This window comes from Sparus aurata, chromosome 12 (assembly GCF_900880675.1).
Source record: "Sparus aurata chromosome 12, fSpaAur1.1, whole genome shotgun sequence".
Lineage (NCBI taxonomy): Eukaryota > Metazoa > Chordata > Actinopteri > Spariformes > Sparidae > Sparus > Sparus aurata.
Genome location: NC_044198.1, coordinates 19,579,063 through 19,723,028, shown reverse-complemented (window position 1 = coordinate 19,723,028; position 143,966 = coordinate 19,579,063). Strand labels below are relative to the sequence as shown.

General features: G+C 40.8%; 4 protein-coding genes across 6 annotated transcripts; all 4 read right to left on the bottom strand.

Moving 5' to 3' along the window:
- Positions 1 to 28,539: 28,539 nt before the first annotated feature.
- On the bottom strand, positions 28,540 to 79,558 carry LOC115593106 (carboxyl-terminal PDZ ligand of neuronal nitric oxide synthase protein). Of its 2 annotated transcripts, none has more exons than XM_030436473.1 (11): positions 78,961 to 79,558; positions 77,434 to 77,505; positions 54,799 to 54,891; positions 54,507 to 54,565; positions 52,632 to 52,740; positions 51,073 to 51,214; positions 49,533 to 49,705; positions 45,466 to 45,621; positions 43,556 to 43,760; positions 41,243 to 41,561; positions 28,540 to 31,036 (listed from the first exon to the last, which is right to left on the bottom strand). In XM_030436473.1, the coding sequence occupies exons 1-11, from the start codon at positions 79,063 to 79,065 to the stop codon at positions 30,478 to 30,480; spliced, it is 1,992 nt and encodes a 663-aa protein (XP_030292333.1). In that variant the 5' UTR covers positions 79,066 to 79,558; the 3' UTR covers positions 28,540 to 30,477. The 2 variants fall into 2 exon arrangements, with proteins under 2 accessions (XP_030292333.1, XP_030292334.1); XM_030436474.1 differs by lacking the exon at positions 28,540 to 31,036 and adding an exon at positions 34,747 to 35,718.
- A 5,654-nt stretch (positions 79,559 to 85,212) lies between these two features.
- Positions 85,213 to 93,401, bottom strand: cacfd1 (calcium channel flower domain containing 1). Of its 2 annotated transcripts, none has more exons than XM_030435905.1 (5): positions 92,762 to 93,400; positions 90,359 to 90,431; positions 88,906 to 89,031; positions 88,570 to 88,677; positions 85,213 to 87,593 (listed from the first exon to the last, which is right to left on the bottom strand). In XM_030435905.1, exons 1-5 carry the CDS (start codon positions 92,868 to 92,870, stop codon positions 87,503 to 87,505), a joined length of 507 nt encoding a protein of 168 aa, XP_030291765.1. In that variant the 5' UTR covers positions 92,871 to 93,400; the 3' UTR covers positions 85,213 to 87,502. The 2 variants fall into 2 exon arrangements, with proteins under 2 accessions (XP_030291765.1, XP_030291766.1); XM_030435906.1 differs by lacking the exon at positions 85,213 to 87,593 and adding an exon at positions 88,273 to 88,360 and having other exon boundaries at positions 92,762 to 93,401.
- Positions 93,402 to 94,305: 904 nt separating this feature from the next.
- On the bottom strand, positions 94,306 to 97,359 carry ptcd2 (pentatricopeptide repeat domain 2). Its single transcript, XM_030435904.1, has 10 exons — positions 97,230 to 97,359; positions 96,725 to 96,817; positions 96,505 to 96,634; positions 96,259 to 96,376; positions 96,078 to 96,156; positions 95,881 to 95,972; positions 95,477 to 95,590; positions 95,306 to 95,380; positions 95,104 to 95,217; positions 94,306 to 94,853 (listed from the first exon to the last, which is right to left on the bottom strand). The coding sequence occupies exons 1-10, from the start codon at positions 97,357 to 97,359 to the stop codon at positions 94,638 to 94,640; spliced, it is 1,161 nt and encodes a 386-aa protein (XP_030291764.1). The 3' UTR covers positions 94,306 to 94,637.
- A 3,612-nt stretch (positions 97,360 to 100,971) lies between these two features.
- Positions 100,972 to 123,072, bottom strand: map1b (microtubule-associated protein 1B). The gene is given in 8 exon segments (XM_030435389.1): positions 100,972 to 103,371; positions 104,138 to 104,376; positions 104,466 to 107,933; positions 107,936 to 109,643; positions 109,957 to 110,097; positions 111,314 to 111,396; positions 120,148 to 120,249; positions 122,527 to 123,072. Coding segments are annotated over 8 exon segments (6,081 nt in total). The 5' UTR covers positions 122,711 to 123,072; the 3' UTR covers positions 100,972 to 103,215.
- Positions 123,073 to 143,966: the final 20,894 nt, after the last annotated feature.

Here is a 143,966-nt window from a genome sequence, read left to right as displayed (position 1 = left end):
ATACTGATGGCGGTGGCTGCCATGCAAGGTGCCGACCAGCACATCAGGAGCAGTTTGGGATTCACTAGCTTCCCCAAGGACATTTTGATATGCAGAACAGGGGAATTGAACCGGTGACCCTCTGATAGCAAGACGCTGGATCTACCCCTGAGCCACAGCTGCTATCATCAGTGCTAGAATTAAAGAGAACACTGTTGTTTGTTCTCCTTCACTTCTAGCTTTGATAATGTCTTCCTTCTTGCCGTCATATAATATAATGTATTATATGGATTCAGTGGAAGAAAACACCTCAGCAGTATTTCAGTCTGGAGGTTTTGGGTGACCTCGGTGTTGAGCCCTGTGGAGGATTTGAGGTCACTCTGAGAATTTAGACATTATCCTCTCACCCTCGTGCTGATGGAGGTGTGGTTCAGGTTTTTGTGGTCCACAAAACATTTGTGGCTCACGACAAAAACGGCACTCTCAGTAACTGAAGTAGATAACACAACACAATGGCTCCTTACAGCTCGTCCAGCCTAAGTCTGGAAGCACCGAGATTCGAAATTGATTTGAAAAGACGTTGTTTACACACTTTTTAAAGCCGTTGGGGGTGTAAATAACGTCTTTTCAAATCAATTTGGCATCCCTGGGATTTACCGTCCACCTTTCCATCTGCATTGGGTGAGTAAATAATGGCAGTATTTTCATTTTTCCGTGAGCTTGTCCTTAAATGATCCACCCAGAAAGGAAAACAGTTATAAATAATGTCTTGTATTTCCATGGTGACTGACAACAGAAGGCCTTTTTTTATTGGACCGTCAAAATTATGAGTAGCTAACCAGCAAGTCTTTTGAAATACATTGAAATAAAGAGAGAACAACACAACATTTGCAGACTGTAGTGGTTACTGATCTTACAGTAAATACTCCAACACTCTAAATATGTGGCTGGAGACCCACGGAGAGTGCTAGAGACAGCTCAGTCAGGTCAAGTGCGATTAATATTTCAACAGGGCATCGCAGCTCTAAGTGTGCTCCACCAAAGCAAAGTTTACTCTGCTAAAATAACACTCAGCTGCGAGCGCACCCTGCTGTGGGTGTTATGGATTAGTTGATTAGGTCTAAAAATATAACGGTGTGGGTTGGTGGAGCATCCTGCGCTTCATTAGGGTGGGATGTCGAGGGGGTGATTCATGGTGCACGCAGAGAGAGGCTGGGAAAGTATGGGCCGGTTCACATGAGGTCTAACAGGCTGCACAGAGAGAAACCCCGCCAGATTACCTCCCTAACTGTCTCAGGTTGTCTCATTATAACAGAATATCTTGACAACAGATCAGTATGAAATATAAGCATAAAGCATTTGTGAAGGAAAACCGGACCGAAAACGTAATGCATAGAGTACATAATGTGTGTTAAGTTGTCCGTGTCGCTCCTGCTTGTGCCATTAGCAAACAGTTTATTGGTGGGGTACTGTCCCAATTTTAGCATGTAGCCTGGAGGTTGTTGCTGTTGTTTGTCACAATAGGGATTTTGAAATCAGTGCATGCAGAGATTAGAATGAATCTTGGGAATAAGCGCCCGATGACAGGCTTTATATACAACAGTGTACATTGGGTAAGTCAGATATTATGTAGCCTCGTCAGAGGAATGTTTCGAAAAACCCTGTCGTCTTGCTTCAGCCTACCTTTGCTGAGCAGCAGCCACTGTGGCTAAACACGGCATTGACACATTTAATTAATATCAGAATTATTTATATTTATATAGTATCTAAAATCGGTAGCTTTATTTTTATAATCCTTAAGATTTTTTGACACTATTTACTGTATGATTAGCATTTCTTTCTACATGAGCTCCCTCTGGAGGTAAGCAGAGGAATCCCAGATATGTTTTAAAGTGTGTGGACGAGTGAATTTAAAAAAAACAGTTAATACTTTCAGAATACTGCAGACTTTTGAATAAGAATACTTAGAGTGGCATGTACTTTAAAGCTAAAGTGATTTTTGTTTCAGCTTGCTGAGTCGCGTTCATGCAAGTCGAGGGAGCATGCGTCATCCATGACTGATCACGAGCTGAACTCAAACTGGGGTGGCTAGATGATGTTGATGTTAAACAGGAAGCCAATACCACGACCAAACCCAAAAGTTAAACAAAGTACAACCAAAAAAGCAAAGTACCAATCAAAAACAATGCACAAATCAAAAGGCACAGTACAAACCAGGAATAACGTGAGGAATCAGGAACAAAAAGCCAGAAACACACAACTGAGGAGAAGACCAGGGCCTAAATAGACAGTGGGTGATTACTAACAGGACACAGGCGAGGAGCAGAAAAGGCGGTAAAACAGACAAAGGGAGGAAATGAAGCGCATGAGTGCAGGACTTGAAAATGTAATAGCCAAAAGCTGGTGAAATGGTGAAATTTGAGTGGCTTTTATTGTGGAGCAGCCACAGGAAGGAAGGAATGCACCTACAAAACAAGATATGTTCCATTTCCAACCTCAGTGCACAGCTCCTGAAATGCATTTTCAGCCACCATCACTCATGGACTGTGGACAGGAGAGAAGATGAGGATCTGCACTCGGATTCAATAATAACTCATGAGGAAAATATATAGATCATCTCTGTAGTTCCCTACTGTGATCGATGAATACTCCTGTGGTTGTTGTCTGTAGGCTGTTGGTTGATGTTTCACCTTCTTCCATCCAGTAGAGGTAAAAGAAGGCTGATTACTCCCACATATGTTCAAATACGCACACACACACACACACACACACACACACACACACACACACACACACACACACACACACTGTCTATGTCTGCCCACTGTTTAGATGAGGAATTCTCTCAACATGACTCACAGCTGCATTCAAAGAAAGGACCCGGCCATGTTTGTGTGATTGGAAAGACTTCAGTTCTGTTGCTCAAAACCTTCTGACTCACTGTGATTCAACAGTGCTGCTTCTTCTTACCATCTTACCACATCTCGCTCTGGTTAGAGACGCCTTGAAATAGCTGCCCTCGCACTAACGCGTCTTCAGCAATCTCACCGTGCAGCAGCGGCACATTCACCACACTGGTGAAAGTTTCACTTTTGACTAGAGACTTTGAGAGACAGTATTTGCTGTAACCAACACTTTCAGAGATTTCCCTGCCTGCCACGAACAAGTACAATGATTATGTTTACCACTGACATAAAAAAATGACGTGTTTTCCAAATGAGTACCGTAAGTCTTGGAGTCAAATAAGCTGCTGTGGGGCATGTGAGGCAGTGAGGTTACGCAATGTGTGCGCAGCTCTTTCTTGTATTTACAGAACGAGAGTGGAGGACACTGAAGGTCCGCGACCTCCAGCACCACTCAGGGAAAATGATTATGTACACTCTGCCCCTTTGAACCTTCAGGGGAAAAAAAGTTATGATAAATAGTTCTACAGGTTTTAGGTTGTAGGTTTGAAGTGTGCTTGGATTGTTGTATATGTATGTTGAGAATATATGTATAAAATTGTAAGCTGGAGCCTTTTGTCTGGAGAACTGTTAAATGTAAGACTAAAATGTCATGTGGTTGTTGAGAGAAGATTTAATGAACTGGGCTCATTTATGTGTTTATGTATGATATCACTCTCTTGATACACGTTAAACTAAGTGAGTTTTTAGAGATACTTGAGCTAATATTGTGCAACACAGCAGCCCAGCCCAAAGTCATCAGGACCTTTACAAACACAGTGCTGACCAGATGCCATTTCAAACATGCATGTGTCATGGGAAGTGTTGCGTATGAGCTGTTGCCAGCTTCCTGCTCTGATTATGGCTCAGCCTCAATAACCAGACTGACCGATGACCTCCATATGTGCCTTCTAAGGTCATTTCATCCAGACAGAAGCAGAGTGTAATTCACTTTGAAGCTTCCGCTAGTCACGAGGTGGCAGTTAGGGTCAATGATGGGAAGAGGACAGGACTAGAGGCAACACACTCATACTTAAGACAGAAGCAACCCATGTGATTTCAGTGAGGTTATACACCAACTGTAAGCTTAGAAGCTGAATGTAGAAAGCACTTGTTCACCTTTTGCTGGCACAGGCTCTAAAGGATGCAAAAAGGAAGAAAAAATTAAGCTTATATAGTCCTCAACAACCCCATCGTGCTATGACTAGGTCTGTTGCTGCAGGACGCTTTTGTATTTCTGAAAAAGGTTCCCATTTTGTCTGAAGTGTTTGGCTGAACAAAAGGGTTTTGTTGCACTGTCAGCACACCATGAACTAAGTTTGCGAAGTCCGAAGAAATAATTGCACATAACCAATCCCCTCCAACCTGCTGCAGAATGGAGATAGTGTTGGTGATAGGGAGAGAAAAGTACAACCTGGCAACATGAATACGGAGCCTCCTCTATATCTCCTCGCTTCCTGGCGTCTCCGTTGCCTGTGAAAGGACTGATTCATCGGTGTCTTGCTGACCTGAGCAATAAAGAAAGAGCAAAGAGGAGGGCAGGGCCACGCGATGTTGCCAAATCACAGCCGAGGTGAGTCTATCAATGACACCGGGTCCGATGCCAGCAGACAACAGCAACCCAAATCTCATATACAGCATGGTGACATTACGCAAAATGATGCCAACATTGGCACATCTCTCTGGATCATAGGGTTATTCAGGGGGGGTGTTGGTGGCTGCTGTTGAGGGCAGTGTCAGCAACCTGTCATCCCCTGAGGAGGCCCGATGGGCAGCAGTGTACAGAGATGGAGTGCCAAATGCCACTGCAGAAACCATGATTTCAATATTTACACAGAGAAAGAAGCTATTATTTAGCTCTGAGTCATACTGAAATGGTTTCAAACACTTTCTGAAACCTGAACCGAAAGACGTGATTGCGACTTAAAGCAGTGGTTCCAAACCATTTTTGACTTGTGACCCATTAAATGGAATCAAATAAGCACTCGTAACCCCTCATCACAGATTTAAGCCTTTTTTGCGGACACACCTTATGAGCAGTTCAGAATTACATTTTAATTTAACACAGTGATTCATTTGGAGGGATCTTACAATAAAGAGATCAGAAGTAATGCGCAAGAATTAAAATAACGACTAGACCTTTGTTACATATTTTGTTGAGTTGTGCACTGACATTATCCCAAATGTCTCCGACAGTGTTCAAACCCAGAGAAGTGGTGTTTACTCAATTTAACACTGTGTTTTATTGGGTAGCCCATCACTATAAGTTCAAGGATAGAGGAATGAAGTCTGTGAGTGCGACCAAACACAACAAATAGAAGTGAAACCTTAGCATGTCCGTGAGCAATTGTCTCTGAGTCACATAAGATAGATTTTCACAGGCAGTAGTGGTTGTTGGTGGTTGTGTGGTGTGTGTGGTGTGTTCACCAGCAGCGAAGTGGGTTTGACCACTGGATCAGTTGTGTTTATTCGTGTTACTCAGAGGAGTGTTTATTCACCCCAAACAGCTAGATGAGTGCTTTACTCTACAATAGCTATAAGCTAGCAAGCGTTGACACACAGAGGGTGTGTGCATCTGTGTGTTTGTCAGCGGTCAACATTACAGCAGCCTATATAAACACCAACAACGGAAGTAGCCTCTGTGGATTCCTGTTGCAGTCAGGTTGATAAACGGGAGTGAAGATGAATAATTTTTTAAATCCCCAAATTGTAAAAGTAAGAGCACTCCTCCTGTCGGTAAAAATTCCAGATCAAAACCAAACCTGATGTGACTCTGGGTGTTTATTCCTCCAGAGGGCAGAGCATTCAGTGAATGTCTTTTGTATGTCTTAGAGAGAGCCCTAGCTGCAGAAATGTCATATTGTGCATTTAATTCCTTTGCGATCTCTAAGATTTATCTAGTAGTAACGCAAGTTTTCCATAACATTTAGTCTGTTTTGCTGTTTTGGGGGTTTTGCCAAGAGTTGGATGCAAAAATTGTGTCTGTAAAACACATACAGCACGTATCAACATGGAGCGCTTTGCTATCAGAGCTTAGCAAATAAAGTTAGCTCCACTTCCCTTCCGCTATAATGGTTGAAAATGTAATTAAACTTTACTGATGCACTGTAGTACCCTCTAATATGATAATTACTCACTTCTGGTCCTTATATTTATTCAAATCTATTCAAAGGAGGCTCTCAGCTAAAGATCAAATGTTTGTGTGTGTGTGTGTGTGTGTGTCAGTCTGTATGTAGCCGTGTATGAACAGGTGCAGGGGTTTCACTGGGGTTGACGGCGTTCATTCAGGCTGAGGAGAAAGACTTCAAGGTCGACAAAGGCGAACCTTTTGTTTACTTCCTCTTCCCTCTGCTGCCCGCTGCTTAGATATGCACTCATTCACCTACACAATGTTGCAGTTAAAGATCACACACGTGAAAGATCAGACGTTGAAGAACGAGTCACTTCACAGTCTGCCGCATGATCTTAGAGAAATCTGCAGAGGACGAGTCATTACGTGTTGGAGTTTTCCCACATACACGCTGCTGTTCAAAGAAATCCTCTCCGGCTTCTGGAAATGAACACCAGCTATGCAGAGTCGAATCCATTTGCTCACAAAAACCTCCAGTGCATTCCATTTCTTTTGCAACAAGTGATTGCAGCAATAAGCATATAATATAGATGTGAAATCGGAGCAATCATCCCGGCAGGCGAAATGAAATATCTGACGTCCTGCAGTGTTTTGTCCTCAAATCACTGCTGAAAACAATCACGCCGTACCTCCGTGGAGCTGTTGACAGACTTGTTTGGGCACTTTAAAACCATTATCGGCTGAGGGGAGAAAAGTGTGACCGTGAAAAAATGTCAGAATCTCACTTCAACCATCTACTGAGAAGGGAAAATACTCTGTGCCGAGTAATTTTGACCTCTCGGGACATGTGCAAAACACAGTCGAGATGTTTACACTCCATCGATCGTCCAGCTGTCTCGAGGGTGTGTTTAACAGCTGCAAGACAAAAACATTTACACAACCGCTATCAGTGGCAGAAAATGGTGATAAGAGATCCCGAAACAGGATTCAGAATAATCCTGTCATATTTATGGACTGCTTCATATCGTGTAGATGAATCTAACGGCTGTGCCTGGCCTGTTCTTGTTCATCTGCTTACTGTCAGTTGTCCCACGGGAGCACATAATCATCTCTGTTCCCTTTCAGAAATGCAATTATGAGCAATGACTGGTTTCCAATCAGCTCCTCAACATCGTTGTTCTATTGCCCTCACACATGCCTCAGCCTAACTGAAGCTAACCAGCGACTGCATGAAAATGTAAAAAAACTACAACCCAAAAATGACTGAGGAGTTGGCAAGTTAAATTGCTAGCTCTCAACCAAATCATTTTTTACCACCAAAGCTTCTCATTGTTAAGACTTTTGTTCAGGATTAAGCTGCGCAGGTGGTCGTGACATTAGGGCCGCCCCTTGAATCTATTCGAGTGTCCGTTAAAGCCTGAACCCTCATCGGCAGCAGGATGAGGGATTGGACACAGCAATTATGGAGTGGTGGTCTGTGATCGCAGATGTCGATTTAATGTGTGTGTGTGTGTGTGTGTGTGTGTGTCTGTGTGCGTATGTGTGTGCGATGCTATCATGGAACCACTAAAGCAGAGGAGAGAGATTCAATAGAGCTTACACATGTTATTTTCACCAGAATTGTTTATGTCATTTAAAGCAACATTTTACAACACAGAATAACAGCGTCAGACTTGATGGCTTGTAATAGGGAGAATGGTGCCGCAGTCATTCCCACTCCCACTACTTTATGGAGAAAATGTCTTCTGGTTTTCCCTCTGATGTCCTCCAGCTGTTCTCCTCAAGTCTACATTATTTACCTGATGGACAGACAGCTGTATTTGCGGAAAGACTGCAAGATACAGAAGTCTTTGTAACTATGTTGGAGTTTATCCTAAAGAACGAGGCGGATCTTGAGTAAACACTGTCTGCAGGTCTGTATGTACCTTGGCACTTTCCTCCTTCTACCTATTACAGGGTGACTCATAGCTTATCATAGCAAATGCACACACACACACACACACACACACACACTCACACACACACACACACACACACACACACACACACACACACACACACACACCTCATCCTCACCAGGCTGCCAGTGACACTTTGTTCCACACTCAGTAGCCATCAGAGTAACTCATCAGAGTTGGGGTCGGCGAGAGTGGCAGTGTTGAACGGGCAGATGGTGCCACTCTATCGCTTCCCCTCGCAGAGCTCTGATAAGCGAGAGCTATATCGAGACGATCACCTGGATTTGTGCCTGTCATCTCCCAGCGCTCACATCTAAAATATACCAACATAGCTGAAGGATAAGTGAATATATGCCGACTGGAAATCTTACACAGAGGTAGAAACATGAAAAGTAGTAGCAGTTTCATCATGGAAATAAAAGGATATTCTAAATCCTGTGAAAGTGTTAGTCCATCTCTCAATAAGTTCTAACTTCCTCAGCTCACCCATGTCTCAGTCTCAACAACTACGAGATAGATTACGAAAATATTTGAAACAGACATTAATGTTCCTTAGCGGATGAATCATAATGACATTGTTGATAGCATGATATTCCCTTTAGTGTCTCCCATGAGGTTGACATTTGTAGTTCTAAGTGAAATGTCATCAATTTCATCAACAGTGAGATGGATTGCGCTACAGTTCAGTAGAGGCATTCATGGTCCCCAGATGTGGAACTGTATTAACTTCTGTGATCCTTCAAGTAACACCATCAATGACCACAAAGTTGGTCCAAGACCATACACGTGCAAAACCACTGACAATCCCATCAGTCTCAGTTGATATTTGTGCTTAACTATATTTTTGAACATGGTAAAACTGCAAAAACGTCAGCGTGTTTTCATTGTCACTGCGAGTGTGTGAGCACGCTGATGTTAGCATTTAGTTCAAAGCACTTCTGCAAGTACAGCCTCACAGAAGTGCTAATGCGGGTGTAGACTGGATTAGTCTGGTGTAAAAATGCTTAATAATTAATCATCTAAAACGCATAGGAGCTGTGTTTAGTTTAAATGTTAATCAAGTAGAAGTAAATGGTGCATCTATTCTCAGGCTTGGCTATATACACATTTGGTGCAAGTATTTACAGCAGTTTAACGACATGTGAGATGACATATGGTACGGAACATTTAAAACAGCGTAACAATGAGGCTCACTGATGTGTTTTAACAGGGCGGCAATGAAAACGTTGTTGGATGTTGATATTTGAGTATAATTTGTGATGTTGACCAAAGTTCAGTGTCAGGACAACGTTTAATGCCAACGTCAAGCTGATGTGGAATACTGACAACAGCCGACGTTGGGATTTTGTTGGTTTTAAGTTGTGGTGTAATGTGACAAAGGTTAAACGTCTTCGTGGGGTATATGGTGACCAAACCCACCATCTGCTTAACGTTACAATGTTAACCGTCCTAGCAACATGATATTGTAACATCATTAGACGTTGATAATTGTGTTTTTTTTAAGTGCCGGTGTTAAGTAACCCAAAATCAATGCCCCACGTTTGAGGTTGATGTCAGGAAAACACAGAAAAAGTCAAGAAAAGCCTCACAGCAAGCATGTAAATAGTGAAAAGCAGAGGTGGAGTCCTCTACTATAACATATACACATGTCAAATGAGATGCTGTGTGTCTGCACAGGAAATCCCTCAGATGGAGACGCCGGCGACTAAGTGAATGAATAAATGCACACAGGTATCATGTGTCTTCCCGCTTTCCCTTCACTTACATTAACCTGTCAATATCTTCTTGGCTTGCTATCCATCTCTCCAGTGAGCTTATGACCCCGCACACATATAATGGACAATTATACAGGATGATTCAACATAATTAGTCTCATCTGTAGAACAAGTCGTATAAGCAGCCACTATGCAAATTACTTTCTTTTTCTTTCCGGGCCTCTCCGGCTGCTGATGGCTTCCTGGTGCTGTAGGAGGATCAGAGGAGCAGATGTCAGTTATTCATGAGGCCTCTGTGTCACTGTGGCTCTCAGAGATGGGATTAAGATTGTCCAATGCATCCATGTAAAAACACAGTTTTTCCTCCTAAATGTCACCCGGACCGTTTGGATGCTCCGGGATGGAAAAACATCCATGTTTTGGGGCGATTTGGTGTCCCAGATTTAGCAGAAGTGAACACTTTGCACATGCACACACATCTATTCTTTTGTGTAGTGTGTACCCTCACACGCACACATGCATATGCACAAAAGGCACTATAGTGTAGCTGTTTCCCTGGGAACGCAATGTGAACAGGTGCAGTCTCTTTCGGCAGAGTCACCAAATCACAACAGCTGTCAATCACCTGAGTGAGGCTTAGCTGAAGGGCTTCCCTTGTTTCCAGACAGTGGACAGATGTAATATTCAAAAGGAGACTTAAAAAACCTGCTACCATTTCCTGAAACTGATGTGAAATTATCTTACTTCTTTATTTTCACTACATCTATGAAATAGTCAAAATCAAGTGCTTGGGTGCAAAAACTATTTAAAAAATGTGCATAAAATGACATACATTTGCATAATATCCTAACCTTACTTAGGGCTGTAAAACCCATTTTAATTGCAAGATTTTAAATTGCATTGGCTACATGGTGCATCAATCATCTGGAGGCTGGCAAGTAAGTAGCTTGGGAGGGAGGTGAGGGAAGTGGGTTTATGAAATCACACGTTGGCTGTTGCAAGACACAGGGCGGGCATAGAAGCTCCTAACTCGTCAAATGAGGTGTCAATCAAGAGTTTTTCGACGGATAAAAGCATGAAAACATATTGATAGCAGATTGACGCTATTTCCTCGACATTTATTCTTGAAATACCGTGTTTCAGACTAAATAACTTACTAAAATTGATCTACTGGATATTTTGGAATGAGAGAGGACAGTTTCTGTCAGAATTTGATACACCCAGATGCTCCATCGGTGAGTTGCCAAAACTTCGTACACTTCTTTGTCAGCTTATTGGTTTGTTTGTTTGTTTGTTGATTGTACCTGCCTGACGCGACTTTATCTTGAAACAGTTTTCATGAACCACATCACAAGTCTTTACGTGAATGGCAACAAGTTAAAGTGCTATATTATGTTCATTATAAAATGTTTACATGGTTTAATATTCAAAAAAATTCATTGGTTTTCTCATACTGTCCATCACAACGGCTCCTCTGTTCAACTCACGGTCTGAATGCTCTGTTGTAGTGCCTGTCTCTTTAAGACCCCTCTCAGAAAAGTCCAGTCTGCTCTTATTGGCCAGCTCTAACAGGCATGAGCAGGCACCAGCCACCATGTCTCCACATCAGCCTCATTTAAAGGAACAGTTTCTAAAACGGGTAGTGTGAATTGTTTTGACAGTTTCACAATCTTCATACAGCACCTAGACCTGCTTTATGATAAAAGACAGGAAACTTCACTTTCAACGAGACGTTTTAGAAAGTCATAGAAGTATTATTCTTTTGTTGTTTGAAATTGTTTCCTCTCCCCAACAAAGAAAACACTGATTGTTCTTCCACTTCTTTGTCCCTTGTCACTTCTATTCTCAGCCTCTTATCCCTCCCACTCGCCGCCAGTGTCTGAGATTTTAAAAACGCTGCTCTTCATGAACGGAAAATTAACTTAAATGTATGTTAATGAGGACGTGATGTGACTCAAGAGGGGCACTTAAGCTCAATTTATTCCACTTTAAACACTGAATAAATTGATGTTATTTTCTGTGAAGTTGGAGTCATGTATTGCATAATATCTCATTGATCAAACGATAGCGCAGACTTACAGAGGAAGAGAAAGGCCTCCTCACTGTCGGTGTGTTGAACAGAAACACTGTTGCAGCTACTGTCTGTAGACAATCAGAAGCTGCATCAGTGGGTTTGCCATCTTGTTAGCATGAATTAGCATGAATTAGCATTCATGAGAATGCTTAGATATTCCCCAACTTCTTGTGCGTCAGTTGTCATAGTGTGGTGTTACCATGTGCTCCCACGAGTTTGCACCTGAATTAATGTTCCAAAAATAGCCTGTTTTTTTTTAATTCCTGGCTTCTGTTGGTGTTGCTACAGGATCAAAACGAGGCCACGGGCAGCGGGGTGTGTCTGTCAATCACCGGGCACCAGCCGAGGCTGCGGGTTCGTCCTCTCACGCGACAATCATCGCGTGACAATCAAATCCGTCCTCCATGTCGACGTCCCTGTGTGATGTGCTGCTTCTGATTATTCTGAGACTCATTACCATCACTGAAGAAGCAACTTTGCCCTTGAACACAGGGATGTGTGTTCGCTCTGCCACTTTCAGGCACACATCACACGCACAAAACAAGACCCAACAACAGAAATGTTCATTTATCCGGCCTCTGAAGAACAGAATCACAACAACAGTTTATAAAATAAGGTCACTGATGCTTTTTTTTTTTTAATGAAACGACAAGAAAGACACAATGTTTTGCTCATTACTTGCCTTTCTTAATGCGGTTACTCATTCATCTTTCACTTGCTTTTTTTCTCTCGCACGGACCACGCTTAAACCCTTGCCAAGCGCACACACAAACACATCGCTGTCCCTTCCTTCCCGAATTCAAATAATACGAGATGAGGAGGAGGACGAGCAAACAGTCCCTTGTGTCGCATTTTTCCTCCGACAGTGAGAGATGTGAAGGTATCCGCAGAGCTGTAGAGAGACCAACAACAGGGTTTTCATCTATTATCCTTTCATCACAGGCTGCTCCTCCTGCTGTCAAAGAAATTGCCCTCTTGTCTGTCTTCCTCTGTGTGTGGGGGTGTGTGTGTTTTTATGAGAGGGGTTCGACATGTCACTGGTTTATCTTTTTTTCATTTATCTACATGTTTCTTGCAAGATAACAATGTCCTTTTATCATTCATTCCACTAATGTCAGTTTTCTATTTTAGCAGCGCCTCTAGAAACATGCGATGCGGAGGTGTCGAGCATCTGTTATTTACACAATGACCAAGAACTCGGTGGTGTGTTTTAATTATCTGAAGGCTGCATGTATTCAAATAGCTTAATAATAGAATAAATAACTTAAATTATCCCCATACTTCAACAGGATCGCACCCACAGGTGTTCAGTTTCGTGTGTATTCTCCATTTGTTAACACTATTTTTAATAAGCCTGACATTGTGGCAGGACACTCGAGTTGGCTGATGAAGTGTGGAGACGCTGACTCACTCAGAGGTGACTGTCTCATTTGTGCCAGTGATTTTTCGGTTTCTGCCTTCTAAGCTGATAACATCAGCGTTCATTAATTAATCACAATAATTTGTACTGTCAGTGTGATATTTTCTGTTCGCTCCATCGCTTTCCCTCAGACGGAAATATCTCAACAACTGCTGGATGGACTGACAAAACATTTTGTTCATGCAGAATGACTTATAATGACTTTTGTAATGCCTTGACATTTCACCAACCGCCACCATGAAGTCAATAATTTAATACTTCTGCATTCCCACAAGTCATTACACCAGCTGAATATCAGCATGTGAGGAATTTGGCATTTGGCTCAAAACATCAATGAACCTAAAGTACAGCCTCGCAGAGTTGTCAGCATTGACCCTTAGCCTTGCTGAAGGGTAACTTTGGTATTTTTCTGCCTGGACTGCCATGTTTTTGTGTTCAAGTGACTAATGGGGGAAAAAAAACAACCACTCTAAGTGGATACACTTTAATGCTTCGCAGTCGCCCACAGGGATTACACAGGGACTGTGACAATGTCCTCAGTTAGACACTGTGGCACACAACGTCTTATCCACTTAAACTATAATCCATATGGTTCAATCAACTGTAGAACTTAGAGACAAATTATCTGAAAGTCTGGCTTAAAGGTTGTTTGAAGGTGTATAGCATTATTCGAAATGTGAACTTTTTGCCTTCTCACATGAGAATTGAATATTTTCACTAAAATTCTAACCCTAAAATAAAGTAATGTCATGTATGAACATGACATTTTACATGATGTTTATGTAAAACAACATCTAATTTCCACATGCAAAATTTTAATTTCCACATGTGAATTAAATACACTCATATGCAACTGCCGTTTTTTAACATGTTGAAACAAAACATCTTGCAAGAAATCACATAAAGTTTGCCTCTATGAAAATATCACATAAGAAGTTTGTCTTTTCACATGTGAAAATGTATCAATGCCACATGTGAACTGCACATTTTCACAGCTCATTAGCTATTTTCACCTATGGACAAAAACTCCCACATGGGAAATTGACATATTCATACATCAATTAAATACATTCCTAGACGATTGGCTTTTTTTTTTTCCAAATGTGGAAAACAAATGTAGTGGATAATTAAAAGTATCAGTAATACAGAACTCCTCTTTTAGATGATACACTTTCAGAATCAAAGCATTACCACAAAAATATTAACTATATCCAGACAAGATCAACTCAGACAGTAATTTGGGTAATATTTCACGCCTGCTGCCTTTTACTTCAAGCGTGACACAGTCTTGATGAGACAAAGCACTTTTTAGCCAAAAAAGAAAAGAAACTGTGAGAGCGGCACCAGAGTAACAAGGTGTTCTTTTAATGCATTACTTAATTCTCAACTCTTGTCAAAATTTGGCACATTATGTTTTCAAATGTAGAAGTGGAAAGTCAATTTTTTTTCCTGCCCTCTGACAACCACCTGAGAGGTTTATCTGAACCTTTCTCCAAACCATTCTGCAGCTGAATCCACATCAAACGTCGCAGATGAGAAATTAAAAGATGTGTATTTGTGGCTGTGTGTGCACTCCTGGCAGCTGCACCGCTGAGCGAAACAGCTCTGTGAGTTGATTAGAGTAAACAGATTAAGCCTTCATGTTCTGCCTTTCAGGTTGCATCTGCCTCCATCAATTAAAGCGCAAATCTAACGAAGAAATCCCAGGTGAGGGCATGCAAACAGGTGTGTGAGAGTAACATTCGAGGCCCGCGGAGAGGAGAGAAAGGAGTTGATTATGGTGGAAAATTAGACTAAAGTGATGCTGGATAGGAGGCGATGGAGGTGAAGGATAAAAGGGGAAAGATCTTTGGAGAGAGGAGGAGGAAGAGAGAAATTAAATGATGCTGCTCTAAAGGAGGAAGGAGACAACATTAATTGGAGCAGGAGAACAGTAACAGGAGGATAAACTGAGACAAAATGAGATTTATTTATCTTTTTATAAATGAGATCCAGTCAAAATGACTCTCCAAGGTCACAGACAGGCCACAGTGAAAGCACAGTCATCTATTTGCATGAGCCTATTGGGCTGATGATACCGCAGGGCAGGCAAGAACACAGCTGCAGTAACAGCTCTGAGCTTCTGACACTTTAAGACAACAACATGGGAGCATTACCTGTCGATGTGGGATTTGATGTGGTGAGGATGAATGCGGCTTCATGTGGCTGCCGTGGCTGACAGAGATGCTCCAATGATACCGTCACCTCCTCCTATAAAAAAAAAAGAGAGGACAAATTAAAAGACATAAATCAGTCTTGTGGAGATAGGTAAATCAATGCTCCTTGGGTCTGTGTTCATTTCATGCGTGTGTGTGTGTGTGCGTGCATGTGTGTCCGCGCTTACCTTTGTGACAAGTATGAGATTGAGTGCTGCAAAGGAGACGGGATGTTTTCCCGCTATGTGTCCCTCCAGAGAGCGGTGCGCTTGCTGCTTCAGCATCACTCCAATCAATTTGTCACTTACACTCAGAATAATCGGATTCATCTCCATAAGGGAGGAATTAATTTTGAAAGTGTGACCGCAGGGAGTCGTGTGGCTTTGAAAGGCTTTTATATATTCTCCAGAAGAGCCTCAAAAAAAGTCTTGCTTTTCAGTGGAAGAGCTGAGTCAGATATTCAAAAGGTATAGGAGGTGAGAAAGTAGGTGTGATTTGTAAGGATGGCAAATGGGAATCAGAATGATAAGGAATGTAAATTACACACTGAAAGCAAAATTAACATTCATTCAGTTCGGTCACTGAAACAAAATTGAGTTAACCTCATGCAGTAACAGAGTACCAAAGATTTATTATTATTATATCATTTTACCTGCTGTTTAAAGGACCAGTAGAGCATTTGGTGGTGGGACTGCATATTGCAACTAACTAAATGCACCTCATCTCATCAAACATATAGAGGAAACGATAGTGGCTGCTAAAAACGCAGAATGCCCTCTCTAGAGGTAATGTTTAACCTGTTCCCTCTGTCGACATAAAGCTTATGTTATTCAGTCAGTGGCTACAATGATTATACCCAAATTAAAACGTAATTATGAATACTGTATTTCATTTCTGGCAATATTACCCCCAAATTCTCAATACTGGACCTTTAAAGACACTGTCATGTATTTCATCGCTCTGCCCTCCACTTGGCCTGGCCCTCCCCACACAACACTCAGCAAATTATTATCAATATATTTTTTAAACTCGTAGTTGCAGAAATAACATATTGTTTGTGACCCAATTGTTTTCTACACTTGTGTATTAGGTATCAGGTACCCTTTGTGTGTTGCTTGTTGAGGTGATGAAGTTTTTTCTTAATTATCACACAGGATAAGTTGAACATGAATTAATAATTTTGTTCATTATATTCATTAATGGAGCTCCACAGTATTCAGGTTTAATGTGTTGACCAGAGGCTGCAGCTGATTAAAAGATAACACCCAAGGACAATCACAAGACCTACAAATCTGAACAAAATTTAGCAAACTCAAACTGGAGTAAAATTCCAGAGACTGCAGGAGCTTCGGTTGTATTTTTGTCCTGTTGTAATTCTTTTCCAAAGATGCCCCACGTGCTGCAGTCAAATCCGTCCTCTCCTCGGGATGTGATGAAATAAATTGAGTGTGAAACGTTACAGATTTGGAGAGAGCTGAAGCAGCACAGCTGAATGAGCTTATACTGACTGACTCACCGCTCTGTGTCACTGATATTATTACTGTCAGGCACACGCACGCACACAAACACACACACACACACACACTAAATAAAAACCTGACACATGGGATCTGATAAGAGGTGACAGGTATCTCATTTAATGAATGGGGAGGCAGAGGGACAGGGGGGAATGGGCTTAAAACTGCTGACACATGCTTTTAGAATAATGAAGATGGTGTAAACTTGGAGCCCTTTAACACTATTGTTCAGCAGTTACAGCCTTGTCGAGTTGTTCGGTGTTGGGCAGGTGTTTAAGATGCAAAAATGGTTACCGACCCAATCAGCAGAAAAAATGGTGGCAATGTACGTTCGTTCAAATCAAGGATATTGAAACTGTTCGATTTCTTTGTGTTGAGGTTTAGGCACAAAAAGATCTTGTTCTTCTGGCTTAAAATTGGTTTTGTTGCCAGACACATTGGGCAGAAATTGTCCAAAGGTCATTTTTAAAAATAACTGTGGTCATTGGCTTGAAAGCCCTTTCACCTGTAACTCCACCTCTAGTCAAGTCATAAACACACATGATGTGACGCGTCAGTAGAAATGTATGTGTACGAATATGAACGTACCCGTGGGTTGAAATAAGGGTAATTGCAGACATTTTAAATTTAAGGTTTTCAGAATGTTTTCTCAAGTAAAAGCATCAACACAACTATCCAAAATGTCTTAACCTTAACCTAACTTCTTAAGTTACATTTTAAGTTCCAAAAGTATCAGTTATTCCAATCTATCTTTGACATCTTTGAAAGTGTCTTTTTATGTTATTTGTGTGCATTTCTGGAGTCCAGGGGGATGACCAAATGCATTAGTGGCATCTCATGGGGATCTTGTAAATGCAGCACACTTGGATGGATAATCCAGGCTTTTTGACTGCATGAACACATTTAACCATCACCAGGGTCTGCAAAGTTGAAAAAAACATAACACACACAAAACAAACACACACACACACACACACACACACACACACACACACACACACACACACACACACACACAGCTGCTCAACTATACATGAACAGGTGTGTTTCTTTAGGACCTCTCTAAGGTCACCTGGAAGTCTGCTTTTGCTATCAATGTCACTCCTGGCCAAAAGTTTCACCATTAACTCTACATTAAAAACACAGGGTTGAGGCTACCCAGCACTGCACTGTCCAGAATGTAAAAAGTTGTCTCCAACCAACATTATATATGAATGGAAAATAGTATTTTACTGGCTCAGCTGCTGAAGGGAGGAGAAGCTGCTGATCACAAGTGAATAAACATTTCATTTCAGCACAACATAGTGAGCAATTCTCTCCCACAATCCATTTGTATGAAGGCTGTGCTCAGCATTTTGTCCAGATGGCAGATTAGGAGCAAGGTCACACACACACACACAAACACACACACACAAACACAGAGAGAGAGAGAGAGAGAGAGAGAGAGAGAAAGAGAGAGAGAGAAACACAAAGGATCTTAATGAAATTAATGTTTGCTGCTGAAAAATCAATGAGGGGGATGCTCCTCTAGTATTTATGAAAGTATTACTGCGTTTTTAAGTGTGAGAAATAGTCTGAATTCTTTGGGACCATTAACAAAATCATAGCACACTCAGTTGAGCTGAGGCAGGGAGGCTGGAGATGGGGCAGCTAAGGGAAGCTGATGGCCTGTCAGGGTTGTAATGGGATGTACGAGAAATGAACGACTTGAACGAGGAAATGTCAACCTCCATTTATAGTTTTAAACAGTTTGATTTGAGCCAAAACAAAAGACAATATCAAATTTTATAACAGCATGTTATGTGCTAAGTATAAACTTAACTGACAACACACATCAGTCATGGCTGATACTAGACAGGGCACCTTTGACTTTCAATAAATTGTTTTATTCTGGCCTCTTGGGAGCATTTGAAATAGGGAACAACACTGACATATTATCAGGCTTTTAAGTTTCATCCTTTAGATGAAATTAGCTATTATCTGTCTCTTTACTGGCTAAATGTTGTGACAACACTGCACTTATGGTTTGCCTAGGTTTCGGCACAAAGAAAACTCTTGGTTGGAGTACGGAAAAAACTGTGTTGGCTTAAAATACCTGGTTTTGCTGCCACAGATGTTGCAACGCAGTCTCGAATTGTGGTCTTCTTGCCTGTAACTCCACCACCATCCCCTCCACCTCCAGATAAGTAAGTCAGGTCATAAACACGTAATGTGATTTATCATTTGGTACTGAGCAGGTAGCACACAGTTCAGTTTTACAGCTTTTGCACTGAAAATAACTGCCGAACCTTTGGCAGTAAATAACTTGAAGCTGAGTGAAGCTACATCGACCAAAACGAGTAAAGTTGTGGGTCGATAGCTAAACAATGAGCCACCAGCTATGAAGCTGAGTAGAGCTGCAGAGTTGGCTTTGGATTTGTAACATTAGCCGTCATGTGATCTATTGTTGATGGAAAACATGTCGTAATGGACGGGTGGATGAAGTGTGTTGCAAGATCATATAAACATAATAAAGATAGAGATGTAAACCCTGAACTCTGAGGACACGGCCACTGCAAAGAAGAAGTGAAACTGCGCTGAAACTGCATTCACCCCGGACAGAAATGGGGTGGAGGCTCTTTTTGGGTCCATGGGTGTGGATGATAGATACAGTACACTCAGGAGCAGTGACTATGTGGAAAGACGCTACAAGTTACACAATCTACTGTCTTTACATTGTGTCACTGTGACACAGTAAGAAGAAGAGATGTCCTGTCAGCAATTTGTGTTACCTCTATTTAGTAATTTGTGACTTATACTAATTAAATGTTGAAAAAATGTGAAAAATATTCAATATTTAAATGCACACATACAGCATTCAGAATACTAAGTTAAAAATAATGTTTACACAATAAGACATGTACACAGAGACAGTCCGTCAAAAACTGCATGTTGTTTGACACAGCGGTTAAATAGGTTTGTTCAGTAGTCGTTTGTCGGATTTGGACGAGAAAGGATGAGGAGCAAACGAAAAAAGGGGAGTCTTATTCACAAAAATGAAACTAGAGGCCTAAAACTTACCCTAAAAAGCTAACCCAAAACACATTTACACAGACAGAGATCAACACATTCAACCCACAGCGAACAGCAAACGTCCACATTTTTACTACGGACCAGTGACTGGAATTTATCATCTCAGCTAGAACCTACCACATCCTCGGGTGAGCACAGAGGTGAGCTTACAGGTGCAAGCATTCCAAAAAATTAAAACAAAGAAAACAACAAAAAGCAACAAATTAGGGACAGTACGAACACACCAAAGCACACACAAAAACTCAAAGTTTGAGAGAATATGATAGAGGCAGAACATTGTCTGCCCCCAACTTCCGCAACTCAACAATGCCAGATCATCACAGTGACTGTGAACCAAAAGTGGAACCAAATACAACTGCACAACTTGAAATTTTGCTCATTAGTAAAATCTGACCAATTTGACAAATTAACTTAAGAAAACAAACCAAAATGAATGACTCAACAAAAATAGACCTGATGATGTTAAGGAACAGTGTGTGTGTAAGCAGCCAATTCTTTTTAACGGCAACCAAATCTACCCTTGGGTACAAATAAAGTTACCTTACCTTACCTTACCTTACAGGGCCTCGTGAAAACTAAAGACAGCCCCCATTTCACGGACTGATTGTGTTCTAATCAATACATGTGTTGTTGAATAATACAAAAAACAGCAAAGGACCCAAAAATGAACCAGGGGGGATGCCACAATTAATTAACCCCACTGTGCAGGCAGTAAAAAATATAGACTGAACCAACATGTGCTGCAGGGATGAGGGGGTTGACACTGTTAAGTTTAGTGAGTAGAGTTTTCTAAAATGTATTAAGAAAGATACAGTAATTGATTTGAAGCAACGTTTGTGACCATGATATAAAATGATGTATCTCTTGCACACCTGAATCCTATTTTTTGCACTCTGCACTAAAAACAGCACACCGCCTCCCGACCCATCCTCACTCGCACCGCTGCGAATCATATCATTTCAGATCGGTGTTCATATTGCACTCTCTGCTACAGGGGAAATTGGAATATATAAACAGGGGTGATTGAATGGGTCTTCTATTTCTTTATTGTTGAGAAGATTCAATTACACCGGGTGGTGAGAGCCCGGCTGCAGAGACGTTGAGAGCCAGTCGGGTGCAAAAACAGCAACGAATGAAATTAATTTGCGAATCAACGCGAGGATACCTCCTGCGTAGAGCTCGGGGGAGAGCCTGTGGAAGAACATCAGGTCTATGATGTTAAGCCTGCACTGCTGGTTTCAAACAGTTCCAAGTTAAATAAGTCGAATCTATAACTAAAATAAACGCCAGGACGTTGTGTGAGAGGCTGTCATAGGTTGAACAAATAATTGAGAGAATTTTCTAATAAAGACTTTGTTATGCTTGGACCGTCTGACTACAGCACTTCAATATGTACCTCAGAGCAAAGAAAGCAGACGGACCAAAGGGAAACAGGTAAGATTCTCACAAAATTACACTCAGCCCTCCCACACACTCAGACAGACAATGCCAAGGGAGAGATGAGATCTTACCAGCATCGCCCTAATTGGCCTTATGTAACAAAGATTTCTGAAATGGGCAGAGTGGTCGCCTTTTTGGGCTTTTATGATTATTTCAACACTGATAATAAGGCCTGTGGGTATAAAGAGCAGCAGAACAAGAGTGTTGGCTAGCACACAAAGGGACGAGTGAGAGTTATTTAAGTCTCTGCTTAGTACACAGCTAACCAGCCCTGAAGAGCAGATTTATGAGTACGACTAAATGTTTATTGACTCAGTGGTTCCAAAAACTCCTAAACTTGTGCTTCACATAATTTTCTTCCAATTAAAGTTGCTCCACAACCATCATTGCATTGTTGTAGTGGTTGAATGAAATGAGGGGATCAGAGTTCACGTCCTGTGCAGAATATATCTATGAATTGTTAATATATACTTACTAGACCCATTATTTGAAGTTCTTTTGAGTTTTCTCTTGTCAGCATGGCCAGATGTACAATAGTTCTCACATTTGCACGATAACTTTGCCCTCTGTGTGGATGTATGACTCTGATGATGAACTGTGATTTGCGAACAGCTGTCATTCTCGCTCCGTCCTGCTGCAAATGGCGCTTGAACCATCTCAAGAGGGCGTGCCACGTTCAAGAGGAGTTGTTTTAAATGCACCAGTAAATGCAGTCATTTACGTAATTAGCCTCTGCATTTCCAGTCTGGCAACACTGTCGCTGTTTGGTTAGGTATAGGCAACGCATGACTTTATTATGTTTCGGAAAGGGTGTCAAAAACACCCTCGCCCAACAAATAACCACATGTTAGAAAAGCCAATTTTTCCAATGTGCGTATATTGTTCGTTTTATTCCCGTGATGCGGAGGTATCTTTTCACAAAAAACGTGATTGGTCCGGCGCAGTAATGGTCCTGATGTCGTAGTGAACAGTGAAAAGCTGTCATCCGTCAGTGATTGTATTCACTTTATATAAAGTCGTCACAAAGGAGGAGATGTTAGCAAAATGAGGTGAATTAGAGATGATTTGTGAGTTATGATGTGAATAAACAGTCATCAGTGAAATGAACAACCAAGAATCTTTTCTATATTCTCTACATTCAGTGAAGCCTGTGTGTTTTTAAACTGTTGAATGTGCTGAGTAACAGGCAGGGAGGACTGTGCCAAACATAGTACTTATCAAGGGACAAAGTCAAGGATATTTGTGAGGGCGATAAACTCTGCAAGCTGGTGGTGTTACCACACAAGGGCTGTTTAATGAGAATTATGAACGTTTGGTGGCAGAGTGTCATTTATTGCCTCTTTTTCTTAAATAGTTACTGTCTCCTTTTCTCCATTGTTTTGCAGTGAGAGGATTAATTTAAAGTCCTTAAGTTTCCATCTCTGGTAATCGTTTTGTGCCGTGGTGAAGGTTAAAAAGGTCGTGAAAACACAGACTGAAAAAAATAAAATAATCAGAGCTGAACAAACTCCCTCAGACTTACAGTGCACCAGTGACATTAAATCTCCGCGGGTAGCTCAAATCAAGGCTAACACCACATTACTATTCTGCACCACACCACATCCATGCTCACAAAGACCAAAGGGGTGCCAAACCTCCAACACCATGTTAACTCCGCCAGAACATGCATCCCCCCCCTGCTCCTCCCTCTCTCCTCTGATCATCTTTGCGGTGCATGCTGCCCATCGCCTTTAGCAGACGGGAGAAAACCGCAGGGCTCTTCAGTCAGAGCTGCCAGAGATAATATTTTTCTGTAATTCCATATTCTTTGCTTTCTACGCACAACCATCAATTATCATATTGCGGAGACTCCCTCCAGATATTTTGCTCCCAACATTAAAATGACGTCCACATTGTTATTCACACACTTCACCGTTTTTCAACATTTTATTTGTCCCCGTGAACCATCAAGACTTCCCCTCCTCTGAAGTGCTGCGTTTTATTACCATTTCTTCCACTCTGCATGTACAGTGTTGTGCGGGGGTGTTAACCGCTGTTGCTGTAGATATCAAGTCTTTATTATTATGATTTGTTTGTTTAAATCTGTAAAGGGAAAAAAAATATTAAAAACCTGCATGTTGTAGTTTGGCAGGGGCTTGTGTGCTGGACTACTGCTTGTTCAGGTGCATTTACCTCCTGGAGTCTTTTTGCTAAATTCAGCAAACCATCTCTTACTTCCGAAATATGATAATATACAATAAGTACACTTGCAGTCACATTAGGTTTAGGTAAGAAAACTGCTGGATAAAGCTTAGGAAAACGTGTTTTGGCTCAATAATAGCTAGATTAGATAGATTTAACATATATGACGTCACAACTACGTTAGTGAGTTAGAATAACTCACTGTTGTTATCTTTCTCCCTGGACATGACAAGCCGTCTCCTGGGTGAAACTCCTGTGCTTACTTGACCCAACCGTCCATCTCAAACCTCCTCCTTGTGCTTTTCACCATGTCTTTTCACTCTTTACTTCACCTCACTTCCTCCTTTGCTGCTTTAACAATTACTACAGCCACTAGAGGTCGCCACCCAACAAGAAACATACATTTTGGTTGCGATAAGCAGCTTTCACATTCGACATATACAGTTGTTCTTATATGTGTGGGTAGTGAAAGAGTAATGCTGGTTATCTGCATCTGTTTCTACACAGAAGTGTATTTTAGCTTTTCTTTTTTCAACACCAGCAGACAGAGAACAAATATCCACATACATTTTTATTTGACTTGTTGGACTGTGATGAAGTAACACCAGCTCAAGCTAAAAAAATAAAGCATTTTTTGAGTATATCATGAATTACTCCTAACCTTCACAACATAAAGGTCAAAATTAAGCATTTTCCAAACTTTAAAGGCTTTGTACAAACCGTGACAATAAAAAAAAAAAAAAAGGTAAGGTTTTTCTGTGGTTTCCAGTTTTTGCACTGAGCCAAACTAACAGGCTGCTGGTTGTAACTTCATTTATCTGACAGATATGAGAGCTCTATAGATCTTCTCATCCAACTCTCTTCAAGAAAGTAAATATTTTATGAAATGTCAAACTTTCTTCTGGATTCATTGACCAGACTGGATTGCTGCTGTGTTACAGGTTTGATTTACATCAACATACTGAAACTGGAGTCTTTGGGAGCGAACAGGAAACTCCCACACTACAAACCGCCTCCTAAACTTTCTCTCTTGGCCTCGACTTCAACTCCTCAGAAGCCAAGCAGTGAGCGAGCCAAGCAGCAGCTCTGAAGTAACATCTCCTGCAGGGCTCTTAACTGAACACACCGAGCTAGTGTTTCTTTCTTTGGACAATTCCCTTTAGCTTAAAAAAAAATAAAAAATAAAAAAGAAAACATCACTTTTCAGTCTTGTCATCACAAACTATATTTAGCTTCTTTTTTTTTTTTTAAAAAAAGGCCGGCTGGTATTAGATCTCAGAGTGCAAACAAGAGCTTCTTGGCTTTCAGACTGTGGCTGACCCTTTCCGGCAGGTTGTAAAAGTTACTCTAAGTATTATTTCTCCTCCACTTGACCGCAGAAGAAAACATTTTTGTGGAAATGAAATGGTTTGAACCCAGGGGGGACATTGTGTCTCCTCCGGGGCCCGACTCCAGACGCCGCTCACCTCAAGCTCTCGCTCCTAAGGTGCTTCACGGGCCCTTCAGGACTCTTTCAACAAGGCCTCTTTATGCCCGTATGCCCTGGTATTGAGTTTGCTACAAGCTAATAAAAAGAAATGGCAAACAGAGAAGAGACACACTGTTTATTGGTGTGTGCAACGGCAATGTGCGGTGGCATCACCAAGTGTAAGACGAGGAGAAGATAAATCATCAAATCCAAACATGATCAGCGTCACCAAGATCTAAATGTCTCACTGACGATGTTCGCTGTATATCCTTTGAGGCTTTTAAAAGACAAATGGCAGAGCAGCTGCATGTCTCCACAGTCCCACCTCTGTTTCCCCCTATTCCCAGCTTCATCTGTCTGCCTGACCCCAGTGTTTACATATCTGAGGTGACTGTCTTCCTAATAAAGCTATGACATAGTGAGAAAGGACTCTAGCTGGGGAGGGCTGGAAAGAGATGTCTGAAGCATATGTGTTTGATTTAAAGGATAAGTTCACCCAGAAATGAATACAGCTAAAGTAGATGGGGACTAAATTTATTTGAAAAGACCTCAAAGCGCAAGTTTGTACATCCACTTCAGACGGGGTCAAATGTCAAAGCAGCCAGGAGAACAGCAAGGAGATGAAGAGGGAGAGAAATTCCCCAGACTCCCTTACAAAATCACTCAATTTTGCAAGTATTTGTCCCTTCTTGTAAATTCTGCATGTGTCCTACATTTACTACTTTCTTTCTTTCTTTGTGTAAAAAAAAAACAAAACCTAGTGTCCATTTTTCCAAAACGTGTTTATTATCTAAAATCTGTTTGCCAAATACTGAATCCATATCTTAAGGTTCTTTAGACACTTTAGGATTGGAACGTTGCTGCCACGCTCATATTTTGAGTTGGTTTGACCCAACAATGACAATTTCATACATCTATACTTAGGGGTGTGCCAAAATATTGATACTACGATATATCGCGATATATATATATATATTTTTTTTGGCCCACCACCACCACCCCTCTTCGGAGGACAGCTTTATCTTTATACAAACATAGGTATACAACCAAATACAATTTTAAAAATGGTTTAAGTAGCTCTGAAACCCACACATATAGATATTTAATGATAGTTGTAGTCAGTGTGTGTTTTAAGAAGAGACACTGTGCAATACACTCTTTGTTTACTTGGCTGTCATTCATGTGAAATTGATTGACAATGTTTTGTAATTCCTGTGAAATGGATTCAGTGCAGTCAAAAAATTCTGAATTTCTTCAGTGACAAAGATATCGTGATGTATCGTGGATGAAATTTCTTGCAATATTTGGATTATCGCAGAATCGCTGTATCGTGATATTATCGTTATCGTGGGCAAAATATCATGATAGTATCGTATCGCGAGGTACCTGGTGATACCCAGCCCTATCTATACTCATCCAGGATTCCGTATCCACTGCCCTCCACACAGTCTTCACACAGCTTGAAAATCACAGCAACTCCATGGGGATGCTGTTTGTTGCCTCACCACACTCTGCAACTGGATATTGGAGTTCCTCACAATCAGACCTCCAGACAGAATGCACTGGCAGTCACACCTCCTCTCCGCTGGTGCTCCAATTAATGCATCCACCTCTTTAGGCTCTTTTCACACAGACACTTTAGGGTGAAACACTGTTACCAGCTCATATTTGTGGTTTTTGTATGACTCAAAATTGAGAATTTCACACAAACGAAATCATCCTCGGAGGATTCCATATCCACTTCCCTCCACGCAGTCTTCACACAACTTGCAGCCTCACACTTTGCAGTGGATATTGGAGTTCCTCACAAGCAGAGCCTCCAGACATCTCTAAATGATGCAGCCACGCCTTTAGGCTCTTATCAAACACTGCAATGAAAAACTGTTACCAGCTAATTTTCTTGGTTTAGGACAGAATAACAGATACAGTTTGTTAATTAATAATCATGGTCCTGCAATGATTTGGCATCACATGGGGAACTTTCTGAAATTGCAAATTTGCATTTAAATGAAAGATGACCGACGCCCTGACCTTGGTGGTATCATCTCTTCTTTTTACTTAATGCCACCCCTGCTTCTGAAAGATCCCTTTATGATAACCAGATAATCAATTAATAAATTATGAGTTAGCCTGCTGTGGCGATGATTTCTCCCCATCCCTGAAATATGTGTTATCGGTTTAATGTTTTGATTTTCTTATTTCAAAATCCTGTAAAAATGTCGACTGTGAAAAAAAGGGGTGCTCAAGCATTTTTTAATGATTTTGAAAAATACCGCCTAATCTGCTGTTTAATCTTCATCACCACTGGCAGCTGTTATGCATTTGATCGTGGACAGTGACTCGCTCCTGTCGATAGGCAGACTTTTCAGCGGCATTAATAGGCACATAAAGGACCGTGGCCATAGGCGACGCCAAGCTGCGATCTGGCTCTTCAGAGGCACGTCGGATTGATCGCAGATCAGATGCAGTCTGGTATTGAACGGGCTCAGATGGAAGCCCCCCCTCGGGAGAGCAAGAACAAGAGAAGAGGGAGTCGCTCCTGCTTTCCTGAGCCGCGTAGACATCATGGATTATTGATTGGCCAGTTGGGGAATTCCGAGTTGAAAGAGGGCGCGAGGGCACACAGGAAGAAATCCTGTGCCAGAAATAAAACACAACACACGCGTCATCAGTTCTCTTGTTCAGCCTGTACCAGAGGTGGTGTTTGTTCTCCGGAGATCAGAGAGGTTCAGGGGAAATAACAGCTCCAACACCTGAACGCCGAAGGCCTTCCTATTTGCCTCCATTCTCATTACTGCAACCCTCTGACTCCCTGAACACATTAAGCCTGTCAGTCAACTGCTCCCGCCTTTCGAAGCGACGGTGTGCGCGGCAGAGGCGAGCTTTGTAGGCCTCGGGGGCAACAGAGGAAACAGCTCACCTTAAAGAAGGCACCTCGGGAGCAAAAACCACTCAGAGAAAGTGACCGAGTGTGTCAACGAGCCTTCCAAAATGATACGCATGTGGGAAAAAGTTTGACAGACATGGACTTTTAATGCCAAACGTGAATGTAAGGAGACATAATTAGCGCAGAGTAAAAGGGCAGAGCTTGTTCCCTTTTCAAACCAAAGAGATGGAGCGAACAGTGGCCCCGTGGTTGCATTGTTACTCAGTGGTTTAAAGGCAGCTTTGAGCTGCTTGTTACCATTTTCCACTGCTTCACCCGTTTGAATACTACATGTGAATGCCACTTAAATTGCATCGACGTCAGTCAGTGGATGAAATTATGTGTACAGAGCTGCAGCTGAGGGAAATTACATAGAAGGCGTGTATCAACAAAGAAGCATGCAGTGACAGGCTCATTTAAGCAGTAAAGTGAACCACAGCTCCTCCTGAATGACTACATACGCAAATCATTCTCGTGTTCAGTCACCCATAATCGAGAGACTGGTCACGTAGATTTCTGCATGTAATACAAACACACTCGGGGTGAGAAAATCTTCAAAGAAAAAGAAGACACAGGTAAGCGTTGACATTCTTCAGCTATTCCTCTTTATTTTTTTCTTCCACATGTTATTGCTGTCATACCTCGCCTGCCACGCCTGATGTTGAGAAAAGCCTCGTCTCTGGGCGTTAAAAAGCTCTCCGCCAGTGGGCATTTTACACCTGCACCTTCTCACCACCCCTCTCCTCACACCTCAGCTGCTTCTACTCTCGCTTCCATTTACTGTTACTTCTACAGTTACTCCGGTAACCTTTATTATTAAACCAGTCATGACATTAAATCCTAATCATGATATGAGACTGTATTTCATCTTAGATTTTGGATATCATTATAGAGATATGACATACTGCGAGTGTCTTTTCCTGGTTTTAAAGGCTGCATTACATTACATTTCTGAACTTACCAGAATCTTCTACTTGTTTTAATACTTCCCTTTACCCACTAAGTCTACGTTACTGATGATTAATGATCAAAAATATAATAGGGTTAATATTCTGTGAAAGCACCAATAATCATCTGTACAATATTATCGCAATATCAAGGTATTTGGTCAAAAAGCTGCTTTTGAGAAGATTTCAAAATGTCAAGAGTCTAAAAATATCCCTATGTTATTCTAAGGCCCAGCTCTACAACACACTAATGTCTTGCTTTATTTAATATCTTATCTTGAAAGCTCCATATTCAGTTCTAGTGCGGCAGAAAAATTAATTTCATTGTCGATTTAACCATTTTCTCCGCTGACTTACATAATCATACATCTTACCAATGAATATACAGCAAGTATTCACATCTGAGAAGCTGGAACCAGCGCATTTTAAAAAACTAACCACAAAATGATTATCGTAATTATTATAGGTGAATTATCTGATGATTGATCAAGTCATCATTGTCGCTCGACTGTATGAAGCTAAAACATTGTTCCTAATGTTTAGATTAAGCTACACAGTATATGTACACAAATGTATAAACAATGCTGTTTAAAACGGTTCGAAATGAAACCAATTTAGCTAATTATTCAAAATTTCAGACAGAACATAGAAAATCCATCTGCCAAGCGTTCCAAATTCCCCAGTTATCTTTCCATCGAGTTCATTTTATAACGGACTACCCACTCAGACAGGTGCAATCCAAAGCTTTCACTGCCATCAGCTCATTGTGTCGACTTTGCTCTCTTCCATTACCTTTTCTCAAAACTAACATATTTCAGGTCAATGTGGTAATCCCTTTATTTTCAGGGATTACAGCCGTGCTATCAACAGAATCGAATGCAATTTTCCAGCCCTGCTTTAAGACCTACAAGTCTGAAAAACCCCGAATACAAGCAGCACAAAACATTCTAAAACCCACTTAACAGACACAAATGGATGCGCATACACCGAAACTACATCTGCTCATTTTTATTCTCCCCCTTTTCCGCAATCTGACTTTCTTGTTCTTTTCTCTCCACTCATCATCCTCTCGGGTGCTCTACAGACTGCGAGGCTCTTCCCAACATCACCAACATTTGCATGATCATCGTGAATGAAAGAATGCAGAAAGTCATATATCCCACAGTAGTTTTTGCGCCACAGTGAAGCATCATACAAAAACAATGTGTAATGTCGACTACTAGCAAAAATAAAAATGTGTCCCTCGTTGGCTTTGAGTTCTACGGTAAATTACGCGTGACTTTAACAGTGCGAGAACTGCTACATGTATTCTGCTTAACATTCTAGTCACTACAAAGTAAATTAGATCATTAATTTCATTACAAAAATACTAAATCTGGCTAATAATTTATTACGATAGATTATTCTTCAGTAACTATTCTATGTCTGTATTGTGTCACAAGTGGACGAGATAATTACAGGTCCTGAAATGGAGCCCAGTGCAAACATAGGAGGGTCTGACAGGAAGTATTGCATTAAAAAGCTGATTGAAGGACACGGTGAAAGGTCTCCAGAGGCCCGTCAACTCATCCCCCTAACTCCGCTGTGGGACGTTAGGGTCCTCCTGGCTGCTCTCCAGCAGCTCATCCTCAGAGAAACTGATGTGAAGGCAGGTATCATTCATGGGAGAGGAGAAGGGCAGCGGGTGCTCAAAGGTGTCTGAATGTGAGACGAGGGCGAGGGGCTCCGCGGGATACGACTTGGAGGGAGAGAGAATGGCCTCACACCTCTCCTCCAGGGGACTGTCACAGCCGCTGGAGGCCGTTAAAAACGTCCCGCGGTCCCCAAAGAGGTCGTCGTCGTCGCGCAGCGGCGACAGCAGGGACTTGGTCTCGGAGCGCACGCCAGAGTCCTCACTGGCCGAGCAGGAGCTGCTCTCGCCGTTGCTGAGCGAGTGGAAATCAGCCGACGACAAGGAGCTGGGAGTGATGTCTGGGAACGAGAGGCTGCTGCTGCGGCTGGGCGCCACGTCGTTAGAGCTGGTGGCCTCTGACACAGCTGGGAAGTCTGACCCCGGAGACAAGGTCCTGCTGGCCCGCTTGCGGTTCATAGAGGGCGGAGGGGGATCGAGTTTGGGGATCGTCTGTTTATACCTGCCAGGGAGAGAACAGAGGCACTGGTTAGCAACAGAAAGCCTTTATTTTGTCCATCTTACCCCCTTCACCAGCCTTTACTGATAGAAAAGATGTGCTGTACATCCATGAGGACATTCTCATTGTCATCTCATTTTGCTGATTCAGATTCAGCACGATCATCTCTCTGTACCAAGCAGGTGTATGAGAATAAGCCTCAAGCCAGTTTTCCTCTCCATCAGTCACATTATACCCCATTAACCTGAGCGTACTATGACGCTAGCTGTTACTAGATGAGACAGTAACTCCCTCTCTCTCTCTGGCTGCCTGGGGTCTGGGGACTTATCTACATCCCACAGCTACCCTGCTGAGAAAATATGGAGACAGGGAAAGAAAAGAAAGCTGAAGAAAAAAGAGTGGGGGGGGGGGTAAAGAAGCGAGGAGAGAGCTGCAGGCTTCCCCCCCTCCTCGTACACACACCAGAAATAGCTCCACTGCAGTGTCTCTGATTGTACCACAGAAATGCACCAGAGTGCACAGCCACACACAGTCCTTCTCTGAAAATGAATCCTGACACACACCCGCTAACGAGCCTCGCTTCCTCCCCGACTCCTCCCACCTACACTGTACTGGTGGCTGCTAACTTCGTTCTCCTGTGAAATCCGGTCTGTGGTTGGATCTGGTCTCTGTAATGAACTTGCTGATGTATTAACTGTCTCTGCTTTCATACAAGGTCGGTGTTTGCCGCTACAGTAAGGACAGACTTCTGGTAATGGTGCAGGGAAACCATCTCCAGACTTAATTACCCACTGTTTCCCCTACTAACAAATGGAGAAGCAAATACAGCACTGCAATATAAACTCAAATGATACCAATGTCACGAGGCTTATCATCAGGTTTTATTACTGTAGTGGGATGGCAAAAGGGAGGGTGATGCTGTCACTGAAACATCTCAATAACTGTTGAAGGGATTGCCTTGATTTTTTTTTTATTAAGACAATCATGGTTACCACCGGATGAAGCAAACTGACTTTGGTGTTTACCTGACTTAACCTTAAACAAGACCATAAGCCGGATGCTTTGATTTTTATTGGAAAATATTTGCTACATTGACATAAAACCTGGTATTTATGCCGTGTTCCAGACAGCTTGCGAAATTTTCCAACCTCCTTCTCAAAAAAAAAATAAAATGGATGTCAGAATTGCTACTTGTAACCTCGTTGAGGATCCATCTTCCTAGACAAAATTAAATGTATAATGGCGTCTGTTAGATCATGAGTCCTTGGTTATTAAGTTAACTAATGCAGGGAGGCTGCACTGCTCAACTGTGTGTACACAAGAGACATCTTTTTTGGCGTTGCAGCTGGAGCACTTGGAGGTTGGAAGTGGGAAATTCCAACTGGAAGGTGACTGGAATGCAACTTCCAAGTTTCCCCTAATATTCCCTTCAGTGCCACCAGCAGGTCAAACTTAATCTAGTCCAGAAATTGAAATGGTTACTTAAATTGTAAATTTCAAATCTAAATACAGATTACACTACACTTCAGTGGGACAGGATGTGGACTCTGTGTTTATAGCATTGATGCTCGGAGCTCACACACAGTCAAACTGGACACAGTGTTTTCCAGATCAACACTAAGATGTCGACCACATCCATCACCACCTTGTTGCTACAACATTTATTGGCACGAATTAAAAAAAAAATGCACTACGTTTTTCTGTGTATATGTATAGAAATAACTGTACATATGTTATATGTCTGTGTGGAATGAAGGAGTCACAAACTTTTATTTTTTTACGCAACCCTGTGATTTATAATGACAAATACATGACCTTTTCACACAATTCATTACTTCTAAATGCACAAATAACAAACACCGTTGCTTGGCATCATTTATTTTTCTTTCTTTTGTTTGATCTCTGTTTGTAAAAGTTGTTTTTTTTTCCTAATGTCCTAAGTTTATTTTATCATTGGTGGCATAAATTCAGTTTTGGTTGACTTGGCTGCCACACAATATATCAAAGAGATGTATATTTACTGATTTGATCTTTCTTTGTCCTTTTACAGCATATCAAACCGGGAAGAATGTTTATTTTAGACAGATGCAGATATTTTAATTTAAAGCCTCTACTGGTGGATACCGATGAGGTGCCAATATTATCGTGCATCCCCATTAAATACCTTCTAAAACTGCAGTTTGGCTTGATCTCTTAGTTCAGTCACAAGTTGCTATGCTGTAAGTCTGTGTGTATCTATACTTCTAGTGTTGTCCCTGCTCCCATTAATACTCTTGCAAACAACAAATCTTTGTGTGGGAAGAAGGTTTTGTTTAATTTGAGGAAATTACATCAGTAATGTGACAAAGTGACAGAGTGGCCCACATGGTGCTAAAATTAAACCCTTTGCTGCTTGAAATTCTTGTTACGAGTTGGATTCAGCTCTGGTGTCTTGTGCTGTTAGTTTTCAATGTGAATGTTTGTGCTGCCAAGTTTTGAAGATGAATGTGCAGCTGGATCAAGGAGCTGTCTGCCTCCCTGGACTCGTTATCATACCGTTGACTCAGCGCTCCTCTTTTCTGTCCCCGTCTCCCTCCGCTGTGTCTTTTCTCTCCATTTTTCTACCTCTTTGCTTTATTATTTCACCTTTGTCTCACCAATCATCGCCTCATTCAGCCAACCTGCCATGTGTCTCAGCTGCTGTTGTCAATGACAAACCTTTGTGCCAAATTTTAACCTTTGATGAACAAAATATTCTTTGTCATCCTCAGACCTGTATAATAGAAATTAGATGACTCATGGTGACCAGAAAAGGCTGATTTTATGTTGCCTACAGCCCACGTGTATTCCTTCAATTTGATTAATTCTACATTACATTTAAGGATTATATGTTATATCCACCACACTACTCAAATGTTTTGATGCTCAACACTAAAGTTAGAGATTTTTAGGAGGTTGATCGCATAAACAGTGTTTCCTATTACTGCTAAAGAAGAATATCAAATTATCAAAATTAAATTCAAATATTCAATTTAATTCAAATATATTTTTGTTGTAAAGCAGTTAAAAACTGATTATTTCATATATTCTAATTTGGTGCAATTACTTGTGAAAACAGGTACAATGGACGGCAACTGTTGTTATGTTTGAGGCCTCAGCATTCCCATTATCCTTTTTACATGATCCATGTTTACCATATTTGAGTTGTCGTCCTTTAAGAGACACATTTTATTTAAACTTTTGTTTGAGACAACATCAACTATCCTGGTGATAAAGGACATCAAATAAAATTTCAGAGACCCAATCCGTGCCAAAGACTGTTTGGCAGTATGTCTCAGGTAAAATCAAGTTTTTTATGTGTAATTTTCAGCCTAATATACATAATATAAGCATTCAATAAGTGGATCAAAAAGAAATAAACCAATATTATAATCAATCCTACAATGTTATTTTATAGATATGTGTCCCTTAAAAAAAATGTAAGCAACAAACCTGTTTTATTTATTTCAAGACCAATTTTGTTAATTTAGCCCAAAATAATATTGAATCAACCGATTAATCAGTTGGTTCATAATATCAGCTGATAACAGCTCCTCACAGATATACTGTTATCTGTGTATATGTTGCCTGATATGCACCAACATCGACTTTTTTATTCGAGTCATTACAGAGCAGATTAAGATGCTTGGAATCATTTCTGATTAGTAAATTCTGAATGAAGTTTACTGTTCAAGTGACATTTTATACAATAACGTTTATTGTTAAACTGTAAAATATTCTGACCCCAGTAGCATTTCATTACTTCAATTAAGTGATCATTGCAAAAAAATGTAGCGGCCAATATATTGATATTGTAATTTTGGCCCCAAACAGTCTAGTATGCGAGCCCTCCGCTGCTGTGTGCCTGAGCCTGGGCTTTTTAACATTCTCCACCTGGAGGACAGTGATTTGGTGACATGCACGTGACAAAATCCGACACACACTCACACAAACATAAATATAAACTTCAGTGTAGCACAGTGAGTATTAGACAGGTACATCAAGATGTACTTTTCTTTAGCCTCTGCTCTGACAGCTTTACCATTCAGGTGGAACCTGCACTGACAAGATAATACCAGATCCTGACAAGAACATTTGGTCTATTTTGGAAGAAAGTACCCCGGACAAAACAAGTCCAAAGGGTGGAAAACAAAAACACAGACAGTGCTACCATGCATAACACATGTGTGACTACTGATGAGCTTGATGCTAATGTGGTTATGAATTTGCAGGACCACATCCACATGTAAATGGAGGTTATTATGCAGCCATTAGCAGAGAAATCACTGGTGAGACCGACACACGAGCCACCCACACCGCTCACCCACATCATGCCTCGTCCCATGCTTGTGCCACAGACACTGGTTCTACATGCTGGTAGTCATGAATAATACTCACATAAAGGGAGGAGAAGGGGCAGAGAGGAGAAGAAGAGGAGGAGGAAGAGGAGAGGAAGGGGGCAGTGGCAGAGAGCACCCCAGGCTCCCAGGGAGAGGCAGGCTGGTGCAGCAAACGATGAGAGGGACGGGGATGAGGGACGGGACGATGGAACGCATGAGCTTGTTGGGTGTTAATCTAGGGTTCAGTTTGTTTGTTTGAGCAGACTGACTGGGAAAATGAGGGATGGTTAGAGGAGGAAGAGGAAGAGCAGGAGAGGGTCCTCACACCTGTACCAAAGAGAGGCAACAGTTAGACTACAGCTGATCAATTTCCTACTTTGGAGCAGCCAGTTGTGAGACAGCAAGGTAACTGTGAGAGGAGCTGCTGGTTTCAGAAATGTGTTACCAAATTCAAAATTGTTCTTTTGTTGACAACCTCAATGTTACCAAGGTGGAAACAAGAAAGTCTTTGGAGTCTATGTTACAGTCTTTTATCCTATGGAGGCTGATGCCAACATTGATATTGGGGAAAGAATGTTTAGAATTCGATATATAGGGCAACATTTATTTTACGAATGATAAACTTTATTTGAGGAAAACAAATATCAGCTGATTATATCATCCAGCTGATACATTGGTTATGTTTTCAATAGTCAAACCACTGTGCAGGACAGAGGCTTTCGACAAGCTTTCCTTGGCTTTCATCCAATGGCTGTGAAGAGGAAACGGTGGAGGCTGTCTTCACTGAGATGTGCTTTGTTGGAAAGTAAGACTGGTAACAGCACCTGAAATAACTAGCACTGAACACAGCGTGCAGCACTCCCTATGATACAGGTCAGCAGGTAGTTGGTTAGCGTGTCACATTTTCCACACTTGGAGATTGCAAAAAAAGAACAAAAAAACCCTGTGGTGGGTTAGCAGGAAAAGCAGTGTCTACTGGATCATCCAAAGGGCAACGCACATGTTCAAAGCTGAAGGGCAAGATAGAAATGTTTTATTTAAAAAGTAACTTATAAGTAAACATATCAAAAATTGATAAAGTGTCTCACATTGTAGCACAGAAAATATTTAAACCACATTTGGTTTGTTGGGATCTGGTCACCCTACTATTCTACCACCCCCCAGGTTGTTCCTGCCTACATTAGTTAACCATAATGGTTTTATTTGACATGCTTTTGATGAGAATTGATCATTTTTATTTGATGAAAAATACCTCCTGCAATCATTCGACTAGTCGCTTCTCTGGGTGTATCTGAAGACTACTAAAATGCAGTAAATGCCCTCACGACACAATTGTTAATCTTTTGTCCTGATGATTCAGTTGGGGGGAGTTTGATACCTATCAAGGCCTCTGAACTGTGACTGAGTGAACACTTATTGATGGAATTAATTGGACTTTCACATAATGGTATCAGAGGTAGCTGAATGTGATGGGTTAAAAAAATTAGAAAGTTACTGTTATTTCACTCTAAAATAAAAGCCAAACAATGGACAGTCGGAACAATCACTGTGATGGTTTAAAGTTTTCACTTTTTGTTTCTACTTGGCAAAATTAAAAGGTCACATGAAAATCAATGTAGAGACCAAAACAGCAAAGGTGTTTTAGAAGTTAAAACGAACCATCGCTGTTTCGGTAATACAGATGACTCATAAGCACAGCATGGTTTTTTTGCATCACCATTCAACAAACAGGACCAAGGCACATTTTAGCAACACTTTCTGATTACAAAAACACCCAGTAGGAGCTCTGCAGATCAACAGGTGGAGACAAAAGGAAAACATCTCCAACTTCAGTCAGGTCTCTGAAAGGAATGGTTCCCAGTGAAATCCATTACACAGTAGGAGGTTTCAACTCAAAGAAGGGTATCTGTGCCTTTTTAAAAGCAAGAAATTAACACCCAACACCAATCTGAGAGTGTGTGGGATGATTGTGTGGGATGTTTAAGCATGTAGGTGGCAGAACGTGAGAGTCTTCAAGAGTGTGACGGGAACCGCTAAGTGTCTGTTAAACTTCAAAATCAAGCAATTGTATTCTAAAGAGCATCCGTCAGATATTACTCAGTGACTGACAGGCCGACTTCCTGATATTCTGATATCACATTCAGCCTCACGTGAGTCAGAGAACACAAATTAATCTTTCCATCTCCGAACAACAGTGTGGAAATCCAGCTGACAGGATCGGCTCTAGCTAAACACCTGCAAACATCGTCCATTACAGTCTGATCACATCTCTGAGATGAAATTAGTGGCCAACGAGGCTGCTGGTGCAGTGTAGAGGATGGTGCTAATGATGAAGAGGGAAAGCAGAAAATGATGGAGGTGGAGGGAAAATCTCCAGGTCAGGTCAGGAGATGTGATTATACAACATATACGGTCAGAGTATGAAAGAGTGGAGTCCATACCATGCCAGAGGAAGGCATGACTCACTTGTGATTTATGTATAGTTGAGCGTTCATATAAGCTCGCTGCCATGTGTGTCTGTTTGTGCTCTGTGTGGGCAAGATGCACGGCTTGAGGGATCTCAATGTTCGTCCGGAGATATCTCAAAAACGAGGAGAGAGATTGTTATGAAACTATGTACAGATATTCATGTTTCCCACATGATGTGTCCTAATGACATCAGTCATTTTCAGATTTTTCCTGTAATGCCACCATGAAGTTGACAATTGCAGTTTTGAATGAAATTCCTCAACAACTGTTGAATGGACTGTCCGGAAGTTTGGTTTGCACATTTATGTCTCCCTCAAGATTAATTCTAGTAATGTTGGTCATCCTTCAAGGGGCTCAATTTGAAGCAATTTCCATTGACCATATGTGAGCGGATTGTAACGTGACGTGGCTGTTGACTCTTGTTTTTGTGTTTTTCAAATAAAGAGGTGGATGACTCAAAAAGTTGCAAATAACAGGGTGCAATGTTTTGCCCACAAAGTGTATTTTAAGAATACTATTACATCCTGTTTTGATCCTACTTCCTCTTCTCTCTTTGTTGTGTAAAGTGTGACTCACTATGTGCTCATATATAATGTTGGTACGGTGTGCCAACATACCATATGCAGTGATCATACAGTGCTCGAGTCCGTGGGCCAGCTGGAGAGCACGCATGGATATGATCCATATATGGAGATAATGCCTGTGTGATTTAAAGCTAAATTGCTGTTATAATGTACAGTAAAGTGAACAGATCCCATTGCTCTGCATGACCAGGCCTGGACCCAGGGGGAGGTTGGCTTTAGGCAGGACGAAGAAAAGGAGGAAGAAGAGGAGAGACGGTAAGAGAGAGGGTGGCAGAGGGGTATTTGTCTGCTAGTTTGCAGGACATAAAATAAAGCCACTCAGGCTGTAAACATCGATTCACTGTGGAAATCCAGAAAACAAAAGCAAATGGAGGCAGTAAAATTTGCCGTGCGATGGGGGGAGGGCTGGTATAGGAGTACGACTGCGCCAAAGGTAATGCAAAGGAGTTTGGCGAGGAAACACAATAACACAGGGTTGAAGTTTCCATCTCTTTTTTTCTTTATTTTTCCTATGCTTCAGTACTCATTTGCATAGTCGCTGCCCATTTTTCTGTTGCAGTAATAACCCAACGTTTCATTTTTTTATATGCCATTTGAGTATAAACCCCAGCATAAAATTTTATGATATCTATTTACATAAAGATGATGTCACTCAGGAGAACAGCCAAACAAAACGGCAATAAAAGAGGGGGAGGATGGCAGAAAGGGGAAAGTCACTTTCAAGAGGAAGAACACAATGTGTCTGGGGTGGTATATTTTAACATCTTTTCTCAAGCCTTTGAGACGGACAATAGAAAAGCCCAGGAAGAAGAGAGGCAGACAGAAAAGAGATGCCGCTTGTTACATAATTACAAATACAAAGAAGAGAAGGGGGGGTTGGGGGTCACACTGCCAGATGAAACTAATGTTCAGATGGAAACATACAGTAACAGATGCCTCTCTTTGGAAGAGATCTGAAGTTTTGTGTTTCCTGAATTTTTTCCCCCCACATGTTCATGCAAAAGAGGGAGAAAAAAAAATGGCATATGTTGCGGGTAGAGTTTCAGGTTGTGAAGGGATGGGAGCTGGGATTGGCTGGGAGTCTGTGCGGCAGGAAACCACAGGATGTGAGTCTGGCTGGAGGGAGCTCAGATGAACACACACAAAACTAAGCAGACGTTCGAAACAACAGCATGCACGAGCACGCCAAATACACACTTCCAACTCTGACTACTTTTTTTCTCCTTGTCTGTTGCGAAAACAACTTTAACACTCCTCTGGGCATTTCACAGTGGATCACTTTCAGGGAGAGAAACAGCGGGAGAGAGGGCAATTTAAGCGAGAGGATGAGAGAGTGAAGGAAGGGGATAAAAGGAAAATGACTAAAGAGTTTGTCCTGCTCAAGAGCTCTGCTTGATCTTATGTCTTATGTGTTTTATTTATTTTTTTACTATAGCTGGTCTTTGTGATGGCTTTCAGGAGATTAAAAGCTCATTAAAAAGCTCATTAAAAAGTAATTACATGCTGTGGCTCCATGTATGCATTCAAGGTAAGAGCTGCTTGTGTATCACTGAACAGCATGAAGAGCATTCAGACTCTAAGTCAGGAGTGCAAACGGCAAAAGCACTCCGCGAGATAAAATGTGCGAGACGGCAAGAAATAGAAGCTCAAATGTCCCTGGAAAGCAAAACACATTCATCATAAATTATTCCAAAAGAAAATGATTCCGTTTAGTGTCTTTACTCTCTCTCTACTCCAGATGAGTTATTTCATGGAACAGAAACACTGACTGAGTTAAAGCTGACGTGTTTTTTTTCTTTAAATCTCATTCTCTCTCACAGGCGTCTCTGATTCCCTCTTTCAACCTCAGACCTGATCCCTTCTTTGTTTGTCTAACTCGAACCCTTTTCTCCCTGTGTTCTGTAATCCCCTGATTACAGTCACACTTTCATTAGCTGGAGGCTGTTTCTGCTGAGTTGAGCTGTTCTCCACTAATAACACTAAAAGCTAAAAGGCTGTGTATGTCACTGTGCAGCCCTGTTACTTTAAACACAAACTGACTTTGTATGACATCAGGAATGTGTATGCGCATTAAAGGAATAGTTGGAATCGTGGGAAATATTTGCTTTCTAGCAGAGAGTTAGACGAGAAGACTGACATCACACTTCTGTGAGGTAGCAAGCTTAGCTTAGCATTGGAATCAGGGGGAAAGAGCCAGCACAGCTATGTATTAAGTTCTCAAAAAAGTCTTACTGATCAACAAGTTTTATCTTCTTCTGTCCGTACAAAAGCAGATAAAGTGACAATTCGCTGGTTTACGGGTCGTGATGTGTAAAACTATTTCTCGGCTCGGACCATTAACTTCCTCATCACCGCTGGCTGTCTGTCTACTGCTGCTCAGAGTCAGAAAATAATCTTGCAGAATAACCCAAAAGGATGCTGATTTGCCTTTTTTTCCACCTGTTTCCAGAGGGATTCAAACTGTGAGGCGTGACAACATAGTCGGGTGTAGGACAGTAAGAGGTGCTGTGTTTGGCCTGGTGATTAGTCAAGCTTACCAACGTAATAGAGTTACAGTTGTCTGTACATCCATGTCTGTACTGATAATTAATCAGGCATATTTTTAATGGTGCCAATCTGCCAAAAATGTAAACATATATAGGGACCCACAGTTCAATAATTGACTCCATGGCAACATTTTACTTCCTGGTCTGTAAATCTGTCAATATAGAGACCAAATGCTGAGGCATGAGATTGGCAACCCTTAGTCAGAAAGCAAGTGACTGTATTGCATTAATTTTTGTGGATGGTCGTCTTACTTTTCATCCATGCTGGCAGAGTTCCTCTGGGACGGGACAATCTCCCTGCACGAGTTCTCCTTGTTGTCCACCATCCCATTGGCCCTGATGAAGGGGTCCAGGTCTCCGTTCAGTGATGCGTCTGGTTTGGTGCTGTTCTCCAGGTTGAGCAGGTTCAGGTAGGACTCGGCGCAATCCACTTGGGAGGGGGAGAGGGGTGAGGTTTGGACTGGCCATGCAGGTGTGGAGGTGATGAGCTGGTCCAGGGTCTGGTTGAGTTGATTCTTCAGATTCAGAGACAATGACTTTGCTGATGGAGAAACTGACGACTCAGGGCCACCTAGAATCGAAACACAAACATCAGTCAAGAAGATGTAAACACAACTTGTTGGCTTTCTTTGTTTCCTTTCCTTCGAAATCTCTCCGTTTGTTGATTCTCATTACAGAAAGGAGGAGCTGGCACTGTGCCAGAGCAGCACTTAGGTCCACCATGTATCAGATTAACAAGATTAGCATTTTCAATCAGAGGGTCTAACATGATTAATACAAGCATGAACCATGATGTGTCATTTACAAAAACTACAAATAAACTACATCACAACACAACACAATACAGCTGCCCACTGTGTGTGTGTGTGTGTGTGTGTGTGTGTGTGTGTGTGTGTGTGTGGAGTTATTCATTATTATTTTGGCAAGACTGACCGTTCTAAATACAAAATACCCTCATCCAAAAATCCTCTCTTGGGACGAAGTGTGTGTGTGTGTGTGTGTGTGTGTCTGTGTGTATGTATGTGAGTGTGTGTGTGTGTGAAAGAGAGAGAGTACCAGAATAAAGGTTGTAAACACTGTAAAATGCTCACAGAGTCTGTGAATATGAGATAATGTTGACAGAATGCCTTCAAATCCACTCTGATTACATAATCATGTTATTTATTATGAAGATGCTATTGTGTAAAATCTGTTGTTTACACACATTGTGTTACACAGAGTGAACGTGCTGTTGATGTAGGGCCCTCTGCTTATGTAAAAGTCTTAAATTAATTGGGAGTAATCCCATTCTGAAATAATTTCGGTAATCGACACAGCCGCAGCTGCAAAATTCATTTTGATGTACACTCAAGGGCCATTTTATCAGTTACACCTGTAAAATCTAATGCAGCCCACGGCAACAGCTCATTGATTCTACCTTTACAAAGGTAATAGGGATCAGTTTTCATTGACAATCTCAGAGACGTCTTAATTTAACTATATATTAACAATTTTACCATAAATATTAATCCAACTATATCTTTAATATCTTCCTTCGGAGTAGCTGGTGCTCCTTGTAATGTAGCTCTGAACATGTTGTTGTGTAATTGTTGTCTTGCAATGCATCACACAACATAACGGTGCCCCGTGTGATGCAGTACACCACAATGTGTTTTATGTGTCCTGACTTGATTGTGATATGTTGTGATTTTTAATGTGCTTTCATTGCAAATAACATGTAAAAGGAAGAAAATAAAGTATTTTCTATTTATATATTTGTATGGGTCATGTTAGCTGTGTGGATTTATGGATTTGGATTTGGATTTATGAAATTATGAAATTTTGTGCAGAAATTCATGGCTCCCAGAGGATGAATCCTACAGACTTTGGTGATCCTTGACCTTTCCTCTGATGTCAGGTCAGAAGTCAGAAACTTTAGCAAGGAAATTCTGGTCTCTAACTGAGTTCATATTACTCATTCATAAACATGAAACTTGGACATTAAACATCCAGAAAATAACATCTGAAAGTAGCTACATGAACTGAAAATGTGTTTATGCTTTTGGAAAATTAAAAGTAAAATTCTATTGAGTATTAACTCACACTCTTTTCTTTTCATCCTCACTCTTTATCATTAAAATTGACAGGGATTTTACAAAGTCCTAATTGGCTGTGACTAATCCTTTGATGCTGTGATCTGGACATCTTCAACATATAAACAACCCGAAATGATCGCCTACAAAAAAACCTTAAATCAGTTTGACACCTGGAGAGTGGAGAAAGTTCTCTCCTCAGCACAGATAAAAGCAAAAAGCTCAATTACAGGACACCCAGGTGGCACACGGGGAAAACTTGTGTTCACCTGTGGATGGGGTTCATTCGCCTGCAGCTGTGTCTCTGGTATCAAACACACCTGACCATGTTTCCAGGCAGGAAGCCAGTTAGGGATCATGGCTTGTGTCATGAACGACTGGAACATCTCCTTGCCAACAGGGGAGTGAGTGGTGACAAGGACTGCAGTACAAGGGGAACATGACCTGACATGAGGCCGTCTGAGGGATTACACTGTTCCCACCAGTCACTTACTATGCCCGTTAGCTTGAGGCTCCTGGTGCGGTTGCTCTGCTAGTGCTGCTTTCGGGGAGCGGGCCTCCAGCTCTTTCAGCTGCTGTACAAGCAGTGCCAGGTGCTGCAGCAAGTCCCTGTTCTGCAGCAGCAGCTGGTGGACACGGGCCTGAGCCTCCATACGAGCAGCAGTCTCTGCTGCCATCTGATCCTTCAGCAGCTGCACCTGGAGAAGAAACAAAGGGCAAGGTTTGTTTGATTGTGTGTCAACCTTTTTTGACTCGATTCATATGCAAAACCTAGATAAATTACAGCGCCTTGTTGAATGGTTATTTTTCCTGTCTTATGCCTCTAGGTGATGATGGGATGACTATTTAGGTAGATTATTAACTTGCAGGTCAGTTTTGCTACAGCAGGACTACCAAATGGATCAGACATAAAATACTGAAGTAAAATACGCATTCATGTTGCACAGATGATGCTATAAACACCAGGCTTGATCATCCTCTTCAGATGCTTGTTGCAAATGCATTTTTGTCTCAGCACCACTTGTGTTTGTTAATGCTGCTCTGACAGTCCTTCCATTACTATGCTGATGCTGTCCCCTAGTGGTAGAGCAGCAGTAAAAGAGATAACACTGTTGGTCCCATGAGGTTAATAACACAGATTACTGGGACTTTAGTGTGTATGACAGACTGACACTTGAATCATGAAGTGATCGCAAAAATGAAGTTCACCTCCAAAGGTCTCTATTCTACGGATGCCTTGAGAGGCAAGTGAGAAAATCTAATCTAATAAAAGGTGAAAAAAAGGATTCGTCAGGTTAATCCAAGTCCGTTTTTTTTTTTCAAAACAGAAATAAGACGTTTTGCTCAGATAAAAACTTTCATCAAATTGGCCACAAGAGGCTGAAATGCCCTTGACCGTGTTCTAAATAGGGTTTTGTTTTGTTTTGTTTTTTAAACACAAAATAATTTCTCACATGAAAAAAGTTTCCTTATTTTTTTTCACAGATGAAAAAAAAAAGTACAACCTGTCAAAACTTTTTTCCTACCAGTTTTAAAAGATGAAAAATGTAACTTTGGAAAAAAAATCTGGTAAAATATCATGACAAGACTACAGGAAAAATGTTATATTTGTTTTTAGTAAGTAAAAGCCTAAAAATAAAATGATTCCAGGTGCATTTTTAGCCCAGGTCTCCTCTAGCTGACAGAAATAGATATGAAGCTTTGTAACAGACTGAATAAGCCAAATAATAGTTAATAATTCATGCCGTGCTGGATGAGCTAAATCCACAAAGTGAGTCAGGATCTGGCAGGCTGAGACGACTGAGACCTAAGTCAGAGTATGAATTAATGGTACATGCATCTGGCTTTTACAGACAACCGGTGACTGGTTTAATTAATCTAATGTTGATGATTTGGTTCCCTTTTTCCAATTTGAAAATTGCCTAATGTAACTTTCTAAAATAAAAAAAAAAAGCAAAGACTCTGAGAAATACATGTTTGGATATCAATGGTATAAGAAGTAAATGCCACAAATGTCAGTAACTTCGTGAGTTTGAATCTCTGACGTGACAAGATTTGCTTCTTTTCTTTGCCAGTGTTCCCACGCCTTCTTTAAATTAAGTCCAAGGACCCAACACAGCACAGTTTGAGATGCGGATCAAAGTGAATTACTCTTACAACACTGAGAATTTGTATAATGAGACTTGTGGGCTTTACAGAAGCTCAAAGACAATAACAAAGGCAGTGAGGCTTGAATGCTTGAACTTCTTCTCTGTGTTTCAGTGATGGCACATGCAGGAAAAAAACTCTTCTGACATAAAAAAATACAAATTCAAACAGTTAAACACTATATGTTTTAGGATTTCATGGAGTCGTGGGAACTTTGGAAACAATACATACATAAAGCCTGTGTCTGTGTCTTACCTGTGCCACGGCCACCTGTGTGTGCTGCTGCTGCTGCTGTAGCTGCTGCTGGAGGAGCTGCAGGTAATGCTGTGATGCCAGGGGAGTGAGAGAGCAAGGGCTGCTGGGAGAAACGCCTTGAGATGTCACAGTGAAGAGAGACCTCCGATCCAAGTCCTGACAAACACACAGAAAAAAACATATCAACTGCAGGAAAATAGTGGTAAAAACAACATACTTTAAGCTTGTGCCCACGAGAACCATCAATAACACAAGGGAATTCAATGTTGGCCCACAGGACCAGTACTGCTGCAGGGTTTTCATCCTGTCTACATAATCTGAGCTATTTTTAGACCTCACACACCAGATGAATGCAATTAACGAACCAGTAGGACAGAAACCACCCAGTCCTCCACGTCAATGAGACCAGGACGGTGACCCACTGATCTAGAGCACCCGAAGCCCCAACTGTAGCTCCTCACTAGAGATGAAATCATCTCCAAGCTCATTATCACACCATACCACTCTCTTCCCTCTGTCTTCATTTATCTCACACAGTCTCTATCTCTCAGAGGATTTTTAGATGAAGCTGGGGAAATGTTTACTGGAGAAGTAGATGCATTTTGGGTGCTTAAGTCACACATTAACAAAAATCACGTTTGTGTAACTGCACTTCTACTGTCTTGAAAATGACTTGGCACAGTGGTACACGGTATATTGTAATTCCTACATTACCCCGCTAGAGGGCGAAGTAGCACACTGTAAAGTTCAGCACATTCTGCCACGGTGACACTTTTAAAATAAGGGTGTAAAGAAAGTACAATTTAATTTTGCACTCCTAATTCCTACGAAGGGTATTCATCAACAATTGCTGCATGTTAAAACACTTTAAACCAGAATGTGATGACAGCTGGTGGCACGTTTGGTAACTGTAATTCAGTATTAATAAATCTCAACTTATTTTGCTCAGGTGGTGAATATCTAATGTTACAGAGAAAAAAATCTGAGAAGTCAAATGAAGTTTCAGAGACTTCAATAACAATAAAAGGTACTGGTAAATAAATTAATGTTTGACCAATGAAATCCTTTGTTTCAGCTTATGTCCAGGTCAAAATGGGAGAAAACCTTATCAGTTCAGTCTCACAGCATCCACTTCTGTATGACAAATACTATAATGACTACCTCAACAGCCAAGTCAAGGACATATATTTTTCCCAGCAGGTGGCTCACAGTGAAAGCTATTCGTCTGATTACATTATGTGGGTCACGGAAAGGGACATTTGGGGTCCAGGAGGAACTTATTAGACATTATTCATGAAACAGAAATGATCAAATCTGATCGTGAAGTATCCTTATTATTACATCTTGTTGCAAATGGGGGACGGGGCCGAAAATGGAATATGGCACTGTGGATCATTTGCATCGGACCCCGTTGCAATAGAAAAATAGCGTGCAGATTTTCCATATTGCTGCGACACATTTTTGTTTTGCGCTGGTGGGAACTAAAGGTTGCTTTTACAAAAGCCATTAAATTATGCTTAACTGCCCTTTTGTGGACAAAACAAACAGAGCAATGAGCAGCTTACAGGCCCCTGAAAACTTCAACATCAATGGGAAAAGCATAAACAGTCGCCCTCGTTATGAATTTTTTATCACGCAAAAACTCAGATAAACAGCTTAATTAGGACTCTGTGTGTGTGTGTGTGTGTGTGTGTGTGTGTGTGTGGTTTGATCAGATTGAATTGACAGGGGCCTGAAAACAAACAAACAAGCCACCAACTGTCACCAGACCTCAACCTGAATGTTGCTCAACTGTAATTGGTGCAGGAAACTATGTGACATCACCTTTTTCAAACAGAACCCCACCCTGCTGAGAGGAGCTGAGATTGAAAACAAACACACAAATGTGGAATAACTAAAACTGTTCGAACCTTTGTGCTAAAATGTTGTGCTCATAGGACCCAATTATTAATATAGTAAAAAGCAGAGCGAGAAAATGGGTCTTAAGGTCCTTTAATGGGTTTGGAATGTGGAATAAATAACAAGTCGATTCAACACCTCAGATGTGTCTCTGTTATTTTGTCCACTGTTATTTTACAGTCTATATCTTTTGGCCATTTCCCCCCGCCCCATCCTGAACACTCTTTGTTCCGACCTCCATCTCTCTCTTTTCCCTCCCGCGCTCCTTGCTTATCTCCATGGAGCAGATGTTGGTGAACCCCTCTACGGGATTATGGTGGCATTTCTCAGAAATCAAAGGGAACAGACTGGGTTTTGGGATTAGGTGTCCCCCTTTTCAGAGCCAGCAGGAATATTCAGGTTTTCCCCACTCTCTTCCTCTTTCCCACCCTCTTTTAGCAGCATGAGAACAGTTGTATGTACACACACTCTCTGTGGTGACAAATTCAAAGGAACACATCCTGACACACCAAAGCCTGCATGTTTGCATCTATTCATCCTGTCACAACACATTAAATGTGATCTTCAGTTCCTAACTTCATGAGGAATGAAAGTGTGCCAAATCTCAAACACAGAGAAATAAAAATGTAGTCTTTTTACCTCATGCAAGAGTGACCAGGTTATTTCATCCCTATAGTCTCCGCTGCCAACTCAGAGCTGCAGATCAATCATCTGGTCAGGTACTGCAGTAGATGACAGAGCACTATACTCTACTTCCTTAGTTCAATGAGCCATTTGGCAGCACTATGCCTAGATAATAGCATCAAACACCGCTAAAGCAAAAAGCAATGAATCAAGGTGGAGGCTAAGTCCTGCAGCTATGAAGCCAGACGCAGTCTGGAGTAAAGAAAGCTGTAATCATTCAAATCCGGTGTCAGTCATAAAGAGGTGAATTCACTCAAACTGTGACAGAAACGACCGGTCATGTGAATGTGGTGTTCATGATGTGAGTCTGTGAATGTGAGGCTGCCCCTGACATGACCAAAGATACAGCCCTTAAAAGAGTGCTTACTGAACACAAAGACTGTCGGCTGAAGCCTTGGTGTGTGCTGATTTGGTCAAACCAAACTTATTAAAAAGTAAAGTGAAGTTTAAAAAGTACAGCAAAACGTGGGCCTTGAACTTCTGGTATTGTACAGTATCTCTGTGGGGGTGAGCTGCTTTGTAATATCACATGAATCTCAACTGCTCATGTTGCCAACTTGGCAATTTTACCTCAGGATTTAGCAGTTTTTATGACTCATTTTTTAAAATGTCCCAAGCAACAAGTCTCGCAACATTTTTGGCAGACCTTACCTCCTCTCCGTTTAAAGACGGTCCCTATGATTTCTAAATAACTGTGCATGCCTGCTTGCTCATAAATTCTCTGTAAGAAGCGCTGTGTTCAGAAAACTAATCATCAGTCAGACACAAATGACTTGTGAATGCATGGTGGTTTTAAATAATTTAGTTGACTATTCAATATGGTTTGGTTAAGACTTGACACCACAGTCTAGGTCCTTCGGAAATTACATGTAGATTTAAATATATTACGATCAGATGATAAAACAAATGGACTTCATATTTTTTCCCTTTTTTTGCTAGCTGCCTTTTATTTAAAAATGTGGCTACGACTGCGGAAGGAAGGAAATAATTTTGTGCATTCTGCGGGGTCTTATGTTTAGATCAAGGTTTAAGTGGAATTGTCGTAAAGGAACAGACAGCTTCAGTCTTAAAGCTAAATAACTAATCCTTGTTGAAAAAGGAAAAAAAAGAAGAAAATCCACTGTATCAACATACATAAGCTATGGGGCTAAAGCCCATGACAGCAGTACCTGTGCGTATCTCTTTTGTGATGTCAGACAACCACAGCCAACAAGAAACACAAATCCACAAAAACTATATGTCCCAAAAAATGTTAATCCTCTAAATGCACAAGTGGAGAGGAGGTGAGCAGAATTACTGTTTGCAGTTTGACTTTTAAACATCTCCATTACTTGACCTTTGAAATACTACAGGGAACAACTTTAGACAGTTATCATATATCAACCACCATGCAATGTACTCGCAATCTTCTGTGTGTGTGTGTGTGTGTGTGTGTGTGTGTGTGTGTGTGTGTGTGTGTGTGTGTGTATCCTGTAGTTTCTTACTATAATGGTCTGTCCGGGCTTCACCACGTTCAGCTCAGCCAGACTCTGCAGAATTTCACTGACTGCCTTTTCACACAGGGAGGTGCCGGTTGAAGGATCTTCTCCTCCTCGTCTCCCTCCTTGTTTTCCGTCTTCCTCTTCCTCCTCTTGCTCTGCTCCTGTCAGTTTACGGCCTGTGAGAAAATCCAAAATGTTTCCATTAACTCATTCATTTAGTTTCCTACATTTACTATATGTCATGCACAAGAGTCCTGAGAAAAGTATGAAAACATGGCTGCCTTCATTTTGACACCTAAACCCTAAATTATTGCTATTTAAAGCACATGCACTGTATTTTTCCTTGTGTGTGTCACACAACTGTAGCCCAGTGCCACAAAACTATTCATTCACTGTGGAAATTACACTCATTACTGGTAGCACTGGCAATCACCCTCCTGCGTTGTCCGATGATGTGACAGTTGTAATCACAGGGATGTTTGCCCTCCGTCCCATATGAAACAATGGCAGCATGAGGCCTCAGAAAACACACAAATCCTTTGTGTTGTCCCTTCAATCTGTTCACATGTCAGTGTAACCAGACATCTGTGTTGCCGCTGTTTGATCACTGTGATTAATTAATGAGCTAGTGAGGTTTGGTGCTTTGATTTAGTCCATAAAGAGGTGTGTAATCAAACTAAACAGACACGCTTCAGGAGAGAGACAGTCCTGCTGTGACAAACATGGACAGTGAAGGCTCATAAACATCATGTTTTTCTACAATAACATTGCTCAGGCTAGATGTGTGTTTTGGTACTATTATTATTTTGTAAAAAGCCTAAATTCAACTTTATATGACAGCTAGAATAAGAAACACCCCACATTACCCACAAAGCTTTTGGTGTTTGTGTGCCTTTGTTTCCATAATTATTAGGTTGGTTCACAATTGAAACATTTTCATGGATTGTGTTATCACTCAGAGGTACCAACTTGATAAGGACGAAAGAATCTCATGAAAAAACCCATCTCCTAACCCAGATCTGCACCACCCATCTTACAAGTTTTGTAGAAATCCATTCAGTAGTTAATATGTAATAAAAAAAAAAAGCTACGCTTGATCAACTGAAGTGAAAAACAAATCGAGAAAATACCTCCTCAAAGTCTAGCATGAAAAAGTTAGCAAAGAAGTTTAATTTTGTGTTCTGTTTCTTCTGTTTGGCTGATGAAGAGTTGCTGGCTCTCTAACAGTTGGAAGACTCAGACCGGCAGCAGGTGTTGGCTAAACTGAAACTTAACTGTACAAACAGACTTTGGCTCACAAAGTTTCCTGAAAATAATCTGTTCACGCAGACTTTTCAGGAGTTTGTTCCTAACGTTACATACCTTTTTTAAAAAGTATGTAGTATTAGACAGTATTTTTCTTTATTTTTCACACTTGTATCACGAAAATTAGCCACAATATGATAACCCAAAATGTGTATTTGTCTGCGTGTGTTCGAGTGGCCTCGGCAAAGGCAACACTGTGCATAGCTGATAACAGTAAATCCTGTCAGGTAGGCCTCACCTTGGCTGCTCGGCTCCTCTGTGGACTTGTCACTCTCTCCATCCGCCTGTCCGTCTGCATCCTGCTCAGCATGCTGCAGACTGAGCTTATGGCACACCTCAAAGGCCTGACCCACTGTCCGCACAATACGCATGGCCTGCGTCTGACAGGGAGAGAGAGCAGGGAGTGAAGAGTTTGAGATAAAAAGCCAGTGTTTAGAAGAAGAGTGAGGAGGTGTACTTAACAGTTAAGTTCTCTTTAGGATATTCACTCCATCAATAACCACCACATGTAATTTCACTGATCACTTCCTCCTGTCTGCTTTAAGACAATGAAATCACCTGCTGTAGTCTTTGAATAGACTGAAAATAATCACACTCTCAGTCATCCTTTACATGCAGATGAATACTTCTCTTTCACAGAGTAATAATAAGACTTCTGCAGAACAATTCCCATTAAGGCCGACTGATAATAACAGACCTCCGAGCCAAGACGGCAGAACAACAGAGCAGCTTAGACTGAGGAAAGGTACGGAGATGCTTGTCTCAAAAATGCAGTTGTGGAGCTTGTCCTTGAGTGCATCTATTCTGTATTCACTGCAGGTTATGGATCTGCAGTGGTTAGCCACAGGATATTAAATAAGCTGCCCACTGGAAATTCAATTTAAGATAACATTTAAAAACAAATGTATTGACTGAGCTGACATTATCAGGATATTAATTCCTAAATAAAAAAGAAAAGAAGAAAAACATAGAATACAAAAAAGCTTGCAGCCATTGCTGGCTGGACACAGTAAAATGAAACAAGTCACATTCAAGTCTGCAGTACTGTATGTCCCACAGTGTATAAAAACACTTGCATACAGCTGGAAGATTACATGAAGGAGCAATGACATCAGCAAACTGAGTGGTCAGATGAACAAGTGCACAGGTTAGAAAATGAGAAAAACGTCTTATCACTGCATTAGAGTTAAGTTGATGCTGCTGTATGTTATCTTGCTCTATAATTGGTTTGTCACTGTATCATTGCTGACTGACAGGTCCATTTCCAGTTCTTTAAACTGGAGCTCTTATAGCTGATGATACACAGAGCAGCGCTGAAGCTGTGCCATGAAGCCTCTTCCCCATAAATGTGCTATTTCATGATAAAATCCCTGTATCTGTGGTCAGATAAGGGTCAAGGGAGTAATTCAACATCCAACCAAGAAAGAGATGAGAAAAGATTGATGCCGCTCTCAAGTTCCGTCTATTACATACGAAGCCACAGCAGAGAGATGCTTTGCTTAACTTAGCAGAAAGACTGGAAGCAGGACAATACAGCTAGCCTGGTTCTGAACAGAGCCCGGTAGCTGTTAGCCCCTGTTTCCAGTCTTTATGCTAAGCTAGGTTAATAATCCGCTTGTTCATATGTAATGAACAGACATAAATGGTATTGATCTTCTCTGAAGCTCAGCAAGAAAGTGAACATGTGTATTTTCCGGCATGTCAGCTATTGCTTCAGTCATCACAGTGTAGATCTGTAACCAGCTGTGCATGTCTACTATCAGGAGGTGTGTGTGTTTGTGTGGACTTTTGTTTTACCTTCTTCTTTGACTTGAAGACATTACATCTGAAGGAGTTACTGGTACCATCTCTCGCGATGTAGCTGAAGATCTTTAAGTCTTGGGAGTCATGAGACACGTAGAAAATCCTAGCAAACATGACACACATTACAAAATTACAAAAACAGCCCAAATGCAAAAGAAGTTAATTCATTTTTTATCATTTTATCCACCCATTTTGTTACCGTCACTGTCCTCAAATTATACCAAAACACAATATAAAAATCAGGGAGAGAGGACCGACCTGGTGCAGATATAAATTAAATGGTAATATACAGTGTAGCACTTAATACACGGCCCTACGACTCTGTATACGCCTTGTGTCTTATACTGTACAAGAATGCAATCCTGTCTGCTTCTGCTCTTGCCAACAACACTCTGCAGTAAACTGGCAGAGCCAATGGTCTGCCCTGCATCTCAATCTGTAGCGCCACTGCTATAAAACATCGTCACTGGAAGGACAGCAAAAAGATTATGGCCATCTACTACTGAAAGTCACATGATAAAGAGTTGACTACATATCCCCTCTGCATCAAGACATGGACACACAGAAACAGACACAAGGAGAATTATATTTAACACGGAGGCCCCCGATGAGGCGTGACTTTGCTAAATGAGACCCTCACACAGAAATATGCATAATTCATAAACACACACACACACACACACACACACACACACACACAAGTTGGTTAGATGTTGAATGTTAAGACACTTTTAAGTGGCTGCCCACTCCTTTCCATCTCTGAGATTTCCATTTCCATGCAGATGTTGCCTCACAAGCTATAATTGCTTATTTTAGCCAGCTGGGGAAAAAAAAGAACAAGAAAAAAGAAATCACATTCAATCATTCCTCAGTCCTCCAAACCAAAAGAACGTGTGCGTGTTCAGCAGTGACTGACAGCTTCACCGGCCCGTTGATGATTGGTTGACAGGCTGCATCATCATGTAAACATTTAGGGTGGGGGTGGGATGACTGACTGCATTTTCTTTGGGAACATATTTTCGCAAACAAACTGAAACTTTGTTGGCCAGATGGTTTAAATACCAGATTGCTGTGAATATAATCTGACAGTTCCTCCCTTGAAAGCATACAAACATATGCTCTACCAACTACATGCTCAAACTATAGATTATTCATTAAGCTGTTTTATGAATGTAGCTGCATTTGGCACATATATTCAAGCACATTAGTCCTGCATGGTATAGTACATTGGATGGCCTTTAAAGAGGCAAGCCTCAGCTTCATCCTCAGAGAGGCCTAGTGAGAGGATCTCATTTCCACTGAGAGAGACACACAGTATGTGTTATCTGTAGTATGCCCACAGTAATTACTCCTGTTGAAGCTAACAAGAACATGCCGAGTCCAAAGAACAGACTGGATCTTATATCAGACAGTTTAATCCCCTCGTTGTAAAAAAGCGAGTGGCAAAGATAGCAAGACTCTCCATTTGTTCACATACATTATTACGTTGGGTGTTACCGATTACAGCGGACATTTCACAGGAAAATCTGCTCACTATCTATAGAGGGCTGTACAGTTACTGCTAATGCAAACTGAACATTTCCTACTGCTGCTGCTTCACCTTAGCATCATTTAATTGGTGAGCCACAAATTGACTTTTACTATGAAGTGATCACAGGAAACAGAAAGTGATGGTTTGTGACCTTAGCATTTGCCGCTACAGTTCAACAAAAATGGTCGACAAAACAAGACAAACTTGTTGAGAGCAGCTCAGGTAGAAATTTGTCAGGGAGCATACGCCATAGCCTAAACCATAGCCTACTCTGTAGCCTGATGTGCATCTCCCTATGAATATAACTGCACACTGCAGTGATGTAGGCTGTCACCAACCTGTATATGGGATCTTGCATGATCATCATCTTGCTCTCGTCCCATGTCCATTCTTTTCTCTGCGTAAGGGACAAATGGTTATGATTACACATGGCTAAAGCATCTTATAACAAAGACGTTATACCTGTATCATTACTTGTATGCTAAAACTGAAAACTAAAACTCTCTTTTGCATGTAACTTTAAGCTGACATTCATTTCTGGTGTTTTACTTCCTAAATCCAGTGGAAAGTGATGTATCTATATGTAGTTATATATATTTTTCCTTTGATGGTTTGTCTGTAGTGTCCTACCTTCTGTTTCTTCCTCAGCATCACCTTGACTCCGTCCACAGACACCACAATGCTGACCTTCTTCTTCTTGATGTTCTTGGCCTTGAATTCATACTAAGGAAAACAGAAAATAAACAGCAGATGAGAACAGCAGAATAACATATTAATAGTATATCATCCTTCCTGTATGAAATAATAACGTCTGTAAAACATTTAGATGATTTGGTAGCAGCTGATTACACACAACTGAACAGAAACGGCTGATAAATCAATCATAACCTAACGAGAGCTCGAAAACCATTTATTTCATCACAGCATTGATTTGACAAAACAGCAGGGCTGCAACTGACGATCACTTTCACCATCGATTAAACTGCTAAACACTCATCATCACACAAGACGAATAGAAGCAAGAAGTCTAAACACTGGAGAGACTTCAACCAGGAAAATATAGACACTTTGCCTTTAGAAAATTAACATTAAACACCATCCTGCTGCAACATTTGGCTTGCTTACAGAATTAAGGGCATAAGCAGGAACAATCTGTCAGCATTAAAAAATGATCTGCAGGGCACTTTAATCCATCAGCATCTTTAATAGCTTGGCAGCTCACAATAGGTGCACTGATAAAGTCTGATGAATATTTGTAACCGAGCCAACTATGAGGACCTCCTCCGTAGCTCTCGGATGCCACCGAAATGGGAGAGGACACTCAAAAAGCTCGATGGCAAAGTTTACCTTAAATGTAATGAGAAAGCAGCTTCCCATAGGTCAAAATATCAAGTTCAGATGTATTCTGACCAATTATATGCAGCTACTAGCATTGAAAGTTGCCCGTTTTATCTCATTAGTCCTCCTGGCTGATAAGTGTGTTATAAATGCACAGCTGAAAGGATGTTTCAACCACACCAGCTAAATTAAACAACAAGATTCAAGTTAAAAGACCCAGGATGTAGGCTTGACTCCACTCTGTTTGCTGAGTGGTACACAACAGCTGTGACTGCACCGAGCGACTAACATGTTTCCATCTCGTCAGCTGGCCAGGCTCTCTGCTCAGGAACTTAGCAAGTCTGGCCTGTCGACTCACATCAGTGTCACTTTTAAACATGATGCACAGTTCAACCCTTGTTAGCTACCAGCTATCAGGGCTAGAATAAGACTGCGGGGCCAGAGCCATTTATCTTGTTGCAAAAATGCAGTGGTTTGACTCCCGAGCTATGAAGCGTGCTCCAAACTGTGGCCTATACAAGGTCAAATGAGAAGCGACATGGAAAAGAGCTTTCTGGCTTATCTGTTTACTACACATTCAAAATAAAAGCTAGCCAAACAGCAGCAAAACAATGAGTTGAAACTCACTATAAAGCTCTGTGAAACTAAGCGGATGATCAGCGTAACAATGTTTTCACTGCATCAACTGTCTTTTAAACATTGTTTGTATTACAATATACATCAAGTTCTATTTTGCATTTAATATAACATGAAAACCTCATCAGGTCAGCAGCCCAAGTCCAAAATAACTTTCGCCATACTCAAAAAACAGTTTGGACAATTTCTTCTCGGCTTTCCCCAGAAAAAAAAAATATCCAGTCTGCAAGAATGAATAGGTAAAGGTAAGAGAAAATACATTTTTTAACAGCAAATGTTAAAGTGAATGCCACTATGGAGACAAGTTGAGTATAAGAGTCCAAAGACATACAGTAAGAGGGGGTGAGCAGATAGGAGGAGACAGAAGGAGAGGAGGTGAGGAGACAGCTGTTGTTATGTAAGGACCTCCTGCAAACTGTGACCTTTTCATGCGGCTGCACAATGCTGCCATGGAACAATTAGCTGAGCATTGTGAACAAGTCAAGGCCTGCCACACGTGATTATGAGATATTTAGGCTTTTATTTGTCTTGTGTGAACACAGGATGTGTCCCAACTGTCTGTGAATGTGCAGCACAGACTGCCAGTCACGACTTCAATGATGCAATTGTTGTCACATCGGTTTCCATACCTTCTCCGCAGCTAATTTTCCGCTTGTGTCTATTTGAAATGCCCTGCTCTCCCTGCCCTGGATCCATGGTGATTAAAGTTTCAGTCTCTAATTATACAGAACTGAGTCCTGAGAGAGCTGATTAAATGGAGAATAGGTTTAGAGAGGGAGAGGAGGAAACACACCACAGAGACGGAGTGAGGCGCGAGCCAGGGTTTAGAGAGCAGGAATGAAGAACTGCTCTTGCAGCAAAAGGGAAAAGTTGTACGGTAGTGAGATGAAAGCAATGTCTTCAAGTGTGAAACCAAAAACCAGGCGATGAATGTCATTTATCTCCACTGCAGTGTGCTTAAGAACACAGTGCAAAATCCACTGCTATTCAGGGTACAGTATTTGCTCTGAGGCAAAATGATGAGATGAGGCAATTTAAAGAAAGGTGACTGAGCAGAATGACTGATTTTCAAACTGCCAAATATGGAAACCCGACATGGAGAAGAGGCAGTACAAGCTTATCAGACGAGATTAAAAATATGACTGAATGATTTAACTCACAATATTTCCATTTGAATATTTACAATAGGTACAATTATTTTCTTTACCCTTCAATCAACTAATACACAAAGAGAAGAGGGAAGTGTTCCCTGCCATTACCTCCAATTAGATGGTGCATAAACCAAAAATGTATTTTACTCTTCAATCACTTATCCATCCCTCCAATAGCTATGAGAAATATTCCCCAGGGTTGGTGAGCTTTGGGTTCATAGACATCATGTCTGAGACTTTCCAAAAAACAAATGGTCAAACTGCTGTCCTCACAAAACACATCTTTGTTCGTTGTTGTCTCATTTCAAAAATTTGAGTGTATCATCTTGATATTGTGTAATCAATGAAGCCTATGTGATCACCCATTATTCACTGTGGGATAATATGGACTTTACTCAGTGTTCTAATTTTCTCTGTTAACTTTATCTAATTAGTGCTCCAAAACTGAAAAAATCCATCCGGAAAAAAAAAATATATATTTTCTTTTATTATATAAATCAATGTTGTTTATCCAAAATCGTCCAAGAAGTCTCATTAGGGATTATCTTGGCTATGTGTTAAAACGTGGTTACATTTGCTGTCATATTCCTCCAAAAAACACATATCATCTTGGATTTGATGATAAGAGCTGCAACTAATAATAGTCGACCAACAATTTTCTTAAGCATAATGGCTAAATATTCTATAGTTGCACCTTCTTTGCTGTGAGTATTGTCCCATTTTAACGGTTTCATAATTTTCTTAATGATGATTTTTGTTGTAAACCGTAAAAATCTTTGGAAATGTGATCCCAATTTATTTTCATTTTTATTTTCTGACATTTTATACCAAATAAAGAAATGATTGACCAAGATAAAGGTTTTTAAAAGGCTTAACTTGAGCAATAATAAAATTAATGTTTAGTCAGTTATCAGCAGCCATGGCTTGTATAGGCTAATCAATAACGTAAGCTTAAGGCTAAATTAATCTTACTTAGCCAGCAAACATTTATCACAAAACTGCACAAACAACTGCATGTGTAACTCATTCATTTAAGCTACTATACTGCATATTGCTTAAGAACCATCAAATCAACTCTTGTAGCAAAAGCTATAAAAAATTAAGCATTTTATATGGCAAGCTGGCGCTAACAAAATGAGTTGGCAAAAGCTCAAAAACTGACCTAAAGTGTTGGGGCTCCGAATCCAAAAACGTGCTGGCAACACCAATGACAGAGGGTATAAAGAAAAAAAACAACACAAGCACTTTCCATAAATAAATGAGCTACACACTAAGAAGTCCACAACACACAACCTTACTTAATACCTTTGCTAACACATCAATGTCATAAAACAAACCGCTCCTGTATAATTCAGTTCATGCCAGGATTCTGGTGAAGCAAAATAGGATTTTGCAACTTCATGCAAAACATGAAATTTTTATATTTTCTTTCCGTAAGTGCTAAGTGTTGTGAAATATTCAGGCTTTTAATGCACTTGCATTGTTACGGTTTTCCTGTAACCGACAACAGAACAAAAACAATTAAAAGCTTGTGACACACGTTTGCTGAAGCCTCAACATGTCCAGTTAGAAAACTTTCAGCACAGCATGGAAATATTTCCTGAGCAGAGCTAAGTTTACGCTGCTGTTACAGATTCTGACACTCTCTGAATTATTATGTTAGAGAAATTTAAGAGGGCACAGTTGAAGGCATAACACATGAGTTCTCGTGTATGACTCATGTGGATTGAGCAGGCGTGTGGAGGATATGGGCTTTAAGTTTTAAGATGCACTCTTCAAAGATTTGTCTTAGCACCTTAAAACTGTGCCTCTGACTCTGACTGTGGGTGTTGCAGGACTACAGCAGCGTTCAAGCTTAAAGCAAACCCTAGTGAGAGCGGTTATACCAAATCTCTCTCAGTCTGGATGTGTGCATTTAAGCCTTCAGACTCATCAGTCTTCCCAGACAGCGGAACAAATTTCAGCCTGCGTTCTTCTCTGCAATCTATTATGAAAGTGTCAGACAGAATAGTGATGGCTGTTGCTGTGTGCAACAAAATGAAGGAAGGGAGAGCCGGCTCTCCGGAGAATTTTTGAACCCAGCTCAATAAATTTTGCTGCTTTAAAACAGGCGTGCAACATATTACAACATCAGACCAGAGGAGACAAGAGGCCATTCACTTTTTATTAGTAATATCAGAGGAAGACAAGATAATAGAATCTGATGTGACAGTTTCTTTTAGTGGCATGAATAACTAACAAAGCCCCGCCATAATGACTATTCAATATCTGAAAGTCATCAAGAGATGAGAAAAACATCTCCCAAATCAGCTTTAAGCTTCTTTGAGACCTCAATTGATGATTATCAGAGTCATTGTGATGGCTGTAGAATAAGAGTTGGCTTAATTCTGTTTCATCTCAACAACTATTGGATAGATTACCATTCAATTCATGCATGGTCCCCACAGGATGAATCCTGCTAGATTTAATGATCCTATGACTTTTTGCTGTAGCACCACCGTGAGATTTAACATTTGTGGTTTCGAGTTAAATGTCTCAACAACTTTGAGATGGATTGTAATATAATTTTGTACATACATTCATGTTCGCCTCATGATCAATGGTAATAATTTCCCTTAACCTTTCATAGCACCATCATCAGGTCAAATGTGTAATTTGATAAAAATGTTATTACCAAATATCAGCCAAACCAGACATATCGCAATTAACTGTAGTCTCATTCAGCCAATCATTGTTAGCGACCACGTTTTTAAAGACACATAAAGGCTTTATTATTCACATGCGGGGATTTACTGATGAAGTTTATGTCATAAAACAGAACACCTTTTTCAGAAAACTCATTCAAGAAACCCACTGACTTCAAGAAGAGGGAATTGGAAGTACAAGTACTAGTTTTAGGACTCACTCCTGTGGCACTGACAAACCAAACAATTTTAAAATCGTGATTCCAAGATACAAATTAAGACTTAACCCTGTCCACATACAGTACCATGATGGATAAAGAGGACTCAGTATCAGAGCACACTGTAGAGAATGAGCCTGTGGTTACTGAGGGAGTCTCCAGTGTTATAACGCTGTCGTCCTCCTTCCTGTAGAGACTGTAGTTCTAAGAACAGAGCTCTGAGTCACTATATGGAAGCAGCCGTATTACAGATACTGTAAATAAACCTTCTGGGCTCTGACAGGTACCTGTCAACAAGCTCTTAATGAAAGTCCTTCAGTTTATGTAATTTCCTTCATGCTTGAAAGTCTGGCTTCAGAGAATCTTACGGGGAAAGGTTAGAGAAGGTCACTTTTTTTCCCTCCTGCTCTTCATGGATATTTTTAGAGTGAATTAATGTGCAGGATTAGGTTTTGCAAACCAAATCATGGAATAAGAAATCATGGGCAACCCCCCACTCACGTTGGCTGATCCTGAAAAGCAGAGGAATGTGGGGTGCATTGTGGGTCATTGATGCTCCCCTGTAGTACCATTGATTCCATACAGGAGTACACAATAGGCCCTATAGATCGCAACCTAGCAACCCCTTCATTACAATTCTCAGGATTTGGGGAGTTCCAAGGAATTTCACTTCTTTTTTCCCCGACTGGGTGCACAAAGAGACGACTGTTGGGAGCAGAACTGAGCTGAGAAACACAACAGCTGTCCGGCCAGCCTGGCATTTAATGTGAAAAGACACTTCTCGGAAATCAAAGTAGCAGGAAACAATTTGAAATAAAATTAGCACATTTCTTTTCTGTTATACTCCGACTGTGAGTGCTAATTTTTCACTTGTTTTGGCAACCGGGCAGCTGCTTCTCACAATGTCCCATTAATTTAACAAAGAGTCTGAGCTTTAATCACGGCTGCTCAACCAGCCTCTCACCCTGCGAGCGGTGTTTTCAGACAGGTCTCTCAGCCTTGCAGCCAAGCAGGGAGGACGGAGTGACTCCCATGACGCTGGAGAGGTCCAAACCTCCGGAGTGAACTGGCACGTCTCTTCATTAGTCAGCAGCAGTGTGATAAGGGAGCAATTACCTCAACAGTCGCCACGGACGACGACCTTGGCCTAGATCTACAACGGACTGGAGACTGTGTTTGTGTACGCTGGTAGTGTTATGTGTAAAAAAAAAAAAAAAAAAAAAAAAAGAAAGAAAGAAGGAAAGAATAAGATACGAGAGCTGGATAGGCAGACACGTTTTTTGAGTGTGTCTTTGTTGAATTTAGATGCTTGCTAGTGCCTGTCTCTGCCCACACGAGCAGTTTCCGCCTGAGTGCAGATATTATCGATTGGACTCCAGGGCTCAAGTCTGTTGGCAGCCTCCAGTGAGCAGCAGCAGCAGTCTGGTCCTCAGGAGACAGGGTGCTAAGAGGAATCAGCCTGCTCACAGGGCTGCTTAACGAAGGCTTCTGCATGGCAGCAGGGTTACACGCAAGACTGCAATTTACTGCAAGGGTATAGAACAACCAAGGCTTTTATGTGAAATACATTTTTTCGAGCACGGTATCTAGTTTTGATTGAAGAGCTTTGATTTTGGTGTCATATTTTGTGGGTTTTTTCTTGCTTGTTTATTCTCGATTTCAGTGATAAACTCCTGGAAGATAAATAAGTAACCACAGCTGGCACTGACACTGCACCAGCTCCATCTGGGAGCTACAGCTGTGACTCTTTATATAAATGACTTTCATTACTTTGCACCGCAAGTGTGTTTATAGTGGCTGACAGACAATATTGATCGATCCTGGCTTGGTGTTAATACGTCTGGACAGAGGCACTGAAGGAATCAGAGCCCACAATCTCTGGGAAACCATTACACCAGGCCATGTGGTACACTTAATTGATCATCGTCAGGTCCTTCAGACTCGAATTAAAGCAGCAAGGTCAGACAGAGAAGCTGCCACGCATGAGAACTCATGGGTTGAGTCAACCCGTTCCTTTGGAGAAGAATCATCTACACTTGAAGCGAGCTTGTCAGAGGGAAACAGCTAAGGCCCCAGAGCGGGCCCGGGCAGGCACTCCTTGAGTGTTGGCGCCCTTGCAGTGCGAATGGACCCACGCCTGACTGACTCACTGACAGGCACAGTGAAAGGACAGCCAGTCCCAGAGCGCTGACGGCGGCTACTCAGGGTTAGTCACATGGGACATAGAGGAAATACAAAGGAACAACCTGAGCATGCCAAACACTCTCTCTCAAAGACGTACAGGAAGAAGGTGCTCAAGGATACACTCAAAGTATGAACATCCACATGTGCACTCAGAAAGAAACCACATTAATTATATATACATACATATATATATATATAATTATATATCACATATATATACATATATGTGGTGTTGATATGTTTCAAACGCAGAAGTACACCTGCAGCTTGACTTGAGTCTGACACAGAAAATATCATTGAAATCCTCTTCCAAATAATTCCACTTAAAGACAGTGACTGTGTCTCCTTCACAAGTAAATCTGAGTCACAAAACGCTCCAGTGAAATTAACAAGAGTGAGCAACAAAATGTGAGTAGTTTTGCCAGGGAACAAGATTTTAAATCCTCACAGAAAATATCACAATTTCATTGAAAACATATTACATAATTATTATTTTTTTAATCATTATTAGTTAAAACGATCCATAGGTTCCTGAGGTTAGTCAAGTCAACTGATAGGTTGTATCAAGTCGAGCTAAGGGAAGTCCCTTCACCTCCTAATGATTCTGCAGTCTTACCTGCAGCTTTTAATCTTATGAAGAGAAAAGACAAGATAATAGTTCCTGTCACATAATAATTTTATTGGCCGATGTATGTAACTTGTTCCATGACACAATGAATTGTGTTTGTAATATAATTAATAATCACTGAAAATATTCTAAAACCCTTAAAACATGAAATGAACACAGACAAGTAATTCAAGTCCTCGTGTCTCAAGTCAAGTCTTTAACCTCCAAGTCCAAATTGAGTCTCAAGTCATTTATTTTCTTTCAAGTCAAGTTACAAGTCATCAAAACAATGAGTCCAAGTCCACATCACAATACCTTAAGGGTCATCTAGTTCCACAGCAGTGATGCATGCTTGTGTTTTCTAAAGCTTGTAAATAGCTGCATATCATTTATAAAGTGCTTCACTGGCTCAACAAGCAGACACTGTCTGGGAATCACTCAGTGTTCATCCAGCCAAGAGTATAAAGTATAAAACAAAGTATTTTTGGCGCTGGTTCGTGTGTCCTGTAAACATTTTTTCACAGGTCAATCAAAACAAACTGTTGTCTAAAAATGCAAACATGCTGGCAAGTAAATGATAAAAAGCGTTCTGCAGCAAGAGGTTAACACAGGGACCGTGGTGATTAAGAGATGCTGAGCGTGCCTCTGTCCAATGCAGTCGTCTGGCAAAGCAGCAGTCAGAGTAATAGGATTACGGAGACGAACGCTGTCAGACCACAAACCTGAAAATCCCAGCACTCAGTGCAGGGGGGGGGCACACATCACAGTTCTACATGCAAATACTGTAAAAACACAGTTTATGTTACTTTATAGTCAACATGTTGAGTAGTAGATGGGCAGCAGTGGAGTCCACTCTTTGAGGGTTTAATATGAGACATGTTTAACATCCAGCTAATAAATAAAGCCTTACATCAGTCTAAAGATTATCATATATTTCAAATGTATTAAATCAGGTAAAAAAACCTTTCAGTGCATAAAACACATGGAGATTAACAATAACCTAGACTAACTTAAATATATCAGCATACATATCTATTGCCAACCTGTATGTCTACATGCCCAGCATCACAAACACAAATGTGAATGGGCAGGACACTGGGGAGCCTACAGCTGGTGTGAGGGATGAATATAAACCGGGGAAAACAAGAAAGTAGGTGACGACCATTTACTAAAACAATGTAAGGTTTGAGGCCAAATACGACTGCCTGATTAACTGCATGTTAACCCTGTTTCAGGGGGTTAAACGTGGGGTGCCATCTGTGCCTCACATGCAAACATGCCCCTTGGAGGAGGCTTTATTAGTGTGTGAGAGCTTTCATAAAGCTCAGTCATGAGTAGCCCAAATCCTCGTCTGAGAGGACTGAGACAGCTCCTCATGCAGGCGACAACAGAAGGTTGTGCAAAGTGTGTCACTACGCTGCACTCGTTGATGACAGCCACCTCCTCTCTACTCAGTGCTGTGTGTAATTCTTCTTCCTTGCAGTTGTCAAGGTAAAGATCAATTCACACCCAGGAGAAGTGCTAAAATCATGGCAAACCGAAAAAAATAACTGAAAAAAAGTAAAGTTAGCTTTTTCACATTTGTTGTGCCCTGTATCACTGAGGCTCTTAGATTCACAGTAAGCAATGCACCATAGCAGATTAGAGGTAATCATATAGATCAAAAGCACCGGATGCATTTTGTGCAGAATCAAAGGACTTGGAGTGGAGTGGAGATGAGCAGTTGTTCGTATGGAGTCCGGTAACCAAGATGATCACTGTGATATTTTGTTCGTGAGAATGCCCAAAACCAAGATGTAAGGCTTTACTTGCTAATATAAACATGCTAACACGCCCATAACAACTATGTTAGCAGGTTAGCGTGTTAGCATGTTTGTCTTGGGTGGAGCTACTGCATATGAGAAAAAAGCAGTATAGATGTGTTTTGTGGGTCCAGAGGAAACTGTATTAAATAGAATAGAATGGAATGGAATGGAATGGAATAGAATAGAATAGAATAGAATAGAATATATGTTTATTGTCATTGCTTCAAAAAACAACAAAACACAGAATAATACATTTCTTCCAGTGATATCACCCAGTGGCTAAGTTGCATTGTGGGTAATGTAGGAGTCAGATTCTGAAAAGGAAGAAGAATTTGTGGAATAAAACATGGGATATCTCTAAGTACTTTGATCAATTATCTTCAAACTGTCCACAATGAGTCCAACATTGTTATAGTAGTGCAAAGCTAGACCATTGGCTTCCTTTTATATCAGATTACATGCTCCTCAGGGCTTTTCATAGACTTTCTTCCACATATGCAGTAGTGCTGGCCAAGACCTTTAAGCCCACTTTAATGTGTAACATAGGATGGTTTCATTTAAGCCTGTTTGCGCTACATTTCAGTTTCTTATTTGGAAAGATGTGACAGGAGGCCTTTAAGTTTTGATACATATTCAGGATCATTTAGTTAATGGATGTTGACCAAAGCTTCAAGGATGTTTTGTTTGTAATAATACAGTCCAAAAGTTACATGTTCGGTGACAGATCTCTTTGTTTTATATCTACTGTAACTGGGACCAATGTTAAGAAGTATAGTTCAGTAATACCTTTAGCTGGGATAATGGAGACACAACACTGTCTTAGTATTAGTTTGGTGAATCTCATGTAGTTGATGGCAGAGGGAGAAAGGAACAATCAGACAGACAGATACAACAGAGATCTGAGGAGCACAGGCTGTATCTTAACCCCCAAACACACACAGAAAGTGAGAGAGCAGACGCTAAGATCCAAGTGGGATCAAATTATTCAGACAAAGCCCAAGAAAAAAGTACAAAGTTTGGGAAATTGAGATTCTGCTCCGAAAATATGCTAATGCCTCCAGTGCATATGATTAGACAGCTTATGGGCTGTCTCCTCCCTCATTATCTATTCAGGTTTTCTGCCCTGATGGCTCGATGCAAGTGGAGATAACAATGAATGCAGAGAAACAGTTTCCCAAACTTTAACTGCAGAGCAGCGTGTTATATAAATAACACTGAAGTTAATCAAACAGCACACATGTCTGACTTTATTTGATCTATTAAAAACCCATGCTGCCACCGTGACTGACGGTAAGGACGGAGTTTGACAGGCAGGGACATGGTCCTCTGTGAGCCCGGGACATTGTTAATCTGAGTGACAGTCTCATTAGCCTTGTCATTTGGACAGCAGAGAATGTGTTGTCTTGTTAGTGTCTGAGAGGACAGCAGATATCTGGGGATGAGCAGCAGCACTTTGTTCACATAATTTATCCAATTAGAGTCTAACGGGGAAACCATTGTGTCCCTGACGGACCAAAGCAACAAATGCAATCCTACTGACACGTCTAGGACTCCTAAAAACATCCATTCGTGGAACTTTATAGATAAAATGAGTGTTTCAACACAGAGACAAAATGCTAAATTGCAGATAATGAGTGTAGTGATCCATATCTTGAAATAGGCCATCTTCACTGAAAGACCATTTGTACAGAGCTTCATGACATGGTGCAACTGTAATTACCTAAAGCTCAATATCAGCAAAAGGTTTTTTACCGAATCCCCTCCAGGTGTTCCTAAGAAATGGCATTTACGAGGATGGGAATGACACGAGGTCACAGTGACCGTTGACCACTAAATTCTAGCTCATCCTTTAGTTTAAGTGGACATTATTGCCAAATCCGAACAAGTTCTCCGTTGGTGCTCCTGAAATACTGCGTACAGGAGAACGGGATGGAGCGGAAGTCAATGTGACCTTTACCGTTGACCACCAAAATGTATTCAGCTCATCCTTGAGTCCAAGGAAACGTTTGCGCCAAATTTGAAAGGATTTCCTCAGATATCGCATTCACAAGTATGAGACTGATGGACAAAAGGACAATCCGAAAACATACAAAAATGTTATAAAAATGCTCATTACAACTCTTGGGATTGCTTCTTTTGTCAAACCTACTGTCCAAACACCAAAGACTCTTCATCTACTATCATAAATGACAGAGAAAAGCGACAAATCCTTTTTAGGAGGCTGGAACCGACTAATGTTGTGCTAATGCACATAGCAACCAGGATGGTAGCCCGCATATAGGATTCCCATTCATGCAACAGTCGACAAACATCCACCTGAGGTCAGGAGAAGGTCAGGAGGAGACTCAGCTGACCTGAGTTGACCCATTAATTCAGTCTGAACAGGATATAAGCCTGTCTCCAGATGGAAAACACAATATTGCTTCATTGAGGGTTTTAAAGTAATCCGAAATAGTCAGCAGAAAGACGGTACAGCTACAAACGCGCCGTGTAGGTAGCTAAAAAGAGGTTTTGACAGCAGAAGTCAGTAGCGATTTAGCATCAACTTGATCTCAGAGCTTTTTAAACCTTAACAGCTTCCTGCGTGTTTAAACCAACACAGACTTGAGGAGCACGAGGAGTAAATGTAGCAACAATGATGAAGGCAGTGAAACAAAGGGAGAATCGAGAGTGTAGGGAGGAGGTTGAACGGTAGGAGCAGGAGAATGAGACCTTGAGGCTTTCTGTGCAGCACGCTGGAACAAGATGAGAGAAGTGAGATGAATGCGCACACACATACACACAACTGCACACACACACACACTCACACACACGACTCCAAATAACATTTAGAAGTAGGGCAGCCTATCTGCCAGCTCAAAAGCCTGCAGCGCTTTCCTCAATCATTATCCAACAACGATACCATAATACAACAGGCCTAGTTTATCTGCCTACTCATGCTAAGAAAGAAGGCTCCCGGGCAGAGAAGCACAACTTGCAAACATGAAACTTGTTTATTTTAAGAGAGTTTCTGGTAAAGTGTTCACTTTAATTTGTGTGAATATGACTAAAAAACACTTAAGCCTGGTGTTTTTCAAAATAGAATACCAACCAAACAGTGTCAACTCTACTCATGAGGCGAGATATATGCTTTTCCCTGTGCAACTGTCGTCACATATGTTCATGACAAATCAACAGAGTTAGTTCCTCCAAAGTTTGAGCCCATCCTTAACCTGAAGGTGAGATGAGAAAGACATGTTTTGGCGGCAGAGCTAGTTGCCAGGGAGACCTGAGGAGCGACCTGACATTTGTGGTTAATTCAGATCTGCGGAATAATAGCGAGAGGGAGCGAGGGCTCAACAGTACCATTCATCAAAAGACGAACTGAGGCAAACCGTGCAATTGAAATTCTAATCTAATTCAAATCTAATCGTTCTGTTGGGACGAGCAGGATGACCGAGCCAAATCTGTACATTAAAAGAGATCGGATCAGAGAATTACTTTGACCGAATGTAGACACGGGGAACGCCAAGAGGATGAGAGAAAGTGAAAGAAGACAAATATTTGTGGTTGTTACAGTAGCATGTGAAGCACTGACCCGGGGAGCAGATGCAGACAATGATAAGGAGTTTCACTTGCACTTCAAAAGATCCTTGAAAGCAAAAATACACTTCAACCACAATAAAAGTCCTCAGCCATGATAGCATCTCTGTCTGTCTGTCTGTCTGTCTGTCTCACCATCTCAGTTTAGCGTGTTAGCACGCAAACATTTGATCAGCACTTAAAACGCTACAGCTGAGGCTGATGGAAATTTAATTTATTTTGCAAGTTATTGTCATAAAATTCTCGGGAAAATAAAATGTTTGCACTGATGATGCAGTTCAGTTGCCAGGATAAGTCAGTTAGTGTTTCTGCAAAACACTGATATTATCTTTTACAATACGTGTCATGACATGTTCACATTTCATGTTTATGTTCTGACTTCCATATCACTTAAAGTAACGACCAGGGAGAGAGGTGCTAAAGTTCACATGTAGGTAAATCATTGTGTAGTTGGATCATTTTGGGGGTAAATTACAGTTAATTGATTTAATTTTCTGAATTTACCTGAATGAGATTTCAAGAAAAACATTGCACATCCAAATATAGCCTCAAAATATATATATCCTGTATATACAAGACGTTTTGGCCTATAAAACTCTTGTACAGTATTCTATGCTTATCCAAGGGCATACATGCACCCTGATGCAAATATGCTCACATGACTGCATGCAGGTGCAGGCACACACACCAACAACACACCCACATGTGTCCAGATCCTGGTCTGTTGACTTTAGTTGTGTTTGTCCTTCAGATTAACCACAGATGGATTTGCAGCAGGCAGCAGCAACAACAGTAGCGAGCAGGTTTTGTAACCATTCTGGTTATGAGCTCCACAGGGACCTTTACACTGTAATGAACTATAAGCTTGGACTTGCTGACATAATGCATTTACCCCAGAAATAGAGTCAAAATAATACTGCCTATATATAGCTGACCTGGTTAAAAAATGACAACCTTGATAAGTTTGTGCAACGTTTGTATTTTCAATTCCAATCTGTCTTTTTTTGTTGTTTTTTGTAAAAAACGACTGAGTCATAGAAATCTATTTAGAGAAAATAATTATTTTCAAGACTTGACATTTTACAGACAAGACACTCTACATTTATTCATCCAATATGTGCAGGAAACCCAAAAACCGCGACTCCCACAACGTTGCATGCCAAAGCTGCAGAGAGCCACAGTCAGGAAAAGTCTCTACAGAAAATGTGCCTTCAGGCTCTTCAGCAGGATTGAGTTCATGGCTTTAGAAAATGTCTTTTCCTTTAGGTTGGGGCTTGTTTTGGGTGAGTGTGGGGAGATCAGAGTGCATAAGACTTGACTAATTGTAGTGCTGAAAGACATGGCAGCGCCTTAGGGCGGATGATGAAAGCCTGTGTGTTTGTCTATGCGTGCAACATGATGCTGGTTGTGGAGGCAGGGACCACTCACCACCTGTCTGTCCATCCATGTGAGCAAAGACCTGCTGTCCCTTCAGTACTCTTATCCACACACACACACACACACACACACACACACACACACATACACACAGAAAAAAAGCCAAAATAAAAGCAAAATAAATGAATACAATTTTGACTAAAGGCCTTTGCACACCAAGTCTGTTTTTTCGTATATATTTTTGAATCCGTCATCTCATAAAAAAAATTTAAACTCAGAAACCTTGCACAGTCCAACACATTTTTTCCCCCCTTTCTTCCCCTTTCTTGTCATTGTTAAAACTGACAATCGCAATTGTCAACCAAAATGGAGTGACTGAAAATTAAAAATAAAATCCTCCGTCCAAGAGCAAGAGCAAAGATAGTTCCACCTGCTGCTGAACAGTCAAACTACCCTCTTAATTCCGTTTGACAGACGCGAAATAAGACAGAAAATTGAACCTGTTCAGAAAGAAATTATGAAGGCGGAAAGTATTGGGGTCGGTGTGTAAACATGATCGACACAAAATTGGGTCGTATTTATTTTCATGTGGCAAGATTGGACAAAAAAAATCAGACTTGGTGTGAAAAGGCCTGAACTGTTTGGACATTCCACTGTTAACAATCAAAAATTTTGTGGAAGAATCCGTTAGTTTCAATGGAATCACTGCAATTTAAAAATAGAAAGCTGTCTTGATAGCAGAGATGTGAAAAGATTCTAAGATGAATGTGGAAGATTCTGCATCCATGCAGTGCAGAGTATAATTTGAGTTTGCAACCTACACAAAATTATAGCCTATATAGCCAAAATGAAGGAAGCCATGTTTCGCAATTCTCTTTTTTTAGCTTTGAGACTGGACTGGTCCAATCAAACTTCGGTATCTGGTTACAATCATAAACTGTTCTGATGTGTTTACATCCCCATGGTGCTAAAACGGGTGGAGCTGTTGACCGAGGACGCCCAGGGCAAGTAAACTCTGAGCTCGAGTGAGAGTAATGCCTCATGCAATCATCCGCCCAGGAAGTGAAAAATAAATGTGTCTGAAGCAATGTTATCTGAAAATAAACTGCGTGCTGTGTCTCTGAAACTGAGCTGGTGTGATCAACAGGACTGATGAGAGAAATCTGATATAATTGAGATAGTGGAGATTAGGGATGGGCATTCGATTAAATTGTCTTGATCGATCGTCGGGAGAATTAACGATCGATTTTCGATTAATCATTAATATTTTTATATTAAAATTCACTATTTATAGGCTATATTCAAAAGCCGCTAGCCGCTGATATTACCCGATATAGATACAGTGCAAATCCGTCATTTATGGCCAACTGGAGTGTGTGTGCAAAGCAGGCAACGGAAATCCAGTTCACTCTGGTGGGACTGTTGGCAGCAAAGCATGCAATAATGCGGTCTTCAAGTCCCCATTGCTCTACAGCTTCATTTATTTTATCAGCGAGGTGGTCAGCTGTATGCCGGCCTGGAAGGCTTTCTGTGAGCAGGACCGCTGAGTTCATTTGCCAGTCATCGCTGATGTAGCGGCAGGTGATGGTGATGTAGCTCTCAGCTGTTAAAGCGGTCCAGCAGTCTGTGGTAAGAGCAACTTTTACAGCTCCTCCGTGTCCATGCTAACACCGAGTTTATGCTAGGTTGAGACTGAGAGCAGGATGCACCACCACTAACCAGGGTCGGATACGCGTCGTTCAAGTGGTACATCATTTTGAGTCGTGGACGAGTTGTACTTACACACAGCTTCGCAGTGTTGGCAGTGAACTAAGTCATTTTTTAAATCAAAATGGTCCCACGACACACTTCGCCGTGAACTTTTCATGATTAACCTTACTTTTGAAATACACGGAAACTCGCAGGTAACTGAGTAGGCCTGTGGCATTTTTTTCAAACATTGCCCCATGTGATAAAATGTTGGATTGCTGCCACATAGCGACATTCATTGCATTCCTCAAGACTCACACTACGCAATAGAACCTGCATTAGTTTTATCGATAAAAAAATAACGTCATCGATGAAATTCTTAATGATCGATTAATCAATCGTCGATTAATCATGCCCATCCCTAGTGGAGATTAACAGCTGGTGGTGCTAATTTTCTAAGCGGGTGCTTTAAAACACTGCAGAAGAAGAGGGCACGACAAGATAACCTGGAATAATTCAATGAGAGCCAGTCAAACCTCAAGTGGTGAAAAACAATGTTGAAAACACACAGTGGAAATATACCATTTGTGTTTGAATCTTGTTATAATTTACAGAACTTTACAGTCTCCATAAGGCCCGAAACCACGTGGATGGAAACGGATCTTATGTGACCAAATCGCATCTTGCAAAGACTCCTGATGAATTTCACTGTGCCACTTTCTCGTATGACCGAGCCTTTACAGAGCACATCATGCAGAAGTGCACTTGTACACACTGATCACAGATTGTGACTTGTTTTCAAGTGACTGTTAATCAAGAAGAATGAGACACCCGTTTCTCTCTGGGTTTGGATAAACAAAGGGTGACTGCACCCTTTCAAAGCTGAAAGAAACATCTAATCTGGTTCACATATAGGTCAGCTACTATGCTCTTGTACATCTGCCATTAAGAAAGCATGAATACAAAGTGAAAACAATGCCCCCCAATATGTGTCATGTCTCCCTAAATACAGCATATGCCTCAGTGCAGACGCAGAACAAAACCCAACCGCCCCCTCTTTGCTATAGATCTGTAACCCCCCTGGAGTTAAGCTGTGCTCTCATTTCTCTTTTGGTTTTCTGGGACATGCAGGGTGCCTTATTGTTATGCAAAAATGTGATTAACTGATGATTAAGAATTGTTTATCAGGTCCCGACTCCGGTTCAGTTTTCCACGTGTTCATGTTGTTTGATTGTCCTGTGTTCACATCTTACTTTAGTTCTACTGTAGGTTCAGAGTGAAATCCCTCATTTATGTATTTCACACTCATGCATAGTCATATGTGACGCTAACACTGTTCCGTCTGTGTTGTGTGTGTTCTGCAGCCTTCAGGCATGGGTAGGTAATTGTTATGGCTAGCTGCCAAATTCTGACAATACAGAATGAGGTGAGAGAGAGAGAGAGGAGCAGAGATAGCTAGAGGAAGTGAAATATGGAGATTTCTCTGTTTCACGGAGGAAGTTATTTATTACGGCTGCCGACAAATTAGTTGACTGCTGCCACAATGTCATATGGCCGACTGACAGCTGGTCACATGACCATAGAGAAGTTCCCATGGAGACAAAATCGCTATTTAAGTGTTTTTATTACATATGTTTTGCTAGATCTCAACTGTTCTCGAGAATCCGGCCCAACAATAACATAAAGGTCATTTTGTAGGTATTTTAGAGTTTGTGATTTCCTGGAAAATCATTAAATGTTGAGGTAGCATATACTTATCTTTTGTCCAATAAACACTTTCTTAATCTTTATGGTGCCACAATAGGTGTATAACAGTGTGTTTCTGGGCAGCGGTTCTCATGAACTACTGTACAAACCAAGTTTATAACGTTATTCACTGATTTGGGTCAAACTAGATAACATTTACAAGTACTTTCTGAAGTCCTACCTAAGTCATTTATGGAGTTTCCTGATAGACGGATACCTGCAGCTTTGATGCAAAAGTAACAGGCATCTGCTGCTAAATGTAATCAGCTTGTAGATGTGTAGCTAACAGTCCTATTTGCTGACTCAGCCCTGTTGTAACAAGCTAAACCCAGCAAGAAAGCCAATAAAAAACAATATCAACATTGTTCAAGGTATTGTATCAAAGTTAGAAAGTCCAGCATCGTAACACTCAAATACCTTATATGGTAAGCGACTTCAAGCACATATGACTTAACATCCATACAGGTAGAGTGTCCAACTGGTTTCAGTATGGATACACAAAGTTCATTTATTAGAATCGTTCTGTTAAGTTTTAAGTTTTAAGTCTTGGCGTAGAGACAACAAAGGGCACAAAGTGAATCTCAAGTAAAAGTGTACAGTGTAAAAGTTTCTGTTGCGATCTCTGACAGGTCTGGCGTGCCTGTTTTACCACTACATCCCTCTTGACTGTCAGAGTCATGACAGCTTAACATGCTCTTAGAAGTCTGACACAGACTCAGCGGACCCTCACTGAAATGTAGAAGCCGAACCGAAAAACACAAGGTTTGTTTCTTTCGTGCAGAGATTTTCTCATGAGATGTTTAAGACAGACAGAGGGACAAATGCAGAAAGAAGGGAGCCATGTAATTTCCAGCGAGACTCTTGGCAGTCTGAGGAAGGAGGCTGCATCCTGACGGACATGTGAGGGAGGCTTAAAATCCCATTAGGGCCGATCAAAATTCAAAGGGATGCATGCATAGCCTGCCCTCAGACTAAAAATCTATTCCCGTCAGCACTGAGTAGATGGCAGAGATGGGCTAAATTGAGACAGTCTATTTTGGTAGGAAGAGAGTGAGGGGTTGAAAAGAAAACAGCAGTGGTGGGAGGGAGAGGAGGGGGTAACAGAGAGGGTGATGGCAGAGGGGAGAATAGCCTTAAATTTGTTTTCCTTTGTAGAGAGACAGTGGCCTCTTGTAAATTGTTTCCGCAAAAAAAATTCCAGTAAATACACACGTCCCTTTCTGAGGCAGTGAGCTGTGGACGGCTAGACCAAATCTCTCCATTTGGGAAGCGCCAACGCCAGCCTTTGTCATTCCTCGTTAATCAATTGCGGAGGTTGTGAGAATGCAAGGGGGCTATCTTTTATGGAGCACTGGGGCTCACACACACACATTAATACATACAAATACGCGTGTGAACGCATACCACTGCGCTGGTTTCTATGCCACTGGTCAAACTGAATGAAACAAATTCTTATAAACCAACACAGTGGGACCAGTCAGCCATAATGGGAGAAGGTTTAACAAAAACAAAACCCTGAAAAGATCCACAGGGTACAAAACTTTGTCCTTTCACTTTCTCGCGGTGGGAATGGCAGGTGTGTGTGTTTGTCAAACGGCTGAGGATGGTTCCTCTGCTCTGTCAGAACCCAGCCTCACTGTTTGCTCAGAGATGATCGGGCCATGTTGCTCTCTCTTCTCATGTTTGCTCCTGTTTCCTCACATCGACTGAGACTAAAGAGATTAGCTGAGGGAGATGAAACGACTATGACTCTGCCAGCCACCAACCCCTCTTGCTTCCAGGACTTCCTCTCAAGTCTTTCTCCCACTGCCATCAGTTCATTCCTCACTCTCTTTAATCACACTCAACTCCGCCGAGTCTGTGCGCGGTCCCTCGGCTGAAGGGTTGCTCTTTTAAATTAAAGACAAGGCTTTCGGCTTTTGTGAGGAGAGATGAGGAGAAAGTCAGGAAAGGCCAGTCAATATTCATCCACACAAAGCTAATTACATTTGACTTGGCAACCGACCCTGAACGCACGCGCCCGCCCTCTGAAACGCTCATGTGTTTGCATTCACACAGTGTAGGCACAGTGTGAGCGGGTTCAACCCAAAAAAGAGGCTCTTGGAAGAAAGATACAGTCTTTACTTTCGCATGTGTTTGAAAACAAATGGAACGAACAGCATGTGCAAGGACACATCCAGAACATACTGTATCTTCAAGAGACCATGTAACTACTGAAAGAAGAGACACACAATCTTCCTTTTTACAAATGAAAAGTTGGACACATAAGGAGTAAAACCCTTAAATACTCTGCTATGACAAGTGCTTTGTAACAGCTAATGTCAGTTTGCTTTAGTTAGCAAACTTCAGACTTTGCTATTGCTGTTGTGTAACTGATTTTACTGACACCAGTTCACTACAGATTAGCATTTCTCAGAATATATCCTTGTGTTGTCTGTTGATAATGTTGGTTCCTTTTTTGAGTGTTTTAAACAAACAAATTGCTCCTCTAACCCCCTGCATGACCAGAACTTCATACTGATGCCTTTAAAAGGAACTGACCCGAGAAAATCATGTAAAATAAAAGGGAAAATGATTTTTCACACGCTCCACTGTGTCCACAGCGGCTGCCGCTCGCTAAATGTTATCTGGTCTCCCTTTAAAGATTAAACTGCAGAGATGACATGACAGAAAACCAGAGTCATCCACCGGTCAGTGTAATAACACATGACTATGAATAGAGACTGTACTCACTGTCAGCAGAGATGACATTAAACACACATGGCAGATGAATAAATAAAGGGTTGTTTTTTTATAGAAAGGTCCGTCCTATCAGCCGGACGCTCTTGTTAACGTCAGTCACAGGGGACTCTATAGAGCAGATATACTTTACAATAGGCAGAGAGTTTCAACTTTAATACACTTACTCATGTATTATTCACTCAAGGCTTTCTTCAGTCCTCAAGGGAACACAATATACAGAGACAAACAAAGCCAACGTGCACTGTATGTATGCATCCACATGTGAGCACACACTCGTAGCGCTAATGAAGCACTGTGTGTACTTTTAAATGGGAGCATGGTACAAACAGATGCTGGTATTTGATGTGAAAACAACTAGGTCTTTTTCTTCAGAGAGATTTCTTGTAGTCATCAGATGCATCTTCCCTTCCTGCCTGCCTGCCTGCCTGTGCTTGCTGTGTTACGCTCTGCCTCAGCCTGCTGTGTATCACCCCGATGATCATGTTTACCTGATACTGCAAGCTTATTGATTTGTCAGTATGGGAATCTCGGGGAAGAACAGACGCCATCTGCACACTCAGCCCAATCACACATAGACTCAAACGATGTCAGGCTCTCTGTACCATAGACCTACTTTTTAAAGATTTGCCTGAAATATCTCTTATGAACAGCGGGGGTTCCTCTGATTTCACACAGACACACAGTTTCACACTTAAAGCAACAGCTCGGCCACCTGCAAACCCACTTTTTTACACTAAGGGAGAAAAAAAAAACAAAGCAAGAGTCTCGGATTCCCCCCAAAAAGTTTCAACGTTGTGCCTCATGATTCATGCATTTTTCAGAGGCTACACACACATTTATGCCTTTTAGTAGCTAAAAAAACGAAAATCACACGTTTCTTCTCTGCACATTCACTCGACTGGGCTTAAGAGCCTTGTCGTGTCTGAGCCAAGCTCGTCTAGTGAGTCACATTTAAATAACAGAACCACCCCGGCTGCCTGATACGGCTTCGGGAGGAAAATGCCGGCCTACCGGGACAATGAGAGGGAAAAATGATTACATGATCCCCACAGTAACACTGCTGATATAGCTCCATGGAAAAAGAAACCCCACCGAGCCTGACTATGATATAATATGTGTGAAATTCAAGGACTTGAATCAAGAATGTTATAACACACACACACACACACACACACACACACACACTGTCCTTCAGCCTCTCAAACACAACTAGGGCGGGCGATTCAGCAAAGAAAGCCGCACAATCAGGCCTTCTCTTATTGCTTTTTCTTTCAACAAAACTCATCCCCGCCTCGCTTTCTCTCAGAAGTCGTGCTCTCCCGTCCATCCACTGCATGACTCACTATTACCTCAATACAAATGTCATCTGACAGCCACACATTCTTTGTATTGTGTGTGAATGCTGTGCTATTCTTAAGTTTCAGTCCTCAATGATGGGCCAAACCAATCAGCGCAGGACCGAAGAGGAGTGTGTAAGCGTGTGTGATTCTGGTCACACCATCTTACCCTTATTCTCCTCATGGCCGCCACGATCTCCATCCGACTGTTGGGCCGGGGCACGTCGAGACTCCCCACGTACTGTAGTAAACAATCAGAGTCAGAGATGTTAATTTTCCGTGATCATACGTAACAAACTCAGTGATGGCATGTGTTAAATCGCTTGCAATCATAACTAAAGTATTCACCTTCAGCAGCTCCTACATTGAGGTCCAGAGGTGTTTTAGACTTTTATCATGACAAAACTGCAGACTTACTGTCTCCAACATGAACCTAAACTCTCACAATAGTGGAAAAATGCTTTAAATATTTTCCATCGCAGAGAACCTGATAAAGCAAATATTTTGACTGAGCTTTGCCTTCTTAAGAAACTCTTTGTGGCTTGCATATATTCAGGTGTGTTACTGTGTAATCAGGGAGCTCCAGAGAACATGTTGCTTCTGCGGTTGTTATTCTGAATCCTGTTAATGTTCTACGGGCATAAATGAGAAACACTGACATTAATCCTTCTTTTTATTTCATTGTTGGCTTTAGGATTGGGCAATATAGTGACATTTTATCATCATATGATATGCATCTCTTCTGCTTTAAAGGCTGCATTACAGTAAAATGATTTTCTGTTGTTGTTCTAATACTTGCCTTAAAGGTGCAATATGTAATCATTTGTTTATATGTGGCGGACCTTGCCACTTTCTAGCTTCGAATATTGCTCTGTGGACTTTATTTTCCTCTGAGAACAGATCGTTTATTCAGAGATTCTATCATTACCTCATTAGTAGTGTAAACATTCAAATTCTGAGTTAGAATTTCTCCTCCCAAAGTACACAGTGCCCCTTCAAACACATCATTTCAGAAAAAAATACGTCCCGACAGACTTGAATCTTGTTGGAAATTCGAAACAGATCATTTGTTTCAATAACAGTAACAAAATAGAATCCAACACCCTAGTTAAGTAAATGTATATGGTACGATAACCACCAATAATCATACTTTAAACCGGTATATCGCTGCAGTGCAAACAGAATTGCAATATGATTTTAAGGGTTTATTTCCAGCCCTAAATGGAATAAAGGAATATTAAGAGAGGAAGACAAACTGAAGTTGGATTGCTGCCCAATAAAATATAACATATAAGCCGCCATGTTGTTGAACTTCGGACAAGAAACTGTTTGTTTTAACCCTTTGTGCCACCGAGCACTAAAAGCTGTATCCTCTGAAGCTTCTGTGTGTGAACGAGCTCCACATAAAGTTGGTGTGAACACTGAATTCTGTCGAGCTGCCTTCCCTGAGAACTTAATAATTAAAAGACTTGTGGAGGGAAAAACCTGAAAATACACTCAGTTCGGCTCACTTTCTGAGCTCCAACAGCATAAGCCACAATGATGGCACGTGTGTGTGTGTGTGCGTGTGTGTATTGGTCGCGTTCAAACTTCACGATGGATCCGGTGCACCTGCCGCCGCGCGCCAACACAAAACACACAACACACACCTCGCTGTAAATGTCGAAACACGCAGGAAGCACACATTTAACTTCACCTTGGCTTGGAAATGAATCCCATGCTGATACGCCTCCTCGTTGTGGAGCGGCACCCTCGAGTCCGCCACATCGTCCACCAGGTTGTACCTGTTCCTCGCGGGCATCTCGCGGGCTCCAGCCGACGACCCCTCTCCCGCCTCCTCCTCCTCCTCCTCCTCCTCCACCGACACTGTTTTAACAACTAACCCGGTGTGAGACGCTACAATCCCGCATGAGAGTACCGCACGGCTCCCGGAGTGACTTCCCGTTGGAAACGCAGTCCATTGTTGCTCTGAGCTCAAAAAAAAAAAAAAGGTCCCGTCCTCCTCCACAGCCACACAGGGACAGATTTAGGTGCCCCTTCCTCCCGTTCCTCCTCCTCCTCTCCCTTCTTTTATTTCTTTCCTGTGACAATACACACCGAGGGGACACGTAAGGATTTCCTTCCTGGAAACGCTTCTCGTGAAATAACAGCGTGCAGGATGTGTGTTCTCCAAAGCCACAGGGGAGGTGGAGTGGAGGGAGTCCAGCGTTTCCTCTGCGCAGGTGATGTTGCTCTCTGTGGGTAAATTTTTTTTTTTTTCTGAATCCCGTCCTGTTGGTGGTGCACCCGTCTCCCTCCCCCTCCCCCTCTGTATCCCTCCCTCCCTCCACAAAGCACAAAGCAAACCCTCATTGGAGCAAAGTTCCCAAGCATGATGCAACCAGGAGCTGAGAGGAGAGTCCCTCCAACCCCCCCCCCCCCCTTCCACTCCTCCACCCCCCCAGCCCCCCACTCAGGAGATGAAAATTTCATACACTTGTTCCAGGGAGACTAGAGTGGTTTGTCTGTGGGGGGAGAAACTCAACGGAGAAATAAAGAAGGAATTATTCACAATAGAAGCTTAAGGGTGCACTATGTAGTTGTTGTTGTTTTTTTGGAGGGGTTTTTGTTTTTTGTTTTTTTTCTGAAAGGAATTTTAACCAGACGAGAAAGATCTTCCTTGACTGATTTTTTCAAGGCTAAACAAATGAAATGAACAGGCCCTCTTTGTTTTTCTGATTGAATAAACTTAATATAACCTCATTAATATTCTAAATATAATGACCTGCAAAGAGTTGTTTTATCTTGTTTGTTTGCCTGCTCTCCTTTAAAACAAGTCCCCATCTACTTCAGTTGTTAAGGAGAATGCTGCAACAATGGTGTTCTGCTGTGAAGCTCCAGATGTGTTTTGTGGATGATTGGATGAACTTTATCATCATTTAACCACAATGAAGATCGTAAGATCAAGGGTTGTAAGATATGATGCATTGTTAAACACCCAAAAGTAGGCAACACAAAGCAGTTCAAAATAATTCACCTCGACCACCTACAATGTTTAAGCCCTGCTTACATGTTGAAGTATCAATAACATTACAATAATACAATAATCTAGATATAGAGGCAATTCTGCATAATACATTTGAAGACTTTTAGTGGTTATTGTTTGTGTATAAATGTCGATATTACTGCTTTTATTTATGATCTTGTTTCACCATCATCTCCAAAAAAGTCAACAAAAGTAATATTTTCACTTTCAGACCTCGACTGAATTTGTTTCCTGTTATCTCGTTCTGCTTTAGGCAGTGAGTCTTGAGCTGTTTCACTCAGTATAAATCTTTCACGTTGCATTATGCTGATCAAACGGCTGAGACTCATCACAGAAGCCTCATTCGGTCGTTTTCATCATCCTTGGAGTTTCCTCACAGGAGCCCAAATGAGTCTATTAGGAGATAACAAGAGTCCAGTCGCTGAACAGCCATTATTACCCGCATGACAAATAACTTTAATGAAATTTCTGTTTGGACAATAAATTGCTGTTTGTTTTTCATGTGGTTGAAATGATGGATGATGATCTCCAGCCTTGATCAAGCTCCCACCTACTTACTGTGTTTCTGTTATATTATACTTCTGGTCTAACAATAAACCTATAATGCATATGCAGGCAAATAATAAGCCCCCCGGTGTAGAATGTCCCCTGGTATACCACCAGAAGAAGTACTGTCTTACATAATCAATTTAGTACACAGTTAAATGATTAAGACTAAGACATAGCTGAAATAATGTAATGGCGCCCTCTGTTGATTGCTCACTATAAGTTACTGAAGTTAAAATGCAATTTTGACCATGTTTCCAGATATATTTTTAGAATTATTAGTACATATAAAAGAAAGATCTTCATCTATATCAGCTACTTTTAAATTCAACTGGCAGAGAATACAATCATTTGGACGAATCTTTGAAAATAAAACGAATTACAGACTATTAATATAAGAAAAATGCAGTCTGTGCTTTAAGGGTAAATCATTACGAATATAGGAAATAATAAGCTTTATAAGTGAGAGAATTTGCATCACATGGGAAGGATAAGGCTGACTTAATGTGTTTTTAATTAAATGCTGAACATTAAAGATGCATATTATGGTTTGGGGGTTTTCGCCTGTCTTTTACTGTGTTACTAAGCATTTTTGTGCATGTAAGAGGTCTGCAAGGTGAAAAAGCCAGAAGTCCACCTCAAACACCTTCACTCTCTCCCAGAGAGTTACATAAATATATTATCTATTATAAAATATATACACACCAGTCTGTCAGCAGACATACAGTTTCTAGTGCTGTAGTGGCGTTATTTTAGATCACACTACTTGGCTTGGCATGACACACCCTACTCTGCCTCTTATTGGCTACATCCTGCCCACTAAATAATGCTCATGTACAACTCTCACCAAAGATTGAACATGGGTCTCACTCTGTAGCTAAAATCGAGCGTTCAAGACACAGTGTGCAAAGGGAAGCTGCAGCAACACACCCTATGAGAAAAAGGAATGTGTTATTTGAAAATTATTGCATGCAAACCTGTTCTACTAGGACCCCAGAATAAAAGTATGAACCGGAAAATGTGCATCATATGACCTGTTTAACTTGATTCACTCATTAAACAGGCATGATAACCAGTTAAAAAAAAAACAAAAAAAACACCAAAACTACTTTTAAACACCCTAGCCACATGTGAGGTAAGTCTAGATACTAGTTCAGTACTGCTTGCTGTGATGTAGATTACGCAGTCTGTTTGACTCGTGTGCAGTGCAACTATACAACTGAACAAACTGCAGCAATCCACATAAAAGGATCCGAGTGAGAGGAGTGTAACACGCAGGAGTGGTTTATTTGTTAACCTGCCCACATGGAAAAGAGATCAAGAGAACTCAAACAACAGACCATATTCACACGCCAGCCATTTTCATACTGCTGTGTTCGAGGATGCAAGTCCAATAGACATAGGAAATCTGACAACGTGTTATCATTTCACTGCTTCCTCGTTGATCAAAAACTAGGAAAAAAAGAAAATGGATAGTGAAAATACAGAGAGATCAGATCATGTTTCAAGATAAAGAACATACAACCTATTAGCATTTTAGCATTCATCCATTCGTAGGTAACATGACCTTTTCATACGTGTGCTTTACATGCAACCTAGGGCACAGCATTATCCCCACATTCAAGTTTCCCATGCTGAGTAATACGGCATAGGACATTTCTGCCTTACCCTTCAGTACAAAATCATCGCAAGAAATCTGTTATTTTATTTTTGATGCAGACTCTCCGTTTGGGGGGCCAAAGGGGGGTCCGGAGTCAGATTTACGGGGGCACTGGCCCCTGTTGCCCCCCCCAGAACTGCCACTGTGTGTACAGTCGAAGGGTTAACTCCCCACTTCAACTTTGATTAATGATACCAGACAGTTCCCCTGTCTCTTCTCGGAAAATATGACAAATGATGAAAGACTGGCCGTCAGTCATTCATTAGCAATGCCTAGCAGGAGATTCCCACCTGGCAGCATCAGATCAGCGGTGTGTCTCACTCGTCTCTACGTCGGTGAAGTCAGACAGATTTCAGTCTCGCCATTTGATTTTTACAGATATCACAGCAATATGCCTCGTGTATCATATCTCAGTCCATTTGTGAAATACACCAGTGACAGGGATGTTGAGCCTACAAAGGAACAGAGCAACTTTTAACAGAATATGACCAGACCACATCAGAAATGGTGAGTAAAAAAAGATGTTTGCTAAAAGAATTAACCTCATTTCACTTGTAAACACTGTAAACAATCCATCACAAAACAAAAGGGGAGCATTGCAGTACACAAACAAACATGAAAAAGATGAGCCCTCGGGTAATCTGGATTTTCTGTGATGAGACTGACTTGTTATGAAGAATTCTTCAGCACTCACGGCCTGAAATCCTCTTTCATATGTTGCTCTTTGATCATTAATAAAAGAAAAATGAGAGAAGAATTCTTGACACTCATAAGTATAAACCTTTAAGAAGATTGTGAAGGTGCTTAGACTTCTCAAAGGTTATACTTAATTGACAGAAGTTGATATTTCTGTACGCTGTTCCAATAACGCTTATACAACCTTCTTCTATGTATAAAAGGGTTGATCCTCTAGAAATAAATGGCATTTTTTTTATCTACACTGAATATTTATCTGTACATGACTTCGTCCTGTCAGGTGTAATTACTCATACCCAATATGTGCCTGTCCTTTGCATGACATCAGTAAAGGATTGAGTTTAATTTCAAGTATTTTCTTTTGCTGTCTCTGTCCAAAATCGAAAACAAGAAACAAGGATATAGCCAAACGGGAGTACTACTTGTATCCTCTGAACTACAAATTAATTAAATGCTTTATTTGAATTTGCCCAACTAGCGATCCAGTTCCATTAATCACAGGTCTGGTTTCAAGAGCCATTCATGTCACAGACAGTGTTTGATGAACAGGGGAGAGGGGACAGAGTAATGAAAGCATCTCATTGAAAAGGACCGCCTCTGATGCAGCCTCATCACAATTACAAACACTGTGGGTCACATTAGGTGGAATACCAATTAGTGTTATTTGTAAGCTGAAGCTGTTTTGTGAGTTTTCAAAGCAAACACAAGACAAGGCAACCAGTGCATAAATCACAGGTGCACGGGTTTAAAAAACACATCATTCAAAGTCCCCATCAACTCCACCTGCTTCGTGTAACTTTGATGTTTGCAAAAAAATATGTTAAAGTAACAGTATTTGCTATTATTCATAGATTCTGGATATATTGTTCAGTGATGGAGAAGGAATACACATCTTTAATAATAACTGTATTTACTTTGAAAAATCATGCCAGACAAGAAGTTTATTTAGATATAAAAACACATCATAAGAGGATCTAAATTGTCATGGTAAACGTCATGAAAGCTCCGATTAGAAATAAGTTTCTTTTTTCTAATATTATATCATGACATGGCATCAAATGTTTTTTAGTTTTTAGTTGTTGTTTTTTTTTAACATTTAATGCTCCCATTAATACACATACCTACAGTTTTTGAATAATATCACACTCTGAGTCACAGTGGTCACAAGAGATATAAGCTTTAATGACTCCCAACTTAATCTGGGTGTCTATGTTTCGCATTACATGCTTACGGTGCCCCTTGTTCCCCAGCTTAATATCTTCCTAATGTGATACATTATGGAGACATTTCGAGGGGTTTCATGTTGTCAGCAAATATTGTTTCCCTGGGTTAATATGTTGAAATTACCCACCTACAACTTACAATCTGCTGATATTATACTCCTTGAAACCTACGCACTAAAAAAATGCTGGCAAGACAGTCTTTTATTTATTTTATTTAGAAACTGAACCGTTTCTGACCATTTAAACAGAATCTGAAACTTCATTTAATTTCCATTTGTTCTGTTTTTTTTTTTTTTGCCATTTGCCATATTTAACATACATCTCCAACAATGTCTGACTATATCAGCTGCATCCTGAAATGAGCCCTTTCACTTTACTTGTGAGGTCAACACCTCTAGATTTCTTTAATAATAATAATAATAATTAATACCTGAAATGGGACCATCTGTAAGTCTTACTCGGCTGTTTCTTTACAGTATTTATAGAGAATTGAGAAAGATCAATTTATAGTTCAAAGAAGCCTAATGTTTTAATTAGCATTAAATAGGTGTTCAATGCTGTTTAGTCTCTCTGTGGACCATGAATGAAAAAAAAAGAAAGGAAGAAAACGCAAAATGTTGTAACGTTAAAGAAAGAAAGAAAGAAAGAAAATCTATATCTACATGTATATGTTTGACTGAATGAGTGAAAATTGTGGCCGGCTGGTGACCCGAGCACAGAAGTCTGAGGATAATAAAGGTCGGAAGAATTTAAGGACCTAGAGGCTGGCCCAACGAACATGAGAAGCCGACAGCATGGTAGAAGTAGCAAGTTTGTTTAATTCACTTTATGATAACAGGATCAGGATTCACATCAAAACACACATTTTACACATATCCCTTACAGCAAAATATGCTCCAAACACCTCCAAATTTGAATTCATTCAAATCAAAAGGAGTCTTGGATGCAAGTCACTGCAATAAAATAAAGACGGGTGGCTGTGAACAAGGAGAGAGGTGGTTTTGTGTTTCTATGTCTTAGACTTAAAACTGTCGTGTGAGAGTGTGTAGTGCCAGACTGTAGCATACTGCTGGTGTGTGTAGTGTTTTATCACTCATAAATGCTGGCTGAGCATGTTTTCAATGTTTTACACATGCTAACTGTACGTGTGTTACCATAAATCTAGGATCTACGCATGAACTACTAACACTTTGCATTGCTAAGTATGATACCTGAGAGCTGGTGGTAATGTGCCAATAATCCAGCAGCGAGTAATAGACTTAAGATAGAAACGGCTGTAAGAGGTACGTGTAAACAATTATTCCCGAAGCATCCTCGTTACACATGACACGACGGTGGCAAGGCAACAAAACAACACAAAAGGTACATTGCTGACCACTGCATACCTCATTCGAGTGACGAAGGCAAACCACGGCTCTGATCATTGTGTGGGATACAGACCAATTAGTCCCTGAATCAAGACACTTCCCCTCATTAAATACATTTTATCAACATCAATAATTTAATGGGTTTTGGTAGAGTGTACTAATTATGACTAAGAATAAATACAACAGGTATTCAGTAACGGATTCCAAAATAAAAAAAGGTACATGTTTTGAAAAGGAGAACAAATAAGCGCACAATCTAGTTTTACATTACACAATCTGCAGCCACAAGCTGGCTACTGGCTACTTGATCGTGACAAACTAAATGTAAACAAGCTGTCCAATGCACTGAATCTTTTAATTGAGTTCCCTATATACCAGAGGCTGTGCTACCAAAAGTTTAGTGCAGGAATGCCACAACTGAGCTTAAGACCAACTGAACAATAATGAATATATGAAAGCATCAAACAAAAATAAACAGTCTTTATCTTTGGGTATACCAGATACATTCCCCCAATGTTAAGAATATTCATAATGCCTTTCTATGTATGTTTAAAATGCATTCAGGCTGCAATTCAGAGTTGTGTGTAACACTTTAAAACCATAATCATACTTTTGGTTTGGTTGATTCAGATTAAATTCTGTAGTTGAAGTCTAAACATGAAATCAAACTGCCACATTTTCCTCATGATGTACTTGCATGGAATCTAACCTAAAACTACTAAAATCATCAACACAAATCCTACTAGTAGTCTGCTGATATGCAGATACTTTAAAGTTGTCCAACAAAATACAACTCAAACACAGGGAACAAGTTAAGGAAATATTTGAGGTTATTTACAGATTTTTCATGTAACTGTCAAGTTGAATAACTTCATCTTTAGGCAGTTTCTTTTAATACAATTGGTAATCTAGTCCCTGTCAACACAAATGAAATTATCGAATAATAAAACAAAACTTCTGTCATCAAAACCAAAGCTTAGTCTGTAAGAACTTAATAAGATCCCATAATTTTGAATGGAAATGTAACTTTTCTAGCCCTAGTTTTCACAGTTACCATGACTTTTAATTCTCGTCACATACATTCAATGCTAAAAGTAAATTGCATTGCACTGCTTAAAACTGTGATGATATTGATCAGCTGCAAAAGAGCTCCAATATTTGTGTGTCAATGTCCTCATTTGATCTTTATCCGCTCTTTAAATCAGACAACTCTGAATCACAGCCTCAAAGTTGAACCGAATAACCTAAAGTCAATCATGTATACTTAGCAATCACAACAATTTCTATTTGGATTTCCTGAAAGGCTCTTGGGCAACACACAAAGCTGTGCCTCACATTTCTTTTTTTTTCGTGCAAAAACAAGGTTTACAACTGAAAACAGCAAGAAACAACAAAGGGAAAAAGACAATAAATTTAACTCATGAGAAAAATCGTGAAAAACAAAATTTATAATCTGAGGTATCGATTCACAATGAGAGACCCCCATTTACATGCCAGGTACCAAATAATGGACTGAACCCAACACCAATCTGTTTGGATACTATCAGGTCAGGACAACAAGAATGCAGTAGTTCAAGAAAATTAATAAAACAAATACCATTGTTATGTAGTGTTAGAGGTGGGAGAGAGGAAAGAATGGAGTGAAGAGGTACGATGGATGGAGTACAGGGAGAAAATGCATCTGTAAGAACTAAAGAAGAGAGAGTGGGAAGGCAAGCGCTTCACTCTGGAGCCCCGTTTGTCGTTCCCGTCATCCTCTCCTCATCGCCCTGTTTCTGATGCTGCAGTCTGGCATAAGTCACCGCGTCTCCCCTGAGAGAGAAAGACAAGGAAGGAAGGATGCGAGAGAAGGAGGGTAATAAAAAGTTATGAAGAGGGAGAGGTGGATGGAAACAAAGGAAAAGCAGTGTGACAAGAGTAGACGAAATTGTTAATTGCGAGGTTATTACACGGCGCACCTTGTCACAAGTTAATTTACATGAATAAATAGGCTCATTATGGTTGTTAGGAAGCATAAAATAAAATCGTATTAACTGATTAGAATGTGGAACACCACAGGGCTAGAACGGCGTCAGCGGGTTTGGCACTGAAAACAAAACATGAACTGAAAAAGGAAACACTGGTATTAAACTTCTGTATTTGGAATAATTGTAGTGGCACTGATACAAATATGTTGGAAGAACATTGTAAAAATTCTGACGGCGTAAAAAAAACCTGTTACTGTAAAGTGACAAACGTGAAGAAAAAACAAAAGATGGTGAAAATCACGTAAAAACGCCTATAATGTAAAAACTAAATTAAATATTTCAAGTCTGTATGCAACTTACTCAGATTGCAATGTTGAAATGCCAATGTTTTTGTGTTTTGATGTGATTTTTTTTCAGTGTCACTGGTTTCAACTTTGTGTCAGTGGAACTTTTTCTAGTGTTGAATATGTTTTTAGTGCCAATTCAATTCTTTCAGATACAAATGTTTTAATGTCAATATTTTCTTTTTCAGTTTAGGTTTTGTTTTCAATGCCGAAATTCACTGTCACTGTTCTATTCCCATAGAATATTCTTTAATTCAAATATGAGAGTCTGTTTTAATGACATTTTAGAAGAGTGTTTTTATGAGTGAGACATCAAGAGAGATGAGTAATTACAAAATATCCATATTGTGCAGCTTTCACTCAAAAGGACAGTCAAAAGTCGCATTTTACACAATAGCTGACATTTTCTCTGGATAATCTTAAAAGCTTTGATAAATTACTTCATTACATGTTGCAAATGACTAACAAAAATCTTACTTTTTGCCTAAAGATGCAAGGCCATACAGAACTCCTGTAGCAAAGGCGATGGCGTTTCCAAACAATGTTGTAAAGGAGAAACTCAGGAAAACGGGGAACAGAGCCATCCTGAAAATTAGCAAGCAAAGGGATATCCAACAAGAGACAAGAGACAAAAGTCAGTAAATCATATTAAATACATACTGTAGATAAAAGCAACACACTTCCCAAAAGTATGTCTAACTGTTTATGCAATGTTAATAGCTATCAGAAATTCACATTCCAAAAACTTAATTTTTTATACAGTGAAGTACAGTCTCCACTGACATACAGAGTACAATGCATTGTTGTTCTTACCCACAGTAGAAGAAGGCTTTCTGCCAAGGCTTGAATTTGTCTGCCCGGGCTGCCACTGCATTAGCAAACTCTATGAACTGGCAACAAAATGGGACTTCACACAGAAACAGCACGAAGGCATTCAACCTTGAGACAGCAGGAGAGGACACAAACACAGCAGTGAATCATCTTGTGCATTTCTATCTCAAATACTCTACAGCTGTGGCTTAAATGATGGAGGTCTGGAGTAATTTTAATACAGCAGCAGAGCAGCAACGAAGCATCATTGTGTCATTGTCATAATTCAGGGTGTACAAAATGGGTTGGAGCACTCGCATGTTTACTGACGTAGAAACATCAGCAAAGTTTCCACAGTGAGATAGTGTTTTAATGATTATCTACTATTAATCATTATTGTCTTCAAATGTCATTTTTTGTCAGATTAACAGTCTGAAACTGATAATTGTTATTTTTGCTAGAAAATTGACTAACATGATGACTCAATCATCAAAATAGTTACAGTAATAAACATTGTAAGTAAATAGTGAAAAATTGGCCATTCCCATTTCCCATCTTTCAAGGAGAGTGTTCAAATTATTTGATCTTTCTGACCCAACAGTTGAAAAAAAAATAATCATTTAGTTGACTATCACGTATGACAAGACCAGCAGCAAATCCTAACATTTCAGAAACCTCAATGCATTTTAAAGACTGTTGCCTGTAAAATCACTGATCATTTATCAGAATAGTTGTTCATTCAATTTCTCCTGATCAAGGACACAAATGTCTTGATTGTAATTGTATTAATTCATATTTATTTCTAGCTGATTAGATGTTGATATCTTATTTTTAAAACATTTTTGGAAGAGAAAAAACAAACCACAGCCGAGTTTCCTTTATGTGCTTTAGTCTTCAAATCTTTGCAGTCTTTGGCACAACATGTTCATAATAGGAAAAACTTTACACCTCTGTTACTTGAGCAGTAGGTGTGGCTCCATGGCTACATGAGACTGCTGCTCACTATCGACGTATGATACAAACAGAGGAATGCAAATTAACAGGTAATAAAGGTGCATAATGCAAAAGATACATGTACTTGAAAAACTGTAAATCTGCACAGTAAAGCTCCGACAGATCATTCATGTTAATGATAGTTTTTATGTGAACAGAACCAGCTGTCAGTAACCTGCCATACAATAAATTGAAGTATTGTCTTATTGAATATATTAAAAGATCATCAGGCTGTATTCGTATTAGTATTCTGACACCTACAGTAAATGGACCTGAGCTTAAATGAATACAGTTGAGGAAACAAAGCACACTGTATATTAAATACATGTTTAAGTATGTTTGTATATTTGTTTTTCTCCTGTATACCAACACAGCATATAAAAATAATTTGTCATAAGGAATGTGAATAAATCAAATTAATACATGCTACTTTAAAGTAAGCGTAACAGTGGCAAAGACTTACACCATCCATACCCCTGCAGCGATGTTTAAAGGGTTCACAGTGACACAGTTCCACACTCCTGAGACGGCGCAGGCTGCATGAATTGGACAAGACAAAAGTGGGGGCCGTTATTAAGATATGACACATGACAGATCACACCATTATACGCAAAGTATTAGCTATTGGTATTTTATTTAAAGATTTTTTATCCCAGAAGGAAGATTAGATCTTAAAGTGATGGATGTGGCTGTTAAGAGATGACAACTGCATACAAGTTTTCATTTATATACTGCTTGGTTAGCACTGCCTGTACACTATACACACCACAAGAAAATCAGCAATGCGGAACATATTGAGCACATACGGCATGTGGAGACAAAGGCATGACAAGAAGAGAAATGTCCAGAGCAACAGCAGCACATGACTTTTAAATAATTTGGCTTTATATAAACTCTATCTTAAATAAAGTAATTTGGAAACTTCTGAAAAACACTGGATACAATTTGGACTCCAGCTCTGCTATCTAGATGTAACAGCTATAATGAAACATTGTTAGGCTGAAATCAATTACCAATATCAAATTTGACCCACTAATTACAACTGTGTCAAAATGAAAGCAGGCTACATTTTTCATGTAATTTGTTTCAGACAGATTATTTCAATGATAATTCAGAATATTTTGTATAGAGACCTTTTTCTTTAAAAGCATCTGCCATGGTTGTGATTTGTCCTTATTATCCTATTACTTTTCCACTGAGCTCCACAAACAAGGCAAACGGACGCTGCCTGAATCCAACGTCCAACTATATTGTCTAAAATATGTGTCGACTGATAAATTAGATAAGGGGTGTATTAACATCCATAAGTTCATTTGTAGGTACACCACTGGCTGTGCGTTCACGGGTTGTGAGAAATCTGTGAAAAATAGATTTGTTCTACATACAGAAATCTTCAGTAGGCTCTTAAATAATGTGTGATATAGGGCAACAAGAAATAAGCAGAATTGTGTCAGCTTAAGCAATTAGCACAACAGCAGTAAATCACCTATTGGTGTCAGTTTTAGAAGTGGGAAAAAAAACCAAAAACCTAACTATCAGTTTTATTCACAAGAACATAAAACAATACATGACAGAAGATGTAATGTGAGGTTTATCTGCTGTTGTGAATGTATCACTTATAAACACAATGAGGACATGTCAGCTTTTGGGGTCAACTGTTAAAAATGATCAGATGGTCTGTGTAATCATTCTGGCAACATGAAGCCACAACCTGCCAAACCTGCAGCGATTGAAAATGCTTATATCCTTTGCCTTTTCTTGCTCATTTGTCTGAAATGCGAACAAACTGCACTCCTGCTGTTTTCTTTGACATCCCAAACGGGTTGCAGTGTCTCTGCAGTTGCCACCTTTAATGAGCTAACACTGCGAGCTAACTGGAGTGAATGAGGCAAGTGATGAGAAGAAGGGAAAGCAAAAAGGCAGTACTGAAACACTTTCATAATTAGAGTTGACGAAAATACCCAAATATATACATTCTGAATATTTGAAACTGTCTGAAATCTAATTTTTCAAAGTATTTGTACACCAGTACTGGCTGCATTTTTTGCTTTCAAGTATAGTGACAATACCATTTGAATGATTCAGCATGGATATGTATCAATTAATTGATAGTTTTGTCCATCCACACACTATATTTGAGTGAAAAAAAGAAAGATTCAGGCCAAAAGTCTGGGTAGAATAAAGGGTAAGTAAGTTTGGCCCAGACAAGCCCACGCTGTCACAAGCAGTGGAATAACCGTGTAGCACATCCTGCCCCTTTAGAGCATCCAGCCTCCTTAATAATACAGAGCCCCATTGAATATGCAGTGCTCCAGGTGGTTAATGTGATACAGGCACTGTGACTCTGGTGTCACTGAGAAGGAGAGAAGGACAGAGGGCTGCAATGCTGCTGGAAAACTGCAAAGCCAGCAGTAAAAAAATCACTTCCCCTTCACACTGAAGTCCTGAGGGAAAGTGTCAACATACTTGTTGTGAGCTACGTGTGCTCACATCATACAGTTAATTTTGGAATAATAAGGTGTTTTGGAATGAGCAAGCCTTGCAAACAGGCGGTGCCCAGCAGTGGCTGCTGCAGTGAGGGGACAATAGGCTGTGACAAAGCTTTTGTCTGGGCTAGCTCAGCAATTTAAGTATACATGTTCGATTGTTGTTGTTTTTTAACCAATACAGTGATCTGACGTCCTTGCTGTCGTGTAATTCTAATATCAATACAAAGCTAAAGAGTCCACATAATAAATAGTATCAAGACATTACATTTACTGCTGTAGTAAACAGTGAATAGCTGTAGCAAGATGTGGGTTCATGTGGGCTCATCATTTATTAAGTTATGAAGCCACGAAAGAAACAGACTTTAAGAACTACTTACATATTCCTCCCAAGACCCCAGCTATTTTGCAGATCCATCGGTACCACCATGTCATGCCATCATCCTCCGGAGTGGCTTTAGTGGACGGTGCGGTCTCCTCAGAGCTCATTGTGTTTTTGTCGCGACGTTAGCTAAAGCCAGTATTTACAACTGTCAGCCTGAGACAACCTAAACAAAAGCTAAGTTAACTTAGCTAACACAAACTAACCGCTCACTCGCTTTTCACACCGACACGGCGTCTCCTATCTAGTAGATGTAACTTAAACTTTTATGTATTAAAAAAAACTATATTTTCTGTTTGTGATTGGGCGAGCTGCCTGATGTTACCAGCGGCTTTTCTCACAGCTTCGCCCCGTCAGTTACAACCAGCTAACCGGGCTAGCTGATGCTAAGAAGCACCGCCACCAGCTGCCGCTAGGAGTGGCTATCACCGCCGCATCCGCCCGAAACTCCCCCTGGAAGCCTAAAAATGTCTTAAAACAATCCTGGCCTCACTTTCTCCTGCCTTAAACCTGTCCACTGACGTTATATTCACGAGGTTTGTTTCGGTTGAAGTAGCCGCGTTGTTGTTCTTCTACCTGGCTGCCGCTCAGTCGATGTAAGCGGTGCATTGTGGGAGGGCTCTGGTATGCGTCATGGTTTGTTTACATGCTGTTCAGATCGTCAAGATTTTAGGAATGTGATGAATATATTACTACACATTTGTGATGATCTATTCAGGAACAAAAAGTGATGATAAAATGTACCCCAAACTCCTACCTGAGTGAAGATAAAGGAAAGATATGGTGGTAAAATATTTATTTGGTGGAAGTTTAAGTCACTCAAATGAATAGTATTTGAGTAACAGTCAAAAGTACAAGTTAGAATACAATTATACATATATTCAAGGGTATATATACTGTGGTGTAAACTATGGGTTGACCAATCATCAACCTGGCCGCTTATATGATATGATATTCACTTTTTTTCTGATTATCAGAGTCAGCTACATCTACATATTGTTTTATCCAAGTGCTGTGAAAATTAGAAAATTTGCTTGAATATATTGCATTTTTTGTTCCTAACCCCAGGAAGACTAGAGGCACATCTGTGTGCTTCTTTTTTCGCTATGATATATCTTTTATTGCTTTTGTGTCACTGTTTCCAAGAAGATTCTGTTACAGCATTTAAGTTTTCTTTGAATCTATGTGCTAACAATGAGGATCTTTGAAATTAATATAAATATAAAGGGGTTTATTGCCTATTAAGTAACACTGACCTTAATGTGAAGTACATGCCATTGCTGGTTAATTATGTTATGGAAAAAAGTAGTTAAAGTTTATCAGATATGGCAAAAATATACCTAAATACTTCAGATGAAATTATGTTAGTGAATTTTCTACCCCCATCACCTACACTGAAAGTGTCCTTTTAATCGCCATGAACAGGAAGAATGATTACAGCAAGCATAACTTGTGGATAGCTGACCATTGTTTCAAGGCAACCTTGACCATTTTGGAAACCTGATTCATGCCCATTCATGAAAGCAAAACGAAAAAAGATTATTTTCATAATTAAGTATCAGATTCACCTTTAATCACTCATTCACACATAAATACAACACATTCATCCCAAATCAACTGGTACATAACAGTTTTTTTCTCTCATCAGCTTTAACTTGAAGTGCGTGCTGCACAAACTTGAATGGTGACCTCAAAGTTTTGACAAGGAAGACCAAAAAGGGACAAATTTGTAGAGAGGTGACTGTCTGTGTTTTAGGAGAGGTAGATGAAGCAATCGTGACAAAGTCAACTCTAGGCCGAGTGAGCGTGTTTGACTGGTTCTGTTCAGCCTTAATGTCAGACCCTTTAGTTGAGGGGATGGCACTCAGCTTCTCTCACTCTAACAGCAGAGTGGACTGTATTGGCTTGAGGGTCCTTCGGCTGGTCCGCCTCTCCTCCATTATTGGCTTCCTCTTCCCTGTGGGTGTGCGGCATAGCATGTCCTCGAGAGTCAGCAGGGTAACCTGATTGGATTGCTCGAGCAAAGTCACTACCTGCTCTATTTTCATCATGTGTGGTCCACCTTCACCCTGCAAGCGCAGCAAACCCACCTGAAACAAGACGCAAGACACCACTGAGGAAACTGTCTCTCTGTAACTTGTATTACCTATTTTAAGGAAATATGTCCAGTTCCAGTAAAGGATCAAACCCCTTTTATGTTTGTTAGGTTTTCCCTTTATTCAGTCTTCTCTTAAACAGTCAAATATTTTTGAAAAATCTAACTTGTGTCTAATGGTGTTATTTTTTAAAATAATAAGTTGCATAAATGTCAGTGCTCTGACAGTCCAACTTCTGACTTACCACCTCTTGAGAAAATTCAGGCTTCTTTACAAAAGAAGGGCTTTTAGGCAACTTGGCTGCAGACAGGATGGAAATGGCATCTGTCACTGCTCCTGACATCGTTAGTATTAAAACCTAAATCACGTTAAAATAAAAACATTAATCATTGAATGAAATCTTTAAGACAGTATGTATACACACACCTTACATGATGCAGCCTTACCTTCAAATTTTGGCATAATCTGCTGTCAGTACTCATTATTTGTGAAAACAATGACTGTGCCTTTTCAATGTCATTCTGGAAAAAATACAAAACAGGTGATCCATGATGTTTTAATATTTTCCACATTTTTCTGCACGAATGAAAGGAACAGAAGGAGAAGATGTAACTCACTTGTCGAAGTGCTAATGCTACAGCAAAGCAGTAAGCATGTCTGGGGATGAAGTTTCCTTTTGACTGTCTGTCCTCTATCAGAGCGGTGCAGATCCTGTAGGACTCTGTAGTGTTCTGACAACAATAAAAACAAAACACTGACTGACTGTGAAGGGTTTTTAGATATTAAAACATAATCTTGCCATCAATGTAACTCTTGGGAGTGTAATAAAATGGGGTATGTGCCAAACAAACATGTTTTCTTACATCTAGTGAATAAGATTTGTGGGCAAGAGCATCTCTGCAGCACTATAGTACTTGATTATAATCTTTCTTTGTCTTGCTTGGGCATACTGCAATGTCAATAATATTTAAATAATTTCACAGCATTAAATAAAATAAACTTCAATTCATTTGAACATTACCAGTTTATAGCATGTGCCGATCGCCAGTGTCATTGTGTCTTTATTAAATTGTACACCTTGGCTCCTCATGGTTCTTAGTACCTCAAGGGACCCTGTAATAGCCAAAGTTTGGAATATTACATACATCAGATCATAATTTCAGCAATGAAAAAAAACAAAACAAAAAAACACCCTTCAAAGTTTGATCAGTCACTTACTTTCATAAGAGCCTTTTGTGAATAACATGTCAATGGCGATGTTGAAGGAGGTTGCGTCGTTGAAAAATCCTCTCATATTCTGTTCAGACAAATGACAGCAAATGTTAGAAAAGAATCAATCCTATCTTTTTGTTAACCTCTTGTGGCACTTTGTCAATAGTCAGTGTTTTGGTTAACTTACTTGATCTGTAACAGTGGCAGCAGCCAAGTCCTCTAAACCCAGCTCATAGCACAGTCTCATGAAGAGAGGACCAAATCTGAACTCTCCATGTGCCAAGTTCCCATTCTCTGCATGATACCTTGAGAGTGCAAATAAAATAAGTAGTTATATATAATTTAGAAGCAGTCAAAATCATATTCAAAGTTTATTCTTAGTGCTAAAACAAACAGTGCTTTACAAAACTGTCAATACAAGGATGTACCTCACCTATAAATGGCATCTCTGACTATCATCATGTCATCTGCAGACTGACACAAGTGAAGCAGAAGCTTCAGCTCATCTCTCAATATCAGCTCATTCTTTTCCAGCTTCTCACTGAAGAGCTCAATATAATTTCCTGTAAAATGAGGAGAAACAATGAGCTCCTATGCATAAACACACATGACGAAAAAGAAATTCAGCTTGGAGACAATGAGAGCTACATCACCTTTGTGTCCAGTGACAAGATGAGCCACAGCCAGCTTCCTCTGCTGGAAGTTCTGTAGCTTGATAACATCTTCTGACAACAGGTGCCTCTTAGCTGCAGAGATAACAGTTCCAATGATGCACATTACTATAAACATGCAGTGGTGTTGTGTGGTGAAACTAATGATGGGACAGTTTCAAGGCTAGCAAACATTAAACATTACCTATTTTTTCAGGTAAGCGCCCAGTCCCTTGTATCATCAATTAACATAGCTTGCTAGCTTATGATGCCATAATCCCTTAACATTTCGAATACGATGGCTAATGAATAAGACAATTAATACAAAGGCAGCTAAGCTGACTTTAGTGGATCTTTGTGATCCGTTAGCACCTATGTAGTTACACATGTAGGTTATTTACATGGGGCTGCTGTACGTTACGTTAGCTTCTTTGTGTGTAAAGCAGCTAGTTTAATGGACACATGTGTATCAGACAGGAAACACGCTGTCGAGTTTTATTCGTCTTACCTCCCCCACAGCCTTCATTCCAGCCAGGCCGTACAACACGACAAAACACACTTTTGGAGGACTCACGAACCAACGACCGACAACACTTACCCAGCCTGGCCAGCGCCATATTGCCGACTGACTGTACCATAAAAACGAATACAAAGGGGATGCTATCGGAGATGTTATGGCGTTTTAAACCACCAAATACTGCCTGAAATGGCCCGCTATACATTTGAATACACGGACACACAATAATTATTTCGATTCGAGATTGACATTGTTTGTAGCTATTTGTTTTAATTTGCTTTATACTTTGTAGTGCGCAATTAGCAGTTGGTATCATCCAATATGGCGGCGCCCTGTGATCCGGCCCAGCAGTTCAGTACAGTGAATTTTTAGTACCATGTCATTTATGTTAAAGTCCTCTATTTCTTCTCTGTAGCACAAAGTTGCATTAGTTTTTTGAGGGACACGTTGTCTTCGCAATAAACGGGACAAACATTTTATTAACTGACCGACGCCAGCAGCTCAAAAGGTGTTCATATTCTAACCTCCAGGTGTTGCTGTTGCACTGCACTTACAACAAGTCTGGAGACGGTCATGCACATATCTGCAGTTTGGGGCTTTTAGTAGTACAGTTTGTCATAAAACCAGCTATACTACAGTGCATACTGTTAATTTAGTGATATAAATGAACTTTAGTCTCTCTATGTAGGCAGCAGTTCCTCCTTTCACCTTTTTGCTCATGTATTTTAAAATAAATGAGTACTTTTAATATTCCTATTTTTGCAATTACACTTAAGAATCAATATTTAATCATTTAAATTGGAGATAGTTTCATATGCTCAAATGCTCAGCATGGTGAAACTGGTACATTTAACCCATCCCGGGGGGACAGTGGTTATCTGATGTACAGAACAGTGCCCTGGGACCAACTCATCTCGCCTCGATCGAAGCCAGTGCCTCGTTCAAGGGTACTCATTTGAGAATTAATGCTAACTCCACATAGAAAGGCCCAACCCTAGTCAGTCTTGTTGTGAGGAAACAGTGCAAAGTTTAATTAATAATGATTTTTAATTTCTCTTTTAAATATAAATGATTATGGTTACAAAAACCACAGCTGTGGTTTGGCAAATAATTATAATCAACCTGAATTTATACAATTTTGAGTAAAAGGCTGTTGAAACTTTCTTGCACAATGAAAACTTTGGGTCGAAATGTCATGCTGGAAAAATTATTCGTCACGCAAGATTTAATGATGAGATGTGATTTTCCACTGCAGCCATTCGGTAGATTTCTGCAAAAAAAAAATTTGCTAAACTTGCTGCCATTTTGAGAAGTGAGCTGGATGTAAGTTGTACAAAAAGACAAAAAAAAAAAGAAGAAAAATCGTTACAATGATTAAGGTGCTTCTTAAATTAACTCCTAAGACAGACTATCTCACACAGAGAAAATAGGGCTGGGACAGGGAGGTTCCCCACTGTTGCCTTAGCAACAAGATCTCAGCCCATCCAGCTGAGATTGCTTGCTCAGCCAATCAGACACAGGGTCTTGGATAATTTATGGTATCCTGCAAGGTGTATGAGTCTCTGTGGGTTTCCCTCTCTCTCTCTCTTTCTGCATATGTATGTGTTTGCATACATTTTAAAACAGGCTTTCCCACATTCAGCCCATCTACAGCTACAGGTTGAAGGTTTAGTGCAGCGGCAGCTATTGTGAAGGTGTTCAAACGCTGCAAAATTCAACAGGGAAATACAGCTCTGTTTGTAGTGCGGTCTATTTTGGTACACAGACTTTGATTTCCCGACCAGCCAGGTTCCACTGACAGACAGCAGCTCTTACATCGTCTTTGATTTATCCCTGTGTGCACTTCCCTTTGGTTTTGGAAAGCGCCTGGGGTGTTCCATCATCATTAATAAATGTCCCCACTGAAAGAGTTTTGGCACAGAATAAAAAAAAAAACAGCTGGTACTGATTAGTGTGTCAGGCTGAGTGCCACAGTTGTAAAGTCACTGTCCTTGAAAGATAATTAAATAGGTTAGTTTCCAGTGGTGGAAAGTAACTTAGTATATTTATTAAATTACTGTACCTGAGTACAAAATTGAGTTACTTTACATGTGTCCATTTTATGTGACTTCATACTTCTTCCTCTCCCAGGACAGACTTTTACTTGTGGAGTATTTTTAACAGTATATCATTTTTTTTTAATTGAAGTAAAGGATCTGGATATTTCTTCCTCTGTTAGCTTCCATCTATAGCAAGACTTATGATACACATTTATATGCATCGGCTTGTTCACTCAGTGGCTGAGTTTGTACTAAATCATAAATGCTTGTAGCTGCATGTTAGGTTTTGATAAATGGCAGGAAATCTTTTTTCATTTGCATAACGCCGGTATAATAATGTGATACTACATGGACGTGCATATAAAGCATTCCATTTACTGGAGTGCAGTATATTTGCTGGAGAAGCTCTGAGAGACATCAGACATGTGCACTCATGGTCCCCCCCCCACTGCTTAACAAAGGATGCTGAATTGTGGAGACATGTCCTCTTATCCTGCTCTGCTCTCTCAGTCAGTCAGTATCCCCAGGGCGTCTGATCTAAGAGGTCATTCAGTTCGCCACAAGAGGAGAGATATCCACCCTCTGATGTTACAATCTCATATATATATTTATATCTGTTATTTTATTATGCTTTAAAGCTTCATATATTTTATTTATTTGACATATTTTTTTTTAATTACTTTTTTTTTGTTGCATTGAAAGCAGAGCAATGCTGCCTCACAGCATGTTCTTTGGCTCAATCTACAAATGCATATCATGGTACCCACAACGAAGGATATACATGTTAGACATGCCTGTAATATTCATATTCAAGTTGATTAATAGGCGTTGAGTTGTGGCTCCCCAGTATTCCTTCACAGCTAGGATGAAATCTGCCTGTACACAATACAATACAACAAAATCTAACTTGCAAAATCAGGCAAGTATCTTTACTGACAGTGGAGAACGGGGTCAAAACACACAGCTGTGTTGCGTCTCTTAAGACTAAACCAGAAAAAAATGGATCCCCACTCTCCGTTTCCACTGTATCTCTTTAAGGGGACATAAAATACTTCCCAAATCCTGTCAATAAAAACAAAACTGAAGATTAACAGGGAATTGCATTTAAAAGACCAACAAGTCAGCAATTAAAAAAGTTGCAGATTGAAAAAAGAATGGATCTGATGTTTTTACTGGAAAGTGGAGTAAACAACGTTTTAAACCATGATTTAAATGAGCTAACAGTTTAGGCAGACCTCTGGTTTTACAGTAAGTACAGTTATTGCCTAGGTGTAGGGCATAGAAACTAAAAGCTGCAAGCTGCTCTGTAGTGTCCATTTGTAGCCAAGCTATTCTGAGAAAAAAAAAGTCAGATCTCAATCAAATTTCTCTGAGTGGCCCTAATCCTCTTCCGTAGTCACCGGATGGCTTCAAAATACAAAACGCCCCTTGTTTGTGACCTCAAGTGAATCAGGGCAAGGCAACAGAGCATAGCTTAAAGAGGACACAGCATTCCATGATGTTGAAGAGGAATAGCCAGACTGAGCCTTCTTGAAAACAACCTCAGTGTTCAGGGGTATTTAATGAAGATGAGGTGGCCAGTATATTTAATAAGCAGCTGTACATTCTTGGTCTTGCTGTGTGTGAGTAGAATCGTAATTTCTAATGGCTTTATAATAAATGAATTCATTAAAAAAAGACAAAAAGACAAATACTTATTTTTCACAATAGATTTTTATTGTGGTCGTTTTTGTGTTTGTTCTTTAGTAGTGGTTCCTCTTCTTACATGAGATTCGCCATATGTTTAGAGGAAATATTGCACACAAACATCAGAAAGCACTAAGGAATACTTTCACTTGAAACTAATTGCTATAGGTTACATATGAGTCTGGGGAAAGGGGAGCAGAGAGGATGCAAGAGATCACAAGACAAATATACCACACGGCTGCAGACAAACATTATTAAAGTTCTCCCGAGAGAAAGATAAGGAGAAAAAGGCAGAGATAAATAGAAAGAGAGAGAAGTAGAGGGAGTGTAGAGAAAGAGGACAGAGAAAAGAGAAATGTCGGTTCAAGAGAAATGTCCGTTCAGAGTTTGTAGGCTTGTTGTTGGTTGTGGTTGTTGGTTTTGAGGTTCCCCCAATGCAGGAAAACTGGTCTGTAGTGATATCATGAACACCTGACAGCGTTCAGAAAATATCTGGTGAGCTCGGTGAATCAAGTGAAGAATAGCCCCAAGTACCAAAGCCTGTAATCATCTAGTTGTGTGTTGTTTATTGTTTCTCCAGAAGCTGGCCTGTCGTCGTTTAGACCTGTGGCCCTCTGTATTGTTCGTTTGGTTTGTGTCATGTTTGTGTTTAAAGTGTCGAGTTTTTTTTGTTTTACATACTTTCACCTAAAACGCACAAGTCACTCACTCTCACCTCTGTGTGCTGCCTCTCTCAAGACTATGCCGCTACTGGAAGCTGTTTTTTCGATTTCATCCTGGCTTCAGAGTTACAAACTCTTTCGTCGCACGAAACGTTCAGCCTCCCAAAATGCTCACATCAACCTGAAAAATCTGCACTGTGCTGCACCCACGATCAAGTCTCATATCAATACAGTGCCATTGCAAATCGCTGGAGTTACCGTAGTGTACAATGGCATGGCACAACTTGCAAAAAAAATCATATAATGCTCCTTTATTTAGCCCTGTTGTTCTTAATGCAAGTCTGAGCAAAAATCCCCTTTAAAAAAAAAAAAGAAAAATTTTAAGTATTATAACTCATGCACAGCTTCCAACCACTCCATCGGCCACAAAGTTATTTATAATTATAATACAATGCTTTAGAAAAACAAGACATTTTAAGGTTTATGAAAATATCCTGCCTCGCCAGCTTTACACTGGGAAAAGTCTAGCTTCCCCTTAGCACAATGATTACATAAAAAACAGGTATAAGAAATAAGATCTGTTATTTTCTTCTTTTGAAATAACTTAAGATCTGTAAATAAAACTAATACCTCTAAAAAGCGTCAACATTGTTGGTGGGAAATGATTTCACAGAACATTCTGAGGCAACTTCCTGTTGCTTTATGTAAAAGGCTATTTGGACAATCAAGCAGAATAAATTAAATGTAACATAATAAATAAATATTCACACATCAGCAGCAACATAAAACCAGATTGAAAATACCCAAAACCTCCGTTTAAAATCAAATAAAATCCAGGAACAGTTTCACAATGGCTGGGGCACTTGGTCTCGCCCGTGATGAATATGAAGTCAGACATTATATTAATGCTAATTAATGTTGAGCATCCTTTCAAGTTTATTTATATTTGCCATCATTCAACTCTTGTAACCATTTAACAGTCCTCCTTAGGACAGACCCTCCGATGTGTAGGGTTACATGCCCACTCATCTGCTAGTTGCACCAGTTCTTTTACATTCATTTAGACTCCCTAAGGCAATAACAGAAAACATCTTGTTCTATCCTTTGGTGTGGATAACAACCGTTATTCATGAATATATCATACGCAGGGAAGTTTTGTTCCTTGACAGCAGTTAAATTGATTAAAAGTTCTCATGCATTTTGATCTGGGGATGCAGAAGAAACTCGATACTTCAACAACAACATTATTATTTGATCTGCACTAGAGTTAATTGGACAATAATGGCTTGGCTGGTTTTTGGTTTCTGATTTCCTCCCAGTTACAACCCACTTACACCCCAAATCAGAAAACACCTTGAGGGTGTCAAGGGGGTTTTACTTTAAATCTAGAACATTGTCCTTTGCCCCACAAAGCTAATTTGTAGTCCTCATTGCAGATTGTTTTAAGGTTTAGTACACAACAATTATCATTTTAGCATATAAGTGTTTAAGTGTCTGCTTAGGTTTTATGCTACGTGAGTTTGTGATCTTGCTCATAATGATCCCTCCCATTATCAGTCACTAGGCCTCATGACATCTTGCTGAACAGGCCTACATCTCAATCTTACAAGCTGGGAAGGACTCATCCTGCATAACAACAGTGCTGCTGCTGGCCAGAACCATGATGTTGAGCTCCTGCTGCTTGTCGTGGGTCTCCTGGTACCACTCCCTCATCACATCTGTGTCGTGGGTTGGAATCAAAGTGACCTAAAACCAGAGAGGAGGGAAGTTTTATTCACCAAAAATGATCTTGTCTTTCTATCTCTTCTTCCCTGTTCATGTTTGCATGTCGAACTCTGCAGTATTTATGACACGGTTTCGACAGAAAAATGTAACTATGGAAAGATGTGTATAGTATAGTGTAGTAAGACACGTAGTGATGATAGAAGTCATGCGACCACATTGTAGTCAGTTTATTGTACTACTGGTGATAGCATTTATGCAACCAAATGAAACGCAACGTTAACTTGCATTACTAGAATTACCATCTTGTAATTGTATGCCTAGGCGCACCAGTCAAGTTGCTGTTCCTGAGCTATGGCATTAAATAATGGGAAGAACATGTTTTGCAGAAAGGCTTTTGACCTTTTGGATAAACGTTTTCATTATTTCATAATTTTATCCTATTAGACATACAGTATGTGTAAAATTCTGTCCACCAAAATTAAATCAGTTTATCCTTGAGTCCCAGTATATGCTTGTGCCAAATCTCAAGAAAATTCCCCTAAAGCATTCTTAAAACATCATGTTCACAAGAATGGGACAGGCAGATGGACGGATGAATGGATGGATGAACAACAGGAAAACATAATGCCTCCAGCCACGGTAATCGACAGCGCAGGGGCAGAAAGATTGTGGAACCATTCAGGATAATGAAAGTAGACAACTAAACAAAATATGTAACAAAGGGCGAGTCATTTAAGACATCTCATTGTGGAAATGTTAAATTATATCTTAAACATTTGAGACTTACCTGCATGTTGTTGCCCCACTGGGCCTTTCCTTCCAGCAGAGCATCAAGGACAGCGCGACTGGGCTCCTGAGCTGTCATATCATTGCCACTGACCACGTAGTAGGAGGAGCGCACCCGCTTAAAGAACTCAGCATCTACATTCTTGGCACTGCAGTGATTTGGGATATAAACCAAATCCATGTACATGGGAGGGCAGTTTGGCAAAGATGCCCCACCTGATACCTTTCCACTGCCAGTACCTGAAAGAGGCAAACATATACCTTCGTCTTAGATCACCTTTTAAAAAATATGTGTAGTGGTTGTGTAACTATAGGTAAATACTACTCACCTGATGTGGCACTTTTTACACCCCTGGATGCAGAGGTATTGGTTGCATTTTTGGCATCTTTCCCTTCTCCGATAGTTTTCTTTGGAGAGGCAGTCTTTGAGTCCTTTAATTTTGATAGACCAGTCTTCCTGGCTGGTGAGGAAGACTTTTTCACAAGCTTTTTCTTCTTGGCCTTTTCTCCATCTGTATTGGCATTGTGGAGGTTTTCCTCAGCCTTGAGGGCCTCTGGGTCTACCATGCAGACATCATGGTGGCCTGAGGATGGAGCAGTGTCCCTGAGTGCAACTGGGGGAGGATCAGCATGCCTGTATGTCAGGGTTCTGTCAGTAGGGAGAGTCTCAGAGTCGTCTTCAGAGTCAATGTTGGCATCTGCTGTAATAGAGGGGCACTCCTCTGTGCCAGGTGGAACATCTGAGTCTGTCTGGGAGGGGGCAGATTCACTGATGGATGTGGGTGGGGTCTCCTCACATTGCTTGGCAGAAAGCTTACCTCCTGGGGGTGGGGGTCCTCCTCCTGACTTAGTAAGAGGCTTCTCCTCATTCAAGGCATTTTCTTCACTGATGAAGTACTCCAGAGGGCTAGGGTTGATGAAAGATGGGGATAGTTCTGTCTTGGGGTGACGGTACTCACATGAGGTGACTAGGCAGAGGTCGACATCTGTCTTGGATGGAACAGAGGGGCTCCTCTTAGTGGAGTCTGGGTCCTTGGAGCCACAGGCAGAGTTGTAATTACACTGATCAGAGGAGAGAGGTAGATATGATGGAAAGGGAACTTTAGGGCTCACGGGGGATTTTGCCTCAAGTGTCGAATCCTCACATTTAAAGGGATTAGTCTCCTTTCCTGGGGAAAAGGTCTCTTCTTTTGGAAAGTTAAAAGACGATGATGGTGAAGCAGCTTTTGGAGGTGAGGGTGACTTGTCATATTTCTGCTGTGTGTCAGATTTATTAGAAATGCTGTCTGCAGATGGTGAATGTGGGCTGATGCTGTCTTTAGCCGGGGGACTGTCTAGCACTGGGGATGGCTCATTGAAATGGGGCGAGTGGGTTAGAGATGATGCCTTGGGGGTAACTGGAGACTTTTCCGTCTGCTCAGCCCCAGCTTGTGGCAACTCTGTCATTTGGCATGGGGTTGTAACAGAGGGAGTGGACTGGGATGCATCTGATGGGGTTGCAGATGCAGCAAGGAGTGAATCACTCTCATCAAAAATAAAGGGCTTATCCGTTGTAGAGTTTTGTTCATCAGATCTTTTTCCATCTGAGGGGCTGTAGTCAACCTCAGTTGGGCCATTCTCTGTGGCACGTGAGCTGCTTCCCAGAGATAGGTGCTCTGGAGATTGCCTACTAAAGTCCAGGGCTAAGGAGTGGTCAGGGGACTCCTGGCCAAACTCTAGTGACATGGTGGAGTGCTCTGGGGATTTCGAGTCCTGCATCTGTGTTCGGCTTTTAGTCTTTGGTGAAGTGTCTGGGGAGATAGACATGGGCCTTGGGCTGTCTTCCTTGGATGGAGATCCCTCTGCCTCATGGAAAGTGGTTGGAGTCTGAACCACGGAGACAGACAAAGAATCATCGACTTCTGTTGAGTGAGGAGAGCCTACCTCAGCATGAAGTGAAGGAGAGTCAGTGGTTGGTTCTGGTAAGGAGCTGGTGGCCAGAGAAGCGGTGGATGCTGAAGCTAAATGTGAGAATGTATCTTCTGCTACCACTTCCTCTGGAGGGGTTCCTGACTTGTCTGATGTGGTACCCTCTGAAATGGACATTTTGCTTTCCTCTTTAAAAGCTGTGAAAGGATTAGTGTCAAATTCATGCTTGGTTGTTGGTGCTGATGACAAGACTGAATGGCCATTTTCTTCAGTTTTCTTATGATCAATATCAAAGGGTGACTTTTCTGTCTTTGTTGGGGAATCAGTTAGAGGTGGACTTTTTGGTGAGGACATTTCCTTCTCCAAAGGGGAGGAACGTTCTGGTTCTGGCTCGTAAGGCTCTGGAGTAACTCTATTGGAGAAATCCTCTTTATCACTTGTGACCTCCACAATTATTGGACCCTGCGCTTTGTCTTCTGACACAGGTGGTAGAATTCCTGCTTTTTCATCTACTGGTGACTGATAGTAAGGTGTGTGACCAGAGGACTGAGGTGAGGCACCTCCTTCTAATGTCTTGTCATCTGGGCTGATCGAGGAATCAGCTGTTGCTTTTGGGCACCCTGCCAGTGTTGTGGACAGTTCTATTGGAGCAGCAAACAATGATGGAGAATCAAACTTGTCCTTGCGATCCACTGACGGAGAACGTATAAGTGGTGATGTTGTGGAGGTTGAACTGAGTCTGGTGGGGTCTGTGGCAAACCCTTCAGGTCTCTCTGCAGAGGGAAACTCCTTCCCAACTTTATCCTCTTCTAGCGATGAAGGGGGAGATATCGTGGAAGCGGAGTGGTCGTAGTCGTGGCCTTCTGTTGCATGACTGTGAGAGTGATCTGACCCGAGCATATCCTGAAGTGGAGACAGCCTCTTCCTATCAAACTCTCCAGATGCTGGTGTCCCAATCCTGCCAACATCCTGGGAAGGAGATTCGTTCTCATCATTGGTGGTTTCGTCGCTCATAATGTCCCTTGGAGTCAACATCTCATCCATGGGTGTAGGCACACTGGAGATCTCCATGGTGGACTGAGTGTGGCCAGAGGTGACAGTGTAATCTTCAGGGGGTTCATCTCTGTTCTCGTCATCCGAAGCTACTGATCCCTCAAAGCCAACTGGGAGCATTTCATCATGGATCGATGCAGCGGGAGAAACAGGTGAGGACACTTTGGGTGAGGCTGATACAAACAGACTACGTTTCTCTGTTTCTTTCTCGCTCACATGCTGACTTTCTATGTTTTTATTCGTCACGTCATCGTTGTCTTCAACAGTATCTCGTGGTTTGACCTCATCATGTCCATCTTCACTGGGGGTAATCTTATCTTTATCTGGCTCTACTCTCTGTGGCTCATGAACTTCTTCTGTCTCTCCCTTTTCTTCGTATTCCCCTCCCTCAGATGTCTCCTCCATTACAGTGCCTTCATCTTCAAACTTCTCAATTATGCTGCCATTGAGTTTTCCCTTAAGAACTGGTTCTTCTGGAGTCTCTCCGCTGTCTCCTTCAGCCTCTGTCGTGGTTATTCCCTCATCCACAGACTCTAGTGCTTCAGGTGACTCTTTGGTTTGTATTATTTCTTCATGGTGGATCATCACAGCTTCTTCTTCCTTATTTTGTTGCACAGTTGCATCATCGTCCATCAGCTCTTCAGCTTTGAGCTCCTCAAAGTCCTTGGTGAGGTCCTCTGGTGTGGACATCAGAGATCTTTCTGCTTCTGGATCCTCCACAGCAGCAGCCACAGCAACAGCAGCAGCAGCAGCAGCAACTGCAACACCAGCTGCAACTTTACCACTGCCTACCTTCATCTCCTTCTTTGTCACTTTCGTCTTCCCTGTGTCTTTAACTTTGATGGAGTTCCTGCTTCTTTCTTTGAGGCATTGTCTTTTTTCAGCGGCTTTGGCTTTGGTGACGGACTCTTTTCTTCGCCCGAAGCAGATGTCTTTTTTATGTCTTTAGTTGGCCTTTTGACATCTTTCTTTAGCTCTTTCTTTTCTTCCTTCTTCTCCTTCATAGGTGAGTCTCTTCTTATATCCTTTTTGATAACTTTCTTTGCATCCTCTTTCTTCACTTTCTCATCCTTTTTAACGGCTGCATCATCTTTCTTTGCAACTTCTTTTTTCACCTCCTTTTTCTTTTCAACTGACACTTTGCTCTCCTTTTTGACGATCTTTTCTTTTTCAGCTTTGGGCTTTAGTTCAGACTTCTTTTTCTCTGGGGTATCATTTTGAGCTGTCTGCTCTGCCTTTGCTTTTGACTCTTTCTCAGATACCTTTGCCTTTTCCTTTTTCAGCGGAGCCTTTTCTTTTTTCTCCACCTTCTGAGTTTTTTCATGAGTTGATTCTGCATCAGTCTTTGCCTTTTCTGGTGCTTCCTCCCTTGAGTCCTTCCTGAAGCTTTTGATCGGTGATGGCTTTGGGGTAGACTTCAGGCTCTCTTTGCTGTCTGTTCTGTGTTTCATCTTGGCTTGCTTTAGCGTTGGTGTTGACGGCATAGAAGCGGACATCGCTTTTTGAGTGACAACTGGCTGTTTCAGGAAGTCCAGGTGCTTTAGTTTTTCTAAACCTTCAAAGATGTGATTCTGGGTGGCATTTCCAGTAAACAGGACACGCACAACCTTATCTGAGGGATTTGCAGGGTGCCACACAATCAGGGAAGAGATAGAGGTCAAGTAAGAGACAGGGAACTCAGACTCTTTTCCATTTGGCAGCAGGATGGAAGCGGTGTCTTTTTCACTACCTGTCCACTGCTTCATGAAGTGCTGCATCTCCTTGCTGTTCTTGGATGGATTAAGCACATACATCTCAAGCTTCCCAACACCCATTTTCTGAAAAAGTGTGAGCGGCTCTATGGTGTTTCCAACAGGCTTATGCAAAGGCTCTATCCTTAAATTTAGCTTGGTGAGGAACTGCTGAGTGAACGCTGCCTCCTCAACAATCCTCCGCACTCTGTAATTAGGTTCAGGGTTATCCAGGTTTTCAGGAAGGTTCACAAACACAACACCAATATCTGGCGAAATCATGTTTTTCACCCAGTCACTGTTAGCTGTCGAACCCTGCGACTGTTCCTCCTCAAGCTCTGAAACCTTCCTCTGCAGCATGCTATTGATGCCTGGCAGGTTATCGTCACCAATGTGGGTCAGGAGGATGGAGTCCACCCTGTCAAGATGCCTCACCAGCTTCCAGAAGCATGACTTCCTGTCCGAGCCACCATTAATCAGCATGTTGAAGCCATTGACAGCAAAGAGAGCTGAGTCACCACAACCAGCAGGAAAGATGTAACAGCAGGGTTTGGAGAGCTTGAGGAATCCACCAGAGGTTGGTGGTTCTAACATGTCAAACGGAGATGGGATCTCGACTGATTCAGATAAATACTCTGTAAACTCTGAGAGGCCCTCCATCTCAGGGAGAATAAGTGTGGAGTTTAGTTTCATGTTAATGAAGTCCTGCAGGTTGTGTTTGTCCAAGTTGGAGTTTTTCCAGTCGCCTTGTTCAGGGCAGGACAGTGTAATGTTGGCTTTGTTTGCTGGGTGAATGGTGCTGAGCAATTCACCAATCTGTGCATGAGAAAGATGAAGTGACTTTAATTTTTAACATACTGCAGTCTGTGATGGAATGAATTGCGTTTTGCACAGTTTCAGTCTGTGTGCATGTACATACTTGTACTGTTGGTGTCTTTAGACTACTAGGCAAGTCAACATAGATACAGACAAGAATGTATGCTTTTCCTATCCTGTACTAATTGACCATGGATTCCCTCCATTAATGTAAAACATGAAAACTGCCAAAAGTTAAGGTTTTTGCTATTTCAGGGCAACAAAATGTGTTTATGATCATGTGGAAAACAATTATATGGCCACGTTGGCTCACCTCCTGGTCAGTGAATATGTCAATGAAGTTGAAGAAAGAGAAAGATCCGGACTGAAGAATCAGCTCCCCAGTGTTTTCAGAGCATTGCCCTGAGAGAACCAGAAGCTTGTGTCTGGCCGTGTCTGAGATCATCAATCGAACCTGGAAATCAAAAGAAGATTTTCTGTGACAGTGTGCTGCTGACCTTTGTCGAACGTAAATGGACATTAAACTGAAGAAACATTTAGACGAGCATGTTTGGCACGTGAAAGAGAAACAAGTATTTTATCTACAACCCAAGATGGGATGCTGTGTAAACCATAAATACAAAAGAATGTGACAATTTGCTCATCCTTCTTAACAAAGACAAATCCCTAATGTTTTACATCATAAAGTTTATTGATTGTTGAGACAGGGGCAACAAAAGATGGGGAAGGCTGTGAATTGCTTAAAAACACCTGTATGGATCATTCCACAGGTTCATTGGTGACAGGTAACAGTATCATGATTGGGTATGAAAGGGGCATCCTCAGTCTAAAGGCTCAGTTGTTCATAAACAAGGATGGGATTTTCCACTATGGACTCAGGAACATTTTGTACAACCGTTGTCTGTACACAGTTGATTGCATTCCATTTTTATGTATGTTTTATGCAGCAGCCCAACTTTTTTGGGATCGGGGTTTTACTGCCTGTAAAGCCTTGCTGCTGCAGCTATCAGCTTAATGATTTTGTGTATTTGAAATACCACCAGCCTCACGTCACTCAAATCCATTAGCTAATTAGCTGACTTGCTCGCTTGCCATCCACTCTGCTAAGTTTCCCTTTCATCCCTCTATCTCGTGCCTCTCTCCCTTTCCATAGGTCTTTTTTTTTCTACTTCAGCAACATCAGCTGTTACAGGCAGCTTGCCAGGTCAATCCTGCTGCGCTCTCAGATATTATTAACGCACAGTTTGACTGCAGACATGGCTAGGGGGTGGAGGCAGCGCTGAAACGGAGCAGTGAGACAAGAGAAAATCTTGTGGCATCTACGCTCCTGCATGTAATTGTTCCTTTTAAAATGCAAAAGGTAAAAGGCTGTTCTTGTTATTCTAGCAGTAAACAAGGAATTAGTCTTGTCCCTTGAGTTCCTAATTGCGCCCACATTTTCATTCCAACCAACAGCAAACAAATTAAATAAAGAGGATGGATAATTGGCCAAATATGGAGGACAGTCAAAGCTGAATAATGATGCTTTTAAAGCTGCAAACTGCTTCGTAAATGCGTGTTTTTTTAAATGGATTTATGAATCTGAGGATGAAATATCGGGCTACAGAAAGAAAGAGGCAGAGGTTATGTTGATGTAACAGACTGTCAACAACAATTATAGCTCATTTTACCTCGGTGCTGACCGCGTCATCTGAAGGGTTGATAAGCACCACCGTCTCCAGGACATTACTTTTGTGGTGAAGAATCCTCTGCCCTGCAAAACAAAATAATAATTTCATGGTCACATCATTTCGTCATACCTAGAAATTGGATTGTTTTTCATTTCATGCCTGTATGTTATATTTGACACGGTGTTAACTATACTAATTCTACTCTTGCAGCTCAGTTTGTCACTCCTTCATGCCACACAAACGTAGAATATATATTTATTTGTGCTATGACATAAACAGAGGAAATAATATCATCAGTCATACTAGCGATGAAAGGAAATTATTTGATTAGACAATCATCACAAAAGGAATCTTCAACCATTTCGATTTATTTGTCTTATTTTCTATGAGGATTTGCACCTTTAAGTTCTCTTATGCGATACTAAGTTCAATATTTTCAGGTCCCTGACTATTGGACATCATCTTAGGGATCATGAAAGTATTGTATATAGCAACATCTTTATAGACCAAACATTTAATTCATAAACTGAGAGAATAATTGGCCAATTAAGTGACAGTCAAAAATGATCTTAAGCTGCAGCCCTACTGTGCCAAACAAGCAAATTTGTCGAAATTATGTGTTGCGAATTGATTTGGAATCTTGTCTGTCTCTTTCATTACACTAATATGATATGATAATATTTCAACCAACCAGCAAAAGCCTCAAAATCACTAACACATTCACATCCTTTTTTCAGCTGTAACATTCTTATTATTTGTGCTCGTCTCCATTCAAATTAGATTAAACAGATCCTGATGAATCTCCACTGATCTGGTTCTTATGTGGGGCAAGGCTCAGCACATTTATCAACTAATTCATCAAACCCGGTCAACCTGGCAGCTCTAATCTGGCTGTGTAAATGTTAATGGTCTCTGCGGAGACGAGCTCTTCATCTCTAAGATGGATGAAATCTCAGGAGATGCGAGCACAACACGCCCCTTATACCCTAAATCTCACTCCTCAGCATGAAAACCTGTTTCAACATGAAGTCAATCCCCCATCAGCCTTTGTTGTAAAGATATCAGTATATAGTTTGCACCGAGTTTTAGGAAATGATGATAATGCAGTCAATTTTTTGAAGTGTAATTAAACAGAATTATTATAGTCATGTCATTATGTTATAATCAGGAACACATGACATTTCTTTAAAACAATTACCTGCAAGAATTCAGGTTTTTTTTTTTCATTTCTTGCCACATTAATTTGTAAACACTGCACTACAATATTACTTTATAGAATTAATCTGGTTATTTATATTTATTTCTGGCCGCCCGTGTTTAAATAAAAATATCCATTAATGCAGCTGTAAGTGGTTTTTATAACATTTCATAACAGAACATTTAATATTTAACAATTTTGGTCATTAAAATATCATAAAGTAGTAAATGGAGTTTCCCAGAACAAAAAATGTCGTCCTCAAATGTCTTGTTATTCCCAACCAGCAGTTAAAACCTAAAGATAATCAATTTTCTGTCCCAGAAGAAGAAAACCAGCAAATATTTCCATTCACAAAATTAAAAGAAGGGTTTTTTGTGATGAAACAATGGATCAGTTTCTTCTGATGATTGTCTAATCAGTTAATCCCCTGATTAGTTCAGCTGTACTTGACTTTTCTAGTTGGACAAAGCAAAACAATACAAACAAGAGCCAACCATTTTTTGGTCTCTCTGTATAATAATTCGGAATAAATATGGATAAATCCATCACACCTTGCCATAAGTAACATTTTCCTATCATAATTCAGAGCTGTCACATAGAAGATGGACAGTGGGGTGTGACAGGCTCATCATCAATCATCCTAGGTTATGGATGATTGATTATGATAATGACCTTGATCCCACTGTGTGTGTGTGTGTGTATTAGGGGGTTATCCTCTGGTCCAGCTGACATGGACAGGTAATCATTATTCACCCCAACACACCAGGTTCTGCTCACTCAACCCTTCTCTTTGTTTCCTCTCCTCGTTATCCAATTTCTTTTTTAAATACATGGAGCAAACTGGGAAACGACTGTTTTAATTTTGATCATTTAGATTTGATTTCCGCCAGTGTAAAAACCCAAGTAAATGCTGCCACTAACATTCTGAGAATAAGACAAACAAGAACATATTCCCTGTCAGGTTCAGAGTGCACTGAGGTGTTGCTTGGATATAAGCTTCATATTCAGAATCCTAAGAGTGCAGTGTGTGCCTCGTCTCCAGAGACACGATGCTGCAGCAGCTATCAGCCTGCTGGGCCGATTCCTCCATACATATTTCATATGGTAGATTCTCGTTATGGAGCACATAGCCATTAACCCTGCCACATCCTCCCCGAGGGCTGTCAGTCCCTCCATATGGAAGAACTCTTTCATTCATTGCTGTTAATAGTAAAGTGTCTTCTATACAGTGCATGACTCTTCGCCTCTAATGTTCTGGGGAATTCGATTAAGGTAGAGATAATGACTGAATTTTTAACCCCTACCACTCATTTTCAAGTTCCCCCTTGCCGCCGAGAACACAATTGTAAAACGTAGCGGTTGAGATCCCCCCCTTAAGAAATGGGACAACACTTTCAAAAATAATTTGTTGTCAATGCCGTGCCATGATTTCTCGTGTTACTGTGACAATCCTCTTATTATCACAATGCCATTTATCTGGTGGAGAGAAAAACATGGATGCTCGCAATTCGTTCTCAACTTCACGCTATCAATTAAGTAATCAAATAAAAAAGAACATTGCGTTATTCCCTGGCTACTAGCAGTGCTTTACAGGCTAACATTGGCCACCCGTGCTCCCACTCTCACAGTCTGTAGTAACATTAGAGGGGAGTGGTATCAAGTGCAGCGACTTCGCTCAACCTTAGTTAAAATTCTGACATTATTTGCCATCAAAGTAGGTATGCGACATTGAAATATATCAAAATGCAGGACTGTCGGGCACAAATCAGCAACAGCGCTGTCAAGTTCTCAAATCCCTCAGTTTGAAGTATGTATCATGGTTCCCAGGGGGTGATCATAATGACTTCCCTGACTTTCCCAGAGGAGGCACCATCAAGCTGAAATCATTTGTCTTGCTACATATATCCAGATCTTTTGCTATGAAATTGTGTTCAGACACTCATGATCCCCAGTGGATGAACCCTCTCATTTTGGTTATTCAGTGACTATGTGAAGTTTTCACTTATCTTGAGAAATATCTCAAAATTTATTTGATGGATTGATACATACAATCATGGTCCCCATATGGTGAACCCTTATATGTTTAGCAATTTTTTTTCTAGCACCACCATGGCATTGACATTTGCACGTTTGAGTGAATGCATACCGTGATATTTGAGGCAGTTTGGACTTCTATAATCCCCAGAGGATGAAGCCCTCTTACTTTGGTGAGCCCGATAATTCTTCAAGGTCAAATTCAAGCTGTCCTAAACTCTGGTTTATGACCACATACATGAAAAACTAATGCTATTTCTGTTAGAGTCAGTGCTTATTATCAAATGTTTGCATGCTTAACAGGTCTGGCTATCTAAGACAAGTGTGCCCTTCACTCAGAGCCCCTCTGTCTGGCACACAGCATACAACCTGACCAAGAAGCTGACACGATGTTGGAGCTCATTAAGTCAATGTAGCACTGGACTTAAAGGAAAGCGCCTCTTATATTTCATTGGTCATCACTTCATGGGTGTCAGCTTATCGAAAGCAAAATTAACCAAAACTGACATCCCTAGTTCTAGCTGATGAAGTCTGGAGACCAAAATGTCATGTAAAAATATTAAATACATTAATAAAACTGCATGTTGTAAAAGCCTACTGCCGTTGTATGAGCTTTTTATTAGCAGCTTTGCAGCAGAGATTTTTGTCAGTCCACCATCATCAAAATCCCAGTTGACTGTGGGAGGAACCAGCTTCACTCAGCTTTGTTCTGGAGAGGCAGCAGTCTTAAACTGATGACCAGAGCTCAGAGAAACGTTTTCATTGGTCTGTGAAATGAGAGAAGAATCAATCACGGAGGTCTATTGCTCATCCTGTTCATGACACTGTACACCAGCCATGTCTGTATTCGCTAATGTAATAGAAAAGCATTTTGTTGTCTCTCTGTGGGCAACGCCCTGTTTACAGCCTTTCATGCTAAAATACAGCAGTCTGTATTAGGACTAGAAAAGCTCGAGGCAGCGACCGTCACCCTGCCAAATTGCTGTGTGTCCACGCTTACTCGTCAAAATATGACAGATTGTGCACTGGAGCCTTATTGACCCTGACAATTACCTTGATCGATAAAAAAATCCTTAGTGCCCACTGTGTCTCTGTCTCAGCAGGAAGCGAGGTAATGTGACATGCATCACTGAGCATTCTCCTTCTGGCTGAATAGAAAGTGCAAGACTGGTGTGGCCTGTCTGCCACAGACTGAACCAGACAGGGGAACGTCAATGTGGATGGCACCACACCAAAAATAGATCAGTGGAACAACTAAATTCGGTACCTCCTTCATTTTGCATCACACAAAGGACCTCGCACGGTAGGATTATGATTCTACCTCCTCAGGTGGATGCCCTGTATGTGTCAGCATCTTTCCCTCTGCTGTCACTTCTTTTTCCAAGGCGACAGAATAATTGACCACGGTGACATTCAGCGGCAAAAATGGGCGCCCCCCTGAGAACAGTTTTCAATGTCACTTGTTCCCCTGTCCCTGCACAAATGGATTAAAAAGGGAACCCGTATGTCTGGCCATGGAGCTAATGGCACCGTCGCTGCTGTTAAACCGGGTGAACCGCAAAGCAGTCAATCACTTGTGTAGTAGTATTGACGCCACTAAAGAACATTCAGTTTTAAGCTCCTTTGCTCCCATCATCTTTAGGAATTAACATGTCAAACAAGTGACAACATGGCAGGTGAAACACCATGATTACAAAATCATTATGTCTTCCAGCAACCTGTTTCTTCCCCAATTCCTCCAGCTATGAGGATGAAGGATAATGTAGCTTGATAGCTGCATGACTGATGAATCAATCTGCTGATTTACAGCTACCGATCTGATCAGTCAGGATCAGTTGTTTTAGATACTGAGAGAAAACAGGATCCTATTTGCAGGACATATCAGGAGGATCTTTATCACAGACAAATTTATTTGTGAAAGTCGACACGATTCTTTATTACAATCGATCGGTGAATGGATTTGTGGTTTAGAGACAGCCATTTACCTCTCCAGTTGCTGGAAAGGCTTCAGTGCTATCTGAAGGCGAATCTATACGTAACCTGAAGTATCACATATGCATCAGGGCGACACAGAGGCTCTCCTGTCTCGCCCCTTTGTTTTGTCTTCCCCGTGGGGTCCAGGCTTACTGTGCACTAACGCAGTGTGATGGATGACATTTCATCTATCAAGCAGACAGATAATTGCACTGGTCCTCCTGCGCCCAACACCACCTGCTGGTTTGCGTTTCCCTGTAATTACCAAGCTCAAACCAATGAACCAATACAGTACAAGCTAAAGGTAAACATAAACAACTCAAATAAAGATAAATAATTGATCTATTTTGACAACGAATGAGAAACGAATGAGGGCGGCTGTGGCTCAGGGTGCCAAGCGTCTTGTTATCTGACGGGTCGCTGATTGGATTCCCCTGGTCAAAGTGTCCTTGGGCAAGATACTGAACCCCAAACTGCTCCTAATGTGCTGGTCGGCACCTTGCATGGCAGCCACTGCCCTCATTGAATGAATGTATGTATGTATGAATTACTGTTAGTTGCTTTAGACAAAAGCGTCTGCTAAATGCCGTAAAATGCAGACTGAGTCATACCTGACATAAAAGCTGTAGCTCACCCTCCAAATGAATCATCCTGATCCTGAAAAAAGCACTTATTTGATATTTTGATTCTCAAAAGTATAGCTCTACATTTTGGGAGTTAACTTATTGGCTTTGTTGGCAAGAGTAAGATGTGATGATTGATACCCTACTTGGATATCTTTCCAGTAAATATAAGGCTACAGCCAGCAGCTAGTTGGCTTAGCTTAGCATCAAAAGAAGAAACAGTTAGCTTGGGTCTGTAAAAAAGTCACAAAATCTGCCTACCTGTCCAGCAGGAGCAGTGAAATATCTGGCAAGGGAATAAACAGTTTTTTCCTTTTAAAACTTTTTTTTATAGATCAGAACAAATTAAATGCAATATTTCAATTGGTAATCAGAAATACTTTATTGATCCCAGAAAGGGGGAGTTGGGTACATTAGAGTGGTTAAAAACAAGTTAATAATTAGAAATAAGAGTACATAGGAATAGAATATATTTAAAAATATATAAAATAACTGTAAAACCTATATGATGAAATAGATATACCCCACTTTGACTATAGTGTAGATAATATTGTGTATTACTACAATAGGTAATAATTTACAGTATAAATAAATGCTACAGACAACTGTAGAACTTACTTTAGCCTTGAACATGCTGATGGATTTTGTTGCTTTTGGACAGAGACAGACTTGCTGTATCTAGTCGTAATGCTAAGCTAACCTAACCAGCTGCCGGCTGTTGCTTTATATTCATTGGAAAGATTTCCAAGTAGGATATCAGTCTTTTCATCTAACCCTCGACAACACAGCCAAGAAGTTACATCCCCAAATTTTGAGCTTTTTCTTTAAGAATTACCACAAAACATCAATCTGCATGTGTGTTTTTTATGATAGAGATTCTTCAGTATTTTGTGTTTCATCAAATGGTACATGATAATCACAAGCTTACATTTCAAGTAAGCTTCTACAAAAGAAAACTGTACAAAACACAACTCCATGCAGGGTAGCTGTTCTTATAAACATAAAAGCCTTTTCAATGTCAAGCGAAATATTGTAGTTTCTAGAAAGCGCTTCATAAATCAGTTGGTGTATTTAAAGTTCAAAGACAGTGAAAATCCCCCCCTTGAAGAAGAGACTTGGCAAAAAGCCTGAGGCGCAGAATAAAAGGGAACAACATTATTCCAGTTTTAGCGCTTACACAGTATTAAATCTCCATGTCTTGGCTTAATTAATTCTCTGATCAGAGCTGCATTTCCATCGCTGTGTTGCAGCTTTTTAACCACTCGCATCTGTCTTCACCCTCCTGACTTACTCTGTTTTCCTCTCCAGCGCCTCGATCCCCTCCCTCGTCTGCTCCCTTGTTTGCTCTCCTCTCTCTTTTCCCCCTCACCCTTTGTATTCCCCTCACCCTCTCTGTTCCCCCAGTCCTCTCTGTTCTCCTCCCTTTCTTTATTTTCATGGACAGACACTTGCCACCGGGGATTCCACGCTGCTAATTACTCCCAAATCAACTGTGCATCCAGTGCTGGGTTGCAAGGCAACGGAGGAATGGAGGATGGGAAAATGGTAAAAAAAAAAACAAGGTGGGATGAAAGGGAGAGGGGATTTGGAGTCTCTTTGAATGCTATCACAGATAAATCACCATTTTTCACCTCCCTCTCGACCTATTGCACTGTAAGCCTTTTAAGAGATTTAACACAGGAATATTAAAGTAAATCACTTGGTTGAGTCTGCAGCAGCAATATGAAGAATGAAGCCCTGCCGGCCGTACCCAATATGGAGGAGAGCCAAGCAGAGGCTTTAACTGCTGCCTCCCGTCAAGGCCATACTGCCCACTGACAGACCACATGTCCTGCCACACTGGATCTGTTCCATCTTTATGGCGCCTGTCCCTCACCTTGCACACGACGCACCTATCACGGGACAACGCTACAAAATGCTGAAAGGGTGTATCCGGCGGTAGGTAATAAAACCTCCACACTTGGGGTACTGTTAGTGTACGCTGCTGAAAAGTGCAGTGTGTGAATGTACACGTACTCATGTACAGTTTAGAAGTACTCGTACTTTGCTGACAAGTAACACATGTTTCAAGCTATACATTATTTATCAGACTTTGATCCTTTGTCTGCCTGCCCATCCCCATGTCAGAGAGCCTTCACCTTCGCAATAAACCTGAGCTTCAGTGCTCTGGTGGTCCGCTACGAAACAATAATACCCTCTTCCATTTCATAATGCCTATACATACATCTGCGGCTGTTTTGGTGACAAGTCATCCAAAACACTTTACTCCACATAGACAGTAAAATTATAATATATCTTGTAACATGTCACACATTACACTTTGGAAGTAATTTGCCCAACAGTGTTTCTAGAACATTCATTCAGTATTTTCATCAAAAACAGGTACTTCACTGCAAAATAAGGAAGTCTTCTTTAAATCTCAGGGTTTACATTTAGAGAGAAATGTTTCTAAGTTTAACATCCTTTTTTTACTGATTAAACTGCCCGTCATTTAAAGAATTATTTACAGTTACTTCTCCCAACCACAACAAATGCTGATTCTGCATGTGAATAATAAGTATACAAAACATATTCTCTTTAATAAGTTACTTTATTTCAGTACTGTATGTTCTTAACTTCACTAAAATCCAGAATTTGTTCTAAAAAATGTTTAGGTGCACTTTGTATTTTTGGGAAGGAAGCCTAAACAAACTAAATAAACAAACTGTCTATGTTTTTCATGCCTGAGTAAACTAAATGTCATACTGTTTTACTTTGTTGGAAGCTATGTTCTTAAAACCTTATTTTCCTCTGAGAACAGCTTTTTTATTCAGTAATGGAAAAAATGAATATTTCTTCCCCAAAACTACGTAGTGCCCCTTTAAGTCAATGATCTTCATACTTCTTCCACCACTAACAATATGTGTGTCTCAGGTTCTATTAAAGATGCAATGGAAGCTGTTAAGCATTAATCAGACTGCTGGTCTGACATTGTTAGCGAAAAAAGTATTTTATTTCCAGTTTACCTCTGACATCGGAGGAGAAACGAGCCGAGTGTCTGGAGACAAACAGCTTCAGCTCCTGGTCCAGGTTGCAGTCGATGAGGTTTGTGTCCCACGAGCGGATCCCTGCGAGAAGAAAAACAAAGATAGCAAGAAAAAATAATCAACACAAAAACAATCGAGAGCAAGGACGCGGAGAAACACAAGGAGGAAAAAAAACATATGTTAGCTTTGCTGTCTGAAAAATGAATCAATGCACACGGCAGACATCACATCGCCAACACACGGTTGGCAACAGGTCTAACAAATGTGCTAAGTCTCACCCTCACACACCCCCCACACACACACACACACGCGCACACACACACACACACACACACACACACACACACACACACACACATTTAAATCAGTGATCATTTCGCCTCCAGTTCGTTGGACAATCTTCGAGGGAACATGTATGGACTTGTTACCGGTTTGGCAGGAGAAAATAAATCTATGATGGGAAATATCTATAGCAGTGTTTCTGTTTCGCCACGGGCCAGACGCACTGGCTGCCTCCACTCAGCTGAGTCATGGTGCTATCATCGTCTCATCATGATTATGCAGAGTAAAGGCCTTCTGGAGGCTTCATGAAGTTAGGTGATGGCATGAAGTGAGATTAGTCATTAAAACAAGGAGAATTTTGCACAATTGTTTCTTTTAAAGGGTATTGCGACAGAACAGTAGGCCCGAACAGAAAAACAATGGGTGTGTCAAGGCTATTATCCTGTCCCACATAATTGCAATCTTGGATATTATCCTAATAATCATCAAAAAATCATCATTAAAAATCCAGTATTGCGCTCAAAACATACTGGATTCACTTTAACCTTTCATATTGTTGGGAAACAAATATTTTGATTAAATCTCTTGAATCTTTTTTTAAGTGCAAAACAATCAAACTATCGCCATCCACGATAAATGATTTTATTATCTCATCCCTGAAGGGATGAAAGGGGGAAAATGTTGTTATTCCCAGTCCCATCAATAAGATACGGAAGCAGCACGATAAATGTTTTGATAGATGTTAATCGCACTAGATCTGAAGAATGAAAATTAAATGAATAAAACAAAAGCTTTTAAAGTGCTCGGAAGAATCAACAAAATCCACAAAAACTATCCATCCATCTGATGAGGAAGACAAGCAAAAGCTCCAGAGCAGCTACTAAAGGGCCTTGTGTTTTGATTTTTCACCAAGGTCAATGGCAAAGATTCAGACGCAACATCTGACAAATATAGTAAGGGCCAAAATAATAACCTGTTAATTTATAATTATAGACTCCTTAAATCAGATGAAGGGGTTATTTAACCACATCTGAGCTTGTTTATGTCTGTGAAACAAAGTACAGGAAGAATATAAATAACAGTCTTCATTTCCTCTTTTCCTCCTGCACTTTGAAAAAAAAACACACAGTAACTGCGCCATAGTCTCCTCTCACGCTCAGGCCAGCGGAGACAGCCCTCCACAGCAGCTGGAGCGCTTCTAAAAAAAAAATGCTCTAAAAAAACGCCCTGCTCGATTTGAATATCGTTCCTCGTGGCTTTCCGTAGGGACCGCAGTGCGGACCGGGCCACGCCCACCAGCCGGTGAGGCGATGAGAGAGCTGGATGCGGGGTGATGATGCTGATGCTGATGCTGAGAGATGTTCCCACAGGATGGACGGGGAGTGAATCTCTTCTGTGGCAGTCTCAAAACACAAGGCGCATTTTATTCATCTCTGTCGAAGCGTTTCTCTGCAACGAGACATAAAGCTGCCGCCGCTGCTGTTTTTCTTTGCCTGAGTGTAAACTGATGCGTGGGACCCTGAGACAAAAGCCTGACGCACCTGAATTAAATCCTGGCACAGTGCCGTGCGCGGATAAAAGAAACGCAAAACGAGATTTGTTGCGTTAATGACGCATAGTCCGGATCGAACGCTGCATCACTGGTGTCAGCTTCATTACAGGACCTGGCCCCACGTGCTGGGGGGATGACAACAACTGGGCCTGCTGACATTAACAGACAGATGACAAGAGGTCGAAAAGACAATAAATAAGAATGTAGGGAGGGAGTCAGTGAGTAAGATGTGAGGAGCGTTTTTGGCGACATCTTACGTTGAGGTTACGGGGAGGGGCTGCTCGGTATCATGATCCCTTCAAGTTCAAACAGATGATAAACGAAATATCACTAATTACCCGGTAATAATGCGTAATTGGCTCAGACGCGCGTAAAAATACAAATTAAAAAAAAAAAAACCGGCCGCTGCAAACAAGGCGCATCGACATCCTCGACACACAAGACGGGACTCCTGTAAGATAAACATCTCTGTTCAAGTTGTCATGAAGTCCGAGTGGCCTACACCAACCCACCCACCCACCTACCTCTCTCTATGTCCGCAATGGCACACTTCAGGTGATCCTCCGTGACGATCTCCCCGATGACCACCAGCAGGTAGAATTTGCTGTCGTTAAAGTGCTGCGAGGGGCCGGAGGAGGTCGGGGACGCCCCGGTGTTGCTTTGACCGCCTAAAGTCTCCATTTCTGCGGATTCTACCAGGGTGGCCATCCTGTCCTCTGTCTCTCTCTCTCTGTCTCTCTCCCTCTGTCAGTGTCTCGTATCTCCCGTACACACCAGCAGGATCCAGCAGCAGCAGCAGCAGCAGCCTCCTCCCTTTCAGTGGTCTCCAGACATACAAGTGGAGCGCTGATAGGAGTGGCCCTGGCTTTTTATACCAACAGACATTGTGTCATATTCGGTAGCCGGGGAGAGAAGAGGGCGCCGGGGCTTTTTTTTTTTTTTTCGCACACTCACTCCGCAGCTGATGTCATCCGCAACGAATCAAACGCCTCCGGAAGTCACCGAGGTCTGAGGCTTTGTGTTGAACACGTCCATCACTGCTCGACTCCTTCATCGCAGCCACAAGTGTAGCTGGGCTGTAGGGTTATTTATTGGACTTGTTTGAAAACAATCACAACCCTGAAAAAGACTTGTTTTTTTCTCGAATAATGAAAAAAGAAATATGAACAAGGCTTTTCTGTATCGATTTTTATATGCAACACCTCACTTCCACTAAGCATAGTGTCATCTTTATAAGGGTCATCCTAATAAAAAGCCTGCATTAAGAACAACTGACTGTTTTTTTCAATTCCCCTTATGTCATGGCAGTGCAATGCTTATTTGCTGGATGATCTCTATCCCTTTATTTCATTGGTTTCTGAATACAAATAAAAAGGTTTAAAGGGACACTATGTTGTTTTGGAGAAGGAATTAAAACTCAGAATTTTTATATTTACAGTATTAATGAGGTAAAAAAAAAAATACAAACTCAGATTTGATTTTTCCGTAACTGAATAAACAAGCTGATCTCAGAGGAAGATAAGGTCACCAGAACACTGTTTAAAGCTAGAAAGGTGGCAGGGTCCGCCAGATATCAACAAAGCAGAGCAGAAAGCTGTGTGGAATTGTGTTTTTGTTTGTTTATTTAATGTATTCAGTCAGAGTTTGTTTATTTGGTTTGTTTAGGCAGAAAAAAAATTGTCAAAGATCTGACTGCCCCCCAAAAATTACATAGTGCACCTTTAAGTTTGGTTTGTCTTTTTTGTTGTTGTGGTTGTTTTTGTTTGGTTTTTTTGTGTTTTTTCAGATGTGATGCTCTCTAAATAAGGTAAGGTATATATATAAGGTGACCATGTAAGGAAGAACAGATGTATTCTAAGTCTGGGTGATAATTTCTTTTTTTTTTTTTTAATTAAATGAAAATTCTCTGGTACATGATACAGAGCGGAGTCATAGAGTCTGGTCTGGGTTAGAAAATATCATAACATACACATTTAAAATGACATTACTGTCAAAATTACAAATGAGCTTCCCAAAATGAAAAATGGACGTGCTGGAGCTGCTTTTAGCTGATACCTCTCAAATGTGGAGCTTAGACTTGAGACAGCGCTAACTATTTTTAAATACAAGCTAAAAACCCGTTCACCTTTTCTTTTAATTCATTTTCTTTTTATTCTGTCTGGTTGTCTGAGTCTTTTTTTTCTCAGCTTTATGTTGTGTGTATTTCTGTGATTGCTTTTGCATTGTTTTTATATATATAATATATTTTCAAGTAATTTATTTTTTGAATTCATTCACTGGCATAATCTGTGAAGCACTTTGGGTTTCCATCGGGTATAAAATGTTCTACGTAAATTAATTTCTGCGTGTCTCACATAAAAGAGTCAGCTGATGGAGCCCTCTTCACATCTTTTGGAAATGCGTTCCATGATTTTACAGCAAATAGTCCCTCTTTTTAGAGAAACACTTTAATGAGAATACATTATACAATAATCACCATCTTAAGTTATACATATTATTCCAAAAGGCTCAGCAGTGATGTCATTTATAAAAATCAACCTTTCCTCACGTCGTCTCTTTCAGACGCGGAGTTAGTTCAGTGGCTCTTCTCTCAACCATCTCAATTATTCTATACATTTTATTTAATAAGAACACCAGACTGAGCTTTTCTCTGCTTAAAGCCACAGTTTCATACAAACAGTGCAGTGCCAAATGATAAAAAAAGGGGAAGTAACATGCACATAGATGACAGGAAAAGATCATTTTCAACATATTTAAACACCAGCAGATTAATCTTTATTTAATCTAATTAGATTTAACCTAATTGTAGTTTCATACAATGATCATTCAGAGGAATTCACAGTCAGGAGACGGGGTTATTGTCCACAAAACATCATGGCTTGCTGATTTTAAGGTTCAAGCAGACATGTCTCTAAACAGATTTTTAATTAATTTAATTTTCATATATACATATATTTAATATCTGTTATTTTTTTATTAGTATCCATCTCTGATCTCACTGTGGTTGGTCCCCCAACATCTAAAGATGGAGTTTCGAGAAATTCACTTAAAAAAACCCAAAAACCTTCTTTGATTGTGGGACACTTCCATTGAACAAAAAAGCAAGTTTTCATATGAAAGGAATATGAAATCAGAGCGCAGTTAAAGATGAACAAACTACAAATGGAGAGCAAATAAAAAGAAGAGAGATCAGAGTATTCCAGTCTGTCATAGTTTATTAGAAAAGGGGAAACAGTGTGTGAGCGTGTGCAGAAGTAAAAAATTCAGCTGGCAGCGAATAATAAACCATTCTATCTTATGATGTAAACATGAAGGAGGCTCAGTTCTCCCAGGAGGATAATCTAAAGCAGCATCTGAAACTCTGCCCTTTGTGAGAGCAGACAGACTTCAGAACTGCAGCCGACGTTTGCGAGAACAAACATCACATATTTCGAAAGAGACGGCGCAGGATGCACGGATAGGAACACAAAAGGACACACGCGCAAACCCTGACTTTCACGCTGGATTTCCCCCCGGCGAGCCTCATTGATGTGATTCGGTCTCGTGGATGGGGTCACTGCAGGTGCGTTATTGACTTTTAAAGAAAATGGCCATCAGGAGTCCACTCAGCAGCTCCTGATGTGAATATTTCAGGGCCTGCGTGGCCCGGTGGGCTGGGCACGGTCATGTTCTCCTCAGGCCACGAGAGGTGGAATCAAACATTCATTATACAGCTGGGAAAGAAGGGAGGCATTAAAAATACAACAGGCTGCCACCAAAAGTCTCCCCAACAGACAATGATGACCGTGTGTGTGTGTGTGTGTGTGTGTGTTGTTTTTTGGGGGGAGGATTGATGAATGGGATGGCTGTAGGATTTGTTTGCCCTCGTGCACTTTGTGTTTGTGTGCAGACGGGTGTCTCAAAAAGTGAACATGGAGGGATTTTAATAATTTAAGAACCGTAAACCCTTCTGGGTCTTACAGAACATCAAATCATGTGATGCCGCGGGTCACTTATAAAAAAACACCAAAGAGGTGAGACATGGCGTTAGGCAGAGCAGAGAGAGAGCAGAGAAACAGAACACAACAAAAAAAGAGAGCCAAGTCAATATACACATAAAGACAAGTTATGTATTTATATGTTATAATACGTCTTTCACATTGTTCATTTGTGTTAAACTAAACTAAAAGTGCAGAGTGGATGATGGTTTGAAGTTTGACAATTTCCCTTCTGTGGTGTCCCCCAGGGGTCAATTTAAAGTCCTCTTGTATTCTTATTATTTTGAATAACTCAAACTTGAATGTGACAGCTTGGAGAAGCGACAGACGAAACGTACTACTGCAAACAGTCAGAACAGTGAAAGTGGGGCTCAATTAACAGTTGAATTATTGTTGCACACAACCAATCATGCGTTGACATTTACGCACGTCGTAGGCAACGTACTTTTTGTAACTTTTCTATAATACAAGGTAATAATGCACTTGTATTGCATCGAAATACCGCCCAGGTCCAGGTAGATAACTCATATCACTCAAATATAACATTCTTAACATCGGCTTCCTGTTAAGTTCAGGACTAATTTCAGATTTCTTGTTGTCCTGCATGCTCCATCCTTACATCAGCAGAAGGTCATTTGGTTTCAGGGTTCTCCCCAGAAATTTTGAGTGTAGCGGCGCACCGTCTGTCCGGGGGGGGTGCAAACGCTCGTCAACGTCTGTCGGGGGGGGGGGCGAGAGAGACAGACGGACAGACGGTCATCAACTCCGTCAGCCGGGGGACGGACGGACGGACGCTCATCGCCGTCAGCCGGGAGCTCCTAGCCGTCAACCAGGGAACGGACGGACGCTCGTCACTGTCACGCGCGGAGTATAGCGGCGCTGACCTAGCAGTATAGCGGCGCAGCGCCGCTGTTCCACCGTCTGGGGAGAACCCTGGGTTTATAGGTTGTCCCGCACACTCAACTTAAAATAAAAGCAATTGTATCTTTATTTTGCGTGTTTTTATCTGATCTGTTGTTGCCTGTGTTTGATTTATTTGTCCTCGCTGTGTTAAAGGTTGCTCCATTAAATAAACTTCTACCTGCTGTAAGCGAGGAACAAGCTAAATTGAATTGTTTTAATAATAAATTCCGACAAAGCGACATCACAACATCTAATGCGACAGGGTTTATAGTCATGATTTGTTGGCATGGAGACAGCCATCTGCCCAGACTTGGCGCAGGGCCACAATTAAGACCTCATTGCCGCGGTGCTGCTGGAGAGAGGAACAGCGCACTGGCTGCATCTCGCCGGCTCCTCCTGTGCGGAGCTGGCACAAAGTGTTCATGATGGCACAAATTAACATTTATATTAATTGCAATATTGAATATGCTAATTTCACTCATACACTTTAATTGCTATAAATCAGCACAGACCTTGAACATAGCAGGTGTGATTAAACATGTGTGCGTGCCAACGTGCAAGAATACCAGCATCCAGCAGAGTTGCAGCCAACAGGCGCCGCGTGCCCGACAAGTACAACTGTTCACCTTGAGAAAGGTTGACATGCAATTTTATATTCATCTTTATTTTACAGATATCCCTTTAGTATTTGAATGAATGTTAATTATTTAATGACAAAACTACATTTTTTACAGCTGGGATAATCAGTTGTCAGTTTTGGATTTCACACACCAAACATGTAATCAGTTCAAACGAAACACAGCATAATACAAATTTTACTGATTAAACGACTAATTTTTATTTTAGTAAAGGATCTTAACACTTTTATGCTGGCACTGAGTCCTCCATCACATCCATATTCGTCTCTTTAACAGTTACACCAGCCGTCGTTTTGTTCAAATCATAATATACAACACAGAGCAGTGTAGAACTATATTTGTATGTATTGAAGAGCAAGAAAGAGCATCTCCAAACTATTGAATTGGGTATGAAATCAGAAAACACACACTAGTACTGCACAGTCCTGTGGGGAAAAAAACAACATATAAAAGTGTTTTATCAAGAGAACCAGAACAGTGGATACTGTTTTAAATATAGAAACTAGGTCTTGAAGCAAACACAAGGACACAAAAACCCTGTGGAGGAAAGCACAGGCAGGTGCAGAAACGACACTCCATCACTGAGGAGTCCCTCGCTCTGCTCGCCTGCATCTCTGTGGTATTTCTCTGGGCCAGCCGACACCCCGCTGAGCTGACAACACCAATGTGTCAGCCCATTGTGTGTGTGTGCGTGTGTGTGTGAGAGAGAGCGAGAGAGACGATGTGTGTGAGTGTGTGGGCGTCTGAACAACATTGACCGAGAGAGACAGAAACGGAGAGGCAGAGGGGAAGAGACGCAGAGTTCAATCAATCATACGAGCAGAGAGTTTTACATGCTCAGCCGTGTCACTTTACAGTTTGTGTACAGTATTCGGTATTTCAGTGGCCGATCTTATCCTGTGTCCAAGCAAATGACTCTATTTGAGATCACCGGGCAAAAAATAGTAGTGCCTGACCTGTTTTTGTGGACGCAACTCACCAAGACAAGCTACCTCTGTGCACAGCAGTGGTGTGTGTGTGTATGTGTATGTGTCTGAACCAGTTGAACCCTGCTGTGTATGTTTTGGCCGATTGCTGAGCATGGCTAGCTAGATTTCAGCTAACCAGCCAGCTCACTGAAGAGTATTGGCCATGCTAGTTGTGTGGCTGTAGTGGTGGCAAAGCGTGTCTGTCCATCACTAGCAACCCAATTGCCACAATAAATGTCGCCATCTGCAAACTAATGTTATGTTGAAAATGTACATTCCTTTATGTCACAAGCTTATGTTTCTTTAGGCTAAATTTAAATCTTGTGACAACCCTGTGCTAAAGCTCTGGTTAGGTCCGGGCACAAAAACCACTTGGTTAGGGTTGCGTGAAGATCACGATCACGTCAAGCTAACGACATTCACATTAGCCTCGGCTGTATTCTACTTTGTGTCGACTGCAAATTAGCAAATATTAGCATGCTGATGCACTAAAGTAAGGGTAAACGTTATACTTGCTGCATTCTTGCATTTTGATGTTAGCATTTAGCTCAAGGCGCTGCTGTAGAGCCACCAGTGTAGAGAAAATGTCCAGGCTAGGAGGCTGACTTCGAAGCTTTAAGGTAAATATAAATGAAAAGAACAGAGTGTTTTCACCTTAGCTCACGTTTCTGTCTATCAGTATTTGTATTCAGTATTTTGTTGATGGACACTTTTTTGGTTTGAGACAAGGCATCTGATATTTGTTAGGCCGGCATTTACAAGGTAGAGGAAACAGAGTCACTGCAAAGTCAATAGCCTCCCACCATGACCCTCTAGTCTGCACTTAACTAAGTGATCTCCAGCCGAGACCGAGAAGGAAAGGGTATTATTGGCTATACAGAGCGGCGAAATGGCTTTTTGGTAACAATCCCAGGAGGCATTAGCTCTGATTAAATGAGCAGAGCGATATCGAGATGCCACAGAGGTTTCAATACTTTCAAAACAGCGTAGTGCAGAGTGGAGAAAAATGGCTGTGAAATTCTGAGATGACACGGCAGAAACATCAGGAGTCACGTTTCATCATGTCATCTGTTTTTAGTCTATTGGAGGTTGATTTTTTTTTTTATTTGGACCACATGGGCAGCTGTTCAGTATCCCGCAGATGAGAGTGCAGAAGAGACTTTTGCTGTTGTCAGACTGACAGCTCCCTCTTGTGCCGACGACAAAGGATGACACGCTGACCAGAATGCAGCTGAGCAAAGATTAGCAATGATTAAAGATTATTTAACTTTGGGGATACAGACTTCAATACTAATACTGATATTTTCATTGCACTTTCCTAGAAATGATGATGTTGCTGGCTCTTTGGTCCCACAGTATATAATATTGTGCTCCCTTTACCGCCATAGAATGAATAAAAATTGACTTATAACATGCATTTTTAGGATTTTTATGCCCATTCTTGTCATTGATTAAAAACTGCTTATTTTATAATAAAACATGTAAATACTTCCTCCACCACTGCCTTAATTAAAGACAATACCACATTACAAAAATACTCCATTAAAGGTAAAAGTCCTGCAGGAGAAATAGGAGAAAATAAACTATGTAAATATTATCAGCAAAATGTTCTTAGAGCATAAAAAGTAAACAGAGTCATTATGAGGAAAAAATATTCTACAATATTTTCTACAGTTAGATTATTCAAGATTCAAGTAACTTTATCGTCTATCACATAATGACGGAAAATAACATTTGGTTTACAGTTAAAAGCATGAGTGCAAAGCTATGTACATTAAAAGAGAAGTGTCTATTCTTTACTTGTTTAAAATGCATATTGCAGTGGGAATAAGAGAGTTCATGTAATTTCTCTTTTTGGCCTGAGGTTCTCTGAAACGGCTGACTGAAGGGCAGATTTAATTACAGTGAGGGGGAAAATAAATAAAGGCTATTTGGAATTGATTTAACCTCATTTGCTATTTGACATTTCTTGGTGAGAGGTGTTTTTAGCACATTTTTAATGAATAATGCTTTAGAAAAAAAAATCATTGGGACAAAATTGGTCATTTTCAAAAAGTGGTTGCAGTTTTTTCATGTTCATCTACAAAAAGTGTAACATTTTAGAATAATATATCAAAATCTTTAACAATTTCAAAAATTGAATCATAGCTTTCAAATGACGGAACCGGAGGGAAAAAGTATAGAAAAGCAGCTGATATACATGGTGGCATAAAACTGAAATACTAGTAAAGTAAAAAAGACTTTTTGTCTTTTTCTGTTTTGTTGTAAATAAATATATGTATACATAGTTTGTTTCAGTAAACTTGTAGGGAAACCATTTTGGTTTAGGAATGAAAACACTGTTTCATAATTATTTAACTACAGGTTTATGACAGAAATGTAGTTTAAATTATATAGTTTCAAGCTAGTGAGTAAAAAAAGGGACAGCGATGCAGGGTTGTTTTTAATTATATGACATTTACACACTTAATCCGACAGTGGTTTGATTGATTACTCTCTAGCTGTTGAAATGTAAAAACATTCTGTTGAGCTGACTCGTGAAATATGTTCCCAACATGAACAACTTTGTCCTGAAGTGACACTTGAATGAATTACACACGGAACTGAGGATGTAATTACCTCTACAACCTCTCTATAATTGCCAGGTATAGTTGATCTTCCGCTTCTGATGACTGAACTTTGTGTGAGTGATCTGTCAATGTTGTGAAATAATATATAACACTGCCTCCTTTTTACTCATACGAGAACCTTTCAGCTCACTATCTCTGTTCTTGATCTTTCTGGGTCAATATTACATCACAGGCTTCGCCCTCATTCAGCCTCCATCATTACAACATGCACTTCCTCTGTGATTCTCAACTTGTCATTACCTGAAAGTCAAACACACAGTGAGGGAGAGAGAGAGAGCGAGAGAAGAGGTTTTGGCAGCGACCTCTACATAAATTACAGAACACACAGAGACGTACAATCTGTGAGGTCTTTGTTTCTTTCACCACGCTCGACTTTTATTATCAGTCAGCTCTTTTGCCACAGAAGCAATTTTTACGGAGGCAACCTGCAAAGTCAGCACGCTTATTATCTGAATTTCCGAGCCTTTACTGGTGATTAAAACACAACCAGAGAGTGGAGCTGTGGTGCCATCAGATGGAGAAATAACACCTGCTGAAGGAAAGGAAACTACAACATCCTGTGAGGCTGTGTGTGTCTCTGTACATCTGAAACGCTGAGAATCAATTTTAAATTTTGACACTTTAGGTTTAGGAAAGCAGTATTTTCAGATTTTAGTTCATGGGGAAGGTTATTCAAGTTGTAAATGAAAAAATTTTGAGATATGTTTGGGAAATGCATTGAATCACTTTCTTGCCAACATTCAGAAGAGAGCGAAAAAGCATTGTCACATCCGTACTGCCAGTTGGTTAGCTTAGCTTAGCATAGAGAGTGGAAACAGGAAAACCGCCACCTCCCAGCACCTCTAAAGTTCACTATTTCGTTCATAATGTTACATGAAGTTTGTGCTGTAAAAACTATGGTAGGCTGTGTGCAGCAAGACTTCAAGTTGTTGTCGTCTGTGTCTCTAAATAGTCGTCGCTAACCCCCTGTATGTTTTGTATATTACTTTCTCTATAATAGCCTAAATATGAAGCTATCAGCTAGTTGCTTAGAAGCTAGTTGAATACCTACAAAAACACATTTGTAAAACCACAGACGTTTAGGTGTGGTTTTAGCTAGGACTGTTTCTTTGCCGGGCTCGACGTGAAGTCTTGTCACGCATAACTTAAAAAAACAAAAACAAACCAGCATAAACCATGCTAATAATTGAGCTATACATGTGCTAATAGGCCGAGTTTCTTTTTTCATGCTAGCTGTTTCCCTTTTTCCACTTGGCTAAACTAAGCTAGTCCGACTTACCGGATGTAGACTGGTGGTGTGAAGTATGTTGTGGGGTGCCCGTTCCACCTTACTGCTTCCATCTGTGTCCTGTTTTTGAAAACCCCCTATTGATGTGTAAAACAACAACAACAAATCCAAGCTAATGACCTACACGCTGAAACTGGCAAGTTTGTCTAACGCTATCCTGTTACCAAACAGCACAAATGTAATCAAGCTAGCAGCTATTAACTTGTCTTTAGCAGAGGATTTCAGCGACTTTAGTGTTGAGTTAAACGCTGCCCCAGACGATTGTGAAACAAGCCAGAGCATTTTTTGCCAGCAGACTAGAATGCGAATTGGTGCAGCCAGACTTCCTCCGTTGCCAACACAGTGCTGTGGAGATAAATTTGGCCATGCAAGATTAAATCTAAAAATACCAGCTGTCGGCTGAAGCTTCATTTTTAGCAAACAGACATGACCGTGTTATTCACCCCCTTATCGAACTCCAGTAAGTGCTGGTGCCTCACTATGGTCCTATCAATAGAGGGGCCTGCATGTAAACCAAAGCCTGACATGCAGCCTCCATGCACTGACAAAGCCTGTAAACAAACAGAAAAGTGCACCAAACACAATGTCCAGTAAGTGACACCCTGGGGCGGTTCCTCATATGGGCAATATGGGCAGCTGCACAGGGCGGCATTTGTGGAGGGGTGGCACGAGAGCCGCTAATAGGGTTCACCTCTGGACCTCAGCTCCCCATACTGCTGAGGGGGAGCGATGAAGAAGGGGATTCAATTAACAGTGCACAACTAATGCAATTAGTAGGCTGAAGTCAATCACATCAATATTTTATTTTATTTCTCAATCCTGTCCTCAGCTTTTTGCTTCTTTCTTTTTTAAGGCTATTGAGTTTTGTTTGAATACTCTGACTCATTTGTGTCCATAGATATTGTTTGTTATTATCAATAACCAGTTTGACCTCAAAGAGCTCGAAGAAAGAAAGACCGTCGGACAACAGTGACACCTGCTGGCCAGAGGCAGCAACTGACAATAGAAAAAGGCATTTGATCTGTGTTTTCCGTGTGCAGATTATATATAAATACCAAATTAATTTCATTTCAATCATTTTCCCCATTTAAATTTCTTAGCTGTAGAAGTTTCACACGTTTTCAGCTTGCATGTGGCCGAGCACCTACACCACCATCCAGAGCTCCTCCTGTCTGAAGATCTGGCAGGTGTGAGACACGGGGAGAGACTAGAGAGGGTCGACTGCTATCGTTTTGTCCTCGGCTCTCAGGGTTTTGACTCAGGAGCCCACAGCTGGGATGTCACGGTTGGAGACAAAGTGTTTGGGAGAAAGGGAGATATAGGCTTACAGTCCAGATTATGGGGAATAGGGCTCTATCAAGGTGAATGCACAACATGCTCTCTACCCGGTCCATACACTGTTTTCTTACTGAAGCTGCTCCAGATGATCAGAGTTCATCTTGACTGGAACAGAGGAGAACTGTCATTCTCTGCTCCTGATAATACACATCTTCACACACACTTTCACTGAGAAGTTGTTTCCGGTCAATAGGACAGGAAACACGTGCTTAAACTCCCACTGAAGATATCAGCAGTTAATGTCTCTGCAACGGTGAAACAAGTAGGTTAAAAGAGCTTCAACGCAAGAGAGTGTTGCAGCATTCTACGAAAAAACTGAAGTAAAAAAACCCAACAGATGATAAGATAAAATGGCTCCGGCATAATTCAAGCTTCTAGAAGCCCAGATATACAAAAGTTTTTGAAAATAAATGATTCACATCCTTTTTCAAGCCAAAACTTGCACGTAGCTGCTAAACTAAAAGCGCTGGGTCTGAAGTGAGCACACAAGCCCGACAAGGTCTTTTCAAATCAACATGGGGTCTCTTGGTTTTGGGAGGCTTAGATTACGCCGGCCGAGCTGTACAGAGCCATCATATGTTTGTTTTTTACTTTGCCCTATGAGAAATTTTGTTTTTCTCTATTGCCACAGCAGTTAAGTTTGACATCCTTTAACAAGTGCCGCAAACTTATTTTCCTTCCCTCAGAAAATTATATGGAGAGGTTGAACAACCCAGCAGCAGAGGTGGAGGAAGACCTGGAGAGACATCTGAGAGGTGGTCTGCGGTTTATTACCTCAACAACAACAAAAACACTCCGGCTTCAGGTATACAAAAGTATTTAAAGAGAAAAAAACCATGGTGAGGTTCGACTAGGGCGTCATGCAAGCTGGGACCGCCACTGCTGCATCTCCCGAGGTTTGAAACGAACCCTTCTCCCAGCACCGATGTTTGAGCTCAGCCTCAGGAGGCAGGGACTGGATGTACTTCTGTGCATGTACATCAGCTCACACGTGCACTCTGCTCCGTGTGCCAGCTGTTTCCATTTCAGCGAGGGCACTAAGGCAACAGTGGTTAACATTTAATCCACTGACACCAGTTCAATGGAAATGCTTGGCACCCGCGGCATACGGCAGAACCCTTCCCGACAACTCACAGTGTGCTGGAGCCAACTCACCTTAGTGATGTACTGTATGTAAACCAAAGGGAAAACACAGAGACCTCATGTCCCAGAGATTTCTCAACCGAAGCAACAGCAACAGAAAATATACCGACCGGTGCCACTATAAAACCCATTAATGTAACTTGTCTGCCATCTATCAGTGTAAATGGTAGAATTTATCATTTAAAACATGATTTAAGTACATTTGGATATGCTCTTATGGGCCTAAGAAGATAGTGTAAAATATGACTACTTGACAAACACCAAAGATCAACCTTATATTTTCCATTAAAGGAAAATGTAGGACTTTGCTCTCCACCTTCTTATTTTCTAATCAGGCCAGACCTTCATGTGCTCAGAACAAAATGTTTGTGTCGAGGAGACTCTAACAAACTCTCCGTACTGTGCTGTTCACCGCTGTGTGGCTGTTTGTTCTGGTTCCTGTCCGTTTAAAGGGCCAATCACATCTTATCTGCTGTAGGTATCAGCGGGTCAACTGATGTTCATCCAAAGCTCATACCCACGCTGCATGCACACACACACACACACACACACACCTACTCCTTTGGCTGACTTTATTTTGATCTGTCTTGTGAGACCGTTCAGATAGGCATCAGTGGGGTTGCTGGGCTGTCTAGTTTTAATGACCATTAGCTGTTACCATAGTAACAGAACTACAGCGTCATTAAAAACATCTGCATACTATTTTGAGCTACTCTGCTCTAAACTTTTTGATTGCAACACACAGTTGTCTGATGCAACGATCACTGTTATCTGTTAAAAAAAACTTTGTGAGCAGCAAAGTGCCTTATAGCTTTCAAATACAACATCGTTTGCACGTACGCAGTTTGGATAACGGCTGAGAGTAACAGCGACTTACTTTTGGTTACAAGTTATGAGTAATTTTGATACTTTTGAACAGATTACACTTCCTGAGTAACTTTTCCATCACTGCACCAGAGTAACCCTAAAGTGTTGATCTTTGCTCGCTATACTCCGCTGCAGCTAGCCACCATTAGCTTATTAGCTCTCGGTTCAGTTAGCCATGGAGCCTGTGGCCCTAGAGTTTGTCCAGGCTGGGACCTCCGATCCAGTTGAGGTGGTGTTAGTTTGCGCTCCTGCCAAAGAGCACCGGGGCCAGGCTCAACTGGAGTTGACGTCCTGAGAGGGAACACAGCCGGACAGGAGACGGAGTACGGAGGTGAAATGGCCTTAACTGGAAATGTTGCCCTTGACAGGTTCATGGAGAGACTCGGACAGCTAAATGACTGCACAGCCACACATTTCACATCAACAGGATTTACAGTATTTACAGTAACATGATCACGTGTATACAAAGTCATGAATCAGTAAGAAGAAACACAGAGACTCGGGCAGTTAACAGATATTTAAAACTGTCCTCACATTCAATTTTATTAACTTTTTTGGATGCTTCGCGTGAGTAATTCTAGCTGCTGATGAATACACAAATATAAACAGTGCTTACAACTACATTTTAGTGCATTACAAACCATGTGTTGTTTCTTTATATACAGCTTATGAATGCTAAATGAGGGGTTGAATTGAGTGGTTCCCTGCGTGATTTCCTCAACCAAAGACAATTTCAGCCTATATTAAAAACACCAATTTTTAAAAAAACCAGTCGGGCAGTAAGTAGCTGAGTCACCTTTGTTATTTGAGCCCGTGAGATTTATGTCCCCAACACGTTCATCTGTGGGTAGCCGAGCTGGTTTCATGTCTCTCCGCATTTTCAGTTCTTGATTCCCAGAAGAACAATTGAAGGAGGAGCAAGCCAAGCAAAACTAGGTTATGACACAACACAAGGCTAAATTAAAAAGTGACTGCTTGAACTTGTGACTCTGTTCAAAGATCACACTTATTCTTCATTGATGTGATGTCAACAGGAACAAATTGCTTTCTCAGCAGGTCCAGAGTTTAGAACTGAGGTGGTGATTCCTGCGGCCTTTTGACCTCCCAGAGACTAAAAATGATCTAATAATGTCTATTAATTTTTTTAAATGATTGTTCTTCAACTAATAATAACCCAAGATTGTTCTCCACTTTAAATGGATGAAATTAAACTAACTAATGTAGCTTTTAACCTTTTCTAACCTTTTTTTTTTGCCCTAATGGATGTTAATTCACTCCCATCAAAACCTCCACGATCTCCAGTGTGTTTTTGAAAGTTTATTTTGTGTTTAAAATAAAACAAATTAGCTAACTGATGTTGTGAGCGAAGTGAAAAGTCTGATGGTATATCTAGCTAACATCGGTAGCACGTTAGCTGTGTAACTAAGTAAGTCAGTAAAGTGTGATCAGAGTGGTTCATACATCCTTTTCTAACTTAATATTCCACAAAACACGCTGCAAAGGCTTCTCACTTTTATGTTGCCTTGCATTATTGCTCCTGATTTTGATAATCCTATCCTGATAATGCTCCGAACGTAAAAAAAAAACAAAACAGAGAAAATGAAAAATATGTAATTTCATTTCCCTGTTTACATCTGTAAATAAGGACACAAACACGAAACACAAAACTTTGTGGGAATGAGGTGCAAACCCAACACCCTGCCCCTTACTATCACTCCATCTGTGCGTTCTTGCGGAGGGTCCGCCTCATTAAATGTCATTGCCGACCCATTATCATTAAGTTGGAGTGCATAATGACGCCCTCCAACACTGCCTCTCCATCGATGCGGACTTTTAAACCACACTCTTCTCAAGTGCAGCACCTCTTATGTGTGGAAGGACAAAACGCCACATACCTACAAATGTGAGCTCTGTGAGGTTATTCCCAAAGTATAACAAGTTGCCTTCCCTCAAACAGACATTTGAGTGTGTTCATGCGCACATGACAGAATAAGAAGTAAGTTATATTGCGTTATGGAACAGACATGCAGTTGAGTCACCAAGAACACGGCACACATGTTTGACTTATTGCCTGTGTTGTGCTATTTCCGTTACTGTGAAGAAAACAACAGCTTCCTCAGCCAAAGAAGTGTGGAAGTTTCTATGTATTCATTAATAGTGTTTCCTTTCTATAAACTTACCTTGCCATGAATGTAATGAGCGTCACCTTTCATTTCCAATACACCTACATCTTTGCCAGGCTGTGTATTGGATGGTATTGTTTTGTTTTTTTGTTACAATACTCTTTCTAAAATATTCTGTCCCCAAGGCAGGCCTGTAAGAAATGAGAGAACCTGATTGAGACAAACGAGGTTCACGATTCATCCTCATCAAATTCGACTGCTGCAACCAAATCTGTTTAAAATGCTGAACGGAGATTTCTGACATTGTTTGCAAAAGGCAAACGAAGCCTGCCCACATGGTCTGGAACTGATCAGGGAAAGGAAACAGCGATAAGACCTCCTGTCCTCGTTGAATCCCGAATTGAAACTCAACGTTTTCCCAAATTACTGAAAAGTCACCGCACGCACCTCTCCAAATCCCCCTCTGTGTAGACGTGATGATTTTAATGTGTCACTCAATTTGTGTGCATTTGTCTCGTGTTTTCATTGCCCCTTCTTCTTGTCTCAACACAACCTCACGCAGACTTTGTGTACTCTGGTCTGTGTGGTAAATCCTGGCCAATGTTATTGTGTTCTGCCAACGGGGGGCTGCCAGCTTGTTACTATAGGGATCTTCCCTCAGACTTTTTTTATTTTTTTTGTCTTGAGTGTTTCCAAGTAACCAAGTAAGGCCAGCTTTTAAAAAGGCTGAGAGACAGACATCCTTGGGAATGTTTTTCAAATCCGTCAGGGCAAAAATCGAGCACGCACTTCACAGTCACATGGGAGCGGGTGGCTGCTAATAACAATTTGTCTGGTTGATCCCAAAAAGAGCCACCCGATCGCTTAATCTCACTGCTCATCTGATCTGCCTGTGTCAGTGGCGCCGCGGAGAATTGCTCGTAATCTCTCAAGTTATTGAAATAAACAACAGTTTATCTTGAAGAAAGCAAATGTTGTTGGTGAGAAATGATGCATTAATACCGCGCAGATCTCTGGATCTCCTCCTGGCACATAGGTTTTGATGCACCGCTGCCTGGAAGAGTGTGTTTGTGCACCTCCCAACAGTTTTCAACTAATTAGTTTGAGGCTTTAAGGAAATAAAACATTCAGTTGAGAGAAAACATAAAGGAAAATACTACTTGGCATTGGTTTTCTGTATTCTATCTACCGAATTAGCGTATGGTGTCCACTGAAGAGTTGTTTTTTTCAGAGAAGTGCCGGTGCGACAGTCCAGCTGTCTCCTGATCCGTCATTCCAGGGGCATTACGCATGGCAGCGAGCCTCTCACAGCTCTTGACAGCAGCAGAGATGGAACTAAATGCTCACGACCATCTCAAGAGGCAGTCCTAACACAGATAATCCCCCCGCCGTGACAATGTAGGGCAGTGAAAACACAAACGGGGACACAGAGAGGTCCGTTAAGCGCAAAACACGCTCACCCCCAGCGGAATCGAAGAAGCTTCAAATGCTCCCACTTTCTCATGGAAATCATTTATCTTTAAAAGATCACACAGTTAATTATTTGGCCTGGAGTTCAAGGTCAAGCGGGGACAACAGAGCTTGCATCCTGATCACAGGACGCGGTCCAGCCGGGGTCATTCAAAGTGCTCCATGCAGCTCTGACTCCTTTCCCACGGAAACAAGGAACAGTAGCTCAGGAGAGGGCAGACGCAATCTGCAGCAGGGCTTGGCGATCATGATTCTTTCCATGTCATATCGGTTTGCTTTTTTAAAGTGCTGCTGGCAACACTTTATACACACTGCTGAGTGTGTATAAAACCTCACGATGTATCTACCGAGGTCCTCGTTATAAAAATTGTTTATTGATGGGTTGACATTGACAGAAAAAAAGCTTCTTTCATATTGTCCTATTTGTTCCTGGGAGAATTTCAGGCCTCATCAAAAACCCCAGATCAGAGGCAAATCCATGCCCGCTGCTTTTTGTGCTATGATTGCCATGTGTGAACTGTTCAGAGACCTGATCCAGCAGCCTGCTGACAACACCACAACGGCAAAAATCTAAAAGTCTGGTCGAGTCACTACTGCCAACGAAAGCAAACCCTCCTCCTCCTCCTCCTCCTCCTCCTCTCCTCTGCTGTCATCTTATCATGCGTCTATTTGTACTGAGTCGGCAGAATAACAGTTTGTAGGATTTTTCAGCAGTTTTGCCCTCGTTATACCACAGTGCGGTTATTAGTTATACAGGCCGTGCATCCAAATCCATTCTCTCACCCATTTCTTTAACTTCCTTGTTTATTTTGCCGCAGATCAGGCGAACAAACAATTTGGACTGATCAAACTGCGCCATTTCCCGTATCAGGACTTGCATGTGCGATCTTGTAATGTGTGACTCCCGATTTCAAGACAGACAGTAAGTGTGAACAGTACAGTGATCCGACGACTCTGGAAGCCACGTCGTGCGGCCAAGGAATTTAGAAGGGGTAGCTTAGCTTAGCATAACTAGACCAGAAACAGTGGGGGGACGGCTAGCCTGGCTCTGCGCAAAAAGAAGAGAAATGTTCCTGCACATAACTTCGCATGTGCTTTATTACTTTTCTGCCGAGAGCTCGATTAAAAGAATCGCTTTAGTTTAGTCCATAACAAAACATATCTGACAAGCTCTTTGCACATTTTCTGCGCAAAAGCCCTAAATTGTAAAGTAACTCGTGAATAAAGACGTCAGATAATTGATGTTAATTAAAAGGATTGAAAAAAAAACTAATAGAAAATGAAGTGGAAAGTGGCATGAGAAAGCAAAAAAAGGAACCTCAACTGTACATACCGATCAACCTGTGAGTCATTTTACACAGAATCTGCATCTTAAATCAACAGGATTATGACAGAGGAACAGATAATGGCTCTTAACATCACAAGGATGTGGTTCGTATAAATATTGTTTTTTTTTAAAAGGGATGAAGTGTTTAAACAGTTTAGTTGGAATTTTCTCCTCCCTTTTGTCCTGAGAACTGGTTCCATCTGTTTAGCCTTGCAGCCCATTTCATAATATAGATCGTCTCCAGAACATAACTTTCCGCCTACACATCATCGCCATGTCGCATACATTCCCCACCATGTCTCGACCGGTTGCCTGGGCAAAAAAAATGCATTCAAGGATTTGTGGCGAGGGCTTCCTATAGAAGAGGATCAGTTTCATGAAGAAAAGAAAATACTGGTTAGAAGAAAAAAGGCTGTTGTAGGAATGATTTGCTGCCAAGGCCTGTCATGTTACTCGGGAAAGAAAAACAATATTTTGTAATGAAAGTGATGAGAAAATTAGATAAGTTGTAATTAATATGGCTCTGTGTTTTTCCTGTGAAACTGACTCGGCAGTTTGGCCAATACGCTGTCAATTCTTCTCAGGCTAATGATCCATTAATTCACCTTGTACTTGTACATATCTTCATATCCATCTCTACCTCTTCCTGAACTCAAACTGCCTATTTCCCTGTAGTTTCATCCTGCTTGTTAATACAAGTTGCAGCTGCTAAAAAGAATTCTCTTTCCTTTCTTTTTTTTTTTTTTTAAATCAGCCATTGTGACATTTCAACGCTTTAGCAATACCAAATGATACAGCTCAAGTGTAAAAAGGGTTCTGGGTGATTGGATCGATTCCAGTCATTCCCGCCTGTGTTTTGAAAAAAACTGAACTGATATTCAGCAGATGTGACTGTTGGGACTTGTAATCACAAATAACAGAGAAAAACCCGGCTAACAAACAAAGAACAGTATACAAGTAGTGATTTGTGAAACATGTCTCTGACGAGGAATTGATCTTGTGACTTTATCTTATCTTTAAAATGATGTCATATTTTCCCGCGTCAGGGTATTACAGTTTATGAACTTTGCATGAGCTTTATGAACTGCGGCATCAACACGCTGCCACACTGCATGTTTGTCTTTGGTCGTCATCCTGGTTCTGACGATTGAAAAAAAAAAAAAACTGATATAAAAATGATGTAGAAAGTGGCATGAGAAAACAAAAAAAGGAACCTCAACTGCACATACCGATCGATTCATGAGATTCAAAGATCACATCAGGTGTTTAAGTTACAAAGGGTCTGATGCGCCTTTCATGAATCAAACATAAGCACACTTGGTCCAAAAATTCACAGTCGTTACTTACCATGAAGAGGATAGGGTGGACGGGTAAGCAGCCAGAGAGGGCAAATGAAGCCAATGTGGGAATTGGTGAAGGGTAGTGTCAGGAAAAGAAAAATCTAAAAACCAGCAGACACCGAGCAGACCAATAATTTTAAGTTGATAAAACATTTTTGCTCGCACAACTTAAAATGTAGTCTGCTTTACTTGGTAATTCGGAAGTAGACGTTTTCTGACTTGTTTAAGTAAAGTCGGCCTTTAAAATTTAAGGTGTATGAAATGGCTGAGACACTTGACACAAAGGCACTGGGACAACCCAATACTCCAGTGAGGGGGAGCGTTAACCAAAGACAGGTGAGCCCAGTCAGGAAACACACACATACACACATACACACACACAGGGGCAGGAAGTGAAGTAGCTTGAAACTAGAGGAGGGGTGAATTACCAAATACAATAAGAAACAGAGAGCATAAGTGAATGAATGAATGTGGCTACCATAAAATAAGGTTTGTACTGTACAGACTGACAAGATACTGTAAACTTTGTCACTTGTTTTAACTGTGAACCAAATACATCTGTGGTTAAAACTTGGTTATGTTTTTCTAAACCTTTACTTTTTAATCAAATTTTCCATAAATGGCTGATTAGATCATCGCCTTCACGATGTTTTACGCACTGAAATATCTGAACAAATTTTGGATGGAGAGCCACGGAATGCAGTACAGACTCCAAAAAAGGATTATTCCTACTGACTCCATTGATCCCCAGTGCCACCATGAGACATTTTGTGGTCTCAACCACTACGATGTTGAATCCCTATAAAAATCTTTCATCTAACAAGAGCTGTCATTATGTAAAAACTTTATTTACTTTTAACGGTTTACGATCAAATGCCTAAACTAATTAAATTCCCACCATTCTCAGCAGTGGCTTGGGCTGAGTGGTAATTTGCAACGCCAGCATGCTGGCACACTTATCAAGGATTGTAAACACTGACGACATTACACCTGCTAAACAGTGTTGTCTGCTGGTCTTTTTCAATTGTCCGATTGGAGTTAAAAGTGATATTTCAGTCAGGACATCCCCTTCGAGAATGAAACATTTTGGTTGTATGATGTTTCTATATATATTCCTACTGCTGTTTGAGTTATATTGGTTGTTATGCAGATTCCACAGTGGAAACAAAATAAGAGAAGTACTGAAATAAGTGGCGTCTTCACATCAATGTTACAAAAAAAAGGTATGTGTATGCACATGTAATCTGTACGGTGTGATATAGTCAAAACGATTTCCAATACATCAATGATTGCAATTTAAAATACCATACTGTGAGGACTTTGAAGCACTGGGTGCCTCAGGCATGAGACAAATAATATGCAAACAAACCATTATATTAGAATGTTTGTAGTCTCAAGAAGACAGGCTTATCAATTAATCCGTATAAAGCCCTACTGGGGAGCAATTCTTTCCGTTCCACTCCTACTTATAAACATTCACATCCCTTGAAACGATTCACTCCGAGGGACAGTGGTGGGTGGTCGTACGTCTGCGTGTTTACTGACAGCAGGATCGGATTGCCCATCAACAATAAGTCATGCCACAAAAGACATTGACTGTCGAAAAAGAAGCTGGTTTTCATTCGCCGCCTTCACATTTATCATGAATTTTAGATAACATGACGATCTACAAGTCATGACTTATAAGGTCTAGACTTTGGTTCCTGTGAGCAGCAGTGGGGGTCACACGATCATGTTGTCTGGGATTTGAAAATCTCGTGAGATTGCGCAGAGGTACAGAGGTCGAGAATCTCAAGAATTAGGAAAAGAATTTGCTGTCACATACACAAAGGAATATCAGCTTGTCGGGGTTTTGGCTTTGCACGGATTCAGTGACGTACATGAATGTCTTGATGGGGACAACTTGGCTTGTAGTTGTGCATAACCCTGCATATGAATAACGTCATTCTACA

Excerpts from the sequence above, each read along its gene's own strand:
- LOC115593106 (XM_030436473.1), bottom strand. The coding sequence starts at position 79,065 with ATGCCCGCGAGGAACAGGTACAACCTGGTGGACGATGTGGCGGACTCG. Across the intron at positions 51,215-52,631 it reads TCTTCAAGTCAAAGAAGAAG|ACGCAGGCCATGCGTATTGT; the intron begins GTAAAACAAAAG and ends TCTCCCTGTCAG. Across the intron at positions 41,562-43,555 it reads GCCTCAAGCTAACGGGCATA|GTGGCCCTGAGTCGTCAGTT; the intron begins GTAAGTGACTGG and ends TTTCGATTCTAG.
- cacfd1 (XM_030435905.1), bottom strand. The coding sequence starts at position 92,870 with ATGAGCTCTGAGGAGACCGCACCGTCCACTAAAGCCACTCCGGAGGAT. Across the intron at positions 90,432-92,761 it reads TGGGGTCTTGGGAGGAATAT|CCTGCGCCGTCTCAGGAGTG; the intron begins GTAAGTAGTTCT and ends CAATTCATGCAG. Across the intron at positions 87,594-88,569 it reads CTTGCATCTTTAGGCAAAAA|GGGAGACGCGGTGACTTATG; the intron begins GTAAGATTTTTG and ends TTTCTCTCTCAG.
- ptcd2 (XM_030435904.1), bottom strand. The coding sequence starts at position 97,359 with ATGGTACAGTCAGTCGGCAATATGGCGCTGGCCAGGCTGGGTAAGTGT. Across the intron at positions 96,635-96,724 it reads TCTTGTCACTGGACACAAAG|GAAATTATATTGAGCTCTTC; the intron begins GTGATGTAGCTC and ends CTCATTTTACAG. Across the intron at positions 95,591-95,880 it reads TCGGCACATGCTATAAACTG|AACACTACAGAGTCCTACAG; the intron begins GTAATGTTCAAA and ends TATTGTTGTCAG.